The sequence below is a fragment of the Scomber japonicus genome, chromosome 7, assembly GCF_027409825.1.
Source record: "Scomber japonicus isolate fScoJap1 chromosome 7, fScoJap1.pri, whole genome shotgun sequence".
NCBI lineage: Eukaryota > Metazoa > Chordata > Actinopteri > Scombriformes > Scombridae > Scomber > Scomber japonicus.
In genome coordinates, this window is record NC_070584.1 from 18,900,364 (window position 1) to 19,044,542 (window position 144,179).

Consider the following 144,179-nt stretch of genomic DNA (forward strand, 5'->3'; position numbering starts at 1 on the left):
CTCCCAAAGGAGGATGTGAAGGTGGATGGGCGTGTCAAGGAAAAAAACTAACCTTGACACGAGGGACTGAAGTTGGTTTACATGATGGTTCTGTTCCCAGCTGGAATCAAATAGTAGACATAGAGGTTATGTGGTATTCACCTTAACTGTTCCACTATCAGGACAGCCAAGTAGAATTATTTTAAGCATGTAGATGAATTTCCCCTATCCTTTGCAAAGTAGGTATTTAACCCAGATGATGAGGGTCAGATGAGATCAGATCAGATGAGATCAGATTACATTTGTATTTTTGCAGCAGTGATTTGAAATGATTTTGGAAGTCACTAACATAGAAAATGCTTACATCTGTTGATATGGAGGTCAATTAGTTTATTCCCAAAGGACAATTAATTGAATTAGTTTAATTTGAGAACCTGTAATGCTGGGTCCTGTACTGACTGGGCACCACATTTTTAAAACATAATAATTGATGTGTTATTGAAACCATTATGTTTTAATTACCTCAAATATTGTTAATATATATATATATGAAATATATTCTGATAATTAACTCTATAGCATTAGCTGCCCTTCTGTTTTTCTGGCATCTCTGTTCAGGACAGAGTTAATTGATTGGCTGGCAAGGGGTGTAGGAATATGAGAAACAATTAAAACTCTTGCTCAGTGGCTGAACAAATACTGCACAATAAATTGTGATTACCCAGACTTAGTGGAAACAACATGCTGTGCCATGCACTCAGCGTTAGCCAGACAGCTAAATGAATTAAACTGAATGAATTTAAATCACTGTCACACACATTACAGTCACGATATTGAACTTTGAATGGCTGACAAAACTAACTTTTCTAATTCAAATGTGGTGAATCTCATTAGAGGCGTTTCATGGTGCATGCTGCAAACAGGCCTAAGTGGAAAGAATTTGGAAATTGTTAAGTGAAGGGTGCCAATTGAGGCCAGATGTAGTTGTGTTATGTTTATTTGACAAAGTCTGAGTACAAGGGACAAGAAATCCAGTCACATGAGTAAAATCTAAATTTTGTCAATGCCCACAGTACATTTTTGAGCTTTGGTTCAGGGGAACAAAAATGTATGCAAGACAGTGAATCTTTCACAGTGATCTCCTTGATGATAGAGCTTGAATATAGTCTTGGCACATAGACAAATAGTTTGATATTTTCTTTGCCCAGAAGATGATGACTTGAATTGAAGGCAAATCCTTGGCAAAGTTGGTGGTCATCATTAATGTGAAAATGCAATGAAATGGTACAATGCCCCTTTTGTAGATAAGGAATTAAATAAATCAGCAGTGAGGAGATAAATTAATTTGGGTGATAGGAACAATTTATCTTCACTGCTTCACTGCACTTATTTACCAAATCTTTGCTCTTACAAAGGGCTGTAACACGGCCTAACCCTACCCTTTAACCAAGAAGGACATGTCAGTGTGGCTTCTGTGGCAGCTGTGGTCATCAGTCATCTCAGCTGGATTTAAATACTCCAGAGAAACCCATATATCTGAAATGGTTCAGGGCAGAGGCTCATGGTGGCTTACAACATATGTTATTTACATAAAGTTATGGGAGTGAACTCATGTCTGTTTTTTCCATACACGCAACATTTCTAAGGAGAATATATGAATTTTCATGACTAAACCACAGACTCACTTTTATTGCTCTGAAAAATAATATAACATAGTTTTAATAAAAAGGGTTTATTTCGAAGGGTCTTTTAACACTCTCCCCTCTCAGTTGTCTAATTTGTTCTGGTGTACGGGTAGTGGATGATTTTACTAAATTAATTTGATTCAGAAAGAGGTTCTGCGACTAGCAATGGAAACTGCACTGGCGTTCTGATGTATATAATTATTAATAAGGTATGATTTATATAGCGGCCAAGGATGCTTTCCAATGCATAAAACAAATAATCACATAAACAAAACAAACAATTAAAAAAAAGACAAAAACAAAGCAAAAAAACAAAAAACAGATCAGTTCTGGATGTATTGTAGTTTTTGGGTGGATTTTGCCAGGACACCAATAAAAAGGGAGTTGCAGTAATCAATGTGTGACATGATGAATGAATGAACCAGTGTCTGAGCATCTGAGTTTGAGATGAATGGGCCGAGGTGTGCAATGCTGTGGAGGTGGAAGAAGGATGTCTTTGTAATGGATTTAATATGATGATCAAAGGACAGAGTGGAGTCAAAGAGGATGCCGAGATTTCTGACTGCTGATGTGGGGATGAGGGATAGGTTGCCAATGTGCATAATGGAAGGTTTAGGAAGGGAGGATTTGGAACCAATGGCCAGTACTTCAGTTTTGGAGGAGTTAAGTTTGAGAAACTTATTGTGCATCCAAGTTTGTAGATCTGACAGACAATTAGCTAAGCTTCTGGAGGGGGAATCTATGGGGAATGAGAGTGTATGTAGAGCTGTATGTCATCTGCGTAACAATGGAAACTGAGACCGTGGGTGCGAATGATCTGACCAATGAGTAGGATGTACAGAAAGAACAGTCGGGGGCCAAGAACAGAACCCTGGGGAACACCACAGGTGACTGGGGAGATGGAGGATTTGTGTGGACCAAGTGAGATTAACTGTTTTCTGTCAGTGAGGTATGATCGAAGTCATTGTAGAGCTAGACCAGAGATTCCTATTGAAGAGAGACGGGAGATGAGTACACGATTACAGATTAAACAGAATGAAGAAATATGAAATGAAACAGTTTGCTTAAGTGCTGGATGGAACAGATTTGAAATAATGATTGTCAACAAGTGATAACCAAAGTATTTCTGTTATTGCAGTTTAAGTAAGCATCAAAGAAAAGCAAAGTAAAGTCATGTGCAGTCAAGATGATTTTGGGGCATTTTTGCATTTAATTGATGGTATACAGTATACAGTAGTTGAGACGTAGACAGGAAATGTGACATACAACAAAGACTCCCGGTCAAAGACTCCTGGCCAAGAAACATATTATAGCCACAGTTATTTCGGATATTAAAAAATTTAATCCCAATGTAAGATCTTCATGTTTTTTTTTCTTTTCAGCAAAGTGTCCCAGTTGTCATCACAATGGATCAGCTCATTGTATCAAAATGAACCACCAGTAACCTGAGTGTGTGTACAACTTGAAAGAACAACCACATGTGAGGGCGGTAGCCTTATCAAAGATCTATTGATTACTTTGTGTGGACATTTCTCAGCCACAAACGGCAGCTTGCTAGTGCTTGCCAGTGCTTCACCTCCTCCTGCTTCCCACATTTTTAAACATAAATCCTGCCTAGATTTTTTACACCGATTTGTTCGGCGCTCTTCCCAGGCAGGGCCGGCCGGTGGCATAAACGGTCTATGCGTTGTTTAGGGCCACAACCACTGGGTGGGGGGGGGGACTTTATATTTTGCCAGATCTTCACACTACAGTGCAGGATTTTCACATATAAATGATAAACCATTACATTTAAAGTTAAGTTGAGTTAAGACAATACCTATTACGCCTATCATTGCCATATAAATCTCTGTAGTTCACATTACCTTCAATCTGTGGAACTATCCTCTATCCTGAACTGGCTGGATGAATGTACGTCTGCCGGTTGAGAAGCTAACTTCCGGTTATCTATCTGCGAACTTCAACACGGAAGAAATAATTGAATTATGTGGCTCTTCAGACTGTCTAGATGTTATCGGACAGTTGGATAAATTCTGCTTATAGCGATATTTGCGGGAGTTATATGATGTTCAAACTATGTATTTACTGTTTTATAGCCGCAGCAACGAACCATGGTAACCTAGATACACAGTAGATAATGCAACGCTAAGGATGTTATAAGGACTATTAAGACTCACAGGCCTCATTAGATTAACTTCATCAACTATATGTGATATTTAAACACTTATGGTGTTTTCATTTTTCATAAATCACTTTTAAATCCAAATGAAGAAGAGAGGAGAGCCTCTGCTATGCAGGAGGCAGAGTGTGTGTTTCTATCAGCAGCTGCTCTGAACATTTAGGGCACTGAACGGCCAAAGAAGAGAAAACTGGAGATAGTATAAAGGTTTGTTACTGTTTATTGAATCTGATTAAATGACCTGACAGTCAATTTCTTGCATATTATTATTTTTAGCTGAAACGTTTAGCATTAACAGATAACATCAGTAGGACTGTAACCTCATTTATACTTCATAATGGCTAGCTTTACTAGCACCCAATGTTTTCTTGCAACATGAAAGTGATGGCTTGGTTTATTATTTTTATTTATTTTATTATTTTAATTCACCTACCTATCTAACCTTGTGTGTCTAAAATGCCCCAGATAGTTTCAGGCTAACCATTAGTTTTCTAGTTATGTTCAATTGTCAATTGTCAACGTCTACTGCACCAGGACCATCTAGCTCATCAGCTGACTGCTGCTGAGGGAACATGGTCAGAGACTTCAGGCTCATCTCCTCCCTCCTCTGATGTGACTGCAGCTCCAGAGATCATAACTGCTGAAAGACAGCCTTCTATATACTCTGCTACCCCCCAACATCCAGTACCAGCACTACCTATACATCCATTACACACATTTTAATCAACTTTGGTTTTCAAATAAAGTCAAAGAGTTGTTGTTAATTCATGTTCCATCTCTAGTGTGTGTGTTCATGTTTGTTCAGTTATAAGCAGCATGTGTAGTTTGGTGATTGTGTCTGAAGTGTTTTAGGGCCACCAAAATCCTAGGCCCGGCCCTGCTCCCTGGAGCAGCACCTAGTCCTGGAGGTTCGATCGCCTTTGCCAGACAGATGTCCCTCGTGCTGTAATGGCAGAGTTCTTATCAGAGGCTTAAGCTTCCATCAACAAGACCTTGACTGATGAAGGCACTCATTTTTTCAGGTTTGTGGCCATTAGTCTAAGATCATGCCATCTATCTTATCTTGTATACGGGTGCATATTTCAGAATGATGTTATTATAAACTGATCTGTTCATTTGAATATATTTATTAACTGTGGTGATATCTACACATAGAGCCCCAGATGCAATGCTGTTGTCCTGTCCGGTAAAAATCTGAAGCCTCACTTTACATTCACACAAACTAATGTGACAGCTAAAATTGTTAGATTTAATCTGTGAGACCAACATTTACCTTTCAAAGATTGATTGTATCATATGTCAAAATTCTACAGACACATTAGAGCCAGGGATAAATTGCCAAAGAGCTGATCAGTTCATCAGATCATCTTCTCCGCAGTACGATTACAAACGTTGATTAACCTGCTATCTCAGGAAAAAGGCTGCTAACAGGCAAGATGACAAATTTCCAATGGCGTTATTTGGAGGAACTGACCTCATATTGGACATTTAAATGGTAACCTCCTACCTGGAAAAAAATTGGCAAGAGGCGTGTTTTGTGCAAAGATAAGTTAACTACAAACCTATGATCTACTAAACACTTAGGGTCTGATTTACTAAAGGTCTGCGTGTGTAAAAATGTGAGCAAACTTGACATCACCCACAAAAAATGTGCAAGCTGATCTACTAACGCAGCGCACTGAGGTTTGCGTCTTTCAACAGTGCAAGATAGTATTCGCTGTCCATTTAGTATGGGTATTTGATTTTGGCTGGTGTGTACAGATCCAGAAACAAATCTACCAGCAATTTATGGGATGCAGAGTCTGGTCGGAAGAAGCAAGATGACTTGCTGCAAGAGAGATGACAAAAGGAAGAGGTGCAGTCTGTGTGTGCCAAGAGATGTGAAAACAAGCATAATAAATGCAATGCATATGTTTGCAAGGCACATGCTACAACCTGCACATATTGTCCAACATGTGCATGAGAAAAAACACCATTGAAGTTTGAGTAAACCCCCTCCACCAAGTTTAGGACCCTGGTTTTGTTATCAGTTTTCAGTTGTTTTCTGTTATACGCTCAGATCTGTGAGGCATAAAGGCCATAAATAACAAATAAAAGTTCAAAACTTGTAATGTTCATAAGAACTAAAGTTGATAAAAACACAAAACTAACACAAAAAATAGTGATAATATATGTATTATTACAGTTTTTATGATGAGTCTTAATGGAACAGTACTTTTTGACTTGAATACATTGGGTCGGCCGTCCAATGGTGTAACTTCTTCACTTAGTCACTCATTCAGTTTTGAGTGACAGACATTGATGTTTAAGTCTAGCCCAGGTGTCGTCCAGCCAAAAATATATTACACATGGCAAAGTGAAACCCTACACTTTTAGTTAAATTTAGCTAAGTTTTGTTGCCTTGGTCACTGTCCGTTATTGTCTGTTATGTTGTTGTTATTGTCATCACTTCTGCATTGCATTGTGGAAGTTTATACTGCATACTGCAATATTTCCCCATAAATAGTATACACACACATAGTATACTGTACTATTGGTTTCATAGTCAGATTTTGGACATACTAAAATATCTCACATTCTGTTTTAATGTACTAATTAGCATGTTGATATGGAATTCAGACAGCCAAAATGTCTGCCATCCCTGCCAGTTGGTATGAAATGCATTACTCTGCATTCATCATTCAGTCTGTCACTCACTTAGTCACTGACTTTTGCATTTAGAGGGTTGGCCTCACTGTTGCATTACAGCCACAATGATCACTGAATGATCTGACTAAATTTCATTCCAAATACATGGGCAGCATTATGGCCTTGCAACAAAGGCTTTGACATGCATTTTGTGACCTAGACAACTTTAGGATGATGAGACTCCAACATGCTATTTTTGTACTTGTGGCTTTTCCTGCTAAATTGAGTCTTTTCTTATCTAGACAAAGCAGATTAAAGTGAGGCTCAGCATTAATCTTGCTGAATCTCTGCAGGAGCGAGGCAAGCAACACCAGGTCAGAAGGTTACATTAGTTGTTGGTTTCTGTGGCAGTAGTGAGGGATTTGTTAAACTTTAATCAAAGCTCAGGTCAGGGCAAGTCATGACTTCAGTCTTCTGACCTGCACACAAATCTAAATAATCATTCAGGTCAGTTTTTATCTGTCAGATACACTAGGGTTTTAGATATGGCATTCATACTCTACAATATAACATCACAGTGTATTTGCAGCCAAGAATTACAATAGAGAACACACCACTTTGCAGAAAAATATAGACAAAGAACAAAGCCAAAGGACTTCCCAAACCATGAACTCATTTAGGTAACAGAGAAGCTGCAAAATCAGTGAGACTTTGGAGTTGTCACTCCATGACTACAACATCATTAAGTGAAGATTACAAAGCAAGTCAAGAGTTGATCATCAGAGGTTATGGGCTAATTTAAGTCACTGACTGATGAATATCTATCAAGATACAGAAAGAAAACAACATGCCTCTCTTGATCATTCTGAAACTTTTGGCAGAAGTTGAAAGTCTGAGTTAAAACTGCGGCCTTCTCTTGATCATTGTGTGGTTTGCGTAGGGATGCCAATGTTTACAGAGAGGAGTCTGATGAAAAACCTTTGATTGCATGATGAGCATCCACATACTCACTCTATCGATGTTTTGGCACTTCGTACACGATGTCCAAAAATGAACTCAAAATCATGTGGGATTCCTTTCTAACTTTCTTGATTAGTGGTTGACAAACCCAAGAGCTTAAACAAAACAGCACTTTTTGTAGTATGAAAATCATACTGTGCTGACCTGTCAAGTTGTTTATCTTCTATTTCCTCTTGTGCCATGATGTCACTGGAAGAAATTTTAACAAATTAAGTCTTTATTCAAAAAGTATACTCTGATATTTTCGAAATCAGATATTACCACGAGACTGTGTATTCCAATTTTCTTTAAAATTACAAAAATATTTATTATCAGTTGATGTATAACGTTCGCAGTGATATACAGAATACTGACTGGTCACAAAGTATGAGGACAGATGTATAAAATATTAATGCACAGACTGAATAGCCCACAAAGGCTACACATCTTAAAAAGTTACCACACCTTCAGAAGTGTGAAATAAAGGCTGAACAGTGGAGCGAGAGCAACACTGCAGTGCTGAATCAAGAAAATCGAAACAACTTTGTGCTTATTGTGGGTGGAAGTCTAGGGTGACCTCTATATAGCATCACAATTCCTATAATAGGTTATTAAGAGGAAATGTGTACTTATTAGGAACTCACAGTTTGTGACTTTACATTTAGTTTTAAAATTGCTTGAAATACAAACACACACAGTCATGCACACTTACAGTATACTTTTTCATTTTCACTTTGATTTGTTCTAGTGCTATTTTTTCCTCGTTGTTAGTAATTCAGTCAGCAACACTCTCATCATAGATTAAACCATTTATTGCAACAAATGGTAATACAGTGTTACTTGGCTCCAGTCTAAGATGCTCCCTGGATTAGCCAGCAGCATGCTGCAGAGTGGGCCGGAAGCAAGACATAAATTGCAGATTGACCCTAGAGCCATGACGGGATCCTGAACCAGAAAGGTGGAGGCAGGGGTGGTGGAGCCAAGCTTTGCCAGCAGCAGTGTGAGCAACAATGAATAAAGATCAGTGTAAGTGGGAGTCATATTTAAAGGGGCGCTTGCATTCAAAGCAGCATGGGCATGGCACTGACCCGCAGTCGTCTCACTCTCTGCCTCTACCTGTCTACCCGTTGAGTCGAGACAACCTAGAGCGCCCCCTGTAGGTTTGGGGCACTTCTGTTGTAGTGAGTGCTTATGCAGCGTTTCTTTTAATGCAGGTGTTTTCTTGATTTGCTTCGTTTCTGGCTTTGCATCATTTCCTAATTTGCAGCGTGTTTGATGTTTACGCATTTGTTTTTGTTTTTTATTTGCAGCGCGATTTTGTAGTTGCATTTGTTTTGATTTTTGTTTGTGTTTTGGAGTTTGCATCGTTTCTGTACTTGCAGCTGTTCTCCCCCAAATGAAGCCGTTGGCCCCGGTCGGCCACAATACTATCCTCCTCTGAAAAGGAGTGTTGGAACAAGTGTCTATATACACATGTTATAAACAAACAAACTACAAATGAACGTTGTTACTACAAGAGAAATAGAGTTCCTCAGTGGAGTAACATGCGAGTACTGGTCAGGTTCTCTGAACAAAACAGAGACACAGAAAGACATAGCATTCCAATACAGCCTCATGAACATGTTTCCAGTGGCAGATGATGTCCAGGAGGCACTGAAATCCCTGTCTGTGTGTGTAATGATGCACACAAAACCTTTCAGTTGTGTTTGCATGAGTTGCATCTGCATTAACTCAACAATAAGTAAGTTTGCTCTGAGCCATGAAAATAACATACAAATGCAAAAAATGCAAATGGATTTGCACCTGGGAAACATGCGACTACAATTGTATATGTGGTTGCTTATAACCTGCATGAAAACAGAGCCCTTAATACAGTGGTTCTCAAGGACCCCTAAACTGACACAAATTAGACCACAGACCACCATCTGATAATATGTTTGCTTTTAAATGTTTTATTAAAGAAAGTGTATGAAACCCATGACCAAAATAGTCATACATTATGTCATTGTGTTACTGATGGAATTATAGTGAAAATAAATGATTTCCCTTTTTGCTGGGCACTCCCTGGATCCCCTGAAGGAGGAGGTCTCACTTTAAGAACTGCTGCTTTAGTACCATCTGCACATGTTGATCATGTAGTGCTAGTTTGTGTGTATACGTGTGTGTGTGTGTATGTGTGTGTGTCTGTGTGTGTATATGTATTGCACGTGTTTCATTATGGCTAAAAAGAGAAAACAAAGTTGATCTTACTAGATATTACATACATTATAAATAATGTGACAAAACAATTATGAAAATGTCTTAAATTGAGTGAAATAGATTGTGAAATTATTTTTAATTTTCAATTTAGACAGTTGCAAGTCTCACTGGAGACACTTCAATAGCAACTGTAACAAGATATTCTTTAATGCTTGACTGGTCCTATTCTCCAAATGGAATATAAAGTGGTTCAAATGCCCGAACACACCATTTGCTGTTGGCAAAAGCAGACACTCCTACCATACCTGGACATTTACGGGTCACTTCCTGATTAGCTTCCATCATCATTAATGATCCCTTCATCTGAAATATCATTTCAAGACTTTGACAGTGTGTGCACCGATTTTCAACAGGTTATTAAGGAGACTGTCAAAACAGAAATGGACGACTTTCACGGTTCCCCCTAAGCAAATGGCACTGCAAGTTGTGTTAGACTTGTGAGGCCCAAATGACTGGGTGACTGAAGGAAGGACTGCAGGAGGAGTCATTATTTTTAAGCCTCTGGATCCAAGCCCAGATATTTTGAATTGGTGCCTAACAGGAGATTAGGACAAAACCTATCAAGGTCTTGTCATTTCACAGAACTTTTTATGAGGCTCTGCAATGTATGGTGAGTGATAAACCAACTTTAACTGGATGTCAGACTGGACCATGTTTTTCTTAGCATGACAAGCACCTGTCTGCATACATATGTGGTTGGCAATAGTTAACATCAGCTCTGACATGAAAGATTTTAAAAATTTGACAAATTTGACAAATGGAAAAACGCCCTGTCCTTGGATGATTTGGGATTATTAACTGCAATCCGCATCATTTAGTGCTTTCCAAAACATCTTGCCATTTTAAAGCTCTCTGTTTTCAGACGCATACATCTCTCCATATGTTGGAGGCCATTTGCTGGGATCGCCCGAGGGCTCTTAGAGAAATGCAGCACCAGCCAGAACTCTGCCTTGCAGTCAGGAAAAGAGGGGTCAAATCTGTTAATGATTGGCCCACTTTGCTGGATGAGGTGTGCAACCAGCCCCATTGCCCCTATGCTCCCTTGTTTTTCAATTCACTGTCCATCTGGCTGAACCACTCAAAGACTTTCCACCAGGAATGTGGCCTATACTTATGTGAGGAACAGAAGATTGGATCATTTTTCGGGTCTCTGCATTACAAACCTCAGATGGAAATAATTTCTTTTTAAGATGATATAAGCTGCTAAAGACATTGTTATATTAATATGAATCACCCTATGACACACAAACACAACTTTGAAAGTTTTGAACATCAAAGTACATATGGTATAAATGTGCATATATTCTATTAAGAATTGCACCAGATAATTCACTGGATAATGAAAACAAGCATTCTAAAGCAATAAAAGTGTGTGATTCATGTAAATTGGAAACTCTAGGCATACTGATGTCTGCACAAACACCCCTCCCTTTGACAAGGAAAACACTACTTTGAGTTTGATATAAATTATAATCCCTACCCAACTCCATCCCTGTTTTCAAGACAGATATACCAATATTCACACACATGGATGGATCCAACACGGAACAAATGAGACACAACGAAAACATGATGATTATATTGTTTTTTCCCCCATCACATTGAATTACATCTTTCATGCCTCCACTTCAGCTCCCAAATGTATCCAATCCAAGTTGCTCCCTGTCAAAGTCGTAGATCCATTGCTCTTCTCACATGTGATGGACAATGTTTACTATGGCCATGATAAACTATTTCCTCATAAACGATTTTGTCACGGCCTTCTGCTTGCTGTCATTTCGGGAATTCCGCCTGCAGACTAAAACAACCATAATTCACTGGGTGTATTTACCTCCTCAGAGGACAGAAGCTTGACAGATGATAAATGGCCACTGCTGACAATCATCAACACATACCACTCTGTGTTTGCCTTGAGTATAAGTGGCGCCAGGACATGGAAATAAGACTTTGACATATCACACATGTGGAGAGAGACATTGAGAGAGGGAAAGAAAGAAAGAACATGAGGAGAGAAAGAGAAACTGAGACAAAGAGCTGGGGAGCCACTGCTCTATTAGCAACCGGTAGAAATGTCTGAATGTATATTGAGCATGTTTGTCTCTCTGTTTCGATGCATGTTGACTGTGTAATATCATCCTACTGTGAATGGATTGATGCTGTACATGCAAACCCAGCAGGGAAGATGCACAGCTGTAAATTGAAGATGTTTTTCTCCCTGTTGCTTCTGTGTAGTGTAGTCTCGCAGCATATGAGCGCCTGGCTCAGATGATAAGACAGTCAGGGTGATGAATGTGCATTTCCTTACAGCATATCTTTTTGTATAAAAACATTTCCACACAGCCTAATGACATGTAGGCAAGTCACATGCTGCACAGACTGTGCAATCTTTTATGATTTTTCACTGTATTTCTGTGCATGTTGACAGTGTACATACTGTATGACAGCTCTCTGTCTGTGACAGGGTAATGGTAACTCCTGTAACTGAATGCTTTTTACAACAGTCAATGTCAGTGTCCATCAACTTCCATATGTCCTTGAGAAAAAACATCAAATTCCTTACAGTACCTCCTCTGTTGCTAGAAGTTACTCAAAATAAAATCTCTGCAAACAAGGCAGAGTCTACAGTCACACTCGGGGCTCCATGAGGCTATAGTGCTTACATGCTCCAATGGCAATACTAACATGCTGATGTTTAGCAGATATAATATTTACCATCTCAGTTTAACATGTTGACATCCTAAACTGTGCTGCTGTAATTATGACTAAACACAAAGTGCAACTGAAGCAGATACGAATGTCATATTTGGTCATAAACCAAAGTTTTGGACAAATTAATATTTCACACACATAGATGGATCATCAAAGGCATAAAAGTTGTTACAAGTCATCCCAAGGGGAACATGAATATCAGCGCCAAATTCCACAGTAATACATCACTAAAGTAATTAAGAAACACTGTCAGGGGACCGTGACTGTCCGCATTAAATTTTGTGGCAATCAATTAAAGGATAGGTTCACATTCTTCAGGTCTATCTTGATATAATCATGTGCCTATATGTACATAATAATAGGTCATTTCATACTAAAAAGACAAACTTTGAAAGAAAAGCCCTTGATTTTTCTTACTTAAACTGTTGTAGTCTCGTATTATTTTAAGCTGAACTTTTGAATGCATTTTACACAGACAGACTACTTTGGATTTTGCCTCCTATCAGCATAGATGGGAGGAACAATCACAGCAAACGGTTAATATCAGTGTACATATGGGTGTGTGGGTAGTCTTTCACAAGAGACTTGAATAAGTGTTAACCTAATCTTTGAGTTGATTTGACTTACAGTGGAGCTAGATATAAGTCAGAGGATCACCAACATCAGTAGCATTTCTTTTCTGGGGATCAAGAATGTCTACAGAGGGTGAATTATACAATGACAATAGGGGGTGTCAACTTGACAGACAACTGAAGTCTTACAGTATCTTGCTTGTTTAACGTAACGTCTGCAGTCTATACATGATAATAAATCAAATCCATTACAGCAGCTCATGGGGCACGTACAACACAACCATTTTTGTAGTCAGGGGTCACCAATACAGTTGGGGTCTGACACCAACAAATCAGACTCACACATACAACATCCGCAGACCATCATTTCTGTTCAAACATAGACTTACACATTACTGTACCAGAACCAAAGACGCTATCAACATGCCATAAATAGGCAGATATGTTACTTCCATACAGCATATAGGACTGTGCCTGACTAAAATTAAAGATATAGACCACCCAATCATCAAAATTTGTCAACAGTTTTGTTGCTTTGAAAAAAAAAAAATAATAATAATTATATGTATGTATACATATATATATATAGAACAAGTAAATCAACATTCCATTTGTTCCAGATTTATTTATTCTATTAGACTATTTTCAAGGTAAGAAAACAGGTGACAAAGTTTGATTTTTGTGTGGCTTATGTCCTTAAAGTTAGTGTTTAAATGGTATAGTCCCCCATGGGGGTATATGAAATAATAATATTCTTTCACATATGAATATTAGAAACATAGTGTATTATTCATGATTACATGTAAACAGCGTATATGAATGGTTCCACAACATGCTAATTTAGCCTCTTTTGGATTGGTCTTAATTAGTTGAGTCAACCCCCCCCCCCAAAAAAAAAGCCTTTAATTTGAACCGTAAATGCCTGTGTAAAATTTCATGGCAGTCAATCCAACAGATGTTGAAATACTTTTGTCTGGAAAAAAATGGAGTGGCTGATCAACATTGCCATCCATTGAGCCACACCAATAGTTTGCTACAAAATGTTATTTTGTCTTTCTACATGTTTGTAACTATAACTTATGCAAATGAGCACTACTCAGCCTTACTTAAATCATGACACTACAATTTTAAATGCAGGCCTACTTTTTACCTTCAAACAGTTTTTAAACAGCACAAAAACGTGTTTTTTTCTACCAATAAACATGGCTGTGCAACATGTTTTGAATGCGCCGCCATCCCTTCACCACATGAAACAAGGATAATTCCCAATCATCAAGCCTTTCATCCAGGTAAAGTACACCGCTGAACACAATGTTAATTAGCCCAAAGTCTTTGATCTTCCTCTAACAAGGAAGTGTACAGTGTTAAGAGTCTTGCATAAGGTGTAGGAAAAAAAAAAAAAAACTTTTTATGGATTTAGGTCTTTGCTATCTTTTCCAAACTTCGCTGTCTCATCACAGCTGCTGCTTCCCCCAGTGTTGCACATAAAGTTACATCTGTGGACAGTACTATTCTCAGTAACCTTGTCCAAAGATATTTTGCCGCATCTTGGATAGACCAATGTGGCCTTGGATGTCATTTAGCCTTTCGTTACAGAAAAAAAGACAATTATAGTTCTCATCTGTGCAACACTAAAGCTATTGGAGTGCTTTGTACCCCATCCCTCTTTTTCCTCTATGTGCCACACATTATCTATTTGTCAGAGAATTAGGAGATTAGTCATGTCAGACCTTGCTTCCTTTGTGAGCTATCTCTGAATTAGACTCTGTGAAGGACATTTTTGCCAGCCAGCAGGGAAAGGATCCTTCATGTTTGCATATATTTCCCACACACGTACTTTGCTTGCTAGTTGGGCACACATGGGGAGTCTACAGCTGTTCTCTGCTCTCAACCCTGCCAGCAATCGTTACGATGGATCTGAAACCTAGCGCTTGGTTGCATTAGACTTACACAATATGCAATGTATGCCTTGTTTATTTAAGTCTAACAAATACAGAGACATTAAAATAGTGTGCTTTTAACTTCCAAACTTCACAAGGGAAGGCAATTCACCCACAAAATTGAACTTTTCGACCAATTGAAAATCAATCTATCCCTTTAGACAGTTTCAAAAGGGTCAAAGTCAACAGCATGACATGTGGAGGCACTTCTGCAGAAAGTTAGTGATGCATCTCATATCCAAATAGTTTGAAAAGGGCTCTGAGGATTTAGATCAGTGTCTAGATACAGTATATTTGATTTGTTCAATTTCACCCCTGTGAAAATCCAAAGAACAGGCTGTTTTCAGAATGTCAATGTTGTGTATCATAGCCATCATAATGCTCACATATCCTGCGTCAGGACTCTAAGGTCTCTTCAGAATCCCGTGCACAAAGTGAAACGGATGAATCCCAGAGATATCCTGGGGATATTGGATTTCCCCAGCAGATGAAACTATTTGTGACCAATATGTCAATTTTTTCCAGTCTGTTTGCAAGGGGCAAGGAAGACAGGTTCTGACTTCTCTCAGCCTGAGCAGACACATGTTCTGCTGACCAGCAAAAGCTTCACATCTAGATTTAGAGAGATTGCTCTGAGGCAATTTATTAACATCCTGCCCAGGTGACAGGGTCAGCTCAAGACCTGGCTCACATTTGGAGCAAATTTAAGCGTGGCACTGCTCCCTGCCATCAGATTTGCAGCAAAACCCCACCACAGTGTTTTAAATATTATGCTAAGTATGATTAATATGTATGAGATACAATTTTAAAAGACTTCCTACTCAACTATCTCAGGTCAGTTTTATATTTGCCAAAATTCCAAATTTCATTCAGGCAAGATATGAAGGATGATCCAGATTTCATTAAAGTATTATAATAATAATTTTAAAAATACAGACAAAAATAGCTACCTCCAGAGAAACGACCTGACATTTCCAGATCGATCATTGCTGGCAGCAACCCAGCACTCAGTGAGCGTAGCTACATTTCACAAAGCATTTCTGTTCAGACTGATGTACATTATATAGGAGCAGGCAGGCAGATGCAGTCATTCTCAGATTCTCTGTGTCATCTTTTCATGTTCTTCTGTCTGACTTGAGACAAAACAGAACTTATTGGCTCCGTAAAATGAAATCACTTGCTTGTGACACAAGTGTGCCTCCTAGAATGTGTTTAGTGTGCCAAGTTTCATTAAATTCCTCTTTTAAAAACACCAGCAGTGTTTCTGTTTAGTCACATCACTTAGAAAGGTAAAATGTTGAAAGGTGACGCCTGCCACAGTAGCCGTGACTATGCTGAATTACTGTAGTGGTCCAGCTCACTGTCAGTGTTAATTTTACACAAGTCTCTTATTCATTCTAAATCTAGACAAATCATCACCACTTAAAATGAGTTCCTGAGCATGCCACTATTTAGCATAGTAACATAAACATGTTTTATTCAAATGACGAGCGATAAGAGCACGGGAGGAAGCCATATTCCCTTTAGTGCCAGCAGGCAGGCACATAGATAGATCTAGCCTCTCTGACTAAATTGTGCTTTTTTCCTGAAAATTGGCAAGCTCTGGCTCACTAGAGGCACACTATGGTGTTGTCAGTAACAATGACTGCCTGTGGCTTATTTATTTTCTTATCAGATTTAATCAGTCTGTGTTGACAGTGACATCTGCGCTCCGCAATATCCAAATGCTACCAGTTAAGATCCATGTATATTTGTGATGTTTTGTGTCATATGGCTCTAGTGTATATTTGGACCTTCATGTTTAAAGATACAATTGACCATCTAATATTGGGCATAGTCACATATGTTGGAGATGAGGAGAATACAGTACATGTTGGAATCTGCCCTGACCCACTGTAACACAAAATATAGGACAAGCATCACAGAGTAAGTGAGCCTATAAATGTAGACACATTTTTGTTAATCTACCAAATCCTTTCTGTCTTTTATCTTCTGTCTCTTTTTTCATGTAGATCTTAATGAGACTGTTCTCTTCTTTATTTATGAAGGCTGTTTATATCCAGTTATTTTCTTTGAAACTTAGATAAAAGGTTATTCACTTTAGATTTATCGTTGACGAATGAGTGAAAGTTGAATAAAAAGACTCTGGCCTTTTGCCCTCTAGTCTCTTACTAAACAGATAGCTGCTGGTTTTGGACAGCTGTATGACTGACTGCATCTCCACTGAGGAGCACATTTTTCCACTTTTCTGCCCGTCTCAACTGCTGGGTATGTCGAGAGGCGTTTGGCTGTCTGGAGAAGCGACGCTGGACTTCTGGGCAAATGTGTGTGTGTTTGTGTGTGTGTGTGTGTGTGAGAGAGAGAGAGAGAGTGTGTGTGTGTGTGTGTGTGTGTGTGTGTGTGTGTGTGCGTGTACAGATCTGTGTAGTGTATGTGTATCGTCCATGTCTACCTCCCTCACTTGCTGAAACATATCCGTCCAAATTTGACAGCGCTGGGGCAGACAGCCATGTTGCAGAATTCTGATCATTTAAATGCTCAGAGGCCTGCTTGAATAGAAGAGGTGTTAAAAAAAAAGGAAGACACGCAAAGAGAAAGATAGAGAGCAGCCCTTCACATGCCTCCATATCACATAAGGGACTGCCTGCCACTTTCCTGTGAAAAATAATGCTCACTTGTCAATCTTCCAAGAGCCAGTCAGATAGCCGCAAGTCCCATGGAGACCTATTGAGGTGTATGCTTTGTTTCATCTGGGGCATGCCTCAGAGGAGATCGGGTGTGTTGTATCTACGAATTGCCTTCAAAATATAGGGAAGGGAAAAGGGGGCACATTCGGTGCAACCCCTGACTTGATGTGCTCTCTGACTTCAGCACAGAAACTGAACCAGAATATTTACTAATTTGCCTAAATAGAAAGAGACAAATTCAAGTGATATGTATTTGAAATAAAGTCGGTCTTAATAATTATTTATAATGCTGACTGCACCACACTTGAAAATTGTGAAACAAAGATAAAAGATTAAAGATAAATAGTGTTGCACTTTGTATACAACACAATTTTAACTGCTGTTCAATAGTAAAATTGCTCATGAACCTTTTAGAAAAAAATAGATTTATCACTGCCCTAATTATTTAAATTACTGTCTCATGATAAATCGACTAGCACATAGTTATGTGCACAATGTTGCTGGATTTCTCCAGAAAAAAAAAAACTATTCTCTGAAATCCATAGCACAAACTATAAAGGTGTCAAGTGATGTATCTATGCTGCAATGCAAATAAATAAAAACATACCCAGCAGCTTGAGGACGAGGTCTGCATATCTGTCCACGCAAACATTTCCATGTCATTTTGAAATACACTTCCTATTACAGTTTCATGATGCATAGCACTGATGTGAAAGCGAAAAACCTTACTTGTGTAGCTGTGGGAAACAGAAAGAAAGGTGCGTTTTTTTTCTAAATATAGTTAACAGCTGATGACAATGCTCTAACATGTCCAGAGCAGCCAACCGTGCCTTAAGCCTACAGCGACTGTGTTGAAAGAGACTCTGTCCTAAACATCCCGGGTCGTCTTAAATGAGGAGGTTTGTATCAGTCAATCTCGCACAGAGAGAAAAATTGAATGTTTTGCAAATTATTCACAGGGATTATAAATCACAGCGGTGTCAGTGTTTCCAATGATGGGAGAGGATTCTTCCTCATTCCTTAATACAAATGACACGGAAAACAACAGCTGCAGCAATAAAACGCTCTGCCATAAAAAGGGATAAATAAATGTACAAAAAGGAAAAGCCAGAGCTCATCATTAAACATGTCTTTGTGTATTTCAATGTCATCTCAATGACTCAACGTCTGTTTTATTGTTGTTGTTGTTTTTGCTTGTTCCTGTCTCGTGTAGCCCATTGTCTAATTCATTTATCTCATTTATGTCTTTTTTATGTTTATCCCATTGGATTTTAATTGTAACTGATTTCCTGTCTGTAAGCACTTTCTTAAACTTTTGAAAAGCGTTCTTTACCTTGCCTTTTGGTGATATACAACCTAAAACTGCCTGAGGAGATTTCAGCATCTTGATATTGGTCAGTCAACAAAATGCATTGCGGTATGTGACAGCTTCATATTTCTCAAGCATCCAGGTGTCATAAAGTGACACATTTTAATAATAATGGTGTCTTCATATACAGCGTATTCCCAGATACACTCAGAAAGACACATTGACGTGATAGTTTACCACAAGCTACAGACAGATGAAAGACTATCTGCAAAAAGTTGAATAAAGGGTTTAGAAAGAAATGTGAAGATTTCTTTAGAGCTATCTAAAATCTAGTTTGAATGAGAATATGTAATTCATCCAGATTAATTTTTAAAATATTAAAAAGGGATAACAACATTTCTCTATCATGTTCTTTTGAAATTTAAGGACATTGGGTTCAACTGGCCCAGTATTGATGCATAGTACAATATGTCTACTGCCTTAGCCAACCTCTTAAGGACAGAGCACCATGTACAGTAAAGCACAAAACAGCACAGGCTGGAAATACCTTTGTTATGTTATAATACGTACTGTTGAAAAGATTAATGTCAAATTCTCAATTTTTGAAAAATTTAGAATCACCACAATCACAAAAGGTCCTTGAGCATATAGTCATACAGTGCACAAAAATATATTGGGCTGATGGATTCAGCAGTATGTGGGATTAGCTGCGGACAGATCCACACATGGACACTCACACACTAACACACAACCAAATGTATGATCCCCTCCAGGCTTACACCCAGCAGAGATAAAAACTCAAAGATCTAGGTTACTAAAGGATTTTTTAAATTCTCTGACAGTAATGATGAAATGGCTAATAAATGACTGATGAGGGACTATATTCTCCAACAGTCACTCCCTGCCAAGACGAGTGTCACCCTGTTTCTGTTAACATTTACTGCACTTTGTCATTATGCAAGGCAGCAACTGAGGTGGTTAACTACACTAAGTCCGGGTGAGAACATGTGGTGACTCTGGCTAATGAAGGTGAAACACAATGACACTCCATTTCCACATTAGCCTCCCCCTTTTCCCTCTTCACTTTTCTCTGTGGGTTCGCAGTGACCCGATCCTCCCTGCTCATCTGTGCTCTGTGACCGCTCGAAACACCGGGACACACACACACACTTGTGTTTTTATTCATATTCTTGTGAGGACTAACTGTATTATTTTCCAAGCATTGAAGCCTTAAGTCTGTGAAGACACCTGCAGCAGAAACAAATAAGTTAAATCCTAAGTCAGTGACTTCCTCTTGAACATTAAAAAAAAAACATTTTGACTAGTTGCGTTGCAACAATGCAACACAGAAGTAAAAATTCTACTCAAGCTCACTTTACAAGGCGAAGCTATGCAGCATGTGATATTTTTAAAATTCAAATGAAAATCAGTGAATCAGTTGACACTTTCACTTGGGGTTATCAATGCATTTAAATGTCTGCACGTACGGTAACTTTAACTATTGGCAGCTAACCTCAGCTTTAACCTCAATTTTAAGCCTATGCTAGCCCAATGTTAATTGCAACCTTACAGGGACAGTTTCGAAGGACTGTACTTTTTTTCCCCAATTACCCATAGTAATGCACTTATACACACTTCTTTTATGTCTCTGTTTTATGAGTGTTTATCTAATTAGAAGCTCTTCAAAAAGTAATAATATTAAGATGGATGGTTGCCCTAACTTTATGCCAACATTCTCGGCCTTATTTTCTTTCCTGGACTATTCTTGTAGGTTTAACTTCTAATCTTTGTGAGAAGAGAGTTTTCACAATGTTTTCTTAGCAAAGCTTACTTTGAGCCACAGTACTGGTGTAGTCATGTATCCATTTTCTAGCAACCATCAAATACAGAAATTACAGGATAAAATCACAATTGTATTCAAATTAAGTTGGAACCAAAACCTACAGTAATAAAACCCCTCACAACTTCAGCACTCAGGTTAGATAGCTTCCAAAAGAGCAATGGGAGAACATTTCACCTTTGAATGTAACACAAAATATTCTCACTCTGTTGCCCTAATATTCATTGGTCCTCACAAAAATATAAGGCAGGAGTACACACAAACACAGCTGTATCTATATGTTTAACCCTGGTTGGGAACACATATAAATCAACCTTGGCATTAATCTTCCGCAGTAGAGGTGTTGTACATATTTTCTCTGTTGGGCAGAATTGTTTTTCCAGTGCCAGAGACAGTTCTCCACCCACCACAATATAGTTGAACTCAAAAATATTCAACTCCCATTGCATTTTAAGTTTATTGGCAAAATGTAATTTCTTTTTAGGTATTTGTAATAAACAAATTACACAAGAACCGTTTAAACAGTTAAATAAAACTAATATTACAACGCTTGAAGCCAAATTCAACACTAAATCCTACTTTCAATGACTACTGCAGTCACAAAAATATTCAACCCCCGAATAGAATTCATCATAAGAGCACACATTTGCAAATCAAGTGTGGTCTAAAGCAACATATCAAGGGCTTCATTAGTTGCATCAGGTGTGCTTGAAATAGAACCCCTGAAATACCTGGACTGGTGACGGTGACGTTTCATTGCATGGTAGAAATATGGCTAACTCACTACTTGCCCCCCATTATAGTCAAGCAGGAGGCTGGTAGCCAAGGTGGAGCATGGCGGAACCTCTTTGAAGACGGGACACCTCTGGAGGCTGGGCAGGAGGCCGAATGGCAGAGACAGGAATCTGAGCAGGAACCCACGGTGGCCGGCGACGGAGGCAGAACCAGAGGCTGAGACGGAGATGGAACCTGAGGCTGCTCGTCAGCAGAGGCCGAGGCAGAGTCCGAGGCAGGCTGCTCGTCAGCAGAGGCCGAGGTAGAGTCCGAGGCAGGCTGCTCGTCAGCAGAGGCCGAGGCACAGGCCGGAGCCTGGGGTAGCTGCTCGTCAGCAGAGGCTGAGGCAGAGTCCAAGGCAGGCTGCTCATCAGCAGAGGCAGAGTCTGAGGCAGGCTGCTCGTCAGCAGAGGCCAAATTCACAAATATTTAGATAGACTTTTTGTTTCTCATCTCAAAGCTGCAGTAAACAAGTGTTGTTTACAGAATAATTGTTTATTATACATTTGTATTACAGAAATGGACAAGGAGGGCAGGATAACAGAAAAGCTTATAGCATGTACCAACTTAGTATACGGTATGAATTAAAAGATGAAATAGGCTTGTGATGTGTAACTTTCCTTTTACTGTAATCCACTATGACTAGTTTAAATTTGATAGGAATAAGTTGTGAGAGCATCTTGTCACCTGTTTGCTCCATTACAAGATTAATTTCCTAATCCCTACTAATTTTTTCGCTTGCAAACACTTTAAGACCACCAACTGGCTTGCACACTGCATGGCAGTTCTAATATTAACTGACTGCTGTCAACTTTTTTATAAGTCATGTAATGGATTCACCGGCTTGACTCTGAGCACACTCATGCTACCATTTACATGTTATTGTAAAGGCTCTGGAAATAAGCATGGGGTATATGACCCCAATTAGCACTTATCTCCATTACTTGGAGAGCTGCAATCCCATGAGGAGGATTTTACATGATCATTGTCAGTCAGTAGGGGATGTCAAAGAACTTTCACAATGACAGTGTCTCAATCCATCAACTTTATCTCGAGACATTTGGCTTACTCCTTATAAAAATATGTTTTTGTATGTAGAGAAATGTGGTGTTATTATGAAAGTATAAGTCAGCAGTTTTCCACTGCATGGGTTGTGGCTTAATAACACTGAGTTGCTGCTGAGGGTGTTGATTAGATGCAAAGGTGAAAATCTAAGATGCTGGAAAAACTAACAAACCAATATATATTTATGAAGTTAATTACAGGATGTGCTCAAATGATACCTTTTCATTATCATGTCCATTGTCAAATAGCAACTAGCGGTGAAAGGTGTCAGATTACAAATCAGTGCCAATTATATAGAAATTATGAGTCAATACTTTTCCTTAGGCTGACAGACTAGTGCTTTACAAGTACAGTAAATTGTTTTGAGTCTCATGAATCAGATTGTATCAGGTGTTAAAAGATAAAATTAGTTGTGGATAATTTATGGGTTAGGGTTAGTATTGAAGAATATAGCAGACCATTATTCACATTTCATAAACTATGCAATGATAATCATAGTTTGTGGGACACAGCGATGCTGCCAAACCATTTTTTTAAAAATTCCAAGATGTCATCGATATCACATTTAGTGGGGCACTCAAAAGATTTATTTATTAAAAAGACAAAGTTAATGGCACAGCAATTTGAGCATATTTGTTCATTAATTTTAAATTGAGTACACAGTGAATCAAACTCTAACATGGTTTCTTTTAGATTTATTTTTCAGCCATTCTGATTTCTCACAGATGCTAAATTAAGCAATTAATCAAATCATGTTTTTTGACAAAGGTGCAAAATTTAAAGTAAATAAAGCAGAGTGATTGCTCGCTGATTTACTATTGTGTTTCACAATTGGGGTTGTGATATCACTTTCAACCAACAAGTGGCTTGTAAACCAGCTCATGCCAAGAATCAGGAACAAGAGCAGCGCTTCAATGCTGTATAATCAACTTGCTTATTATTCATAGTAGTCTATCCAGTGTTGATTAATGCCTCTGAGCAAATATGTACAGAGGGTTTGGTTAATCTGCAGTGTTGTTTTAATCAAGTGGACCTTTGTTTTGTCCAGCTGCATAGTTTGTGCAGCAGCCTTGCACTTTCACATGGTCATTATGTATTGATCACTGCATGCATGAGAAATTCTGTAGGGAAGAAAATCTGTTTTACTTGGCTGTTTTCTACCTCCACCCACTCTCCTCTGCAACATCACCTTTCACTGTGCCTCCTCCCTCACTCATCTGTCTCGACATCTTTCCTTCCTATAGTAGCATTCAGAGTCTAGCTGTAAATCCTTTGAGCATTTTATCATGCAGTGGCGACAGTGGGCACCCCTGTCAGCTGCCCTGACCCCAGTGGACCTTTGCCACTATCGACCAAGTGACCCAGTGTACTGTTAAGGGAAAACAACATTTCCTGCAACTGTGGCGAGGTCCCTGAGCAGTGTAAGAGAAACTGACAATGTGACTGACGCCGGGTGACAAACATTTTGAACTCAAACAACAGGAAATGAATGCAGGGAGCACAGCTCAAGGCACAACACATTGAATGTGGCACACTTAAATTGACACATCTATCCAGATGACACATGTTGATACCTTCGCTGTGGCTTCAGTTCCACTTGTAATTCTCTGCATCTGGTTGTCCTCCAATGCTGCTGGCACACTGGCCACATAAAGACAGACCCTGTAGAAACTGGAGCTGCCCTTTGAATATAAATGTAAGTAGCTTAGCTTTTACATCCCCAAATAAATCTTAACATGGCCTCAGCAGCTACACAAAATGTAATGCAAAAGGAGGGTCAGCTGTGCTACGAGATGACCCAGTTTAAAATAATTAAAAACACAGTTTGCACTTAGCCAGGGAACAGTATATGCATAACTCTTTGCTTTTCATGTGGGACGTGGTGGCCACTGGAATTTAAGTGCCAAACCCTGGATGCCTACTGAGCTACATAACTGTTTATTAGTCTTTTTTTAAATATTTTGTTCCCTACCCCAATTGCGCATTTAAAAATAACCTATAGTTTTTATATGAATATTTCATTTCAAACATAGTTTGTCTCAGTTTGTATTGAAACAACAGATTTTAAAACATAATAATATGGCAACCTGTGTTACTTTCAAATATCTCCTGAAGATCTAATTTAACCGATCTGCCAGCCACAGCTGTAAGAGCTGTGAGTTTTAATATGGCTCTTGCTTGATATCTTACCTTCAAGCCGAAATGTCCCCCGACGTACTCTAGACAAAACTACCATTCAAGCATCTGTTGGGATCCCCCTGGCTCTGCTTTAATGCATTTGAACCATTATGCATTGAATTGCAAAGTCGGGCCACAGTCTGTCATTGAAAATGCTATCCAAGTAAGAACATCTGCAGTGGCAGCCAGACTTGTGCTGTACATAAAAGGTGAAACTAATCAATCAAGCGGCACTGGCACCATAATCCATTACACTCAACATTATTGAAATACATTCAAATTAAAAGTCTATTTCCAGGGCGTCTGCTGGAACATGTAATGGGCACCATTCATAGCACTGAGTGTCAATACTGTGATTATCACAAATAAGCTCAAAGCAATTTACTCTTCTGTATTAACAGAGAAATGGCTTAGAAGGCGGAAGCATGCCCAACATTAGACCATCTGATCATTTAAATCTATTTTTGATTGTTGGAGATATGAAACCCCAGCTCAGATATCATTAATTGCTTGTCCACCCTTTTTCAGTCAACATAATGCTTTTCCCTCTTCCTCTCGGCCACGTGATCCATTGAATTTGAGATGTAATTTACATGATTGGCAAGACATCTTATTGTCATTTATGAGACATCAGACATAAAACGTTTAAGGAGGAAGCTTTAAAGGTCGTGCCAGTAATTTCATCAGCTAAATTTACTGCAGATAGATTTCAGGGCTTTCTTCTAAGAATGAAACAATGGCGCTGCACTGTCATACTCTCTTGTTGCACTAAACTACCACTTTGAGATTAGATGTTAAATTGAAAAAAGTTATTATATTACTATTCTGATCATTTATATTTTCTAAACCATCATACTTAGGAAGGTTTATTTAGGTTTGCTGCAAAATACAGGGATTACTTGCCTTTATTCACAGTATTTTATGATCAATATTTGAATATGAAGTTTCACAATTGGTTATTCAAACCAAATATGCAGACCTGCAATGTGTATTTACAAATTGTCAGCCAACAAATCAGTGATGTGTGCTGGTGCTGCTGGCCATGGGTGAAAAAAACCCATTTGATACGAATCAAAAACGTGCAATTGATTCCAAGAAATGTATTCTCATTTTAATAAAATGAAATCAGATTAGATCTCACAACACTTCATTCATGCTATATTGAAACTGACCTGCAGTTCAGTAGACATTAAATTATGCACCATACTGTATATTACTCTGTCTTTCTTTCTCACATGTTTCATCGCTCTAGGTCTGAGTATAACTGCATTTGAGAATATAATTCAGATGATTATTCATTAATAAAAACAAGTGATCTGAACTAAAAGCATTTCATAAACAAGGGACAATATATGTAATTGTTAACACTTGTTGATTCATTCCTAAGGATATATATCTTCCCCATACTGTTTCTGTAGTCTTTCATTTGGGAAAATAACTGGAACGTACATTGTGGTGTCTTAGCCAGTTATTTGACTAAGACGAAGCACTATACAAATAGGACAATGATACCACAAAGGCAATACAAGTAATATGACAAAGGTTACACACATACATGAAAAAAAAAGTTATTGGAAATGTGTGCTCACTCACAGTTCCTGGGACCCTGTGGGACCACTTGGCCAGGATTAGCATGACAAGGTTCCTCTGCATAGGCCCTTCTGAATCTTAATGAGGAACTATAGTGCAACAGAGACATTCATAATATATTTCATATCTTGTCTTCTTAGTCTCATTTCACCTTCGCCACCAGCAAGGAAACTCTGAATCAATATTCAACTGCAATGCACACATGTACTCAAGGTTACAACTTATCAATTATAAACACAGTACTGGGCCCATTGCCTGCTTTATGGATCCCATTTATGTCCCACTGTGAATGATTGTGGTTCCCAGACAAGGTGTTATGATGAGACACAGCTCACTCTCACTCCATAGATCTTGATGCCTTAATAATTATAAGATATAAAATTGAATGCATATTTTTGCATACAGATTCCATGGATTATTACAATTTACAAATGAACACAGACTGTTAAATGTTTTCAGTTGTACATTATACTAGCATGCAATGGTGTGTTCCTCATGGAAATTAAAAGACTTCTGAGCTTGAAATAATTTATGATTTGTTCCTAGAGCATACAGTATGAGAAGGTTTTACATAATATCAATTCCCTTTTATATAACTAAAGCATTGACAAGATGTACTGTAGACAGCAGGGAGAGTCTGAAGTCCTTCCCTGGCGCTTTAAACTCAGAAAGTGACTGTCAAAGGGCCCTTTTTTACATTTCTGAGGTCAAACCAAATGTGTTTTTCAGGTAGGCAACTGCTGGTGGTCAGTACGCTATTCATATAACCTTCATATAATTCTGTAACACATTTATTTTATAAAATAAGAATGTTTAAGTTTAACCTGCTCTTATAATCTTTATAAACTCCAAGTTATTTTGAGAGGAGGGAGTGACTGCTGATGGATACACAGCAATTACTGAAGCTTTGATTTGTCAGTTACAGGACAATCACTCTTGCATCTCATCCATCCTGCAGGTAGCACAATAACATCTTGCCATGAGTAAAACAAGTAACTGATTTTTGTGTTGAGAGGTTTTTTTCAAATGTAGATATTTGAGATTGCTGCCCTGCTCTAATCTGAGAGCTTAAGTGTGGTTTGTCATATCTCGGAACCAGGGGTGATTTTAGACCTTTTTAGGGGTGGTCTAGCACCCCTAAATTTGATCTCAGCACCCCTAAAAATGAATAAATTACTATTGTATTTTTAAAAATACTTAGAGGGCATTGTTAAATTATCATTAGGAGCTGAGCCCCCCTAAAGGTCTGATCCTACAATTGCCCCTGCTCGGAACTTATTACAATAACAACAGTGCTTCAAGTGTAAAAGATAGAAACAGTTACCCTACAGCAAATACTGTAGGTGAGCAGCCATTAAGTTGTTACATAGTCCTTCACTTCTTGCTGAATGATGAATAGAGATGTTGATGCTGTGTGAATACAGCAGTATAATGGATTAATTTGCATGAGCCTCAGCGTACACTAGGTGTAGTGTGAGTGTGAGTTATCTATATTGGCCTGCAGAAGCTTGTACACGGCAGGAGATCCCATAGTTATTGCCTGAGGCTTCCCTCCAGCGAGTGCCAATGAGTTTATCTGATGAATGTTAGATTTTCTGATGAGATGGAGTCTCTCTGTTGTGAAGAACTTGACCTAAGAAGTAAAAAAATGCTCTGTGCCTGTTTATTGTAAAACAATATGATAGCTAATAGCATTACATAATAGAATTGTGTTATACTTTTTTATTAAACACATTTGCAGCTGGATATTTTTGGTGTTGTATGTATAATAATATAATATATAATAATAAGGTATGGAGTTTAAATAATTTAAATTATAAGTCTGACTTATTATTAGATTTAGTATTTAAAATGTTGCAGATCTCTAAATGATCTCAATATTTTCAGTTTGGTTCCTGTCAGACAGTAGAAAGATTAACATCCTCATGTATCTCAATTACATATTAGCCACAAGATGAAAATGTGTCCATCTTACAAGATATAAATGATCTGTCCTCCTGTTTGGTGGAAACCAGAACCTCCATTAGCTCTGTATAATTTGAGAAAGAAAAGTAATCAATGTCTTTTGTTTTTTGTGCTACAGCAGCTAAGGGTTTTAACATTTAGTGAGCCAACAGCTCAGATCTCATTGAGTACTGAGATGAAAGGACTTGCACTAAGGGCAAAGCATGACACAGAAGCTCTTTGAAAAATGTAAGAGTCAGAAGATCAATAGGTGACATCCCGATGCGATGTGTATTATTTTGCAGAAGAATAGATATTTATTTTTCTAAGCTAGACAGGTGGAGTAACATTCATAATTACTTTTACATGGATAAGCAAATAATTCATCAAACCTCATAAAACCCCACCTACATTACATACTTTTCCCCCTATACAGTACCTTACTGTGGCCCATTGTCTAGTGTTATTATAGTTTGAAATATTCCAAACCCGTTTTAAATGATCTCTAGTCCTCCTAAATCAAGCATTTTAACACTTATAGCTGTCTAGAGGTTCATATTTTTTGCAATTTTTTTTTTCTTTTTCTTGAGTATTTGTTGAGTACCAACAGAGTTCCCAAAGTGCTTACAGTGCCATTGTTTTTAGTCTTGTATGGTCGACTCATACTGTCACTTCAAAAGTCTAAATGCATAACATGCAAGGGTCTATCCATTAATCTCAATGGCTATTTCAAGATCCAACCATCTTCATATTTTTGTTAGAATATTTTTTATTCTGATTACAAGGGCTTTTGCAGGTCTCACCTTCAAACCCAGTCATAAGAATTAGCTGTTCCCCCTTGAGGTAAATTGGAACTGTATACTGGCACGGAATGGTTTATTTCATCTTTTTTTTCTGAGCCAGTCGCTCTCATCCTTTTTTCATTTGAAATCCTGCATCTGGTAATTTCATAATTATGGGAGGGGATTATAATGAAGGCAGCTGGAGCTGCAGGTTAATTGGATTTTTCACCTCGACGGGACCGGATCTAAGTCGCCCATGGGCCGCAAATCTGCACATTTGAAGTTGGGGACAGGACAAAAGAGGCTGGGGGAAGAAAAGAGTGTGCAGTTAAAGGGTCCCCTTTGACTTCAAGAGTTTGGGAAGTTACTTTTGCACTGCCAGTCACTGCTTGTGGCTTGAGAGGTTTTCCTTTGCTTGTACACAATCACTTTCATCCACATTGATAATATAATTGGCACTGTGTTTTTCGTTCACAGGAGTTACTGCAGCAGTTGCCATTGCAGTGGCTATTGATAACATCACAGAAATCCTTGAGGATTTGAAATTGAACTTTTTAAAATTTACTTTGAGTAAATACATGAATAAACTTGAAAAATGTCATAGTCCACTACATTTCTGAATAAAATATTAAAATATTTTAGCTTATAAAAAATATATATATACACATACATTTTATTTGTTATGGTAGGGATATGGGATTAAAAAGTCACATAAGTAATTATGATCTGTAATTAAAGTTGATGGAGCTCGTCATAGCTGATCCTAAACAGATGATCAGTTAATTAAATGTTTATCAAATCTCTGTGTGACCAAAATACCAAGCGCTTCTAAGAAAGGTCTCATTGCTTTCTGCCTCCAAGAGAGGACACAGAAACATGTGGGAGATTTCTAGTGCATTTTGGAATTTTGGAAAAAATATATTTACATATTTATAAAAGATTTTCATCAAAATCTCTTTCATGCAGTTGCATCATGTCCTATGGAGATTCCTTGGATCTTGAATATTACCTCTGACTCGACAATCACAGATATCCATGTTTGGTCACACATTAGTCTCATTCCACTGTTTAGTCAATAACACATCCATCTTTAGCAGTTTTCACCCCGATTCTGCTGACAGTATTCTCTACCTCTGTTTCCAGGGGCCGACTCTCTCCTCTGTGGGAGCAACCAAGCTCTCAGCCCCTCGGCTCCTGGCCTACTTCTGAATCAATGTTTGACAAAGGGCGAGTCTCTCCCTGAGCAAAAGATGGGGAATTAGAAAGGCTCTTGCATCGTGAGAAGGCCACACGCAAAGCTAGAGGGTGCACATTCCCCGTCACAGACAAATAGCCAATGCAAGATCATATTTCCCTGCCCTTAATAATGAAAATAAACTTGCTTACCAGCAAAGTTTATCCATGTCTAAGGTCACTGTGCTAGGATAAACAAACTGCAGTTAGGGAGAGGGGTGAAGAAAGGTTTGGCAATTACTTGTTTGTCTGCATTTGAACAGCATGGCCACCTTTTCTTCATGTGAAACATTCTGCTGCTAATGTTCACTTTATTTTACAGTTTAGTCTCACACTAAACAGTGCCTTTTTTATTTCAGATAAGCAGAAAATGTTGGTGATCAATGTTCACAATAACAATGAACAAAGACGGACTTATTAGGATGAGAGAACTTTGGTGTCCATTCATATACATATATGTGTGTGTATATAATTGTTATATACACATATATATGTATATATATAGTGTGTGTATAAATATATATATATATACACACACATATAAGTGTGTGTGTATACATTTATATATATATATATATATATACTGTACATACATAAAAATGTGTGTGTGTGTGTGTGTGTGTATAAGTGGAATCAGACTGTTCAGGCCAAGGATTGGCTCTTTATAATTGCTTTTGTTAAAATTGTCTAATAGCATATTTCTAATACTAATTTTATTTTTTGCACAAAAAAAACATTGTTTATCAGAGCTTTCGAGGCTCTCATACACAGATAAAAATGTGCTGCCTTTTTACGAGGCAAGATGGAAATAAGTATGATTTTTCCTCATTATAATGCATGTCATTATGTCTGCCATTTCAACAGTCAACAGTCTCCTCAACGCTTGATTCCAAACTGACACTCAAGGGGTCCGTACAAGAGATCACAAAAAAGAACATCATTCTTCTATGACACGTTGTAGCCTCACATAATTGCACAAAATGTCACATAATTGTGGATAAAGTCAAAACAACACGCAGCCCACACAGCATTATGTGCACTGGCTCTGACATAAAGTGCATTTTTGCTAAGTTCTGAGTCATTTCCTTCAATGCCAAATGGTAAACAGTGCAATTTCCAGATACCCTGCTGCGAGCTGTCACTTTGCCTCAACTGGTGTTATATTAAAATGCTTCGTAAATTAGCATTACCTGAGGCATAAAGCGTACAGGACTGTGGGCTTCAGCAGCAGCAGACATTAATTAGAGCAAGTGTGTGTCATAGTCGGACATATTATGTATAATATATTTCTACAACCACAGCCAAGTGTAACATTGACCCCTTGTTAGCTCTGCAGACATGTTTCCACTCCCACACAGCATTAAAAGCCAACATCTTACAAGATAACTAGTGCTCTTTTATGATGCCAAAACTAGTGCTCATTCAATAATATACTAAGTGGACAATACTGTAAACCAGTGTCATTTTCGAACCTTTATTAGTGTTACAACCACACAGAGGAACATTTACAATGCAATTTTCCTACCTGAGTTTCTCATCTTTGAATCACATGGAAAGATTTGGCTTCTCTAACACATACGGTGAAATGAGCTCTCTCTACACTGCAGTGATTGAAGAAAAAGCAGAACAAAAAAGCAAATAAATCCCATAGAAAACAAATTCACCAAATTACCTTTCAAGGTGCTAGGGACTTACTTTATAACCTGAGTCAAAAGTGTATTTTGTCCATACCAAAACAATTAAAGCGTTTTTTCTCAAATAGTACCAAAAACACAAACCATTAAAAAGCAACTGGCATTTGACAAAAAATCTCACATTTATTTTATTTGTTAAACAAGTGTTGAACTTTACATCAGTCTTAAGTGATGAGCCCCTTGGTAACATGTTTACATAAAAAACATGAGCTACAGTACAGCATGTATACCAGTGCTGGAAAATATTCACACATTTCCCATTTATTTTTTGGAAAGATTTTAATAAATAAAATGTCCAAACCCAGGCGGAAGAACTACATTTATGATAGAAACTTTATTGTCAAAAGTTGGTTTAATTTCAGTTGCATTTGCCCATCGCCCTGACCCTGCCATGACTGTTAAAAAGATCTATTTCATTCAGAATTACACAAAAAAACTGTGCAATGCATAAATCACTTTAACTGGGTTTTTGCATTCCCATTCTACTAAGTAATGCCACTGTGGCAAAATCAAATAAACATATATCTATGGGCGATATCAATGGAACTCATTAAGCAAAAACACTGTTCACAGGTGGAAAATGTGATAATTAATCTTTGTAATTTGTTGAATCCTCCTTTCTTTTCATGAGCCTTTACGTTCAAACTAACTACCATGAATGAAGTGCTGGAACCATAAACACACTGTATAACATATGTGCAACTTCTACACAATAGTCTCTCAAACGTTAAATTTTGCAATTAAAAGGTTTCTTCATATTTACGGTTTCCCATGAATTTTTATTTTACACTAGCAATACAACAAAATATATATTTTAGCCATTTTCCTTGACAACAGTTCAATGTACAGTTGAGAAAATATAAGGCCAGGGGCTTGATTGCTAGTGGTTATACAATCCAAACTTCATGGTGATGGAGAGTGACCAGGACCTTATATTCCTTTTCAAACAGTCTGCACAGGAACATTTTACAAATGGAGTCCATGTCCTGGTCTAGGGGTATTGTTTTGTTCACAATAAAAAAAAAAAAAACAGGCTTCAACAAGGATGCCGGGGAGTGTATGTACAACCTTTTGACTGGGAAATGCTGATCTGATGTAGCCAGTAATGTTTCTTTTTTTTTTTGTCTTTTTTTAAAATTATTTTCGTACCTTAAATTTTTCTCAATTATTCAACAGCAGCAGCACATTTAAATACATAGTTGGCTTGTCTCTTAAAATTGAAATTTGACTCTGCATTTTATGTACAGTCTCATTAAAACATCGCACTGCCATTGCTGTGCACCAAGTCTGTTGGTCCGTGGGGAAGGTAGGAGGCGTGGCATGTTTGGGGGTAAAGGAGATGGCAATGCAGATGGGGGAGGGGAGGTTTGTAAATGGCTAGTGTGTATGACGGGGCTTCTAGGCTCTCTTTAAAAATAAAACAAAGACTTCCTTTCCTTTCACTAGTGTGTCCTCCAAGAGGTCAGGGCTGCAAAAGAGCAGGAAGAGGTTTGGGATGATTTAAATACAATTAAAGGCTTGTGACTAACTGCATCTGTCCTTCCCGCACATCGCCTTCAGGGATGCAGCCCTCTTTAGTAATAGGAATAATGTAACCATCACTGTTCCCTCGGCCTATCTGGTAATAGGCCTGGAGCTGATGGCCAGCTCCTAAGTTAGGCATGCTCTTGTAGTAAACGTCCTCATTCTCGCTCCTCTTGGAGGGGGACAGGTCCTCCACCACATCAGGGCTGCTCTCGGGCAATGGAGAGTCCCTCAGATTAGGCATACTAGTGTACAAGGAGTCTCTGTTTGGTGACTGCAGACTATCGTCGGGGTTGGTGGGTGTCAGCTGGCTGACAAAGGTATCAACTCCCCCATCGGTCCTCACTTTCTTCTGGGGTGCGTACAGAAGCGAGTGAGTCCGCTGGGGGATGAGCGGTGCCTCTAGCTCCTGCTGATGATGCAGCTCGAGGCCCACTGTGTCACCCATGTGCACCAAAGACGAAGCGTCTGCTACGATAGCGTCATCTTCACTGCTGCTGCCACCTACCACTGTCACCTTGGGCGGAGCCCGCTCCGCGTGGTGGTGATGATGGTGGTACTGTGGCGGCTGCTGGTGGTGGGGCTGATGATGTAAACTGGGGTGCTGCTGCTGTTGCTGTTGGTGGCTTTTGTTACAGGCACGCAGGTTGTTGTGTACTAGCTCAGAGATGATCATTTTCTCGAAGGCAGCATCGTCCAGACTGAGGCCACAGTCTACTACCTGCACACTGTCGCCAAAGTCCCCATTGCGGAGCGAGTAGCTATTGTTAAAGTTACCATTTAGCGGTAGAGTATCCATTGCACTTGTATCCCTGACCGCATTGTTCAGTGAGTGCCCTGAAAAGAGAAGAGAATGTGAGGGGATTTCACATTAGTCAACACAGAACCGTTCCAAAAAAAAAAAAAAAGTTTAATGCTGTTTAGGATGCAGTTTCTCATAGTAAACTCAAGTCAAATTAAGCCATGCCGTAAATCTGTTAGTTAGGCACAATCATTAACATACAATGTATAGGCATGCATTATTTGCAATGAGAAATCATTTTACTTTCTCAGATATATACATTTTGACTTTCTCTTATAAGTAATTGCTTTGATATAAGCAGAACATTGTGCATTTTAGTCTGCCACATAAGTGACAAAGCAATGAAAAAGATCCCAAACAACATTAAGAAACAAACTAAAACAGTAATCACCATCACAACACACCGGGCAAAAGTAGATGTCCACAAGTATGAAGCCACAAACGGGCAAGCTACAACACTTACAGGTTTTCTAGCAACTAATAGGTTGGATGTGCCAAGGGAAAGAAAAGGACAGATATGGGAAAAGATGACATACACAGAAAGGGAAAGTAGTCATGTATCAACATGGGACAGCCATCTTTGTTCTCACTACAAGGGGAGCCCACAAGCAGCACTCCACCATCACCACACACAGCAGGTGAAAAGACTCACTTTAGACAACTCACATCATGTCTGTCTGCTCAGGCTATCTGGTCTAAGAGCAGCTGATGTACAAAAGAAAGTAAAATGATTTATTGTAACATGAAGAAGAATCACTCAAAAGAACAACAAAACATAAAGTAAAAGTCTTAACTGCAACTTAGCAAGAGCAAGGGTTCAGCAAATGAAATAAACAAGCATTAAACAGCTTTTACTTTAATTAATTAAATGCCAACAGATTTCTTTCTTTTATGTTGGTACACTTTCTGCCCATTAATTGGCAGCTTGTGTAGCCAAAGCTGGCAAAGGTCAGAGTTTGCCCGCAGCCCAGCACTTGGCATCCGTCACAGTGACAGTTCCCAGTGAGACCCCGGTCACTAGCAGAACAGCTCAAGAATAACACAGCCGCTGCAGAGGTCAGATGCAGTCATGTTAGGAATTTCTCAAAGCATGGAGGTCATGGAAAGCAGCAGCAAAAAGGATATATATTAGTTATTCTATGATTGAGAGAGGAGATAAATGAAAAATGTGCTCCGTTATGGCTAACATGCTTCAACCGAAATTAGGATGAAGACTAATAGGGAGATTTTATCTTTGTCCAAAACAAATGGAGTGTCCGTGATCGTGTTAAAAGGTGAAATTTTAGAGAGTTTATTGGGGAGAAATGACAAGAGACAGAAAATAAGAGAACATAGGAAAATTAAACAGCTGCTACCATGACATCTGTGTGTTTATGCCTGCTAGGAGGCAATTTAGTGTCCAGACGTGTTGTCTGGAAAGGTGTGAGGGGAACACTACTGGACACTGAGACTGCTGAATGCCACAGGAGGACAGACGTTTTTTAGGAGAAAAGAGAAGAAAAAGAAAACAAAGAAAACAAAAGGAAACCTATCTGATAAATGCTCCTTTCTGCCAGTAAAGAGCAACACATTTTTTGGTCAGTTAAAATCACAAATTATGCAGAAGAGAGAGAAGCAGAGTAATGGGCGTTTGCGATAAATCTGTTAGATCTTAAAGATTGTGTCAAATGATTGGAGAAATCTTTTATTTCTTTTGAGATTTAAATTTGGGGAGATAATTTTGTGAACCACTTGCTCACTGAGTGTGTGTTAATGGCCTAAAGTAAACCAGTGATTGTGCCAGGGTTTTGGTTGTTTTTAATAAGCATGCTGAAAAAAATTTACATTTGATAGGCAAAGTTAAGTTTTACTCCCATACTTGTCTCTCTGTAGGTCACTAGAGGGAAGCACAAGGAAAAAAGCACAAAACATGACAAAAGATGCCATTTCAGATTTAAAATAGAATAGTACACATCATCACAGCACAGTCTTTACAATGCGATCTATGCTTAAATACTATGTGCAACTGAGATATAGTGATTTTTAAAAGTTTGTATGGTCAAGGCTGTTACCAAATATACATGTATCTATACGCAGGCAATTTAATTCAAAAACTGCATTAAGTACATAGATTTTCATTTTTCAGTTTAAGATATTTTAAGGGGGTAGTTCTCTCTAAAAGACATACAAAAATAAGAAATCACTTGATAAACTCATAAATCTCAATAATCATGCAGTTTATACTACAACTTCATGTCTGCACTGTTGTTTACATTAACTCAAGGCAGAACAGGCAGTATCTCATTCCCATCTTAATCATTATGTCCCGTTCAGAGTTTGGATAAGAGAAATATGAGAACACAGAGGGTGGATTGTGACGAACCACAAAAATCTGTGTTCTACATGAAAACGTGCACATTTTCACACACAGTATGCACTGTATCAAGCATTTGGGAGACAATGATTCAGAGAGTAATGCGATACTGGAGAACTTCCTGTCTTTCATTTGGCCTGCTACACACTCTGAAGAGACAAAAGAGGGAGAGAAAGAAACGCGGCAAAAAGAGAAGAAAAGGAGCCCGAATGCTGGTGAAAGTATTAAGTAAGCACACCTGGCGAGTTAAACACTGGAGCCGTGGGGGTGTTACATACGACTGTCTCAGCCAGTAAGGTGTTATAAGGGTTGTTAGTGCCTTGTGGTCGAAGAAGAGGATTTGTTAGTAGATAATTCCCGGTCATTCCTGGAGTGGCAAGACAGAAGAAGAGCAGATAAGTTTGGCGCACGGTAAATGAAAGTGTCATGATAAAAGGAAATTAAGGAAATTTTCAGAAAGTTTTTGTGATGAGGCATGTGGTGTCATCAAGGGTGTCTGCCAGGATCTGAAACTACTACTCCTGCTTGAGACAAAATACTTCTTCTCAATTCTAGATAGCAGATTTTTCAGCTTTTAAGTTCATTTGTTGTGCATGTTGCAGGTCATATAGAAACTACCAATTTTTCAACCCAGTGCGCTCATTATTGCATCCTATCATCGTCATATTTTCCATATCATTTTGAGCAAATACAATTTTTCCATTGATTGTGAATTGTTTTACTGTTTGGACCAGGTGCAAATATAAAATCTCCCCTGTGACAAAGAGTAGAACCCTTCCCAGTTTAAATATCAAAATCTTTATTTAGACTCAAAATTGGCCATTTACTCCCAAACATTATCTTCCTTTCAGTGTTTTTGTGTTTTAGGGATCTGAGGTATTTCCAATGCCATTTATCACCTGTGTTAAATGCCATCTGTCATGTTGGGAAGTCTCCAGGGATGTTTTTAATGACAGGGAAGTACTTCCAGGAGATAGAGCCCTCCTTTAGTGCACTGACTCTCTAGGGTAACTAAGCTACTACACCCCGGAGTGATCAATACCCAACCTTTACATTAACTTCTCCGGGAAATAGTACTGTAGGAAGAAATGTCTTACTTTTATATTGCTACTGATGTATCAGCGAGTCAAAATGTGCTTCAAACTCCTAGGTGTAATGTTTTACCTTGTGGGAAGTGGCAGCGAAAAAAGCAAGAGAAGGCAAAGAGCAGCAGAGGCAGGAGTCAGAGGAGGGGAGAGGAGGGGGTGAAGTTAAACTACCCTGGTGTAAACCCTCTTCTCCCTCGCATGCTTGGAAAGCCATTTCAGAGGCAGCAGAAAGCCTAACAACACACTAAGCACTCCAGGTCAGCCAGAGTTGAACATCATCTTCTCATCATCATATTTGTGCTCGAGCTAAATAATAAATGATAGTTTTTTTCCCCCTCTCTACCTCATAAATTCCCCTGTAAAGTAACAGCCTAATATGCCAGGCAACAAATGGCCTCTCTGCGTGTTAAGATTTTCCTAAAATAAAACTTTTTCTCCCCCCCTTTTTTTTGTTTTGCCTATATTTCCCCTGAGTCTGGGTATGAACTTTGGACAGCCAGCACTTAAATAAAAAACGTACTAGCCTTGCCCCAATTTGAGACTGACGTTACCGGCCAGAATGACAGCATACAGAGTATTTGAGGACGGATTTTTGTAATCCTTCGCTGGCAGAACAGGGAGACTCGACTAAAGGCCTAGATCTTTTTTTCCTTCTTCTTTTTTTTATTTTAGCTGCACTGCTCTCTCTTTTCAAGCTGAAGGCATTTTTTATGATTACCAGAGTAGGATCCTGTATGATTGTGTGAGATCATTGGTACTTGAAGGAGGTATTTTTAGCTGGATGATGAAATGTGTGCATAGGTGTGCATGTGGAGAGAAATGAGGTGTGAACTGACCTTGGTTAAGGGTTGAGGTGCTGTTGATGTCACCTGAGATAAAGGAGGACTCAGATTGCTTTCTTACGGTGTCATTCCACATTCTCCTGATACGACTCTGTCAGGTCAACAAGGGACAGTCATTAGGACTTTAAACAAGCCCGCTCACCTTTCAGATCAACTTTCATTTATTTTCTGTGTACTATCACTCCTCACATACCTTTTAATATGCAGTGAAGCAAGGGCAGAACTAATGCCTATTTTCACTTTATGTGACAAATTCTATTTGACTCAATTTTTGAATGACTTCAGCGTCAGTCATTAATCTCTAGAGTAAAGTGTGACAGGGATGATTCTGTTTAGGTACAGTACATCTAAAGGTATTTTCTCATAAGGTATATGAGCATTTAATAAGAAATAAAAAAAACATGTTTTGTTTTTGCAAATTTGGCTTTCTCCACAGTAAAATGTGCTTGCTCTTTAAATAGTGCAGTACAAATTCTCATGCACATGACGTTAGTGAGAAAAAAAGATAAAGCAAGTGCTAAAGGGGGCAGAACAGAAGAAAGGTACTCATGCAGTACAGCAGATGCTGCTTGTAAAATGTGGCATAATGTTTGTCTCTTGATCTACCTCTGAAGCTAAAATGCATAATGTGCATTTCTCGGTACAATAGCTACATGCTCATGATGAAAGTACATTCTCCTGAGAAATTGTTGAAACTTTGGGGTTCATAACAGTAAAAATGAGCTGTATGATGAGTGTGTTTGTGCAGGGAATGCTGTGCTCTTCTCTCCTTTGATGATGAGTCTTTGACAGTATGAAGTTGCTGCTCTACCTGTGTACCAGAGGAGTAGCGTGCGCTGGTCCGTGTGGTCGAAGTCTTTGCAGAACCATGTGAGCTCTCAGTTGGCAGCCCTCCGCAGCAGTACGTGTGGCGGAAGCACTTGCTGTACTCTTTGCGGACCTGCGTGAGCAAACAGCCGAGTGTTTACATACAATGTTGACTTTACATATGACTTAGCTGAGATCTTCATGCAAGCAGTGTTTGTTTAGGACGTGGCGCTCTGTGAATTCTACATGTCGGTGCGACGGTTCGGCCCTGGCTGTTCACCTTGAAAAGAAAATCACTGCCTTTGAGCTCTGCAGATAATAAGAAACTTACTTTTTTCTGGAGAAGGCAATGGAAGATGAAGATAAACATTCCTTGGAAGGTGTTGAAAATGGTGAAGAGGTACGCCATGACAATCGAGGCTTCATTGATGAAGAAGAGACCAAAGGACCATGTCAGACCCAGCAGACACAGCAGAGCAAAGGCACCCATGACCCAGGATCTAAAGGACAGCGAAAACAAACACAAGCAGAGGACAAATCCAGCATGAGAGGGGTTCACTGATCTGAGAAAATAATGAATGGGATTTGCAAATCACCAACACTATGAAAGACTAGGGGAAAGCTGTAAACCAGGTGAGAAGAAGAATAAATGACATAAAACATCCTAAAAAACCCTCCACACACATACACTCTTAAAACTCAAATGTGGTTCCTGCCTTCAAACAGGCAAGAAGGAAGCAAAACCTTGATCTTGTTTTCTGTAAATAACTTTTTATGTGTTAGAACATACAGTACAGCAAACTCAGCAGACACAGCATGTCAAAAAATACAAGCTATCTGCATTACATATACGATTATCTGCCTGAACCATATACTATTTTTAAAAGGCCTTACACTGAAATGTTTATCTAGTGGATGTTTTATCAGAAGTGGAGAACTAAGCAGATGTTTAAAGAGTTCAAGGAAAAGGGAGATCACCCGCCTCATGTGTGAAGGTCCTGTGGAGCCTTCAGACACCGACAGCGGTCACAGTTCAAAGCTCAAACACACAACAACACCAACACTGGATTTCAAGATGATGGACACGGTGACAGTGAACAGTCACAAGGACAGTGGATGTGTAGCTTTGAAGCAGCAGTTTGGGAGAGGGTAAAAAAATGAAAATGGAAGGAAGAAAGAAAGAAAGAAAGAAAGAAAGGAAGAAAGACAGGAATAAACGAGGAAAGAGAATAAACTACAAGCTGAAGAGTTCTGGGCAACATGTCCTTACTTGATAAACCGTTTATTATCTTCATAGCTAGAGAGCATGATAAGCAGGAAAAGAGAAACACAATTAGATCAGAGCGCACAACAGCGGGGGTTAGTCGGCATTTGAGTAAGATATCATAAACTTTGATCCAAGGGAAATCAAGGGGTGCAATGAAATTAACAAGGACTGCATCTAACAAGGACTTGAGAGTTGTATGTTTTGCTGTTGATGACAGTTACAAAATACTGTGTAGAGCACATTGTCTGTGGTTGAATTTGCATTTAAATGCGTGGGTGGTGTTGTGTGGGTAAAATTATCTGAGGTGTATAGTAAAAGCTTACCCAGGCAAATCTGTATTATAGTAGCCATCACAAACGCGATAATTACTGGTGTGGATCGCAGAACAGAGAGAGGAGGAGAATGATAGGAGAAGAGAAAGGAGAGGGTGCGTGTTAACTTTGCTTTTACATGCAACATGCAATGACATAGGCACTATACTGACTTTCAGAGACTTTGGCACAAAAAAACAAAGAAAATAGATCACAAAGAAACAGCTATTAATACACAGCATAATTCTACTGTATAAACACGCTTAAGAGAAAGTGTTTCAAGTACAAACGCACACCAATCTGAGTGCCACCCTGTTCAGTAAATGTGCTGTGTTGTGGTTTCCTTGATAAGGGAGTAGTCCATCTCAAATAAACCAAGACTTCTGAATAGGCCCTTTTCTGACTATTCTTCCTTATTGCAGTTTTACCACAGTGCTGTCATGTTGCACATATTCATTAAGGAAAAAAGAAAAATAACAAACACTGGATAAAAATAGGACAACCACCGCTCTTACACAGAGTTCAAGTTAAAATACATAACGTAATGGTGCAAAGTGACATGAAGCTGTGCTACTCAGAGCGACAAAACCATATAACCTAAAATGGAAGAATTCCCTGAAATTCAGCCTGCAGTAAACAGCAATAAATATTGCTTTCACAGAAGTGCAAAAAACAAAACAATTAGTGCTTCAAAAAACATTGCTTTCCTTCCCAAAGCAAAACACATCATAAATGTTGAGGAAAGCCTAAACTAGGAGGGGATAGCAGGGTGGGGTGGTGGGGGTTGTGTTAGGAAGGTTTTTTTTTTCTTGGATTAGAAGCTTGGATCTTTCAAGAAAAAAAGGGTCCAACATGTTCCAGCGGCAAACACACATGGCAGCTTTTCCACTCTACCCCACCCTACCAGAGCTACCAGTGCATAGTTAAGTTGCAGCCTTAGAGTGATGTGTGTCATGCCAGTGCAATTCTGTGGCTAGTGGTTTGGAGCAAAACAACAAGGGACACAAAGTCAGTGTAGTCGTCATTACAGCAAAGACACGCCAAAAGTCTAATTCAAACACTGTGTAAATGTGTAAAATTGAAATCTCAAAATGAATTCCTCTGGTAAATGTTCCATCTGGATATTTTCTTTAAATCATCCAGAAAAAGAAGAAAGAAATTATTTTTACATTCTAATGTTACTTGCTAGTCAAGCACTGACATTTGGCTCGGAGGTAAGAGAGGTAATGCATTTTTTCCTGAAACATTATTAAGCTAAAAAAAAAAGAAAGAATCATTACCTCAAGAGTAAAAGAGTCTTAGTTTTCCTGGGGGTAGTGGCAGAATAGCACCAGTGTTATATTGCTGATAAGCAAGATGCGGGTGTTCAGCATATTATGCTTTACTTACTTTATATTCTCCAGTCGGCTAGAGTCTGGTTTCAGGGTGGTAGAGTGCTTCACCATTTTGTACATTGTGATGACCAGGAAGATGAGATTGAGCTGTCAAAACAGAGTAATGAAAGTGTTAATACATTAAGATGTAGGACTCAGGATATAGTAGACAGAGAAAAAGAAGTGTTAATTTGTCTATAAGTATTAAAAGAGGAGAGCCTTAAAATCTCTGCATGTCCACAGACTAATCCAATAAACATCTATCATCCCAGCCGGGCTGAGTTAAAATTTAGTGTCATTCTATATCAATGAGAGCATGGAAATGCATTAAAATCCATCACAGTGGGGGAAAAAAAGAAGCAGCCACACAGCAGCAGTCTGGCGTAGTCAGAAGGGGATGAAAAGTAGCAAAAGGAATAAGAGACCTTCTTGTTGTCCAAAACAACTGCATATCATTTTATGCACATAGTGAAATATTATGAGGTGTAACCAGCTACAAAAGGCTTGAGGGAACATGGTATATTTTGTTCGATTCTTGTGTGTGGACAGATGAAGAGAGAGAGAAAGAGAAAGCAAGACAAAGAGGGAGGAGAGAGAGAGAGAGAGAGAGAGAGAGAGAGAGAGAGAGAGAGAGAGAGAGAGAGAGAGAGAGAGAGAGAGAGAGAGAGAGAGAGAGAGAGAGAGAGAGAGAGAGAGAGAGAGAGAGACAGAGACAGAGACAGAGACAGAGAGATATGGCGCTTGCTTGTTTTAATGTATAAAATCTTAAGGGAGCCAGTGGCACATATCAGGTTGAGACAAGGATACTCTGTGCTGTGTTCCAGAGCGTATTATTTAGTACCTTAAAAATCAATACCGTGATTTAAAGACACAAAGGCTGGATAGGCCAGCAAGGAGCCGCTCCAAATAATTTACTTCAAAAACATTTATTCTGGGGCAAACTAGTCCCTGACACAGCATGTACATGCACTCACAGCAGATGAACCAGACTGTGTTTGTACTGCAAGCCAGGCATGTATAAATAATGTCAAGGAATACCTGAGAAAGAAAAACTGAAATGTGTGTCTCCAATAGTGCATATCTAAGGTTCAGACAAAATACAAAAATACAGCAGACAAATATGTGTAAGCTACTGTATCATTTATGTGGATAACCACAAAATATACATTGATATAAACACTTTTGCAAATACACAACACACACTTTCTAAAGAGTGCATTTCATTGTTACTATGCTATCATTAGAACAAAACAAAACAAAAAACATTGGCAAGAGAAAAATGGAGACGCATTGCCAGTATGAGGGCATGAAATAAATGAATGACCTTTGTGAGCTGGACTCAGACCATGGCCATTCACTCTTGAACAGACATTTTCTGTGTTCTGGTGCACGCTGCTATCAAAAGATTGCCTGTGATCAATACATCACCCCTCCACATGCAATCAACTCATGGAGCTGCACACAATAACGGAGGCAGTAAAGGAGGAGGGACGACTGGAAAAAAAGAGAGAAAAAAAATCCTGAATCGTGAACCTTCTTTTATATCACAGACGGCACTGAAACTATGTTTTGTTTCGCAGCTATCAGCCATTATTTCTATCAGCTGCCTGCATGAGTCAGACAGTGGGGGAGGAGGGAGGGGGCAGGAGGGACAGGACTTTTGAAAAACCCTTTCACACAGCCTGGAGTGGTGACATGGATCCAATGAGACAGAGGAGAGGGACACAGTATTTTAAAGTAATCTAGCAGCACAGCACATGTTCCCACCCCCACCGACATGCTTTCGCAGCCCTTCCCGGGGGATCCCTGTTGCTAGAACGGAGCTGCCATGCCTCTATCCTTCACTCTGTCTCTGAATCATCACTGCAAGCCATGCAGAAGCACCTCGCCACACTGGGACTGAGGAGAAAGCTTTTTCTGAAGTGGACTGTGTGTGTACACACTGAACTCCAAATGAACTGCTGGGGATAAAATATTAAAGGTGCAGATGGAGCTGTCCAGATGATAAGAACTGCTCACGACGTGTCATGATCCAAGAGGCCTTGTGTTGAAGCTATCTCAAGCATACTAATGGCTCCCCCCTCCACTCATTACTTCCATGTTCCCCTTTCATGGAGCTAATACCCCCTGTACCCAGAGACAGGGCAACCTCTGCCTAAGAACAAGGATCTAAATGCCTTCCATCGGCTTTTGTTTTCAGGCTGGTATTTAGGGCTTGTTTAAACCAGGAGAAAAAAAGAAAAGAAAAAAAAAACAGCAAAAGCACAAAAAAGTAAAAGAAGAAACAAAAGGAAGAAAAAGCATGACCACCCTGGGTCAAAACCAATGTTACTTGGCACAAACATGGTTTGGGTGGTGAGTGGGGATCCAGACATGAGCCAAGGCAACGCTGTTTTCTCTCCTTTCTCTTGCCCGTGTGCCTTTTCTCCTCTCCCTCTTGACAAGGACAAAGCCAATTTGTAGAGAACCAGGGTCACGGATGGTGTAGACAAATCTTGCTCCTGCATGCTCCCCTGAGATGCCCCTTTCCACAGTACTTTGTCTTTTTGAGTCAATTGTTGCACAGAATCACAGAAGCAGTGTGTGCTACCCGAGTCTGTGCTGCAAAACCTCATTCCTGTCATACATTAGCTCTGCTACAATACATTAGCTCCTCACAGGGTCATGATTCTATCTCTCCGGTCATCACCACCGGGATCCTGATCATCATTTCCACAGCATACGCATTTTTCATGCAAATCATTATGGAAGCAACACACGACTGGAAAACAATGAGGGCTCAATTTAGGGAAAGGAAACATATTCCTGTGTGGCTGACAGAGCATTTGCTGAGACAGGGAGAAATGCACACTTGTTTTAATACAATGTTAGCTTTTCCTCAATTATAAGCTCATACATTCAAAGCGGGAGCTGAGAGAGAAAAATCAATGAAAACAAAAAGAGAGAAACAGGCATTTTACAATTTACTCAAAGACATTTCCAGCAACATACTTTTGCAAGGTCTTCTGTGCACTTCCTCCTCCATTTTTAAACGCAACATTGAGTAGCAATGTCTCTCTTTGAGAAAACTGTGAAGTGTAGTCCAGTGAGCAGATTTGCTTTTTTATTTATTTTGTTACCACACAGACAAAGAGCTGCACTATGTCTTCACTTTGAAAGCTCCTAGCTGTCTGCCAATGGTGTACAGAGACTTGCTGGAATTTGACATGGGTGCCCCTCTCTGCAGTATATTTTCAGTGTCAGTTTGATGTTCAACTGAGGTCACTGCATCTGTAGATACAGTGCCAACCATTATGCTGGATAATGAACACAGTACTGAACAAATACAACCCATCCTCCCAGCACGGCAGCAAGACAAGTTTGCAGAGCTTCCTCATCCCTTGGTGTGCACGAGGGCAAAGCAATACATGGTATGGTAGCCTGAGAGGATATATCTGAGGAATACCACCTGCTATTTCTTTTCATTTTTTCTCTTTTTTTTTTTTACACGGGGAGGTAAGACTCCCTACGGTCTCATTCTTCTGAGCCTTTCTGATGGAGTGGGAGATAATAATGTCATGACCAGTAAATAATTGCATGCCTCAATGGGACATATGTCAATATGATATTCTATATGTCCTTCACCCCTGATGGTCCTTGACCAAACAGAGAGGTGCCTTTGCCTCTCCTCCTCTCCCTGACACTGTCATGTGCTATTTACTACTGCCATGCAACACACAAGAAGGCTGGTACAGAGGAGGAACAGAACAAAAGGAGCTATAAAATTTAACAGTGCCATCTTACTGTATGTGCTGTAACATGCACACCTTGGGGCTACTTTTCAATCCTTTCTTCCCTTATCATAAAGAAGTGCAACTTGAAGACCATTATACCTCCAATGTGAGACTTTGCAGGAGTTGTGTAAATAGGAGGTTAAAGGACACCATCAAATACTTGTCTTTGTCAGCTGGTGAGAAGTGAGAGAGAATTATTGGATGCCTTAAAATCTGTCTTTGCCACAAAATTAACCTGTCATCACTGAGGAGACTTGAAGCAAAAATTCTGCTGATTTTCCCTTCAGTTCAACCTGCTCACTTCCTTTATTTTTCCCCTGCATCTCCTCTATCTCATCCTCTCACTCCCTTTCTCACTCTGTCAGTCCCAGTATTCAAAGAAAAAGAAAAATAGCTTACCATGATGATAAAGGTGACAGGTCCTATAAAACTCCATATGAAATGATTATCCACACTTAGCCAGCACCTATGGCAAGAAAACACACACACTTCAGCTTTGAGGCAGTACACATAAGAAAAAACAATATCAGCGTTGTCTTAATGCTCCTGCAGTCAAATATTGATGGAAAGAAATACATTTGTGGTTATTTGGGCCGGTGACATAGAGTGGGTAATTTCTAGTCAATATTTAATTTGGAGTGCTTTCAAATGCTCCTTTCACAGGTTGAATTTTATTACAGATGTACAAAACAGAGGGAAGACCCAGAGTAGCCTAGACTCACTTGATAGTCTTAGCTGAGATATGGCCATTAATCTACGTAAAAGGCTTCTTCTGCACAGTGCTCCTCTCTTTAAGAGAACATTTACAAACAAGAGGTCACAGGAGGGTCTTTGAGTAGAGAGGCATTAATGTAGCTGCCCCCCCCCCGACCCCCCTCCGAAACCACAGTGTTGAGTCTGTCAGCCACTTTCAAATGACATAAAAAATTGAACAGCTGCCCATCCCTGGCAAAAGGAGCTCAAATGTTTTGGTGTAGTCTCCAGGGAGGCACATAAGGCACTGGCAGAAATGATGAGTAGATTTCTTTTCAAAAGCTGCCACATACAGACACAGCAGGTATGCTCACACAGTGAAGCATCCAGCATGTCTGCTCTGCATTTGCAAGGATTTGTTCAGAAAGCTGCACTTACGCTTTCTTTGTCCCGTAGCTCCTGTAGTCAATAGCTGCAGAGACGCCGACCACGATGGCAGGAAAGAGGTAACCAGACACGTAGTAGTACTTTTTGCGCGAGTATTCACTTTCAAAGACCTCCACAAGCATGAGGTACAGCTGGACCCCCTCCAGACACATCCAGGAGAAGGAAGCCAGGAAGAAGAAATGAAGGATCCCCGCAATGATGGCACATCCAATCTGAGTCAGAACAATAACCAATTAAGACAATCAATGATCACAGTTTCCATAATATAGAACGTTTTTGAGATTAACTCAAAGTTAAAATATGATTTAAACATGACATGAGGTATGTCCATAGCACTTACTTTATTGCAAATTGTATGTCATACACCCCATGTTTTATTAAAACCCACTGAAAAGACGACATTCAATGCTGTTGCCTCTCCAATTCAGAGGAACATGCATTAGTGAAACTGATGAAAAAAGGTAATGAATATTCATTCACCACATGGTCTTTGTCGATGCACAGGTTTAGCTTTCCATCAGCATGGTAGCAAATTAAATGTTATTCTTATTGTAAGGTTGAAGAAAATTTAATCATACAGCTCAGCTTTTGGAGTTTCAGTTCACAGCTGTATGCACTTGTTTGTGCCCCTTCCCCCTTGAAGTGAAAAATGTAGGTGAATAGAAATTTAGAAATGGTACGGATGCAGACTCTGGAACTCTGCAACTGTGGCTTGAAGTGAAAGAGGAAAAAAGACCTGTCAAGTGGAGGACATAGCCTCTTAGTAATTTATATTAATGGTGCTGTCTCACTCATGTCATGTCAGGGACAAACTGAGAAGGTTAGAAACAAACAGTGGTTAAAGTCTCATCCGTTTTACTCTGAACGGGTGGTTTGTTGGTTTTGTTTTCGGGGTGTGAGGAGATAAAGTGAGAGGGAATGAATCAGAACCAAATCAATAGGGTGCAATCGTTCCAGCTTACCCTAGGTTCCGTCATATCGATACCAATTAGGAATATTAACTCGGCAATGAAGAGATTGATGCACAAGTTCTTGTGGATGGTGTTGCGATCGCTCTGGAGGCCCCGGAAGAAGCAGAAAGTGAAGATACTGATAGTGAGACAGACGAGGGACACAACAATCCCAACACGAGTGATGACAGTCAGGAGCAGCTCGTGCACTCCGCCGTTAACCTAGGAGACACAAAAGATAAAAGGCTGAGTTATAAAGTGTGTGTGTGTGTTGCAGCTCTGTGAGGAAGGTTTAAAATCTTAAGCATTAAACTTCTCTCAGATACTACAATGATTAAGAACAACTAGAGGAAACAATATTAAAGCTTTTTTTTTTTAAATACCAAGTTGCTAATTTGTATTACATTTCCACATAACTGTATTAAATTGTATTAACACCAGCACACACAGCAGCACATTAACCAATTTAACATTTTAAAATATTCCTTGTCCAGTGTATCAATCACTGAGTCTAACAGGTGTGCAAAAGCCTCCTTTATCCGCAGAGTACCTTAAAGGATTGGTTCACATTTTTTCAAAGTCCATTGTAATACAGTATCTACATGCCCATTCGTACACTGAAAGAATTTTTGGTCAGTGAAATTATTCCTCCTATCCATAATGGTAAAAAAGAGAGCTTTCCTCAAAGCCATTTCATTGTAGAAGATGGAGGACAAACTCTATAGTCCTTTTTCTGTGCAAACTTCAGAATGCATTTTCACACAAAAGGACAAGGACTGTGGATTTTGTCCTCCATCTTTTACAATAAAAATGCCTCAGGAAAGGATTTCTTTGCAGCAAGTGTGGACATAGGGAACACTTACAGAGACCAGAAACGATTTAAATGTACATACAGGCCTGTTAGATAGATAGAAAAAAAAAAAAAATAACTTAAGTCTTTATATTTCTTCCAAAGACAAACCTGACTCAAAACCTGTTAAAATTTGAGGTGAGGTGGGGGATGTAATTAAAAAACAATATTGTAAATCTTCTAAAAATGAAAGCAGCAGAGTTTAAACACACTGCAACAAATCTGTTGACTGTTGATGCAGCGTGTTTAAACAGCAATGTACACTGTAATTCAAATAATTTTGTAATATTGCTATTTTAAACCAAAAAAGATCAAATGTTTGAGTTTGCTGATAATGTAGAAGAAGTCTTCAATCATGCAGATACTTTTAGAAGACAACTGGATATAAGAAGTAGGATGTGACATACTGAGATTTCACGGTGCGCCATAAGGATGGCAAAGTTGGTGAGGTGGCTGCAGGAGCAGGTGGTGTGTGTTTTATTGGAGTCCAGGAGTTTGCAGCCTTGGGTGGACCAGTAGCCCATCATACTCCTCTCAGAGTAATTCCAGAAGGAGCAATTGGAGTTGAAGTAGTTCTCCATCTGCAGATAACAAGAGATATGGTTAAGTGTCCAAATAATTGACTGCCTGAAATTGAAGTACATGTAGAACACAGAGGCCATTTACCCCCTACTCATACAAAGTATTTTTCCGCACTGATATGGATGAGGATTTTTCACTTCACAGCTCTTATGAAGCAATTCATATGTTGTATCTCATTTGGCACATGCTTGCCAAATCAACCGAAGCATAGTTGGGTATATGAGGCCTTAATAACAGAGAAGCATAATTGTTTGACAGCATGTCTTTGGAATTGCACAATTTCTCTGATAAAGAATGGAGTCACGCATGGCCCTCTGGGAACTCTAGTGACAACTTTAAAAGACGAAAGATAATTGGTGCTCCAGTAATTTCATCCTAGATTGTACGGCTAATCTAGGAGTTAATTTCCCCCACTATAAAAGAAAATGGGTATCATTTATATCCCAATGTTGATTAAAGAATTAGTTTTCATTAAGAATTCACTTAGGTTCTAAAGACTCCTTTAATTTGATGTTCAATGACTTAAATAAACTGCCGACTGACCTAGCCAGACATTTACAATTCAAATTGCAAATCTCTGTCTACTCTGGATGTTCCCTCCTGGCGTTTTTTAATATGACCTCTCCATTCATTCCAGCAGGGATACTCACATCAATGTGCTCCAGGGTAAAAACCACCGGGTCATTAATGAACACACGGCTGGATTCTTTGTTGATCGAGGCAGCGATGATGTCAGAATTGACGGCCACTGACACGTTACGGCCGTAAGCCTCATTGGCCATCTTGATGGTAGCATTTTCAGTACTGAGAAATTGACCCAGGTTTTTGTAAAGCACAAACACCAGCTTGGCAACTCCTGTCGAGAGAAAGATGTAGACAGACATCAGAGAATGAGAAAAGAAATCAAGCTCCCAGAACAATTCAGACCAAATACAAAGGAAAAACTGTTCTGAAAAACTATGCCTATATATTCGTTTTTAAATATATAAATAATATATTAAAATTTAAACAATCGAGTCCAATTTAATTCAATTTAAATCATTCAAACAAATGAGAGTTAGATAAGCGCAGGGTAAAGACAGAGGGATTATAAATTTGGTCTCTCATTTTTCAGCCAGTATCACAGCGCTTGAGGTTTTTGAGATAAATCCCTTCATGGTGCCCCTGAATAAACACAGACTTCATATTTTCCCAGAAAAAAGTATTGAGGCAAAAGTCAAACACACACAACTTGCAGTTTCTCACACATGAATGTGCACATCATTGTTCTCTGAGTTACAAGGATAACCATGATGAAGTTTCACTTTCTTCTTTTGTGGTGTATTTGAGAGAGCTTACCATTCCGACTGTTGAGCTTGACGGTATTGGCTGAGAGCTGGATTGAGATACCACCCTTGCTGGATTGTGGAAATTTAAAATCCTGGACCTGGCCATCCGTGCTGAATACATACACATCCAGGACTGCCAGGTTTAGAGAGGGGAAAGGGTGAGTAGGAGAAAAAAAGATGCAGAGTTTGACTTCGATACAAGGGCATAAAAATTAAACAATGGAGTATATTGATGCCAGATTTTTCTTCCTGAAATGTTACACAGACCAATGGACACATCAACGACTAAGCTAAATCTTTGTGACAGTGAGCTGCACAATAAAAATGTCAATCACAGAAGAATAATTTCATCCCAGCGAGACTCTTACTGATATGAATAAATGCAGCACAGTGAGCAGAAAAAACCCAACAACCAAGAAAGCCGTGCTCGTACGCTCTAACAGCTGAAGAAAATTTGTGGATGAGGAGGCTGAACAATGTACTTTTTTTTCTGACTCCACAGCAGGCTAATGTTCACATTAATGTATAGAGTTACAAGGTCTAGACGCATACATTTATAAACTAAGCGTGCGCAATCAGAGAATCCAGTCTATTTAATTGTCTGATATTCATCACTTTGTCAGTAAGCGACTCGTTAAACCTAATATGCATTGTTTTTCTGTTCCCTCGAGGTTTAAGCGCTTATTATGAAAACAAAGTCCTTTTTTATGTGGCGGCCTTGTTTTCCTATCACAAGAGTTACTCTCTCAATGAATTGAAAGTAATCAAATTTACTAAGCTCACATCAATCGAGAGTGCTTGTCTTGTGCTTACCACAAACTCTTTTTACTTACTAATATTGTCTGCAGGAACCTTGACAATGGCAGGTTCCATGAGGTTGTCGGCAAGGACAAAGGCCCCTTCCTCCAAAGTATCTAGTAACATGGTGGCGGCGTGTGTTTGCTCTGTGCTGTTCATGTCTTGCCAAGACTTTAAAGCCTCTGGTCGCAGAAGGTTATCTACCGTGTCCACAATGGCCTGTATTGAACCAAAAAAAAAAGACAAAAAGACGAATAAAAAACAAATACTTTAGTAACTCAGAAAAAACTAAAGGTCATAAGAATAAGCAGTGACACATGCACACACTGAAATTAAATGGATAAAATGCAGTGCTGAAATATCACTTTGGTAGGAATTAAATGAAAATGATGAGGAAAAATGAAGAAACTAAAAGGACATTTGTTGTTTTTTATTATGTATATATATAAATGTATATATATATATTACAGACATGTAATTAATTGAAGAAGGCATGATGTTTGAAGGAGGAACTGCAGAGGGAAGGGTAGAACAGAGGCATCACTGGAGATGGTGCAGATTCAGTTTCTTTTTCAAGGACGTTTAATCAGGGCACACACTTGGGGTCACAGTGTATTGAGCAAGTCTGATCTGATAACAGGATATTAGAGATAGCTTGATGAAAGCCAAAGTACCGAAAGCCTTCCTCAATTAAGATTCTCTAACTGTAAAATTCAGTGTTCACTATGTGGAAACTTTCACTCCTTTTTTTTGTTGTTGCTGTTTTGTTACAGTTGACCTGTAGTATTCTAATGCAAGTCACCTCATACTCAGCTGCAAGTATACTGGTCACCCTGAGAAAAAAAGCTAGAAAAATTACAAAAAATTGTTTAACTGAACTTTAATGCAAGATGTTTCTGCTAAGCCACTCACACTTTCTGTCACCTGAACCGCTCTGGACGGATAGCAGATAAATTAGGTGAAGGATCCAGACGACGCTGGGTTTTCTCCAGGAAATAATCAAATCAATGAGTCTAATCGGGTAATCAATGCCGGCGACGGCTGGTGGGAAGGGTGGGGGGCAGCTAATGTGATGTTGCGTCAAGTATGGCAGATGTCCGATACTGCTGACTCAACGATGTCTGTCCCAGATCCTCTCATACTGTCATTAGTCAAATAAATGCTGCCATTTATATCAATACAACTGCTCTACCCCATCACTACTTTGAACTTGAAATCACATGTTATGACATCAAAAAAGGCAAATGATGTTACATTTTTAAGGAGGTGATGTTACTACATACAGTACATGTATTTGTTCCCTTTCTCTCCTTTTTACGAGCGCACGGTCATTGACTAGCTAATTAGCTCGATCCATTTTAATACCCTCCCGCTGGAGAGATCTGGATTGAGGGGGGTGACTTTGGTGGCAGGTGGAGGACACTGATCTCTCTAATGGTGAAGGGAGATACATAGCCAAAATACTTTGATGCACAAACCCAACCTGATACCATTCAAAGAAAAAGAAAGACATGGCTTGACCTCACTAACTCTATTATCAAGATGAAGAAAAAGTGCACCTTTAATTTATGAAACAAATGACCTAAAACCTGTCCTTGTGAAACAAAAGCTACATTTTTTACTTTGCAAACAGTAAAAGGTCCAGTGAAGGTCCTAGAAAAAAAAAAGGTTTGAATAAAGCACAAGTGTCCTGTGTTTGATGCAATATTCAGAGGTGTTTTATATTGAAAGGAGCTTTTGTATAAAAGCAAAAATTGTTACAAAGCAACAAATTCTTCAGCAAATGGATGATGAGAATGATGTAAGAACGGGATGTTTGTTTGAGCTGTGGTGTTATGCATCCAGACGTGCAATCTTGAGTAAATACTAAGAAAACATACAACAGGGTAAAACATGATGAAATATCAAATACATCACTGCTGTCAATGTAAAGATGGGAAAAAACCCAAAACACAGAGACATACACACGTCCATGAAAAGAAGCCACCTTCGTAATTGGAGATGACTTCTCTTTGATTTCGATTTGGTTGTGTGTAAGGTAAATACCCAAAAAAAGCAGGAAGCACAGGGAGAAGGGAGTACATGACAGTGCAGAGGGTACATGCTGCTGAGCTTTAGCTGGGACAAATAGAACGGAAATAGAGGAGGGGACGGCAGCAAGCAGAGTGGGCAATAGCATTGCTCCAGTACCTTCATGTATGCCCTGCATGTCCTTTCTCGTTTTTGAAGCTTTTTTATAAGAAAAGAAAAAGAACAGATAAAAAAAATAGAGACACATAATTTGCAAAAGTTCATAAGTTCATTACGTTAGGCAGAGCCAAATTATGGTCTTTACTGCAACTGTAAAAACCTGCTTTATGGGTCAGAGTCTAAAATGATGTGATTCTTTTTATTTTTGTTTAGTCTGTCTCACATCTCTCTTGAACTTAAAAAGAAAGGGAAAGAGAGGCAGACTCCATGCAAAAAGTGGCAACAACTACACGTTACTGTATTTTTTGGGGTATTCTCTTCTACATTTGTCATGTAGAAGTATTAATCTGTCAGTAAAGCACCTAGGCCATGTAACTTTGTAGAGTGATTCAGGAAGTAAGAGTTGGTGAGAAAATGGTGGCAGTATTTACCTCAGTATAGTGATTTAAATGATAAAAAAGAGAGGCACTTTGTGGAGTTTTGATGGATGTGGTTACCTTGTTGAAGCTCCGTCCTGCAGAATCCTTTTCACTGGGTCTGAGCTCCTGCAGCTGAGCATCCAGGATGTCCACCAGCTGCTCCATCAGACGCACAGAGGAGCTGACGTCCCCGGCAAAGATGGGTCCTTTGGTGTGCTTGGCTAACTCGTTGGCCAAGTTAGCTGCATTTTCACCACTGCGGATCTGCAGGGGAGAGAGTGAATAATGTTCAAAAGAATAAAAGAAGACAGATTTGGAGGGTTGTTTACATCTCAGTTTCTGAAGTCAAATCACACTTGAATGAGTCCTTGAAATGTAATGAAAAGTTGCCATGGTGGTAGTTTTCTTTTTTGGGTGCAGTACGTAAAAGAAAAAACAGATACACTGAGGGCTCCAAGCTATAGCTGCTGTTACATCTATGGCACACATTTAACAACGGGTAGCAATAACATTAACATTTCATGTAAAAGGCCTTTAATCACTACTACAAAGATGGGTCATATTAAAAGTATGCAAATTCGAAGTATTTATACATGCATAGCACCAGACATCCATTTAAGTGAATGGGAAGGTGTTTCCAAAGTTTTGACTGTTACCACATATTTGTGCAGTGTGTATACTGTATGTGCGTTATGCTCTTTGTTATGTTTATCTGTATTTGCCAGATCATGTAGCATCTTTTCCTAAACCTATTATAACATGTATATTTTTGCAGTCCGTTGACTGAAGCATGACATTTTAAAACAGATGCTAGGCATTGCATTTTTACTCTTTGCAGAACACACAAGGTAAGAAAAAGGGCCAATTGCTGGATGTCTTTTAAAGTTGACAGTCACTGCTTTTCTTATCTGACTTAGCTTTGTGGCCAATTTTGTGAGTGTGATTATGTTACCTCAGTGTTGAAAGCCTGTACAAGGAGGTGTTTTCATTATTTTGTCTATTCCTCTGTTTTTAAGAAACACATTCCACTTAGAAGGAAAACAGTGAGATAGAGCTCATACAAACCTTCTGGGCTACTTGGTTGACCCAGTGGGATGTACAGTTGCTGAGATCAGGGCCCTTCGGGTGCCAAGCCCCAGTGGAAAGGACACATAAATAAGAGGCCGTGCCTAACAGGGAAAACAAGAACAGAATAGTCAAGTTCAATCAAGTCAAATCAAATTTATTTTCCCACAAAGTCCTTTATAGGGCAACAAAGGACAAGGATACAGATAAACAGAGGAGACATGCACACAAACAGCATATCATCGAACATGCAAATCATACATTTTATACAAATGTGAAATCAGAATCCTTCACACAGAAATATCAGTGCTGATAGCTATTTTGTCTTTTCAGTGGTAATCTGGTACAGTAAAATAGACTAACTAAAGTGAAATTGTTGGATACATTAACCTCCAAACATGTAGAGGCATTTTGTCTCTGCAAAATGATTTTTCAGAATATTTTCAACAGCCTCTGCCTGTTTTTGCTGCAAAGTGGTAACAATTTTCCTTCCGTTCTAATTAGCCTTGTGTCTGATGAACTCTGAGCACTAATACGATTTCACACACAATCAAATGAGGGATGCATGTCGCCATGCAAACTCCAGGAGAAACAGCTGAGCCGGCACCTTTGAAACACAGTCGTTACAGATAGCTTAATCATGTTTTGACCTGGAATGACACAGCAGAAGTCTAACACCATTGCAAACTGTTTTCACAGATTCCCTCTGCGCCCACCAAAGTTGGTGCTCTTTACAGTTAAAAAGATTGCTGTATTCAAGAATATCAAACAGATCTAACAAACTCAGACTATGTCCACAGTAATATGTTTTTGTTTTAAGTTGCAACCTCAGAGTTTTCTAACTAAAATGGGGTCAACTGTGTTTTCAAAAGTCTCCCTTTTAGGGGTCAAAATCACTGACGTAATGTGGTGGCAAGGTGTAAACGAAGCAAAAGTTATGCATTTTTAAATGAAAACTTATTAGTGTGGATGAAGCCTCAGGGATGTTCTCTTGGGATGCTTCAGGTCATATTGAAAGCAGTGAGCACATGGCTCTGAGGTGAGAGGGAGGCCTGTTTACCTCGTGTTCCCTTGGGGCAAGGTCGCTCCACAAGCATGCCCCTCTGGGTCTGAGGCCACATTATGTCTCTTCTCTCGATGGCCTCGCAGAAGCGCTCGGGTAAAGGAAAGGACTCCAGGGGCGGAGGGGAAGTAGTCAGTGGAATCACAGGAGGTGGCTTGGGTGCTCCCTTGTTGCCCTCCTTGAGCCCTGTTGTGGTGGTAGTGTTGGCCACACCCCAGTGCACTGTGGTTGTTGTGGTGGTGGTTGTAGTTCTCAGAGGCTGAGGGGACACCGTGGCTTCTGACAGTGGCGGAGCTGTGAAGAGAGAAAGGGTATAGAGGGATTATGTTTGGGTGGAGCAATCTTACAGTATGTGGTGGTGTGCAGCCCAGTTGGGAAAACATTAACGCTTCTATGATCTAAGGAGTTTGACTATCACTGGGACACATATTCATCAATCTGTATAAAAATATGATGCAGCGCTGTGGATGAAAATAAAAAGCAAGTGGTAGTTTGACCTGTGGCTGCAGTGACAGGGCAGTTCATTAGTGTGGCACCCAGGGGGCACATAATGTGGAGGATATCAACCATTTTGATAGAATACTCTGGCAAGTATTCAAAGCTTGACCTTCTGGTAGGTAGATGCCCTGATGTACCACTAAACCTTAATGGTGCCCCCTGTAAATAACATTCCTAATTTTTTTTTCTCAACATGTTCAACACTGTAATGCTTATACATTCAAGTATCCTGTTGTGTAAATTGCTGCTAAGTGCTTTGTGCAACAAGCGTATTTGCCTTCCCGTTGACTATGGCTTATCCAAGGCACTCAGTCTGCAGCGAACAAGACAATAATTACAGTAACATCCTCCTGCCTGGCAATCATTCTTGCCTGGGAGATTTTGTGGCATGGCTGATTAAATTTCACTAGAGCAACACAGAACCTGTATGTGCAGTCATGGTGCCGGAAAATTCATTTTTACAGTTGTTTCTCCCTACAACTCATACTCTGATAAAGCAGGTGTGCAGTAACTCATGCAATGCCCTGGGCAAAAACAATATGTTTCAGTCCTGGGAAAGGAGAAAATAGTGCACTCTTTACATTTAACATGAGCCACTAAGGAAAAACTATGAAGACATTTTTCATGTGATACACGAGAGAACTGTGAGTAGCACTGTAATTACATTTCAAAAAAGTTGATCATAAGGGAGTTTCATAGATGAAATGTTGATAAACACTAACTATATGATATAAATCTGCTCCGCATCTCCAAGTACAAAAAAAAGCACACCCCCATCTCCGAAAAATATTTGTTGGTTGAATTCAAAAGGGTGAGCTATATCAATCAAAGGAGCTCTGATTGGAATGCAATGTGCATACTGAATCTAATCGCATTTGAGTACTTTGATTTCCTCCATTAGGCTGCCTGTAGAGCATGCAGAGAATGTGAAGTGGTGCTGTTACACTGCTTGAGCTGAGCACAGTTGTTCTCAGTAGTATAACCGGTAGTGAAAACATCGATGAGACAGGGCGACAGAGAGTCAAAGAGAGGAGGCAGTCAGAGGCAGGACGAAGGAAATAAGAGGAGGGGGGTTGTTGGAAAATAGACACACACATACATGATGATGACAGGAAAACAACGTGGCCAAGATGGAGAACGAGATGACAGTTTCTGTCTTCCATTGGAGGCAGCCAGACCCCAGGTGGCAACACCTCCATATCTATTGCCTCCATTGGATAATGGGTCTGGCTGATAGCCCCCCCCCCCCTCCCACCACACACACAATCTGCTATTACTTTCAACATAGGCCCCACGGTGTGGATGAGAGGCTTCAGCACAGTTGAGCTGAAGGGAAATCGCCTTTGAGGCTGGCTGCTACCTGGGACGAATTAGGCTCTATTGACCAGAGGAGATGACTCTGTGTGCTCCCTCCTGGTGGGAGCTATAGAACGACATACACAGAAACGCACACACACACACAAGTAGGTGACATGAAGGTGTACACAGCTGACTGGCTGTTTTGACACTGAGCTGAAGGCAGATTTGGCTGGCTGGCTTCACCTCAGCCTCCTCTTCTCTTGTCCCTCCTCCCCTACCTGTATCCTTTTACTCAACACAGTGAAATTCTCGGCTGCACAGCCTGTCACAGCGGTTGAGAGACAACCTGTGCTTAGTGTCCTTTCAGCACTAGCATTTAGCTGGCTGGGAGAAATGCCTGTCTCTGTTCTGCACCAATACCCTTTTATTGCTATAACCCTTGTTTTTTCATGACTCACTGAGAAGAATCACAGAGGTGAAAGCAATCGTCAAAAAAAAAAAGATATCTATGCCTATATATGTGTGTATATATCTATATCTATCTATCTATCTATCTATCTATGTGTCTATCTATCTATCTATGTATATATGTATATATATATATATATATATATATATATATATATATATATATATATATATATCAACAACACAACATCTGGGCCAGGGTTGTTTGGCGAACCTCCAGAAGATTCCCAAGAAACTGTGGGGCCCTTGATAGGTTTCTCATTTCCAAAGTATGAAAGATGATGAAGATAACATCCCAGTCTCTGTTGGTGGGGAGTTTAGAATTCAGACAGAAATAAAAATGAAACCGAATCACAGTTCGGCAGTTTGACTCAAGATAAAGGGCTCGCAACTACAGCCAATAAATCAAAGAGGCATCTGCTGTAATCCTAGCACATTCCTTTAGCATGTCAACTAACAACTGTATCTTGTCTACACCCCTCACTCAAGAGGGCTGCTTGTCATGGCTCACTGGGATTTTGAGCTGTGTGCTCTAGTTACAACATGTACAATTAAATCTCTTTGAACTTTTTTTTTTTTTCATTTTTCATCAGTACCTGCTATCAGCAGTGAAACTGTGGGTGTAATTAATGTAGGCTGTGTTAATACGAGGCTACAACTAATGGGTTTGGCTCTCCTCGAGCGTTCCATTGGAGAGGGATTGCCCCATAGCAAACTGGATGGCTTTGACTTTGGGAAAAGGGGAGTGGGGTAGGTTTGCTGAGCCAATGCCTGTGCAGCACAAGGCAGAAAAGCTGTGCTGGCATTGCTAAAAATTGTTGTTCTCAGTGTGCACCGTCACAGCAGAGGCTTCATTAACGAGAAACAGAATGAAAAGGACATAAGTAAAAGGGCTAAAATAATCCTGTTGGGAGGTTTCATTTTGTGTTTATGATGAAAACTAATCCTCTTTCCTGTGTGAAAAAGAGGCTAATGTGAATGTAGGCTATTCTTCCCAGAGAGATTCGTGCATAAGCGATGCCGCCTCTCTGACCACTGCTGTTCCTGTGTACATAGCGTGTCAGTCCATAATCCTTCCAGCAGCACAATAATCTCATTACCTTTATGCCATTGCTAGGTTTAATTTAATCCAATGAAAGCTGGGAGGAATTAACCCATAGGTATTAAAATGGACACTCCTCTCAAACAGTCACTTGTTGATGTCTAAGTGGACAAGTTTATAAGTAGCCACTGTGAGGGATGGGTATCGATCTGGCAGTAGTGCTACGGCAGCCTTTTCCATACCTTTTGTTTTCTACTCTCACAGCACAGGTCTGACACCACTGAATGCTTTCCATGTGTAATATTAGTTTGATTATGACAAAATAAGAAAATATCATTTTTAAGGCTATATAGCGAAACCAGGACAGGATCCTTGATTATTATGTCTTTGCTGCACTCAGCCCAAGGGGAACCTTCAATTAGCTGTCACAGTGTGTGAGTGTATGGAGTGATATTCTCCAAAGTACAGCCAATCAGGACAGACTTACTCATAACCTCTTTGTGTGATTCGGCACCCACACATTGTTGCACTTGAATGTATCTCAGTGGTTCTGTTATTACCACTGGGGTTATAAGTCTGCGATTGATGGCAGACAATGAGACAGGAATCCAGGAGAGGAAGAGAGGAGAGGAGCACGGCTTGTCGAGTATTGTCAGGGCATCTGCATACACACAAGCACTCAGGAAGACACACAAAAACCCACGCTTACACACACACACACACACAGAGCCCAGATGAGAATTTAGGACTCAGTAGTCATGCCAGGGTGACAAATGAAAACCGACGGCATGTGTGTCTTTTATATTTTGCTTAATGGCTTCACTTTCAGTAAGCACTGCATGGCTGTTCATCAGGGTAATGTTTCATACACATTATCAGGTGCTGTTTATCTTGTGAGAGAGAGAAAAAAATGGTAACGGAACACACATTTAGCATTTGTTTCAGTTAATTTGCCATGTAAAAAGTTTCAAGAATTATTAGATCTCCCTGCTCTATCCTTTGCTTTGTCACAGCATAATCTCATGATGATGTGAAACAAGGCTGCTTCGGAGATTTACTTCTTTGTTCCTATTTTATGGCAGACTTGCTTCTTGCTAAGGTAAAACAATCATGTCTTTTTGCACACTGTGAAATGTGGTTCCTGGGTGGTAATCGCCTCCTAATGGAGGAAGAATTCCAAAAGTTAACAAGTCAAAGGAAGCTCAAACAATTCAAAGTCTGTTTGTGCCATCAGGAGGGAGCTATGCTCGGTCTTTGTGAAGGAACTAAGAGAATCCATTGGATGGAAAATAAATGAATAACCCATCAGCTTTGAAGTCATTCTGCATAGAGCGCAGGTTAATTGAAATAAGGTGTTGAAGAGTGAAAAACAAAGTGTAAATTATTTTTCTGTGCTAATGCTGCCAATGAAATAACTTTTTTTTTCAAACATGCATTTCACTCAATCCTCTGGATGCAGCCTTGCTTCTACATTCATATGGAAATGGAACTGTTCTTGAGTATGAAATAGTGTGATGATTTATAATATGTTTGTGATGCATTTTGATATCTACCAATAATAACAATAATACACAAAGGAAATTGGATTACACGTCTTTCACTCTGCGCTGCATTTGTAGCTGTGGAGGGGAACAGTGTTTGATTGCTAGTGTATCAGCAGTAAATATGAAGAAAGCTGAGTGAAAATTCGTATAATTTCCCATGAGTCATGTCCTTGTGAGGGTGGGTACAGTATACGTCCATGTCTTAGGGAACAAAACCTAATAGCTGGATTATGTTATTTACTACTGTCTCCAATATTTCCCACAGTACAAATGCATTGATTCATATGGACACTGACAGGCAGGCAGAGTGAGCACCCACACACACAGACAGACATGCTTATAACACATGTACACCCTTGCACACAAAATGACACCAAAGTATAGAGAACAGACATAGCAACTGCCAGACTACAGCCTGCCTTTTTTCTCCCCCTTGCAGCTTTCTCTGTACTGTACGTGCCTCAAATTTCAAGCATTAACTCTAAGTGTGCCAAGCAGACTGATATTTAATGCTGTGCACAAAAAGGGGTGTCTATTTCAGGGGTACTCACACACACACACACACGCACACACACACACACACGTACACATACAGACACACATCCAAACAGATGCACATTAATGAGTATGTTTGCACATACACACATCAACACATGAAGGCACGCACACCCACACATACACAGATTAGAGGAACACAGGCACACATAGACACAATAATCAGGCTTGTGTGAAATAAATCTCCTCAAAGGCGTGTGTCAGGGAGTGATGGGGGACCATTGTGATGTCTGAGTAATAATTCTTTTAATACGCCTTGTTTCACAGTCAGACTGTAATCAAACAAGAGACTGTGGATCCCCTTGGCTACAGGGCTCAGTGTAACCATAATCACCTCCCCCCACCTATCTCTTTTATGTAAAACAACTCTTTGTGACATTTTAAATCATAACCCCAGGTTTGCTGTTGCCCAAATACTTGTACATTGTCAGCAGAGATCATTTGGCCACACTTTGTGCAGTAGTTCAACATCAGCGGGTAAGACATTCCTGGAGAAGTGTAACTACCAACCAGGGAATAAGAGAAAACATTGTCTCGAGGTTGAGTTTTTGGGGGATGAGGTGTGAAACAGTCTTCCTTGCCTGACAACAACTGGCCCTCATGTTTTATGATGTTCAGTGCTGGAGGAACAGCAGAGATGATGATCAGATTTCAGAGGAAACAGGTAACCCCCTGACCTCATTCTGAATAAGCTTCATTGCCACCAGACAGTGGGTGGTTAGGTATTATCCCACAATGTAATATCAGAGACATTGTGAACAGGACTGTAAATCCCCATTGTGGGACTTCCTCTCTTTCAATGCTGCAAGTTAAATTCACCCCTATATTATAACCAAAAATGAGACCAGTGGGTCGTCAGAGTAACATCACAGTATGTTGTAGAAATCGTGGCTAAAAAAGCTACATGGGAGGAATAAAGAATGGAAAGTGGAAGCCACAAGTTTTAGGCTGGGTCACTTTGGAGGGTTTTACACAAAATCTGAGATGTTTTCTGCAGGTTGTTGTGTACAGTGAGGCTTTTGATTTGGTCTGGTCCTGGCAGGCCAGTCTTGTGTAGTCAGTCAAACCAGGGTGATCCCGATGATAGCCAATAGTTCAAGCCAAAGGGGAAAAACACATAAAATAACCAGTAGACACTACATATAACAACAATTTTCACTAAAATATATATCAGAGGTAATTCTCTACTAGACAAAAAGACTGGATCAATTCAAAATGTTTTCAATTACAATTAAGACAAAAGAAGTGCCATGTAAAAAGTCTTTTTGGTGCAATAATGTCCCTCTTTAAAATTCCCTATAAAGCTGTTCCACCAGCAGATAAATATGTGACAGCCATCTTCGTACAGTCTCCCAGAGGCACAGCTAGGGATTTATTTAAATCCTGTCATTTAGTCTGCACTGCTCTCGTTGGGCATGATTTGAACAGTCTGACCTAGGCATTAGATTGACTTCAGGAAGAATGCCAAACAAATAAGAGAAGAAGAAGAAGTATGTTCAATCCCCAATGGGCAAACTGATCCGCTGTATTTGACCCATACACACACACACACACACACACTAGGAGCAGTGGGCATCCGCAGTGCAGTGCCCAGAGATCCACTTCTTTTGCCAGTGCCTTGGTAAGGGGCTCTGACTGGAGTAATAACCCTAACATACACGTCTTTGATGGTGGGAGGAAACTAGGGCACCCCACAGAAACCCACACACACATGCAAACTCATACCCAGGACCTTCTTACTGTAAGGCAACAGTACCAATTACAGAGCCACTGTGCTGCCCTCAAACACCCAAATACTGGCAAAAGTGTATCGTCATACAGTACACATGCATACACAGAAATGCAAGTATTTGGATTTAAGTTAAGGATTGAAGGGGGGAGATCATGGAGGAGGAGGACTAAGTAATGGTCGACAGTATACAGGCAAAAGCAAGAAAAAATATGGAGAGTGAAAACAAAATGACAAAGAGAAACAGCAAGACCGAATGCAATAGAGAAATAATGAAAGAGACAGACAATAAAGATGGAAGCAGACAGAGAAACAACGACAATGAGAATATGACAGGAGGACAGAAAAACAAAAACAAAAAGGATGATTTTCCACATCAATACCCTCTCCTTTCACACCGCTGTGTCCACTTGGGCAGCTGACAGGGGGTTGGGAGAGGGAGGGGTGAGTTGTTGTCAAGACAAACAAACAAATTGGCCATTTTAACACATCCTGATCCCTGGTCCTATATCACTGGTGAGCATGTAGGAGACAGAAGTCTCTGACATTTCATCTAAGCACCTCAGATGGCTCAGTGTTGACCTTGAAAGTATCCATATCTCTCTATTACTCCTAGCTTTCTCTCTAAATGTTGCCATGCACAAGCTGACCTCTATGTAAGCAGTGCAGAAGACAGGAATGAATCATAGAGGTGCTTATTAAAGAGCTGTATATTCATCAGACTATAAGAGGTAGTCTCTCTAGGGTGACTGCTAATGCATATGACTCACAAGCATCTGTAACAGCTGAGCATTTTTGCAATGTAAAGCACTTTCATAACACAGAAACTACAGGGCATTGTTTTGACCACATGCAGAGTTTTGTAAGCTAATTGGCAAGTCGCTTCAGTGAGCTGTACCTTATAATTTCAAACAAATGAGGTCATTCTCTTCCTTATGATCCCCACGTGCAAATGTATAATTTGAGAGCGCAGCAAAAAACTGAAACCATATGCAAATGTATTGACATTTGAACAATTAAAGAGGAGGTTTCGATTTGTCTTTGTGGTTACTGCAGTGCTGTGGGCTGTTATATGGAAGTGATTTAGAATCTAATTTTGCAACATGGGATAAATAAAAGGTTTCCGAAGCTCACCTGTGTCCCATTGAGGCAGAGAATATAGACTGTTTGTGCATACTTCTGGTAAAAAAAATAGCTTTTGGTATGCTTAATCAGTGGTTTGAGGCTACATATAAGAGCTGGGCATGATTTAACAGTCCATAGAAATTGATACATAATGAGTTTTCTGTGGGAATAGCACATTTAAATCAATTTAATCATCTCACTTACAAGAATAGAAATGGAATATGTCTTTTTATGAGCTCCTATATGCAAGAAGGAAAACAGGCATTTGGCCATGGGTAAATGAGTGGATTATGGCACTGTTGGTAAAAGCCAAGAGAGGGACTTACTGACCCATTTAATGTCCACTTCCAGTGAAGCCGCTTGTTGGATGTGACCCCAGCTACTCCCCCATAATCCTACAAGAGATGTTCTTGCCTCGACATGAGCAACATTATTAGACTTGACAAGAACCCAACTGTCTGCCACACAGGGTCTCAACATCACTTTGATGTGATTGCATTCCATGACGGGGCGAATCATGTGACAGAGTTGTTTGTGCACTTGAGAAATATGAGGAAAAGGAAATATGGAGTGCAGTATTGAATGGTAAATGCATACAGTATCACCCTCACTCCCTGCAATAACGTCATCCGCTCTTCCTTTTAAAGAACATATTTGATTAAAATAGAAAGCTGCAGATCAGCTCTAGCATCTACATTAAAAATCAGCTAAAGTCTGTTGTACAAACAATGATTTCTGCACAATTAGATGCTTATGCATGTGCATTTGCTAAACTTTCACATGTGCTTGTGATGAGATGAGCAAAGCTGTTATTTTCACCTTTAGTCTTATTTTGTTTTTTAAAATTTTTTACCTTCAACTTTTACCAATACAAAAGCATTCCGATAGCTTGTTTCAGTGCCTACTGAAGCAGGCACTGAAATGAGCATCAAGATATCACAGAGAGGGCGTCCAGTGACAGCCAGAAAAAAGTGCCATCATTTATATGTCAACATCAGTCATGTGGGAGGACAAGTTTATTGACATCTTGATGATCATCCTAGACCATTCTCCCTTGTGCTCATCGACTGCAACTCAACGTACATTAGTCAGCAGCAGGGCCAGGCACATGTCTCATTTGTCAAGAAGAGGGAACAAATTCCTCATTGACATTAAAATACAGATGTGAGAATGCAGAAGCCCCTGAGAAAAAAATTACAGTATGTTAGGTATGATGCCAAACATACACTACAGGAAGGGAAGTGGGTTTCTTTGGTTCTCTGGCGGTCTGCAAATAAACACATGTAAATAAATACTTGTAAAGTATACGCCTTACACACATATGCACACAGGCACAAACACACACACACACACACACACACACACACACACATATTACGACAAAGTAGTCTTATGTAAGGGAGGATCCTGTTAAAAGTGCCTGATTTCTCCTTCAGTAATCACTGTACATTCAACAAATGATAAATCAATTGAGCATGCAGTCTGTCTATGCACAGCTTATTCCAAGAATCTATAACAGCTAAACTGAAAATAGACTCTTGTTGCCTGACTACCTAATTGCCAGTTTACTTAATATAAACACACAATGGCAGGTAAAGACATGCTTGAAGTTATTCTTATTAAATTACAGAGGTGGTATTATGGCCACTTTTACAGTGGCTGTCTGCAAATGTAAGGGTCTGCTTGAGGGCCAGCTCATTTTAAATTCTCCATATGAGTGTGTGAAATTATTTTTGGACGTGACTTAAAATAAGGAGCACGTTTTGACTGTGGCCTCTTCCTCAATTGCTCTAAATTTACTTGTACTATGCAAATATTTAATTTCAAAATCCCTTGGTATCTTTTTTGCAGGCAGTGAAGAAGCTTCAAACTTGTTATTCAGAGTTGGGAAAACATTTTTTTATCTTGTTCACCATGATTGTTGCAGTACTCTACTAAGAGCACTCTCTGCATGTTAATTCTGCTTTCAAACCTGGATGATATTCTTTGTTACAGCAAGGCTTGCCTTGGTGTTGCTAGATTGATGCTTTTCCACTGGCTGAACCCAATTTAACTGCCCCAGACCAAGTCTTATCAATATAAAAGTGGACGAGCAAACACATTAATAAATATTGAGCTCTCGGATAATCTGTGGAAAAGTTGCTTGACCTCCATGGCTCATCACTGACTGTGTTGAGCATTACGTGGATTTAGGACTCTGGGTGTGGAGGGGATTAGGATAATTACTGTTATTATATTCTCAGAGTAAGGACTATCGCAGGCCTAGGCTAGCTTTGCCTCAGCTCTTGACAGCTAAATTAAAAACATGTGCTACTGATGTGACCCTGGATGATTGATCCTTCTCCCATGTGTGTACCATCTCTTTCTCTCTTAGGCAGAACCATGAATCCTTACACTCCGCCTACAGAGAATGAAGTGTTTTTTTTTAATGGCCAATGGAGAGTTAGAGTTTCAGCATCACTTGGGGAATGATCTAACCTTGCCCCAGGCCAGACTTTGCACCTGTCCGGGCATGTATGTTTCCAGAGGTGTGAGTATATCTTTCTCTACCTGTCTTACTCTAAAAAAGGAATATGCTAGCAGGGGTCCCTAGAGCCTTAGCACTAGGGACTCAGGGAACGCCCGAATGGTAAACCTCCCTAAATCCCCTCGATACTGATCCCTTATGATATGGTATCTGGCTTTGAGGTGTTGTTTACCACAGAGCCCCACTCACTTCACCCCCCGAGATGCTTTCCTACACTCCAAAGCTTCCGTAACATATCTAGCACATATTAGATTCTAAATTAAAAATCAGTCAGCTGTGACACTTGATACATAGATGGGGAATAACAAAGGAATATCAAAGTGCACTTGACAACAACTAAAATCACAATTTCAGGAATGCAATTTGACATTATTGTCTGCAGAAGAAATTGTTGGGAGACAGGGTTCTTACCATGAGCTGGATCAGGAGGACCAAACACCAGATTGTATCTCAGGATGTAAAAATTATTCCACACATAGAGCTGGTTATCTCGGGGATTGTAATCCACAGCTGCAATGTACTGGTACTGGTTGGGAAAGTGGATATCAACATATTCCCCACGGTTCTGTTTGGTATTGTAAATGTAATCGATCAGGCTCTTGCTGACCTCACTCTCATTGTCTTCATAGGTGGAGCGGACCACATACAGTACTCCACAGACCATGAAGGCATTGGAGGCTGAGCGCTTATCATAGGCCGTGTCCCAGGTAGCCTCAAAACGTAGCGTGTATGGGTTCAACTGGCTGATTACCATCATGCCATTGTTCTGCTCTGTGGCGTAGATCACCCACAGCCCGTTTTCATCTACGGCCAGGTCAATGTCGGTTTTACCACCCCACTTGTAGGGCGAGGTGTCGTGGTAGTTGGCATTATTGATGATTGCTTCCCCACTTTTGATTCGAGTTCGCAGGTCAAACTTCACAATGTTGCGGGTACGCTCCTTGTTGAAAAACACAGCCCCGTCGTAGACTACGAATCCAGTCCCATCCACCCGGTGGGGTAGCTTGTAGGTGACAGTTTGTCGGGCATTTTGGAAGTCATCCAGGGAGGAATACTCAATGAGAGTGTCTGTCCTATAAGGAGTCCAAGGCATAAAATAGATTTTGTCGCCAGCTTGCAGTGGGTCTTTGCACCAGGCACCAGCTTGTTGCTCCGCTTCAAATAGAAAGGAAGGATCACCGACAGCTTTCAGAGTCCCAGGACAAAGAAAAACTAGTAATGGGAGAAGAGTAGAATAAAAAAAAAACAGGCACTGGTTAACACATGAAAAAAAAAACATACAAAACTATATGTAATATCAATATATTATTTAATGTCTTCATTTTGTTTTACGGGTAGTCCACCCAAGGAGGAGTGGGGATAGACAGACATTAAAGAGTGGCCAAAGGACGACTAACAGCTATAGCCAATATTCACAAGCAGTATAAGGATTTTGGTTTTGTGCATAGAAAGAAAAAAAGGATTAGGAAAGTTATTAAGCATAATGTTTCGATATATAAAGTAGTCTGAAAGAAAAAGAAGCTTTGCCTCATAGACATTTACTGTTGGGAGTAGAACACAAATGAGGGGAAATAGAACAGAAAGAAAACTTAACGAAACAATTGGTCCTGTAAACAAAAAAAATGCAGCCAACTAAAGTCACTTGGCAACAGACGGGAGAGGTTATGAGAGAGCAGGAGTCAGCAGAGTCTGCAAAATGTCTGTGTGTACTTAGATGTGTCTCAGTTACATCACCTTTTATACGGTATATACCTGAGAGGCTTGTCATTACGAAGTGGTGCAAATGTCACGACCGTTAAAATTTAAAGAACGTTCAGTAAGGTTCTCTTGAGGTGTTTGGTTGTTGGCATAAGAATCAACAGAGAAAAGAGCAGCAAGTGGTCAGGTGAGAACAATGGGGAGAGTGAGAAAAAGGGGGACTTGGAGAGAAAAGGGACAGTAGAAAGCAATAGCTTGAAAAAAGGGGCCAAGAAACACTGTTACCATGGCATGCTATGGAAAGGGGTTTGGAAGCCAGGCAATATGAAATTCTGCTGAGTAGCAAAAGCACCCAGGGAGAATCAGGAGAGGAAGCCCCCATAGACTGCAGCTAATATGCCCCCAGTTACATGTTTTGGATGCTTTTGTGCCGGCTGTTTTTGGTCAGCCTTACTTCCCTTGTAGCACTACACTGGTCTTTAACATTAGAGTCGGGGGATTCTGAGGATTATGTTTATGATGGGTTTGCAGGGGCCACCACGGGAAAATAGGTAGTTTACAACCAGATGCCACAAAACAAGGAGCTAGGGTTTGGATCGTGTCTGTTATTTACCTTTTTGCTCCACTTCTATTTTAAGCGTTGGAAGAGAGAATGAAAGGGGTGCAAGGGGAAAAAAAGAGATTAATATGAATTAACTGTCATCGCTACGATTACATGCAGAAACAGCTTATGAGACATGGACAAAGACGGGTAGACCTATTCAGAGAAAGCAAGAAAGTTGTGAGAAAGGTGACAACGCTGCCGAGGTCCTGTCTTAGAAAAGGAATTAGATTAAAACATCAAGAAAAGTCTGATCATGATTGTGATCATGATCAATTGCTACAATTGTGCTATAGAGGAGTGGTGGGTGGATTTGCATCTGTTATTTAGTTAACAAAGTGCCAACTAACCGTGGCACCTAATATCACTGATGTCATAACAATAATTTTGTTTTTGTTTGATAGGTAGGCAGGGAATTCTGGAATTGAAACTAAAATGGCATGCAGGTTAGGATAAAGATCTCCAATATACACTAAGCCATTTAGTTCAAATATTGTAAAAATGATTGTAGGTTAATGAACACTCAAAGCCACTGTGGCCTCGTCCAGTAGAAACTGCACTAATAAAGTGCCATTTATTGCATCAGTTTATCGATGTCTGTAAATTGCAGTTAGGTTTTACATCACATGACTCTGGCCATGTTGGAAAGCAAAAACACATTTCTTTGAAAGTGTGGTCTATATTTATCCACCCACCACCACAAACCAAGCCTAAGAGAAAATACAAGTTCATTTTTTAAGAGAAAATTAAATATGGAGTAGTAGCTAGCACTTTGCTATCTTTGAAAGATATACAATAAAGATGCCATTTTACCATTCTGGAAAAATGTTCATCTGATTTACACAATATGTATAAATATGTAATACTACAAACACACATTACCATTTCAAATGTTTTAAGCTACAAGACAAAATAATTGAGGCCTTATCACGGAAGCAAGTCATCAATGTAAATTGCTTGGACGAATACATTAATATAGTTTATATTTATGTGCACTTTCTAAATAAAACATGTATTTTATTCTATAATACAACACTGTGCTTAATTTGTGTAGTCATTTGTGCTTTTCATTACAAGTCTGTTGGACATAGGCTATATAATATATATATTAGCCAACATGGGCACATTCAAGGCATTCTGTAGGCAACTGTTCTAAAACACATAACCCTTGTTAATCTGAGATGTCAGTGCCCTGATTTATAAAACATCACAACACTAAAAAAAGAGAATAACTTACACATTTAATGTATACAAATCACTAGCTTATTTCTATCTATAACAGCAAGAAGAAATATTATTTAAAAGCATTTTACAGATGACACATTTACATAAATACAAAATGTTCTTCAGAAAAGACATGTTCCTCAGGTTAGCTCAAAGCCTGGGTCAGAAAACAAGACTGTTAAAATCATTTCTTTCCACACTGTGTCAGTTCAACTTAACAACTGGTCTGCATGCTGTTTGATTAGCAAATTGTTTACAAAATGTGATGTTCAATGACACTAGGTCTTACTATTATATATTATCATTTCATATTTGTTCTTGAGTATCTCAAGAAAAAAATAATTACTAAATATAATGTAATTACTAAAATGTTCTTTAGGCATTTATTATACAAAAGTGAAGCTACTCTGTATTTAATAAACAATTTCATTTTTATGAGACTTATTTCACTTAATAAGTAATCTCTATTACTGTGGGCTGTTTCAAAAACACTTATATTTGATGGTGTTGCTATTTGATATGATTTAATATGAGATATAAATATAAAAAGTCTGCAGACTGCATATGTCAATTCTCCTGTTTTTTGGCTTTCTTAGATTTCAGTCAATACACAGGCTCAACCAGAGCAGACCTGACTGGATTAACGTATCTGAAAAGACAGCAGCAGGCAAATTGCTAAATGTGCAACACATTTTGGGCCAGTTTGAAGCAAGGGATAATCTGCACAATCTATCAGCCCTTGTATCCTGCAACCCTTCAGCTCCAATTAGTACAGGTTAATATCAGGATTTGAATCAGTAATAATTGTCTAGGCTGACCCAGACTTCATTGAGAATATACGCAGTGACAACTACAGTTTCAGTAGGATCCGTGAATGCACGACATTCTGCAGAAGAAATTCAAGTATGTTGCAGCTAACTTAGAGAACAAATACGGAGAAGAAGCAAACAGATTAACAACAGTTGAGTTCTCAGAAGTTGTCTCAGCCGCATAAAGCAGGGCATGAGGAGGGGACAGAGAAAGATGACGTGAAGGAAATCTGGAAAGAAAAAGAAACACATGATGGAAGACCTGATGACGTTAGTTAGAAATATAAAAGTAGAAATAGCAATCAGTGTGATCAGAAATCAGTCAGTGGATGAAGAGAGTGAGTCAGATAGCCAGGGAGATTTCCTGCAGATTGCACAGGGGAAGGGAAGAGAGTCAGTCACTTTTAAAAAAGCAACACGAAAACATGAGACACATTCCAACCCACATCAACCCCAAAGACCTTGAACTAGTAAACATTATATACTTTCTAGGAATTCTATTTTTATATCAGCTATTACTAATCATATGATGACTAATCACGGTTAATAATCAGATGTTGCATCTTACTAGAATCTGCTATCAGCTGCAGACTCGGTGGCTTCAGTATTACTTAAAGAGATATCAAAGCAAAGCATCATGTCAACTACACATATTAAGGGGAAAACTAGGTAACAAATAACACCAAAGGGGACACAAAACTCTTGCTGTTATAGCTTAAGTTTAATTTTCAAAATCTGGCCATCACTGTCATATCAAGATTAGGGTTTTCTGGCATAAGCATGTGATGGCAAATGACAATATTAGCATTGAGGACTGCGTATGCCTACTGGCACCGCTCTACAGTTTTGCAAGTTAGAATAGGGATGGCGACATTTTCTTTCTTTTTTTTCACCATTTCAAAATAGCTTGGACAGAAGCGGTCTTAATAAAGAAACGCCTTGGCTTTTATGTTGCCTGATTTCAGCAATTAGTAGAGCCAATTCAGAGAGTGACTCAGTGCCAGGTGAAGGCAAAATTTACATCCTTGGCTGGAACATGAAGATAATATTGCTAATGAGGGCAGTCCATGACAAGAACCAAATTATAAAGCCAAAATAATGGAAATGATGGAAATGTAGGTAACTCGTTGAAAAGGCCACTTGCACACAAGTGAAATATCCAAAATTGCTTGCATGATTATGCAAAGGCTTTGACAGTAGCATTAATTGATTAAATACCGCATTACATTCAGTTGGCCAAAAAAACATTCTATTGCATTATGTTATTAAACTTTTTCATGGGACAGAGAGCTTTTCAGGGACAGCAGTTACTACACTCAAAATGAGGACACTGTCTGCGGTCCCATCGTTGATCAGCTTAATGGGGATTTAATACTTTGTCTTGCAAATCAACTTCTCAAGTCTTGTATCCCAGCAAATCCAGGGCATCCTAAGCTTCTGAATGGCTGCAATGTTTTTAATCACAAATCTTGATATTTGGCATATGATCTGTCTCGTCTGTAAACTGTAAATAACTGTATTGAGATATTTGCTACGCCACCTGAAAACTATAGAACGGATTTTAGCTCTGGTGTGGAAAAATCTCAGTAAATCTTCTCTTATGATTACCTTTCTCTGCATTAGTCTACAAAATTGTCTGGTGTATGAGGATTTTTATTGAGGGGAAGAGGAGGAATGATAAGAGGAAAGCAACAAAACACGAAACTTGTCTATAAATCACAATCTATCACACTTTACAACAGACGAGTTGGGCTTGAGTGGGTAAAGCTGGACTGGGCTTGTGTGGACTGGGTCAGACTGGGAGAACACTAAACACTTACCGGGGCAGTCGCGATAGGATACATTCTGTGTTCTTGGTCCTATTCTGGTTGGGCATGGACCTTGAGAAGCAAAAAGATGGGGCTACAGACATGCATGTTTGAAACTGCTTTGAGCGAAGAGAGAACCTGCTTGGAATGTTTTTGTTAGATAGATTTTGCGAGGACTAAGAGTCCTTGGACAGAAGTTTATTTTTCACCACACTACAGCTTGTGTTGACTGCTTCCTTTGTGCAAGAAGGAGGCTAAAGACAATCATAACAGTGGGTGGACATGAGTGCACCTTGAGGCTAATCCTACTATTAAAGTTGAGGTAACACAGCAAGACATAGGATCAATACTTCACTTAACTATGAGGCAAGTAAAAAAAAGGCAAAAAACAAACAGGTGTTTAAGGTAAAAGCTATAGGATTTGACCGCGTTCAATAAGCTGGACGCAAATACTCATTATTGCTTACTCCATTTTTAATTACAGGTCCTCAAAGCCTCGGAGAGGTTAACCTGTAATGAGTTTCACCATCTAATGATGTTCACTAATGCATTCTGATTCCACCCTAAGGGGAACAGCTTGGACATGTATACTGGTAATGAGCAATGTAGAACTGATGTATTGAATATAAATGACTGTAGGATAAGAGTATATTATTTATATTTGGGTCAAATGTCCTTCTTCAGTTGATCCAGTACTGTAACACATCTAAAGACACTGGTGTACAAAATACTCATTTGAATCTAAAAGAGCTGCCAAATACTATCTTCCTATCAGTCACCCTCTAATTATTTCAGTTCCACCTGATTAGTGATTCTGGCAATTCATCTAAATCTTTGTCATTAATCAGTTTGTAAAGGTTACATGGGGGAATTTCCTTCACAAATTGCAAATGAATGTGGCAGCTTAAAGGACAAAGGGGAATTTTAATGCAAAGGGCAATCTAAATTTTGTTTGGCAGCTGAATGGCAATGAATATTTTAGCATCCAAGAAGCAGACAAAATGTTAACACTATCTCTTCAGATGAAATATTATCTTGTTGACTTACGAGTGGAGCCATTCTGTTCTGTTACATAATGAAACATCTGTTAACATATTTCAACACCTGTTGTATTGGTGTATATTAAGCCGTCAAGGTAAGCTGCGTTTTTGCCTGATAGACTTCTCTGCACGAGACTTGTCTAATGAAACCCTTGCTTGCCATTATGGAGAGTCAGCATGACTTCCCTGTACCCTCCCTCTATTCTGCTACCTCATAACCAGGCTCGTTGATCTGCTGGAATCACGGTGAGCACATCAATAATAAAGGCAGTACAGAAGAGGGCCAAAGGGTTTTACAGGTCATATTTCATGAAAGGTTCATGGTGTGACACTGATGGAAGAAGAAACAGAGGAAAAGGATGCTGAAAGGTGTTGCGGACAAAGACAGCGTACTGTCTGGACAAGGCAGGAGGAATAAATGGGACAGGATATGTTATGACACAGAGGAGAGAGACAGAGACAGAGACAGAGAGAGAGCGAGAGAGAGAGCGAGAGCGAGAGCGAGAGAGAGCGAGAGAGAGAGAGAGAGAGAGAGAGAGAGAGAGAGAGAGAGAGGGCAGAGAAGAAAAAAGAAACCGAGGATGGGAGGTGTGGGTAGAGGGAGAGTTTTCAATTCATGACAGAGGGGTCATACTTACTGTAGGGCACACACTCATACTGGACCTCCAGGTACTTGTAAGTCCCTGGGCAGGGGTCAGGGAAGACATCAGAACCTGTGATCACAATGCACTGGGTCCGATTGTTGCATCTGTCAGGAATACACAAACAGAAGGTAATAATTTAACAACAGTAACTTGTGTATGTATAAAGGGAATCAATACTACTCTTATCAAGCAGTGAAGACAATAGTTGAAGTAACCAAATAAATGTAACACTGTGTAGAAATGAAGCAGTTTTCACAAAAACAAATTCAGCTGAAGCTGGTTAATACTCCCGCAACAAAGACGTTAATAAGGTAACACTCAACAAGAAGAATGGTGAATGTTATTCGGTCTGTTATCAATAAAGTCAAGGCCAGCATCATTGCTTCTCACTCAGCGCTTGCCTATTGGGTCATCTCTGCAAAGTATATGGTGTAAAAGAGGTCCTTTGTGCATTGTAGTGTTCCTTATGTCTTTTTCAAGAGCTTGGGTAATCTGTCTGAACGTGTAAAGACCAGGGAAATAACCTAAATGCAATTTCACCCGTATAGTCTATTACTGGCCAACAGTATATTACATTACAAGTTTTCTGAACGAACCTTTCTGTTACCGACAGGTTGTCTGTCGGTAACTGAACTTTGTTCCTGCTGATTGTGATCAAATCAAATGTGTGTGTGTGTGTGTGTGTGTGTGTGTGTGTGTGTGTGTGTGTGTGTGTGTGTGTGTGTGTGTGTGTGTGTTGGGATTAGGAATTAATTTAAAGCACAAATCAATGCAATAAAATCAATGGAGAGAGGTGAAATCCTTTTTACACTGGACAATAATGACATGGAGACCTCATCTGATTTTGGTCTCCATGCTCAGTAGCTAAATAAGCCCTTTGGATTTGCACCCAAAAAGCCATCAAAGGTCTCATTAATGATTTCCACAGTAGTCTCCATGATTGTCAACCTGGATGAGTATAAAATACGCAGTTTTTTGTTATTGTGTGTTAAACCCCCCCCAAAAACAACCACTCTGTTATATATATGATATGTATATGATATTATGTAATTTTCCTGGGAGAGATACAACCCATGGCAATAGTGCAAATAGGGCATTGCAGCAGTGTCAAAAATGAATTTTGGTTTTTGCCATTAACATCTGAAGAGTAGCAAGCAGATATTGTAATTGAACTCATGCTGTGCTCTAGGGGAATTGCAGGTAACCACCGTTTACTGTACTGAAATTCTTTGCTACCAAGGGGACTTAAAATTCTATCGGCAACATGAGGAGCCAGATCAATAACACTGTTCTGCTGATTTAGCAGGGACCAGAGATAATATTTGTTTCTTCTTATCACAGACCAGTGCGCCCATTTACAGCAAATCATTGGAAAATGTATTACTGGTTGCACTGTATTGTGCTTTGGGTTTTGCTTTTGTTTTGAACTGCCGAAGTAATCACTGCTCTGTGTCCAAATGTTATTAATATAATATTAGGCAGTGCAGTGAAACAGTGGAGAGTTGGTTACTGTTGAGGTGTATAGCATTAAACAAACACAGGGGGCTGGAAATTGATGCCGTTTTGGTTTCAGAAAAGAATCACATTTAGTTGCATACTGTGAATGCATGCAGGTTTGCAACCATATGCAGAACAAAAATGCATTCAGCAACTTAAACAAACGGCTTCCGTGTTCAAATAAAAACCTCACCAAATCACATTAACTGCAGAGAATGGAATAAGTCATTACTTTTTCTTTGTTTTTTTAAACTAAACACAAAAGCAATTCATATCCCTCTTCCTGTTGTAGTTTTCTATTTTTTAATCAGCATGTATCCCAATTAAAATAGTTCACACATTGTTTTCAAATGCATTTAAAGGAGCCTTTTTGATTTCGCCAAAAGAGAAAAAAGTTGTTTTTTTTTCATTTTGGTAATGTTAAAACAAAGTGTTACATATCTCTCTCTCTCTCTCTGTGTGTGTGTGTGTGTGTGTGTGTATGTGTGTTTGTGTGTCTGTATTTAGTGGCAGTCTCAAGGGGCATTTCACTTTATTGATGACCTTCACGTGTGATAACAGATGATAATATCAGAATATTCTATTTGTTTTTATGGAAATGAATTACTGTTTTGGAATTAAAACACGCACCCCATGCTGGGACCATAATACGCCGCTTGTTTTTGTGAGTAATATTTCATGACTCCGCAGCACTTTCCATATATTATATGGTCACTTTGATGATTCTGTCCCCTTTGCTCATGCATAAGCATATCATGCAGGAGCAATATAAATTACAGTGCTTTATCTAACAGATTCCACTGAGACCGGGAAATGAATGCCTGGTTTATATTAGGCATATGAAACAGAGTGATATCAAAAATAAAATTCATGACACTAATGAGACATAGTCCTGCCATCGTTTCTCAGGAAAATGTATTAAACAACAGGACATAGGCAGTGAAAAAACCCCCCCTCATATTTCTTTTGAAACAATGTTGACATAAGTGTTGATAGCTCTTTCTGATGTATTGCCCTAATTTTAGAGCTGTGGAGCAGGGGCGCCCTGATCTATGGGATTGTGTGACTCTGACTCCGTCTCATCTGTGAAACCTCGGGCATCTCCTGAGACCAATTGAAAAAAGCCCTAATGACTTCTTCTATGCATAGTCCTAGCCCTCAATTTGAGAGAGTGCTTATAATTGAAATTCCTTCCATAAAAAGTTCAGCATTTGGGCCTGCCAGGGCACAGGTCTCAAAGTGCACACTAATTAAATACATGTAAAATATGATATCTCTGACTATCTTTTGATAGTCTGAGGCTATATTGTAATTAATCATGTACATAATGAATATTAAGTTAAAGGAAGCTTTCCTCCACTTTTCTCCAGAGTGAAACATTCTATTACTATAAATACCTTGATTGTTCAACAGAATTTTACTGAAGCAACAGTGGAAACATTTATTTTGTTCAAGTAACGGGAAAAAAAATAAGCTCATTAAAATTAATAAAGAGTCAAAATTTTTAAGCTCATATCGCAAAAAATCTAACAAAAACCCCCCCCTGTTCTTTCTGTGTAGAAGTTAAAAGAGAAGTGTTTAGCTCTATTTATTTATTTTTCATTTGAGAAATGTGTGCAATTGCGTCTAAAACATTTGTGACACATTTTAAAAAGGTGTTGTCTGGTTTAAAAATGAAAAAATCGTCAGAGCTTCACACACACACATTTTAAAAATGACAAGTTAAATATGGCAAAAGGTTTAAAGTTCACATAGGCAAAAATCCAGAATATCTATGTATGAATAATATTCATCGATTTATGATATTATATTCTAATTGTTTAAAAAATACTATATAACTATCAAAATGTTCTCAGTCAAGAAAACTTCAAACATGTTTTTTTCTTGAAGCGAAACAAAAACAAAAGCAGGACAGAGCTACTCTCTACTTTGATTGCCCCCATTACCCCACACGACCTGTTAATCACAGTGAAGTATCCCAAATGTAATCCCATCACATCTCTGACCTTTTGGGAAAGGAAGACATCACTACAATTATGAGCACCCCCCCCCCCTCCCCCCCTGACAGCGGGAACGGGTGCGATAAGACGCCAACAAGGTGTAACTGATGGCACTCCTGATACCATGTATCTACATGCAATTTAACCTTTTCCACTGCCATCATAAAGCATGTCAGAGGAATAATTGGAAAGAGAGATAATGGCCTAAATGAATAATTATGTGAAGAAAAAAAGTGTTACGATATGTTTTTGACCAACACATGTAGTTCAAGTTCTTGAGTATGTTTAAACCACGAATGACTGCAGTTAGATCCGTTATTCACTCTCAGAATAGACAATGCCATTTCAATCAATGAGCGTAGGCTTACAGCCCAGCTCTGCTTAGGTGCACTGCTCACTCTGACCTGCTCTGTATTTCAAAGATCTCCCTGCTTTTAGTGCTCAAGTATATTTAGTAAAGCAGATATATTGACCGACAGTAGTTTAGACTTGTTTTCAGATATATAAGAGCACATAGAAAACATTGTAGTACCGAAATGCCAAAAACATGTTTGTGGTCAATTTAGAAATACTGTCACCATTTAAAGGATCATGTCAAAATGTTTGTTTGTGTTATTTGTTAATTAAAAAAAATAAAGAACATTTTCCAATAAATCACTTTGGAATTTTTTAAGCTTTCAAATATTGATTGTTTAAATATCATTTTTTTTAACAGTCTGTGCAGTTAAAAAAAATATTGCCGAGCAATTGTAAATACTGCTCCTTCACAAATTACAAACTGCAGTTGTTTATATGTTAAGTATTAAATTACTCTATAGTTTAGTATATTGATCACATACGTACATTAATATTCAATGCATAAAAAAATAAAAATGCGCAACTTTTTAAATGAATTTTAAATGACACCAGCATGGACAGTCATGGCAGTCATGGAAGTATTTTATAAGCATTTAATGCCGCTCGTATGCTGCTCATGTGACACATTCAGATATGGGTAAAATGCTCCGTAATTGCTGAATCCTAGATTTTTCATTTTCATTTTCACTATTCCTATTGTTGTTTATTTCTATTCCATATTCCTCAACAGTCCCTACCATACACGAGGTCTAAGCAGCCATTTGGAATTCAAAACATAAGAAATAGCAGCAGCAGCAAAAACAATCGCTTTGTAACTGGAGGAGAAAGGCGACATGAGTGAGGGGAGCACATTACAGAAAAAGGCTCAATCTACTTCCTGGTGCTCCCAGTTTGAATTTCAATCAAATTAGCGTCTCTTAAACTCAAAGTGACCCGTCTAGCTCCATTTCATCTGAAATGCTGATGAGGTTCATGGCACAATTATCAAGGCAGACATCTCTCTCAAGAGGCAAGCCTGTTGATAGCAGACAGGCCATTGAAAAATTAAATCATTTCCAGGGCCACGGAATGGCAGCAAAAGAAACAATCGGATGCAAACAAGACAGAAACACACACATATGTACCACACACATGCTAGATGTGTAATCACCTCAAATATCAGTATTTTTAGACTATTTTCTAAGAGGGTGGCCCAATAATGTTTCAGGAAATACGTTGTTAGAAATTAACCATTAGCATCCTGCTTTCAAGTTGAAGTCTGACCCAATATCCGGGTAAGACATTCCAGAAACTTGTAATCACTGTCATATGCTTGTGTTTATGCTATATTTACTGAAGCTGCCAATGGTGCTCAACAGGGGAATTCCAGAGTCTAACAAAGTCAGGAGGAATGCTGTCTTACTCACATCCGTCCATCTCACCTATTGATTTTTAAACCAGCAAGGGAATATCATCATGCAACTGAAGTCAATGGGAATACTGTTGTGACATTCTGTAGGTCGGTCTACATGTGACCTTTTATAAGGCAGGAAGACTGCAATGCTGTTAAGCACACTCAGTGGTGTGAGCAGCATTCAAGTTTAAGATTTAGAAATGTGAGTTTTAGAGGGAAGTATTTAAAAAACACAGTGAAATAAACTGCATTTCACGAACATTATTGATGTTAATGTTGTCAAGTATAGGTCATCTTTACCGTGGTGTATTTTATTTGGCAATATTGATATATATATATATATATTGTGAAAAATAAAACTTAACCTGTGTATGGACAAAATGTTTGGTTAAGAATGTCTTTGGTTAAACCAGCCAGTTAAATACCAAATAAATCGAATTGCTAAATTTATAGTTATAGCAGCCACAGTAAAAATGTTATAGGAAAATGGTATGATATATATACTGTATATATTGTTATATGTGTCATAGCGATATATCATACCATGTTTTATTATACATATCAATTTTCATAAGTGCTATTCATAAGTATTAGCAGCTAATGAGAATCACTGATGACTGTTCATTTTTTAATTTAGCAAATCATCACCAACAACAGTCTTGACTACAGAGCAGTTTCATGGCTCATGAACTTGTGTACACCCCTATGAAACACACATGCTGAAGCTGGATCTTTATGAAATCTTAATCTGCTGTGCTTTAAATAAACACTTATACTGTATGCACAGAGAGGAGGAACAAGGCAGTGTGCTGTCAGGCAGCAACAATGAAGCTCCTCCGAGAGCCTTGCAAGCAGTCCTGTCACTGATATAAATAGTGTAAGCAGTATCATTGAGTCTCCAGAACTGCCTTACATTTATTGACAAGAACTTGGAAAATAATGATAATTACACGCTAATATTACCACGTCATTTCAACATTACAACATCACATATCAACGTAACTACTTCTGTAAAAAGATGTCACATCATTCAAGCTATTGACATGTCATACATTCTTCAAATACTAATTATTAATGATTATCAACTCAGTCTCACTCATAACTGTCCTGTAATCCCACTGATGAATCTCATGTCCTCTGTTAGAGAGCTATCTGCATTGATCATTCTTGTCAATGATACGCTCCTTGGAAAACCCATAATCCACAGGCACGGCAGGACCCAGCCATGTTATGTTACAGCAATCAATGACCTTGTTATTGAATACTTACAATGAAGCTCATTAGTCAAAAAGAAATCAATATATGTAAGCCACTTATTCATATTGTATATCTCAATATGTTCTTTTTTTGTATGTGTGATTGGTCAACCTGTCATCTTGACTACTCCTCCAACTATTGTGATAAGGACTGGTATGGTGGACAACATAAAGTAAAAAATGATGTGCAACTAAATGTATTGTAAAATAATATTTAAATATTTCTGCTTTTCAGTTTCAACCAGGTAGATATCTATTGTGTGGTAATGATTTGTTATAATTATAAAGATTATCATCACTACAAAAATATTAAAAACTTAAATCTTGAAAAGAAGTACATGGAAAATCCCCTTGCTGAATATTATTATCAATGAATTAATTATTTCAAACTGTACTGCCATGCAGTTTCACATCTGCTAGGGAGGTGTCCGCGTGAAAAATTCCTGTACAGATTATCACCCACTTGAGTCGACTAATTGCTTGCAGCTGAATGTTCTAATTGAGCCACAACAGTCCTAAGGCTATTTTCATAAAATCATTGTGCTCATGAATATAATATGCCAGCCAGATATAAAAACAACTCGGAGTGCCAACAGGATCTATCAAACTCAGTGAAGCCTCAATCCAATTCTCCACACTTCAGGACCACATCAATTTGAGTACTAATGTGATTTTTCCCACACACTTAAATTAGTAGGCCAGGGTAATTATGGCAACAAATATTTTTGGCTCTTCAATCCTATTATTGATGGAGACTGTACAATAGAGAATACTTCTTTCAGTAGGTTGGCCCATATATGGAAAAATTTCATCTAGGTTAGAGCACAGTCCGGAGTTTTGACTTATGGAAAAGTGAAGGGCCTAGGCCTCATAGCTATGAAACATAAACTGTATTCCAAATACCACATTTCTCATTTGAGAATAATTGTTTTTGGCAGCAACGGCATTGTTTCATTACATTTGCTTCCCATTTTAGTCTATATTTATAAATAAATGAACAAAAAAGTGAATAAAATCACTAATTAGTCCCATATGTAATCTTTGGAGATTGTCAAACTGTCCTTGAGTTTATTTTCATGACAGTGGACTGTTTTAAGTTTCTGCACTGATGACGCAAACCCTGCTTTTATGATATAGACTGCTTAGGAATTCATTTGTGCATCTTAAATTATACGGCTTACTTAACATAAATAATATAAAAAATAAATAATCTGGTCTCACACTTTCTGTTTGATACATATCACAGATGTATTTCACAAGAACACACACCGACAAAACAATGATCTATTTATGACACGTTATGTAAATAAGACACTTTTTTGGTCCCTTTTGGATCTCTTCTTATCCTTGTTTGAATCAGATATAAACTCTTCAGATTCTCTTTGTGTGATTTTTGAACCCACACACCTCAGAGAGCCCCTCTGTATCACAGGACTTTTTTTCTTAGAACACACATATTTCTCACTTTGTTCTGAGTACAACAGCTCAGCAGTGACACTGAAATAATAAAAACACATTTAAAATAACATCTGAACTACGGCCTCTGGTGCTGTCAGGATATGCATATAAGGAATGAACCTGAGTCCTCTGAAGACGGTGGTGGGGAGTTTTTCGACGAGACTGTTTGGGATTTGCTGTCAGGCGGCTCCTGCTGGGTCAGTATTTGTGCTTCAGTGGACTGTTCTTGTTCGAGCGAGGCTGAGGCCAGCGTAATACACAGGGCCACAAGCAGGGAGCAGGCAGGCTGCAACCTTTCAAGACACACGATGTGAGTCAGCTATCTGACTTCATCAAACAGGGCTTGACAATAAACCCCCTGAATACAAGGGCTCCAATGTTTTATTTCATTATTTTTTTATTTCCCAAGGCAGCTTGCCAGAGTTGCTGACGGTCTCATACCATCCAATATTTCTCTCTGTGGCCCTCATATGTCATTCCATCCTGTGCACTCTGGCTCAGATGGCATTTCTATGTGACAACTGGTCTCATGTATAAGGTCTCAAGTATACAGTGTTGCCAGTGGAACCCTGCTGAGTTGCATGTGTGCACACGAGAACATGCACCTCCATGGGTTTGTTTCCACACTAAATCATCTGTCTTTGCACATGAGTGATGGCCACAGAGACAGTGGCTTTAAAATGTCGGACATCTCTCTGGTCAGTGATCAATCAGTGGGAGTTTAGGAGATGTGGAGCATCTTTAAGTCAGTCCTGAGCCTGTCCTTAATCTGACCAACAGGATTTACCAAAGGACCGAAACAGAATTTTCCCTTGAATTACAGTAGAGGAGCAATATAAGTCTTTTTTTACCTTGGTTAAAATGTTCTGCATTAAACAAAAGACAATACTTGAAAATGATGTCTGATCTGCAAGACTTATAGAGACTAAAGTAGATTGAAAATTATCCTTTCAACATCACAACAATATGTGAGCTTCTTACATCAATCATGGCACAAGTCAGAGAGTAAATTTGCAAGACTGGCAATCAGCCATCACCTATTGGTGGTAATAAATTATAGCGTAATCATAAATATTATACATTATTTTAAATCAAAAGTGGTTAAATCTATTTTATATAACTAATTTGTTTAGTTTTTATTTTCCTTTTCTCCTTTTCATAAATGCCCCCCCCCCCCCCCCCCCCCACACACACACACACACACACACACACATACGCACACCTTAAATGGATTTTCCAAGGAAGAAGTTCCCCAGCTTTACTAATAAAGCAAAACACATCTAACAGTGATAGACTAGTGTTAGCATACTTGATCTGGGTTGCACACATGCAAGGTAATATATTTAACAGATAACAGACAAAATAATTACCTCCTGTAAGCCTGACCAAATCTGTAGTTTGCCAGTTGTGTCAAATAAGGTTGGACTGAAAACAGCTCTATGTTTGTCAGATTGTTGTTTAAAATGTATTCCGTTGTTATTTTGAGATGTGAATTTGATGTCCATTGTAAATTTATTACTGTGCTCTCTGCAACATTTATTTTCATTATTATTTAAATCGGCTCTCTTTTTGTTTATCAGCCCCCAGGTTTTGATGAAGTTCTCTTTTGTTTGGTTTCAGCTTTCTCAGTGTTGGTGCTAACATTAATGTCTTGCAGGTTATTAATGTTGATTTTTTTATTACAAAGTTACATTCAGTTTTTTTAATTTTCGTAGCAAATCAATCTGTCGGCAGCCCTGATCTTCTGCTTGGTGGGAGATTTTACTCCAAAGGCCAGGGATGCGGAGAATTTCCCTTAAACAGGAAAAACAGATGCCGACGGGGACAACCTGACAAAATGAAATGGTTGACAGTGGTCTAGATCTGGTTGCTCAGGGCAACTAGCAACCTTTACTGTTAAGCCAATTATTTTCTAAGGGTCCTGTAACTTTGGCAGATACCTAATTTTGTGGGATGATTTTTGTTTTTTTGTTTTTTTTGGTACTAAACAAAGCTGTCTGCAATTTTACCTTTGTGACATTATCTTGTAGGCATCTGGAAGATAGCAGTTGATGTTCTCCATCTGGAAAGGGTCAGCGTCGCAGATCTTGTCATCTGTTCGGCCATAGTTGGCACTTTCAATCATTATGACATCACTTCCTGGACACCGCAGATCGATGGGGTAACCCTCACAAGACAGCTCTCTCCGGACTAAGCCAAATGGCAGAGCGGCCCGACTAAACCCTGAGGGAGAGAAGAGAGAGAGAGTTCTATCAGTGCAAATTGAAGGGAGAAGTGTAGTTAGGTTGTCACTGAGGAAGATGATAAAACAGGCAGAAAACACAAAATATCAGAGCTGGATGTGAACAAAGGCAGCATCTTTATGAATGTTCTTTTTTATTTTAGTCAAATGGCTTTAACAGGTGAGCGATATGAATCATGCTGATATGTGAACAGTAAACTCTGGATTGGCCTGACATACATCAATATATTGAGTGAAGACAGATCTCAACCAGACCAGTGAGCTAATGGTCTTAGTATGTCATCCACATGCCTTAACTGATCTTGAAAAAAAGAATCGATAATTGACATCAAAGTCAGTTTGTAGGCTAAAATGTCAAAGAGGATGGTAACCCCTTGTGATTGCCTACGTAAGGACATACATTGACATAATGACAATATGTTGTAATGTGTTTATCTGCAACAGTTTTTTTCCTTTGCACAACTGCTGTCCTGTGTTTCATTTTAATATGGGAGCACAATGTCATCACACAGTCTATCGACAGAAACTTGTGGTTTACTTGCAATGCTCATTTTTCTATCCAAAATGAAGCACAACAAGCATCTGTACTACATGAGTGTAATTTAATCCACTTTGCAGGACTGACAATCGAAGGGAGGGTTATTGGGATGCTGGGAAAAAAAGGAGAGAGTTTGTGTGTTTATGTGCGTCTGTCAGGGAGGGTGCAGGGGTAGGAAAAATAGAAAAGAGATCAATATTATGGCTTTGTGCTCTGCAAATGTGAACAATGCTAAAAGCCATGCAAGCCATGTAAACTACATACATAAACTATACCAATCCAAACATGGGATATTTTTGGTCAGGGAAGCTTATTCCTGCTTAGAGTGGCATAAAGCTTTAAAAAAATTGCCAGCTCCCTGTCAGTTCACTTTGACTAAACCACTCACTGTACTGAATAATAACTTCAGTTTTCTGGTATCCAGCAGTGACTTAGTCACCTCTTCTACTCTTTAAATAACAGTGTTATCTGAAACTTGGTTGATGGCCATGTTGTTAGCTTTTCCAAAGCCTCTACTTCACTAATGAGGTTTAGTCCGCTGACCGGGTTCAGAAAAAAAAAATCATTACTACCTCCCATGCATTAATTTGTTTGGCACCTGGACAACTCCTACCAATCCATATGTGCAGTTGTTTATAATTACAATGCATGTTTTCTTTTCACTGGTTATTCAGTGAGATGTTCTTTTTGTGGCAACAGTTTACTTAAAGCCACTGACTTTAGCTCAATTGGCCTGGAAAGGCTGAGTTCATTTTACCCTATTGGATGCTTCATCATTTAACTACCAATACAATTATCTTTGTCTGATTAAATGCTATGCTGCAATGGAAGGGATTAGCATTCTGTGTTGTGCACTCACCAGAAAATGCTACTGTGGTATTTTACAAAGGAACATAAAGAGAAGAAGCGCTCAGGGTTAACAAAGGATATATCTGTATAGCCCCTTTCACACATGCACTGCAACCCCAAAATGTTCTGGACACTATCTGGAGGAGCTGTATGTGTGAACATAAATGTCCAAATCCGTAGGACTAGATTCTAAACAGACTTTATCCTGCCAGCTCCCTAATACAAAGTCTGTGTAATGTCCAACTGAGCCCATGTATTGATACAGCAATGAATTCTCTGGTGAATTCACAGTAAGCAAGGGGGCGTGTTGATGAAGTTTCTATTATACGGCTGCTGCTGGATAGACACAGCAGGCCAGCTAGGCTGCAATGTTTTGACTGGGCATGGAGTCTCCACTGTGACGTTAGCACTTATGGGAAGGAAGACTTCCTATGATTTCTCCTAAAATAACAACTATTTTATTTGCAGTTAAAAGCTTAAAAGCGTTGAATTACAACCGCAGCGTATTTTTTGCATAATTCTCTGCTTCCTGCGCACATTACCCAGGTGCCCCCTGGCCTAAACCAAACTGAGTATTTCTAGTGGGTGAGAACGTGTTTGACACAGACAGTCTCCTGTTGTGTACTACATGTGGGAAAGGGAAGCTCCGGAAAATGTCCAGACCTGATCTTACATTCATTTTTTGGAGTTTGTATATGAAAGCATGTGATGAATAAGGGCAGCTGTTCTGGCCTATCTAACCTCTAGGAATTTATTTGTTTGGGAGCGTACAATCACCAGGGAAGGATCTTTTTTCCTCTACTTGCGCTTTCTGACAGCAAACTTTCTCATGTGACCAATAGGCATGAAAAAGTAAAGGCTTTCAAAAATGATAGGTTTCAGCCATATTTCATTTTTTCAGCTCTTTTCTCTCTGGAGTCAAAAAGAAACGCTTAAGGTGATAAACAATTTATCAGAGATGTTGGCTTGAGAGAAAAAGCCCAAGTGGAAAAAATGAAAACATGGCATGTTAGGAACTGGACTTGACAGCCAATTTTGAGTTTATGTCAGTGCACTCCAGCATAGCTCCATCAAAAGTCAGCAATACAATGTACAGTAACTATAGGAACCGATGTAAAACATCAGTCAATGCCACATTACAATTTTTATACTCAGACTTGAAAGGGGCAAATGTATAATGGAGGCACGTCTATTGCTTTTCTCTATCTATCGTCTTTTCAAAAAAAGAGAGACAGCTTTCAGATGGGCCACATTTGGTACACCTGAAATACTTAGTTTAGTACATAGTTTTTTTTAATTGAAGAAAAAGTTTAAGAATTTAAAAAGTTTCTCAGTCTACACTATAAACAAAAACAATACAATTCGTTCTGTGAATTTGCTGAGACTGGACTGAATTCTGGTCGCCTTACTATGAAGGTCACATGAACTCCACATGGATCAATTGGGCAGCATGTTATGTATGGCTGAATGGGATACATTAGCTTGCGCTGCATGGCCTACTTTGTGACTGGAAGTGATCTGGTTCTTTGGCTGTGTGCAAGACCTCTGAGTTTGATCTCCAAATCCGCAGCCAAACCCAGTGATGCTCTGCGGCCCAGGAACACTGTTAAAACACTTAAATCACTCTGCAGAGCCTTTACAATCTCTGCTTCTGGTTTTATGATTTAGAGCTGATGCAGTGTCTCTGCTTAAGTAGGAAAACAGAAGCTAGAGCAACAAAGAGATAAATGTGTGCTCAAGAATACTCTGAGGCTCCTTCTGATGTATACCAGCAACTTTTTTACAACCATGCTGATGACAGGCCCTGTAATAATGGTACATTTTTGTGTTCAGATCTCTTGAAGTTTAGCAAAATTGCCATCCTCTAGGCAAAAGTTATTTGCTAGCTGGGCTTGTGCATCATAGGCCAAAAGCATTGTCGTAAACAACCTCAAAAAGCCTCTCTCCATTGATTAGGCCCGAGGCTGAACTACTTTCTCACCCTGGTGTCAGATGGTATTTTTGGTGCAGGGGAGTTGAGTGACATAGACAACTCAATACAAGGACACCCAATAGTCTAGCAATTTCAGTGTAATAGATGTGAGTCCTTATTTCAATGTCTACAATAAAGTCATTCGCGGTCTGATGTGTTCTCTTATGTTCTGTATGACTCTTTTTTGTTTGATTTTGCTTCAGTTCACTTCCTATCTCCATGAAATTACAAATGTCTTACTGCAGTGTGTGTGATCCTTCAAACTAATTCAACTACAGCATTCATATACAAATACACATTGGTCAAAACAAGTGAGAGAAATAATTGCTCGACTGACTTATCAAAATATGTTCCTTCCATAATTGTTTTGTAGTTAAGTTATTTTACATTGTGTGATGGAGTTTGGGTTCATGTGCCTATACTTCAAATCTCTGTTTCATACAGATTATAAACGCACCCAAACACCATCAATCATGCTCTGCCACAACCATGCCACAACAGAATAATATGATCACAGTGAATCTAACATAAAGGAAAAACAATGCTTACTGTCTCACTTAACTAAATAATTTCATTATTCAAATGAGACAGAAAAGTAATAATTATTTTTTCATGGTGTCATTAACATAATTATTCAGGGAATGCATGATATCCAAATTATTCACTCTCCATATGGTAACAGTAAACCATGTCAGGAATATCAATAAGTAGTAGATGTTAAAATATTGTTATATCTTTTAAGGACGCTACACTCTTTCCTTCCCTTCTTTCTTTCTTTGCGATTTTCATGATAAGTCTTCTGAAATCATGTCTAGAAAGAGCTTAACAGTTTATTGGAGCAGCTGAGAGAACGTGTTGCTATATTGTCTTCAAGTGGCTTTTTTACTTCTGAGCTTCCTGTAGTTGGGAAGAAGCTTTTTAGCCAACTACATGGTGCCACATGTGGCGTACACCACTGCATTAGGTGCAAACAAGGAGACACATGATGGCAGCTAAGAAGAATTTTTTTGTTGTGTTCATCTTAGGTTGTCAGACACAGATACACACACTCTTCACACTCAAAGAGAAACTCAGCACCCTCCTCTTCACGGGTAGCACACACTTCAGACACCTTCTCAAAATATGAGATGTTATTTAACTAGCTTTGATGTACTGTCATTTCTGTGATGGTGCATCCAAACCTATACAAGGCAAGGAAAAATGTTGATCAAATTAGAGACACTTATCAATCAAGGTTTACATTAAATGCACTAACTCAACTTCAAAAGGAAAATGATCGAGGCATAGTCAATAAAATATTATGTGGAAAGCTGAATCCTGTGACCATGGCAACATGGTGCAGCAGAGACATAACTGGCCAGATCCTTATCATGGCCTTGTTGACACGCGTCCTAATCAGGTATTCTGGTCAACCACTCACCCTACTACCACAACCACTAGAAAAGCATTTCAATCCCTCTTCATCAGCTATGTAGAAAGCATTTAACTCCACCAAAGCAGCTTATCTGCTTTTTATTATATGATCACTAAACCTTTTTTACATTTGCTTATTGTACATGTTGTTATAACATGCTAGTAATTGATTTTGATTGGTAGACAGGACATCTATTTCCATGGGTTATGGCACTTTATTACACCAATGAGGAACTTCAATTTAAAGCTTCCCAGGCTGGCATTCACTACCATATGTAACCTTTGTGACAACATTAAGCCAATGCAGAATGTGCTGCCGAAGGACTGTGAGAATCCCCTGTATTATTATGCATGCAGTCTCTGTGGTGCAATAATATAATAATTCTTTTTTTTTCCACAGATGAGCCAAATCAATTGGAAAGTGACCATCTGGTAGGATATAAGTGCCACTGAAGCAGAGGTAATGAACAAAATGTCTTCCTATTTCACAGGAACAGAGAGTCATTAGGATCTTCATCAAGCACGTAGGTACCTTCTACCGCATGGTGCCATGAAGCAAGACATAACCATGATAAAACATATGGGCACATGTATTAACAACATACAGTAAATGTACAGTATACTCAGCCAAAATGCAAACTCCATAACAGCCGCATGTTTAATGAAGGCAACCAGCTTGAGTGTCCCAGAAACAAAGAAATGATTCCACTATTGCTTGGTGCTGATTATGCAGCATAAATGACAGAGCAACTATTCTGCTTTTCATCAAGGCTATCTTGCATCCAGTAAATGGTTTTCATATTAAAATGACCCCTTTGTAACTTGAGTTACACATGCTTCCAGAGTAAGTCCAGGGGCAAAGCAGAGGCTGATCAAAAGCCCTATTCAGCCACTTACGCTGCCATCATTGTGGCTAGAGCACAAAAGGTCTCCAGATTATTTTGATGTGAAACCAGATAATTTTTCTGTCTAGTGCCAATGAGAAGTGTGACGGGGACGCTCCTGATGCTTGTCGTCTACCGTTAACGCAGCCCTTTGATTTCACTCGCTGTTCCTATGAGAGCTAAACAGCTGCTTGTAAATGAGCTAGCATCTCTGCTTGGTTTGCCATTATTCTGCACTCCCGAGCCGACAAGGTCGGTTGCTGGGGGGATTTGGGGTGAAAGAAAAGTGTGGCCTATAGCATTAGCTTGGAGCCACAGGAAACACAGCTTGAGTCCTCCAGGTTCTGCCACCACATCCCTTCCCCCTCCTCTCTATGGTACAAGCAAAGGAAGTCTGTGAAGGAAAAGAAACCTTTAAGTCAAGACTCTTCCCACAGTGCTGATTCTATAATCCAGAGATATCCTTTACAACAGCATGTATTCTTAAGAAGTCAGGTCCACACAGGGGAGGAGAAGAAAGAAAATATTGCATATATCCTGCAAACAGCAGGGTATGAGGTAGACTGCTGACTCTGTGTGGCCATTGTAAAAAGAATTACACTACTGGTTTGACAGATATTAACATTCTTTTGAATTTCTTCACATTAACTTTAACTCAAGACTGTGTGTTTCTATTTTTTCCACTTTAGTGTGCTGAGAGCTGATGTCATGTTTGGGCATGGCCAACAGCACACAACAGTCACTTATGTGGAGGTTTTATGTAATTCTGCCCATAACATCTGTAGATTATTAAGCTCTTGGACAACCAATGCTGAAACTATGACTTATGTGGCACAGATTGGACTAACACGGAATCTTAGCTCACATTTATATTGGAGATGATCAGTGAGAGCCCCAAGTTATTCTGCAGGGGGAAAACCATTCAATTTTTCTGTTCTTATTTCATCCATCCATCAGCACAATGCGCAGTGCCTGACTGGGGCAAAAAACAGGAATGTGCATGTATCTATAGCGGTCTTGCTTAAAACTCATTTAAAATGTCAAACGGGTATTAAGCCATTAAAAAAAGAAAGAAATATAAAAAGAAGTAAATAAAAAAGTATGATAATATGCAGAGCTGAAATGTGTGGAATACTGGTTATTGTTGGGTCTTTGAAACCTACTTGCACAGAAAGGGGGAGACAGACATGGAGAAGGATATTGGGAGAAGAAGAGGAGGCAAAGAGCAGCAGGGGAACGAGCATTCCAACCTCATTTGTATTCTCCACCATCCAATTCACTCCAGTTCATTTACATCTCCGCTACTTCCATAGCAACAGCAGGGGGGCTATCAGGAGCATCTTTGATATAGGTATGACTCTGAAAAGGATCTTGTAATTTCTCTCTGAATAGACACCATGAAAAAGTCTTAGATTTTTCCCCCTTTTGGTATTAAGTTAGCCTTCTTTAAACAGAAATGTACCCTGACTTTTTATATTTACTCTATTCCACATCTCCGACTAGCACTTGTAGACATGTAAGCCTACAGGAAATATCATCATAGCACAAAAAAATATCTCTGATCATCTAATACATTGTTTTTTTCTGTTTTCAGACAAAGAGAAAGCTAAGACTGGTATCCAAGAAAACTTCATGGATTATTTCTGTTATATCCCAGATGAATTTGAACAGATAAAAGGCATCAAGTGTTGCCACTAGACAAAATGAAAATGCACTGCACCAGCAGGAAAACACAGCCTCATCAAATTCCATGTACACTTGTATGTAAATCAACCTTTAGGCCTAATTAAGCTCTATGGGGCTCATCAAGGTCATAAATCCCCTTTTTTCATAATGCATTATTGACTTCACATCATCTGCACATGTCGGCTGACTGCACTCGCACAAGCACACAATGTCATCTCACTGTCTAATATCGGATAGCCCTGGGGCCAAGTGGTGTGTGTGTGTGGGTTTTTTTATGTGTGTGTCTGTGTGTGAGAGAAGGGGTGAGTGTTTTTAGGTCACACAAAAAAGCAAGGACATCTTGTAATAAAATGGCTGCATGACCATGAAACAGTACATTTTGTCTCTTGGTCCTAAACAAATGATCACTGGTAGATTTGAGCCTTAAGTTACAATACATTTCAAGACATAGGTCAAGGGTCATTTTACTATGACACTTCAGGTGAATTTAAGGCAAATAAAAAAAATCACTAAGTGTGTTGCTATCTCGAGTTTTAAAATGTGCCAATTGAAAGTGACAAATGGCCACTTGAAGCAAGCTCCAAAAGTGAGTCAAACCCCATGGAACCACATGTTAAAATTCCCAACTTTACAGTAGAAATAAAAATGTTTACAGCCTGGTGCAAAAAATAGTTTTGGTATCTACAGCTAATTTCCCCATTCGTGACAACTCTACAGAGAATGGATTTTTATATGACACACTCCTTTAAATGTTATTGAAGCTTAAAATTATGCATAATTTTCAGTTTTGGTTGTCAGACATCCCAACTCTCCCGGAAGTTCCGGGAGTCTCTGGCCTATTGATAGCGCCCCTGATGCCCACAAATGAGATCCAATCTCCCGGAATCTGGAGTGAGCGAGCAAGAGCGCACACTAGAGAGTGACTGCGCGTGTGTGCGCAAGCTCTTTGTTCCTCATTACTGATCAGTGACAATATTTCAGATGATATTAAATGATTCAGAGTTTAAACATAATAAGGACGTGGGTCATATTTTTCTCATAAGACCTTTCCTACTTGATTTGCTATGTGTTTGTCAGCTCTTGCCCTTGTATATATCATTTCCACAGTTTCCATTACAAATAATGAAAAAAATGGACTCAGATTCACTGGGTAGCCCAGACTTCCTTCTCTGCTCCAATGAAGCGTTTGATGCTCCTCGATTCAATAAGGAAGCATTTCCCAATGGGTCACCAGTGGCAGTACACACAAATGAGAAGGGTCCATCTGCTTGGTTTGCATTCCCAAAGTGCACTTCCTCAAGCAGTCCACAGCAGTGGTTCCTTTTCTTGAGACTAGACTCTCATGTGTATGCATTTGTGCCACATTATTCAGCTAGCGCTGCAACTGACCCCCACCTGGCATTTAAATTCCCTGACCAACCGGGTAGTCATGCCCTCATGACACGACTGCTGCTCCATCTGAATTCTTTATGTAGCTCTTATTCAGACTAGACTGCAGTCTTGTCACCTTCCCGGTTAGGCAGATTGTTATGTGACACAATGCTATTTTACTGATATTCTGGCCTCCTTGACTAGACTTATTCAAGGTTGTGCACATATTTCGTCCACCTACAAACTACTTATCTGACAAATAATGTAACACAATAGAAACAATAATATCTATTCATTTATTATTTGTGGGAATTATTTTTTTAATAAAGGTGACTTTTTTTTTTTTTACATTTCATGCAGTTGAAGGTTTCATCTTGTAACAGTTTAAGAGAAAAGGGGCCATTCTCGTTTCAATTAATTAATTAATTAATTAAGGAATTATTGGCTAATATTCATTACAATCCAGAGGCTGAATATTATCTTGATGACCTTCCATCTCAAATGTTTTTCCCTTCAGTGGACTGATTTATATCATTATATATAAGTTGTAATGTTTAAAATAAGATTCTTCACATGTTTTTTTCTTTTACTTTTTTTTAGATTTGGGTTAACCTCGTTTGAATCAAGTCCACAGACTAAGTCTAGTTCCTAACATTCTCACTCCTCCATCTGTTTCCAGCCCTCATACTGTCACAGCAGGGGCACTTTGAAGTTCTCATTTAAGGATTTATCAGATGTCTCTCATGCTTATCGGCCTTAATTATTGCTTGTTGGCTATTTAAAATAATTTGGGAGCTTGTATGAGGGGTGTGTGTAATGGAAATTAGGGTATAAGAGCAACTATTAAGCGAGAGGCAATGATCCAGCTGAGCTGAGTCAGTACCCCGTTTTAAACAGAGATCACGCAATATTGCCGTAAAGAAGATCCCTCATTATACCGGCTTTGTGTTTACACGGAAACAAACAAAGGCGGCATAATGCTGCCCCTGTGTGCAATTTTAGATAGCATACCAGAGTTCCAGTATCAGAGGCATGATGTGTAACACAACAGTGTCGGCATCTAGTGTGTGTAATCCCGCCATACTGGCTCTCTCTTTTATACAGACACTGATTCATCAACGTGACTATCCACTGCCAGCTTCATAGCAGAACAACAATGCCATCCCCCGTATCCCCACTCCATGTTTGTACGCTTTATACAGAACGGCGAGATGGAAGAGCAGCACAAAGTTCCCGCCTTGAACGAGCTGTATAAAAGGGGCTAGTATTACAAAAGATGTCCTGTAGGAGGGGTGGATTCAAAATGACTCATTTCATATGACATTGATTTGCAATCTGTCTTTAGTTTCTTCAGCCCATTATTTACTTGAGAATGGGACTTAAGAGCACTGGACCAAGCCCTTGACATACAGCTTCACTCAGAGGTCTTAATGACTCACAAGGTCAAAAGCTGAGTCACATGGGGTCAAGTCGTAGTGAACTGCCAGAGAACAAATGGCCTGGGTTGAAGTATGTTATGTTTGACAGCGAGTAAACCAACATTTTATGACTTTTTCCCTCTAAATGATGACAATTAGCTTAAACGTCATTATTGACTGACAGCATATTTTAGTGGTCTCCCTTTGGTCAAGCAGGTCTTTACTATGAAGAAAGGCTTATAAGAACGTTGACCAAAAGAGGAAAATACTGAATGTACCAGTGAAACTCTATAAGTTAACAAGCTTCATAAATGGGCACTCAGAGTTCCTCCAACAGGCCCTGGTTCTAAATCCTTTATATTTATGGGCGTAGTTTCACCACCCATCGTTTACAGGAGCCTCTTCAGGATTTATAGCTGCTCTAAATCAGGACTGAGAGCAAGAGGACAACAAGGATTCCACTAAGGGCAAGCAGGAATATCTTGCATTTGAGTCTTGAGAGTGAACTGTAAAATCTGTGAAATCATAAGTCTTTAGATATATTATGTTCTCTTAAGAGAATGTGCCATTGCATGTTCTGCAATCAGTTTTCATTGCATGACATCCAAACCATAACCACATTTTCCTGTGCTTCAGTGAACATGCCTTTCAACAGCGTCTTCACAATGAAAACATGATTACATACCTCTTGAACACCTGCAGATTGTTGTTGTTTACATTATGTATTTCAGCTGATACGCAATGGAAAACTTCGTCATGAATCAATGGTTTCATAAATAGCAGTTCTCATAAGACCACTTCAAATCAGAATGTGCAGAGGAACTAAATTTCACACATTGAAAAATACATGTAATTCACTGTGTGAAGAAAAACTGCACATCATGCACTGTTACAGTTTATTTATAACAGTTGGCATCAGTCTTTAACTCACTCAGGACTATATACAGTAGACAACGAGTGAATATTGCAATGCTGCACTCCATTTGACCCAAACACTGAGTCTAATCACCTTAAATTCCAGAGTATTACAGTAGCACACAGGAAACAAAGCTATATTTGCCCTTTGACCAGCAGAGCTGGTTCATTTGTCTGGCGCTAGGTGTACAAGCTGGTTCCTGTTTGAAATACCATCTACACTGGATAATCAAAAACATTCTCCTCATCCGCCCCTTCCAGACAGCACTTCATCAGCAGTCTTTGCGTGAGGTCTGTCTGCAGTCCTTGATGTCCACTACACAGGCTCCAGCAACATAAAAATATTAAAGAACTAAAGAATCTGTGCTATTTCTGTTATCATAGGGTAGCTTTAGGTATTTCCTCAATATACATGCTTTTTTGCTACATACACCAAAACCTTTAAACCAGTCCCCGCAGACAACCCAAGTTAAAGCCAGATCTCTATTTGATCACAACAAATAACAAATATAGAACACTGAAGAAAACAAAAACACAACTTTTAAAATGGAAGCATATCTCTGACAAATTGAAGCCTGCTTATACAAAGATGCCCACATACTGTTAGTCACATCTGCCATGGCCCGATCAGAGGCAACCAACAAAAGCACTAAACAACAAATGTGCCATGAATAATAGGTCTTTGGTTATAGACCACTGCACTGGAGATTGATAAGTCATATTTGTTTTTTCCATGTCTGGAACTCAGAGAGGAGACTCAATGTGTTATCAGAACATGTTTTGTAGATTGTTTGAGATATACTTGTTAGGGACCCACATGGTTCTACCTGGGCAAGAACAAAGTAAGACAAAGCATGACGGTAAAATAAAAGGCAGATAGGGACATGTGGGTAGATGACTAATCTTGAGTGCCTGAGGTTCCACCCAGCAAGGACCTCGTGAGACCTGTGTGAGTGCCCATTATCCACAAAGATCAGCACCGAGAATGATGGGAGAAGGTAGGTTTCACACTAAGTCTGAAGCTCTGTCACGCTGAACCACTCTCCTAGACAAGTCAGAAACCCAATTAAGGACCATGTTAGAGGTTGAGCAACATGTTGAGGAACACACTCCTGCTGTTTTGTGTGAGACAACTGCAAGACTTGTGATCAAATGAAATAAACACAGACAAAAAGAAAAACTATTTGCTTAGATTTAAAAAGGAAAAAACTGAAATAAGTGAGAAATTAAGTGAGAAATAGCTTTATAAAAGAACATTTTCAGTATCTCTGTCATAGCTGACAGCAACTGGAGTTAAAACAAGGCATTGTGTCTCCCGTCAGAACAGCCGCATCAGGGTCACGGCTGAGATCTTGGCATCAGTTATGGACGGCGACAGCAAACAACAAACTAATGATGCTTCCCAAGGTTATTTCTGCATAAATAACCATTAAGAAAAATGCTGATGCAGCAGCCCAAACCAACAGACACCTAACACAAGCCACTAGAATGGTGTTAAAAACCCTTGGCAAGGGCAGAGAGTTAATAATTCTGAGTTTCATACATTTTGGGTAAGTGGAACATCTTTTAACTGTCTTAGTCGCCAGGTGAAGGGAGGGTCTGTGTTTAGGTGGGAGGGAGGAGGGTGGCAAGATGTCAGAGCACCGCCATGCTCTTGCATGACAAACACCAACCTGGAGCCGGCTGTGACAAAGCCCTAATCCAGAAAATCCCTCCTTCCTTTGCTGAAAATCCTAATGAGGATTTGAAGTGCTCGGCAGGGAGGAGACCCAGGGGCTGTGGTTACACCTTGCCACTGCTTGCTCTCCCAGTCATTGTCTCCTTATCTCCTTATTGGCCAAGCCTGGCTGGCGATGAAAGAGACATGACAGCGTGGTGGGCCTTCGTACACAGGCCCCACGCCTGCCTGGCTCCATGGGAAGCCAGATTCCGCAGTCTGCTGCAAACAACCAGGATGACATCAAGCAGAAGGAGGAAAGACAAAACCAACAGAAGTTGTTTACTAAAGACACACGAGACAAAGGGCAAATTCACCTCCTTAGCTGTAACTGTTTAAGTCCTGTTTCCAATTTGAAATACGTTGGAATTGGTTCTTAAGCATTTCAGAAAATAATTATCTAAGATTTTTTTTTTTTGTTTCAATTAACACATTAGCAATGGGCCAGCATTTTCAAAGCCTTAAATACCAAATTAAGTGGTCAGGGAACAGGAGTGTGGTGACACAGTGGGGTACTTTTTTTTTTCTTCAACAGACTCAAATTCTAGGACAAATTAGTACTTCAAAAGACCAGGCCTACTGCCCATTGTTCCACGAATGCTTACTTCACAGATAGTATTTTGTTGTTTTTTTCTTCTTTTTTTTCTTCGTAAGATAACATGCACAAACGAGTCTGTGGAGAAGGAGGCCCCAGGTGGAAAGAATGAAAAGCATATTCCCTGTACAGAAGCAGTACAGTACAAAGTACCAGAGACATTATCTGGATATTTACTTAACCTGATTCTATTATACATTTAGATACATTTCAAAATCTTCTTATAACAACTATCAGCCTATCACTATCAGTATTATCAGAAATCAAAATAGCTGAATAACTGACCATCTTTATGAGGTTATATAAATATGCTTTCATGGTTTCAGAGCAAATAGGTGGTGTCATAGCACTGGGAGATGCTGGATCCTGTTCTTGCAGGTTCTGGCTCACATTAAGCCAAGGGCTTTTACTTCCAGTAATTACATTTCAGAACACCTTGATTGTCTATTTCACTCAATTCACTTTGAGATTAAGACTTAAAGTCAGTCCCTTTTTCCTTTCACGTGGTACAAAAAGATGACTTTTAAAGGTGCCCTTCTTTGTTGTCCTTGAGAAATCTCAAGTACTTTTCACATTTCAAGCTTTGCCAAGAAACAGGAGCATGGTGTCAGGGTTTATGGAGGGGAAAGATACTGTCAGTGTCAAGCTTGTTCACACAAGTTCTGCCACTGATACAGCTTTTACATCATGGCACACTCTTTATGAAATCTAGAAAAAGACTGTTAAATCATTGTTCTATAAAATCTATAAGACCTATTTCACATTGCTTTGCTTTCATTATGCCTCTACAAATCATATTTTATCATTTGAAGTTTGTGCACCAAAATGCTACAAATGCCATATCTAAAAACATCTTAAAAGATCCACTGTGTCAATGCAGTGATGTTATTCATTAACTGGTCATTTTCTCCTGAAATTTTCTTGGCCCTCGTGTTGCAAACATTGCCATCTTTACCTTGACACAGAATCCTTTCTCTGCTCTCTAATTCTGCCTCACTGTAATTCTATCAATCTTTGGAAAAGCCTTTGAAGAGAGTGCGTGGCTGAGCTAGTGGTGAATTGTTATTCTGTCACTGATACAGACAAATCCTTTCAACCCCACCAGACTTGACTAAATTATTTTGGAAGACATGTGATCCAATTTAATCATGTGTTAGGAGGGGAAACCATCACTGATTTTTTTATATTTTGCAAAAAACATTATTACCTCATAAGTTACACCTCAGTTCTGCTAGGTTGCTATGGCGACATTAGCAGAGGACACCAGTAGGACAAAGGAAATAAACCTGCTGCTTCAAAGAAGATCACTATTAATGCCAGAAAACAAACTTGTTTTGATGCAAAATAATATCAAAGAAGGTCAAAGTGAAGCATAAAAAATCAAAATGGTAGACACAGTTGACTGTTACTTGGTCATCTGACATAAAAATGACTAAATACATAATATTGTGTTGAATGTAAAATACAAATTTTACTGAAAAATATTTATCGACTTGCAAAACTGGTCAATATGAAAAAAATCCAATATTACACTATGTTTTACTTCAGGAATTCTGTAATTTACTTTTATGGATTTGGGGGAAGTAAAACATATATATTCTTAAAGAATTGTCAAATGCTGCAGAGATGCAACAGAGGCTGGGATATTCTGTCTTTTAGTTCCAAGAATGGGTCAATCTTCAAAAACATTTGTATCCTCCCCTCCAACAATGCATCTCTATTGTGTCTTTTGTTAGACCCTTTGTGCCCAGTAAACACCCATGCCTATCAAAATCCACACCACAGTTTGTAACAAGAAAAATAAAAACAATTATTATCATAGTTATATCAGTTGGATTATGACTAGCTGTAAACAATACTGCACTGAAAGAAGCTATTCTATAGATGGACAAAAAACCCCACAAACGATACCCTTCATAGATTTTTTTGCACTGATGTTAGCAATATAGAGCAGATAATAACATGGTTAATTCCATATCATTAGGTTGATAGTCTCCAGGCCTGAGGGCTTGTTTGATATGTGTAACAATATACCATATATAGATATAACGTAATTAAAATAATAAGACACATCATTTTCAAAACCTAATGTCACTGACTAGGCTGCTGGGGTTGTAGATGCATATAAGCAAATTGCCAGGGTTAAGATATGAAGAAAATAAGCAAAATGAGAGATGAAAGTCTTGGAATGACATATAGACACGAGTCCAACTTATGTAGCCAAATGTGGAGGATAAGTTTCATGTAGAAGAAGGTCAGATAAAAACAAAGTCCCCGACAGCTATAGTATCAATCTTTGATGTTTCTACTCCAGAAGTCAAAACAACGAGGTGAAAAAAACATACTTTAAACTATTTACAGCATTCCACTAACCCATTTAATTCAATTATAAAAATGCATTAAAAAGATATTAGAGGTAGACGCAGTTTAATGAAGCATGTTTACTTGGGGATATTGTTTGTAATGAACTGTTTCTGTGCTGATCTCTGCAGCTGAGATGAGAAATAGAAAGGAGGTGAGGAGTGGGGATCAGGGGGGCAACAAGAGGAAAAGGTGAATGAGAAATGTCATCAATAAATGACCTTATTCTTTTTATTCTGACTTCCTACCTTCCAAACAACGCCACTTGGGTTCTGTTGAGTGCAGGGTGAAACCAGAGGCACTGCAACCAGGTGCAGAACCTCTAGGATAGCGACTATTTTCCTCACTCCCTGAATGGGTTTACTCTTAAAAAAATATGCCTTGAAATTGCAAACTCTTATCCACACATGCCAACATATGAAATACATGTGATTGTGTTTCTGTGATTCTCTGTGTTTCCTAAATCCACTGAAGTCCAAAAAGACCACACACTGCTCATATTTCATACCTCTTATATGAAAGTTAAAAATCAAAGCCAGGTGATGTATAAGAAACAAATATGATAACATATTGCTGTGTCCCTATGCCTTTGCTACAGTATAAGTCAGGCATCTTGAGAAATAATTAGCTTACAAACTTGAATCTTTAATCCAACATTATTGAGTTCTTTTAAAAATCAATAAAGAAGGTACAGTTGGCTAGAGCTTCAACAGTTGGCACCAACAAGCTAAATCTGTAATGGCTCTTCTGATATATTGCACTGAAAAGATGCCAATTTTGGTTTATTCTAAATCCAATAATCAAACATCTGAAGTAATGCACCATGATTCTTGTGATTAAACACTAATAAGAACAGGATACAGTTTATGACATGTAGTTTGGATGCATAACTCTTGTCATTATGATACAGCTGAGAGTGATTTCATCAAAACTAAATGCGCTATGATTAAAACACATTCAAGCTTTATATTTTTTCAAGGTGTGAAATCTGTGTATGCCTGCCATGAGACAGAAAGTTTCAGTGAGGAATTTACAAATGGATCCAGCTCCAATGCCACTGGGAACAACTCATGCTTTCAAGCAGAAAATCTCAGACAAATCACAATTTACCAACTAATGAAACCACTCAAGATTATCCCCCATCCGCCTGTGCCCACTGTCCTCAGAGCTACATTACTTACACAAGCACTGTGCGTGCACACAGAGGAGCAGCTTCGGATTAAGTCGCCATTGTGGTAGTTGTTTGCCCCCATCCACCAACTCAACGTCAGTATGTAACATCATGCACACCATCATAGCTCAACTCCGGACTCCACACCCAAGAGCCCTCATCACAATCTCAGGTGACTTCAACTACGTCACCATGGTTACATCCCTACCCAACTTCCCAACTGCCATTATATGAGCTTTCCAACCAGAGAGAGGACCCTGGACTTGCTGTATGATAATATGAAGGAAGCATACAGCTCCTCTACCCTCCCCCCTCTGGGTAAGTCAGACTACATCAATGTGGACCTCAACCCCTGCAATATGCCTCTGGTAAAACATCAGCCTACAAGCACACGGGCAGTGAGGTGATGGATGGAGGAGGCCTGTAAGACACTTAAGAGCTGTTTTGAGGTGACAGACTCTGTAAGCTGCATTAGGAGGACTTTGATGGACTTACGGAGTGCATTAGAGACTACATTCTGTATGTCAACTTCTAAAAGAATAAGTCATGGGTAACAGAGGGCATCACAACCATCCTCAATGCAAAGAGGGCTTTTAAAACTGGCAATAGGGAGGACGTGAGGACAATCAAGGGGGACCTGAAAGTGAATATCAGGAAGGCTAAAGAGAAGTATAGGTGGAAGCTAGAGTGGAAACTCCACCAGAAAAACATGAGACTGGTCTGCAGTGGTCATCACTAGTGGCCAGAAGACCATCACTTGTTCCTGGCCAACTGACAGCAGTGGAGTTGAGGGGAGTTTGGACATCTGGATTAGATTGTTGACAAATTCACTAGTAGACCACAGGTAGTGCACTTGCAGCACTTGGGGCTCCAGAGGGGACAGTCCTGTCTCCCTTTGTCTTCACCCTCTACAACACAGAAAACTACCTGCCCGAGTCCTGCCATCTTCAGTGGTTCTCTGATGATTCTGCTATAGTAGATGTATCAGCGAGGGTGAGGAGGCTAAGTACATGGCTGGGGTGGGAAGCAGAATCATTTGTAGCTCAACGTGGCAAAGATAAAGGAGCTTTTGTGGATCTGAGGACGCCCAAGGCACTGGTGACCCCCATTTCCATACAGGGCATAAGTGTAGACATTTTGGAGGACTACAAGTACTTGGGAGTGTATATAAACAATAAACTATACTGAGCTGAGAACAATGAAGGCCTCTACAAGAAGGACCAGAATCATCTCTAGTTTCTGAAGAGGCTGAGGTCCTTCATCTGTTTATATAACTTCCGGTAAGGCATGTCCTTGACAAAATGTTAGGGGCATAGATTTCTTAGCTGCCATTTTCACAGCTGTTTAAGCAACTGCCAAGCACTTTTGTAGATCTCTGATTGTCTGGTATGAAAAGGCTGAAGGGTAGCAGACATCAACAGAGCCAGTGACATTGCGGAGGTGGAGCTGAACTCTTTGGTGGCAGTGTCAGAGAGGAGAATGATGTCCAAGTTGCATGTCATCTTGGACAATGTCTCCCACCTACTCCATGACGTGCTGGTCAGGAGTACATTCAGTGTAAGACTCATTACACCAAGACGCACCACAGAGCGACACTGGAAATCATTCCTGCCTGTGGACATCAAACTTTTCAACTCCTCCCTCACAGTGTCAGACATTCTGAGTCAATAGACTGGTCCTTGAACTTATTTTAGCCCTGTAAGCAGCTTCATAACCCCATTAATGTATAATTGATATTTTCAACTGTGCAATACTGACTTAACAGTACAATTATTTTGTGCAATAATTCAGCTGTGTAATACTCTGATGTATGTATATTTTGTATCATTTATATTATTCTGCTTTTTAACACATTTATAGATCCTATTTATCACCCTTATTAATGACAGTTGTTATATATTGTTGTACATATTCTTACATTTCTTATTTTTCTGTACTGTAACATGACCCAATGAAGGTATTTCTGATTCTGATTCATTGCCCATATTATATTTTCTAAACACTAGATAATAGCAAAAAATATTTGTCTGGCACCAGCTGCCTTTGAGCCTGAAGCAATGCTCATCCAAGAGGTGCTATAAAAAATACTAGAATGAAAACAAAACAGTATGTGTTTAGAGAAATAAAGACATATGTACTTACCCTGTGTGGAGTGTACTTGAGCTAGTGTGATGATAAACCAGCAGAAGGTGTGTAGTTTCCACAGGGAGCATGCCATGGTGCCAGGTGTCGATGGTCTGTGGCAGGTTTGTGTTGTGACTAAAAGGTTCTGATTAAAAGAGTCCAAGCCAACTGGTCTCAAAGATGCTCATCATTGATCCTCTCACCTGTGGAGCAGACCAAGAGAGATTTTCAGTTCAAGGATGAAATTTATTCCATGTACAGCCTTTGTCCTTGTGTTCACAGAGGAATTCACCCCGTCACACTCTTATCACAAGGCACTTGATGCTGCATATACATTCCACTGCAGAAGTGTGACAAACCTTAAGCTGTGAAATGCTACAAACCCATGCAAGCCACCAAACTAAGCCCATAAGGTCAATAATCCTGAGAAGGAAAAACCCTTAATGGCAACTAAATACTGGTCATCTCACTGGCAAGGAGGGGGAATGGGGTGGGACAAGCTGTCATCAAATAGATAAGCCCGCCCTGCCCATCTCCTTGTGACTCACGGGAAAGTGATGCTAACCTTATCACTACTGTATCACATTATATTTTCTGAACCTTGTGCAAAAATACATCTTTTCAGCATTTTAAATCTGTAACTGAAATGACACATTTTACTGTCCCACAGCACAAAGGAGCATATTATAGGGATTTGAAAGTGATGTCGATTCATAGCTGTAACTCAGTGATTTCCATGTGCTGAGACATTTTAGAGGTTATCTTTTTGTGAAACAAAAGTTACCCACAGAATGAAACTAACTGTAAACTGTAAAACTCCATGTGTAACATCCATGTGACTGAAATGTTAAATTAACTGACATAACATTAAATGCTTAAATTATCCATGGTAATAGCTTGGTGAACATTAGCCAGAAGGCCTGCCATCCTGCTACAGTATTATTGTTTTGCATTAGCTTGGTTGTTGTCTGAATAATCAGTAATCAGAACAGTTTCATAATGGAAAGTAGCACATTTAGATTTACTTGAGTACATTTTAAATTAGCTACTTGATATTGTTTCCCAAGAAATATCTGCTACTTCTAACATTTTATTTCTACTTTAGGGAGTAGAGCAAGTAATGAAGGAGTACCAGTACTTCTGTTTGACTGATATTTTCTTTCAACCCCCGTGCCCCAGCCAAACAAACAAAGAAATTCTATCAAGCAAATGGTCACTTTTCTCTGTTGTGACTGACCACAAACTTATCTCTCCAGCCCCTTCCCTCCCTTTCCTTTCCCTTACATTTCTCCAAACCAGAATTCCTCTCTCCTCACCTCATCCATACCTGTCCCACTAGTACTAGTCTATTTAAATGTTTGTTTTTGCTCTTTTTTGTTACAAAAGCAAATGGCCTCCTCCCTGTCATAGATACAATTCTGGAGCTGTGTAGGGTGAAACCTAATGCCTACCTGCGCGCCCAGGCATGTGTTTCACACTACTAACGGCTCCCTTTTGTCTGCGTGTTTACACTGCTGGCCTAAGCTCAGTCCTCTCTCTCCCATGAACCATTAGCACATTCACCATGGGATATGGCATCACTCAGGCAACAAGGCACATAGGAGCCTATTAGAAACTGTTTTTTTTTTCTTTTTAGCTGATTCAAAAACAACATTCCATTTTTTTAGCGTCTACAGCCTACAATTGTTTGTTAAGATTCAAGGGACAGAATGTTCTCCATCATATTTGCAGCTAACAAGAGAGCACAACTGAAAAGACGGTGAGGAATTCTGTTTGTCATGTACAGTCTGCTGCTCGGCTGTCGGCTGGCTGCTCCTCACTGGAGAATATCCACAGCCTGAAGAGTCTTTGATCTATTTTGTCTGAGTTCTCAGACAGTGTAATAATTCATCACTGAGAAAACATGCGGAGCGCACACATTAGCCAACAAAGTTATAATTAAGCCTGCCATAATCAGCTCATCTAGTATGACATTATGCCTCACCTGAGACCTCTAATTTTAGAGCCATTTAAAAGAGGTTACCATGAGCACAGTACACGCAGCCACAGTGTATTTAGTTTCAATGGAATAATATGCAGCCGTGAGACTTAACAAATGAAAGTTGATCACAGAGCCCAAAGATACTGGATTCCAACAAAACCTTAACCCTTGTTTTTTAGCTGATCAGTGCATAAGGCACCAATTAAATTATCAAGCTAGTGCCTCTGTATAATCAGCCTATGCTCAAGGTTCATACAGTGTAACAAGGCCTTAAGCAGATTGTCTCCAAAGTAAAGCTGTACAGCGAGCATATAGGCTTAGGGATTCGTGCACACAAAGCCATAGCTCTTATGGTTTTGTTCTCTTAGTGAGACAGATACTATTACTAGTACTATACTAATACTTAAATCACACACCCATTTTAAGTAATGATAATTCCATTCAATCACTATGTTATACACAAACTAATTAACTGTGAATTTCAGATGACAGTTTGATTAAGGTGTTTACATGGTACACAATAACACAATTTCTCTGATAATAATAAAGTGAACTTACATGTTCCATTGCTACATTAATGTAAGGAAGGATATGTAGTAGCTTACAGGCCAAAAGAAAAGATTTATTTGGTGTTAATTGTTTTTAACATCACATTTTACAGAGCAGACTCACACACCCACTTTCACTTGAGGTGTTAGTAGTTTCACTCAAAAAAGTCTGCACTATTGCATATACATGCAATGTACAGTTTCAAAGACTGATGACTCGGCTTACGACCTTGACAAGAGTCAGATAACCTGGTTAAGTTGTTTATATGATAGATGCAATATTTGGTGTATTGCCTTACTCAGGTTATAATCAAATGAACTGAGTGCATGCAAACTGCTACACACTGATTTCCCCTTCACAGTTGAGATTAAATGCTATGGATTAAGTGCTGTACCTAAAAAATTAAATCTAAATCTGTCAAATTATATTGCCACCTTTACCCCAAAACTATTAAGTCTAGGTAATATATTCCTCATTTTTTATTTAGTCTGTATGTTGCAGTGAAATGAGTATCAAATATCTGAGCACCATATTAATAACTTTTAGACGAGGTTAAATGCATGAATCTTGGTGGCTGTGTGTGCTTGTGTTTACATATGTAAACAAACTATTATAAGTCTCAGCCTGTGATAACAGTGTTGTATCAATATGATTATTCCTGCTTCCCTGTCATCATTGCTTGGTGTTAAAAAAGAGGCTGCATGCTCAACAGACCTCCCGTGTCAGAATGTGAAGACAAAGACAAGATGCCTTTTTTGCCTCCAAGGCAGTCGAGACCCCCTGCCATGAGAAAAAAAATGCAGAATGTAGATCCCCAGTACATGGGGATGGGTGTTCTGTAAATCGATGATAACAGTCCTATACTTTAATATATTTTGTATCATGCTGTGAGTGTTTAACATGCTGAGACACCAAAGGCATAGGCTGGGGGGAGACTACATCACTGCCGTTCTCCTCATTAGATGTGCTGAGGTCTCCCCTCTCAGCTGGAGGCTTTTTTTCTCTCTCTGCCTTATAACAGAGAAACTGCCGGTGATCATACCTTGCCTGTTTTCTTAAATAGCCCTCCACTCAGATGTAATCTCACAACAGGTTTTAGCATCTACAACAATGTGTTGTGCTGGAGTTTGGAGCTTGCATGTGGGACAGACAGATGATGAAGAGTATCATCACCCATACAGCTTTTTCTAATTCACAAGACAAATTATCAAGGCGATATTGTATGATTGTTAAGCACAGATTGCTAAAATGTCAACAGGCGTCACACTGTTTTGGCTAAATATGAAGTCATTGCAGACAGATGTTTAAGTACTCTGAGAAATAGAGAAGCCACAGGGGCATGGGCCCAGAGGCTTTAAACATATGCATACTTGATGTATTTGCAGTAAAATAGAATGCTTTATAACCGACAACTGAGTTACAAAATTGTGAGTTGCAGGAGCTCAGTTGGTCCTCTTAGAACAAAAAAATAAAAGGCTCTGTAACTGGGAGGAAGGGGCTTATTAGAAGGGAGGAGAGGGGGGCTGATTGAAAAGGGCAGTTTGAAATTTGAATGGAGCGGGGGTCTGAAAACAAGAGGCAGATGTGAAAGAATGCTTGGCTTCTTTTAGACAAAGCTTCTGGTTGTCCCTCCCTGGCTGTTAGAGGGCCACAGTAGAATAGAAGAAGAGTTGGGCTTTTCTATAAAATGAGGTCTGGGAGAATAGGAGAGGGGGTAGGCAGAATAAAAAACCTGAGTGGGGGAGGGGGACCCAAGTTACAATAAAAGATTGACAGCTTGCAAGTCTTGCTTGACCCTTGAATTAGCCCCTGAGCTTTCAACAAACTTCAAGAAAGAGTTGGGATGTTAATTGTCACGGAACATCACAGGGATGCAAAGGAAGGGAAATATGGGGCCGGAGATTCACTGAAATGTAAATCAGAACCAACAGACCACCACATGTTGAATGAGGGGGGAACACATTTGGTTTCTATTGGGTTTTTCCCAACAGCGTTCTCATACATGAATTCATACATACTATAAGACTTCTCTTATCTCTGTTTCTCGTTTCCACTTTGAAGGAAAATCTGAAATACCTGGGGACAGAGGGCTCAGTCACAGAACACTCATCCACAGCAGTGGAGGAAATATATGCCCAAAAGAGATTGTGTTCCTGCTTTGACACTGCTGAAGATGTACAATTTGCAAGCGTAAATCAGAAAATTCACACTCCAGAAGGAAGAGATTGGGCTGGTGATCGGATGAGTCTGGAGCCCCACTGTGTCAGATATGGGGCAGGGACGAATCAGGAACTGACCCCTCTGCTGAGGGAATGATTGAGAGCAGCACAGGGCCAGAGGAGCTGAATGACACCCAACCAAACACTGTGTGACTGCTGGTGCCCCCGAATGCAGGCCCTGACCCTGACAGGAGCTCAGCCAGTGAAATACCAGGTCAAACATGCACTCTGCGCAACAGGACAGCCTGACTACTATGGGGCTGAGGGTGGGGTGATGTAGGAGGTAGGGGGGCAGAAGAGGGAGTGGATGGTGGGGGGGAGAAGGAAAACAAAGCAAAGCATGAGAGTTTTTCTGGTTGAGATGTTTTCTGTTTAAGCTGTTATAACATTTTATGAGAATGCAAAAACATTATCCTGCAAAGTTCAAACTTACTAGATGATTCCAGAGATGACTAATTAGGAGAGTTATTCCACTGGAACTTGTCACATCTGTAGTTATACTAAATGTTCACAGTTACTTATCTTTTATAGGTATTATCCAACTCATTTCATCATCTGAAAATACATAAAACAACTGCTTTTGAATCTGCGGAGCAAAATATTTGTATTAAATGAATCATTATCCGAGCCACACTAGCATAGAAAATAACATAGCGTGCAAGAGCCAAAGCATTTGACATAAGCAGTGCTTGTCATGCTCATTGCTCTTAGTGTTTGCACAATTCATCATTTTTATGAGCCACTCAATTAATCGATTAGAGTACTCCCCACTGGTCAGGACATATGGCTACTAAATAAAGCAACCATGGGCCAAACCCTGTAACAATCCAACTCATCAATATATTTATGGAGACAAAAACAGCGGCACTGTCAAAAACTAATTCTTTAGGTGGGGACAAAAATCTATTCCACGTTTTAAATGTGAGAAAGCCACATTTATCAGTGAATAGTCCCTCATTTTAAAATGTCCATATATGTTTTTATGAGTCTCCTGTGTTATTTTTCAACTGTATCCCTAGGCGCTGAGTGCTACATTGACCTCTGCCTGAATATATATTAAATCCATAGCCTCATAATCACTTTAGCAATGCAACAAAAATCCTATTAGTGCTGAAAGATACCTACACCTGTCTGTCGACATGGATTATAGCAAGATGATTTACCACGGTAACAAAGTTTTAATACAGGTTCCATACACTTTTAGTTGTAATTTTGATATTTTACTGGGAAGTGAAGTGGATTATCTCGAATGAAATTTCAAAATGTCATTTCCACTTGCTGATAGCACAAAACTATTCCTTTCAGGTCTGTTGAGATAAGAATGATTCAGCCAGGGCCGTTAAACGGTGTCTTTGCCAAATGTTCCTCCGCTTAGGAATTAATAGGCTGACATTAATACAGCAAGATAAATAGGAAGGTCAGGAATGGGAGCCCTGCCATTATATGGGCATCTCATGGTGATAGTAACTGCCAATCAAGTCCAATAAGTCCTTGACACGGTAAGATTCACCTTGGAATACACACAGAGTACATGTAATATGTAGTGCATACTCCCCTGCCCGGAAACCCAATCCAATTAGTATGTCCAAATAAATACTTTGCAGTGTTGTTGCTCAGAAAGTACATTACAACAGCATAAAGAAACAGTTGCTGTGTGATCCAGTTTGCCATGGCTAAATTAGGCAAAACAAATCGGGGATTATATAAACTGAATACGGCAGTTGGCCCTGAGACTCTCCCGAGCTCATCTTCTCTATTTCAGCATGAGGACATCATTGTTGCGTTCATGCAAAAATAATACAATGTAGTGTATAGCTAAGCATAGTCAAGCACTTTCCCAGCCACACAAAACTACCGGGTGCAAGGTGAAAAGTCATTCAAGTAGGCGTGCTTGAAATTGAACTTTGTAGAGCAAATAAAGAGTCAAGGCCAGACATTTACTTATTGTGGTCACATTGACTTTGATTGATTTTTATTGATCTTTGTATCACCACTAATCTAACGGCATGTCTGTTTGCAGAAAAGGCGGGTTAGCCAAGCCTTTTTGATACAGAAGGCCTGATTTTACAACAATAATGTGCTGTAGCTGTATTTACTTGGATATTCACCAGTAAGCAGCTATTGTGATCCTCACCGCCACCACCCCCCACCCCCTACCCCCACCCACCCATTTCAAAATGAGCGGCTGAATGGTTAAAAACTCTACTCTGTCTTTCTATTAAGGACCTCAACATCAATAATGCACTGTGATCGTGAGGCGTTATTAAACAGGATGATTAATTTTTAAGGTAGCGGGCAGCAACACAAAACATAGGTAGCTGAGATGATGACTTGTAAGAGACACATTTAAAATGGAAGCGGAGCAAGTTGGAAAATAAGTCACTTAATCATCTAAGAAATGAGAAACAAAAAAAGAGAAACTGCACAATCATCTTTGGGACTAAAAAAGAGAGAGGGGGCTGGGGTGTTATAACTCCACCTTGAATGGAAGATGTGTCATTAAGTAAATCTTAAGCTTACACTGAATGTAAAATCCTGATACTGTGTCTTAGTCCTTTTTGAGAATCTGCATCTCAATTGTCTAAAAGCTCCAAAATCCCTTTTCCTTTGATTGCTTTGCTTGTTCAGGTACATCTCTTCCTTTGCAACTGGCATATTCAACAATGGCTTAATAATAGCTTTTACCTGGATTCACCTCATCACTGCACTTAAGCATTCATAATATATTTTTCTTTCAGTGTTAATTCAAGGCAGTATCATTCAAGACACTCTATCTTTGAATCTTCCTAAAATTACTCACAAAATTCTAAAAATGCACAGGCTTGGAAAACAAGCGCATCTGTTGTGTTTCTAGAATGGTGGATATTTTCATTTTTGAAGGGTGCTAATTCTTTCAGATTAGAGGCATTGTGCATCATGTGGCTAACCTTGGCTCACTCTCTAATTGAGGCTTTTAACCTTTCTGTGGCTCAGGGGAAGGACAAACACAGCCAAAATAAGGGACACCACATAATCTCAGTCATCACTAAAATAGAAAACAGTGCAAGGACCTTACCCTTACAGCAAAGGCAATTGTACACAAATTATTTCAGCAGTGGAGTGGATCTATACTGTAGATCATCCTAGCACATTTCTATACCAGCACTGCTGCATCTATTTTCAATCTAAAGAATGGCATGAATGCCTTTGTCAGGCAGGGGAAGTGGCATATGTCAACCTAAAACAAGGTATAGCACTGTGTCTCGTCAGGAAGCTCAGACAAAAGAAGAGGGTGTAGCCTTTCCTGAATGCAATCACTTGTCAGTCCTAAATCTTCTCTCAGTGCTGCCCTGACAGGTAATGGTGCTTGTTAAACCTGATGAAGGTATATTAGCCTTTTTTTTCAAAGACAGAAAAATTCTAAAAGGCATTTAGCTGCTGCTCAGAAATGAATTCTTTACACACTCGGCTGCACAATAACATGAAACATATTCTCAACCAAAATTGAAAAAAAGGGGAAAATGGAAGTAGAAGAAAAAAAGAAAAAAACAGCTAGCATCTAATTCCGCATTTATATACACTAACATGACAGAATAGAGTAATTTAAGTTGCTTTGAATTTTCCGGGTGTATCATTAGGTTTCCTTGTGCAGTTTCACTGTCACCTCTCCTTGCCCTCTCCCCACTCTCAGCTATGAAAGAGAGAGGACAGTTTTGGGCTGAGCCTTCTCTTCAGTGTTCATTAGCATAACATCAGCACAGTGTAAGGGATTGTGATGTAAACAAGCTGAGATTGGGTTATTCCATCCCCCAATTTTAATATAACTAAGGTACCACAGGATCTCACTCCTCCCTGTTCACTTTACAATGGATCAACCTATTTGGGACTGAAAAAGTAGATTTTGTAAGCATGGGAAGAGTTGCAACATCAGTTTGGATGAGAGAGATGACGCCAAGCAAACACTTAGCTTAAATTCACTGGATAACAGAGGTGTTGCTGTACTTTGCTTTTTCTCCAATCTGAACATATGGCATGTCACTGTAAAAAATGTTAAAGACAGTAAAATATAATGTTCAGCATCTTATTTCAAAAATATACCCCATTCCCAACATAATTCAGGCTTGACATGATTTTTTTAAAATTATGTAAATGGCTCCGTGGCTTATGTTATCGTCCCCTGCCACCCACAGCAGGACAGCAGATACAGCAATCACTGCTGCTGCACCTTGTGTATGTTTAATATGTTTGCTCTTTTGTGATAACAAAAGGGAGGGGAGGCAAATACGTTTTTTTTTTCTTGTTCTTTTTTTTTTCTCCTCTGAATAACTGGACCAAAGTCAGGGAATCTAAAGACACAAGGAGAGAGAGCAGCAGATACAGGAGACTGTCAAGCGGACTGCGATAAAACATTCACTAGGAAATTATCTCCCTGTCATAAGGCCCTCCTGTTTTGAATACCAAAGGGATTGAAATTCCCAAACAAACTCTGAAAGGTTGAACAATTTCGTGCTCTGCCAAACGATAGCGTATTGCAGTACAGGTCGCACCTTTGAACCACCACGCTGGAGGAACTATGAAGCAGAGATTTTAATCTCTGTATCTCTGCATAGGTAATCCACTGAAGTGTAATTGCTACAGCTCTAAGTTATACAAAATAATGACAGGAGAATAAGACTCACTATGAATATGAAGTGAGTTTGATAACAAAGTCCCATGGTGAGAGAGAAGGTAATACTTTGACAAGGGCTCTTGCTGGGGAGGAAAATTCTCCTCTGAACAACAACAAGCGCCTCTGAGGTGCTTTCTTAACAAGATGCACCATTCAGAGCAACATAATACACTGAGCCGTGTAGATGAAAGATGATGTTTTATTGACTAAAATAGCTGGCAGATTATAGGTTGTTTTGTTTTTTTTTACTGTTAGCAAAATCAACGATTATTGTCTTTGCGTATAAGATGTATCTGGAGTGACCTGATGAGCACAAATATTTCAGCAGTGAGAAATATTTGCAAATCAGGCCTTGCAAAAAAATAAAAAGCACCAGTTAGTGAAATGTGATACGACTAGTTTTATGCTTCATTACAAACACATTATTATACTTCATTTTCAACCAGGTGTATACCAATAATTCATACAAAGCCAATCAGCAGTTCCCAATACAGAGAGCGTATTGTGTGTTTTACGGTACTCCACCACATAAATTTACATATTAATGATTACTGATTTCAAGATTAAAATAAAACCTGAACAGATACCATCTTTCAAAGAAATGAACTGATTTACATTCCACGAAGTTTACTGACTTAATGTGACTTACAATAGAGGAATAAAAACCACAGGTTAAAAGCACCAACAGATTGTAACTTCAAAGGACACATTTTTGTCTAGCTAATAAAGATTCAGCTCTGTCCTGTGAATATTTCCAATATCTGTCTCCCTCTATGTTTTCTGTGCCAAAATATCCAGAGCGTCAATTAGCACTTTTGTTAGGGGCTATTACTGCATGCTCCAGTTGTATGAATCATGTTATGAAAGCTTCATTAGACATTTCTGTCTCGGCGCAAAATGTTTAACTTCTGCTAAAGTTTAAATATCAAGTATGCAGCTTGGAGACTCTTGTGGCACTGACTGCAGAGTATTGTTGCACTGACCCCAAGTAATGTCTGCATATCCCCTCCCTCTGCTACACAACCCCCATTATGCACAGGAACCTGCGATCCTTTTCAGGTGAGAGAATAATAGATCCCTTTTTTGGCCCTGGCAGTAAAGTGAGTAGGCGTTGCGGTGACTGCAACATTCACCGTCTCTCGCTCAACTGTTAGACTCTGCGTCAGTGTCTGGTAGAAACATTTCAGCAGTGCCATTAACAGAGCAAAAGTTCCTGAGGTTCATTATAGGCAGACCATGCTAAACGTCTAAACAATATGCACCACCACACCGCCATAGTCAGAGAGATGTTATCAGGCAAAACACAGCAAACTTTTCCATCCTTTGAGCAGGTCTCGGCCTCTTCATGTTGCAGCTCCTCGTCAGCCTGCAGGCCTGCTCTACCTATTCCTGATGGTACTGGCTGTAGAAGCCGCACCCTGTCAGCTCACTCCAGACTCACTCGTAATCAGCTTGGTTTGATGGATGACAGAAATGCTACTGGCTCCACTTTTTGCAATGACAAAAAATGCATCCGTTTCTGCCCCCTCTTGCCCCATTTGTCCTCTTTACACGGCTCTTTCCCCCCATGTCTATCAACTACTACAGAATAGCACTCGTCACACTGGTTCAGCTGCTGATGCTGAATTTGTGCAGCTTACTCAGAGCTTTCTGTCTGATCATCATTTAACCCTGTAATGATTTTATCAAAGGGTGACTCATATATGAAAAAACAAAAACATACATATGTTCAGATTTATGTTCACATTGCTATTATTATTATTATACAGGCACTAACACAGATATCATATAGATTAAGATTTTAAAAAATTACATTATTTTGCTGATGGCGGGTTTTTGACTTTTATTAATTATCGGATGGCAACCAATCTGTGACAACTAAAAAATAATTTCAGGTTTTATAATCTATTTTTGACCATCTGTAAAACCTGACATACCTTCTTTTTTTTAACAATTTACAATAAGAATTTAATCATAAACAAAAATACACAAATTTCACCTACTGCTCAATAAATTGGTCATTATACAAAGGAACTGATTACCCATCTAAAATCTGTAACATAACAAATAGTCAGACCAACCAAGGGCAATAAAATGTCCCATCTTCGCTGGCTGAAGAAAAGCATGTATCTCTAAATTTGGGAATTTTGAATTTTTCAAATAAAATAAATGTAAATGTAAATGTTACAAACTGAGAACATTGACTATTTGATATTAGCCATAAACAAAATATTTTAGTATCGCTCTCAAAATACAAGCGCTGTCCTGATTTGAAAGAATCTCTAATGAAGTCTATTCAACTAAATTGTCATTTCATTGCAAATCCCACTTTGTTTCTTGCTACTCCATGTATTTGTGTCTCTCTTCCAGCGATAACATACCAGGTGTGAAGTAGAAGCTGCAGCTCTCACACTCAGCTTAATTGCTAAAACCAGTTTGGTAGACAGTGAATAGCTGTATTACACAAGCAGGTCTAATGGATAAAGCAGTCAGGGTATGTGTGATTTATAGCAGAATTCACACAACCAGAGCTGCCTCACACCTCATTTAGAAGGAGGCATGATGAATTATTAGGGTGGCCTGTATATGTATTTTTCCTGTGCAAATGCCAAAAAGATCAAATCATACTAAGACACACTGAGGTGTCAATATTAAGCATTCCAGTTTTCATAATAAATACATGAATATTTTCATGTCTCCATCTACACACACACACACACACACGCACACGCACACGCACACACACACACACACACACACACACAAATATATATATAAACACAAATGCTGGAGCTGAACTTATCTGCAGTATTTAAGATGTTCATTACCTAACCCCCGGCAGTGGAGGAGTAGTTGGATCCAACAGGCAGCAGTGAATGCCAGGCCTGGCACAGCTGTACAAGCAAAGCTGTAAAGGGAAGTCACCGGCCACTGTCGCTCAATCTTCCCCTGTGTTAATCCCACACTATCTGCATTCACGTCAGCCCCACTCCTCGTGTCCGTGCATTGCTTTTCACATTTCTAAGTTAAATTTGGCAGGAAAGTGGACATGTTGCATCAACCCTCCTGGCTGACAATCCTCTCTGCATTGTTCCCCTCCAATAATCTTTTTTTCTGAGACAGCATGATGGCTGTGTTATGGTCTACAATTGATCTGACAGTCATTTCTGCAAGATATTTTTTGCCTGTTTTGAGCTTCGCCTTTTTACGGTATTGACTGAGCCACATAAACCGTGTGCAAAAATATAAGTAAAGTTATGTTTTTCCAGATCCTACTGTAGCTCTATGACTTTTGACAGCACTGTAGCAAATATGAGCACATGTGAGATTTAAAAACCTTTAATGCTCCCGAATCTCTTCTTAGCTGATCAGATCATCTTCTGAATGGCGGTTCAATTTATCTGTATTTATCATTTCCAAAATTATGTAGGCACCTTGCTGTCTTACATCAGACTTTTGCTGGACAAAAGCGCAGAATGAACAACACTTAAGTGGTGGTCAGGTTTTACTAAGCCAGCGCTCTTAAACCCCTCTATATTTTACAGGCAGAAAGTTCCAACAAAACTAAATCCTGGCCCTAAGGGCAGAAATTTTATTTTAACATCTCTTTTTTCAGGACTGACATTTTGTCCCTTGTTTTCAAATGTTTTCCCAAGAAGCTTCTCTCCAGTTGACCCAAGCAGAGACCATTGCCTCTGGCTTGTCACGGAGAGAAGAGTGATGCGGTTCTATGGGCAACAGAGAGGGAGGCTCTGTACTGAGACAGCAGCAGGTGCAGCTGTGACAGTTGCCGTGTTGTTGCTAGCCCCACACTGTAGTCAAGATGAGGTTCACAGATGTAGCCACTCAGTGCAGTGGTTTATTGGCTGCCTGAAACAATGCATCTCTGTCAAGAACAACTCCTCCTAAGGCCATTTCAGTCTAAAAGTGCTCTGTATGAAACAAGCCGTAGAAAAACCTCATTCTGACACACAAGGTCAATTCTGCTCCACAGCAACACAATCAAAGCCCCCCCTGCTCTGCCAAACAACAAAACAAATACCAACCTGGAGCAATCATACTGAAATATGGAAGTATGTAAAAAATATTTACACGTCGACAGATTAGTCTGTCTTATGCATTACATTTTTTGTTAATAATTAATATTAATAATTAATACTGACAATATTACTACTACTACTACTACTACTACTAGTGATAAAAATAATAATAATATATTATTCATAGTTATATTATAATTATATTAAAATTATGTATAAATGATTGAATGAATTTGTCCTCATTATTGCTGTAAGCTCTGTCTGTCAAATCAAATTCCAGATTAATTATTAGCAAGCCTCTCTGAAAATTCCGCACGCATGCTTCTTAAGCCAAGCAAACAAGTTCCCACCCAAGGTTGCACCTTACCCCAGGTAGATCTACAAAGACATGCGACCCATTCTAGAAAATTAATGACACTCACTCTGCTGTTTTTAAGGGGTTTTTTGTGGCGAGAAAGCAAACCTGATTCCTTTTCTTCAATCCAGACCCTCGAAGCAGTCCGCAGAGTCCAATCCAAGGTAATGTTTTGTTGAATCTTAGAGTAGTAGAGATCTGAGATAATATGACTATTGTTTTCCTGTAAAGCACCCAGTCTCTGCTTGTTCAATTACTGGAAGGAACCTCAACGAGGGCGGTTAAATCATTTGCAGACACATTATCTACGCAGAGAGAGAGAAAGACAGAGAAAGAGAGATGGGGGGAGAGAGGGAGGGAGGGAGAGAGAGAGAGAGTGAGCGAGAGAGAGACAGAGAGAGAAAGAGAGAGAGAGAGAGAGAGAGAGAGAGAGAGGAAAGTAGACATAGGGGCCAAACTTTTAGTCTGTAGAGGAAACAGAAACATTTTTTGTGGACCACACATGGAGGTGACTGTGAAGATAAAAGCAGCAGGATTCATGATTCACTGCAGGAAATTAATAGACTAATACTGTTCTCTCTGTTTCAATGCCAAAAACCACATAATAAGATAAAAAATATTTTTCATTACAGGTGACAATGGATATCTATGTAGATTATGAAAATGTATACAGAATTTATAAGCGAGCAACCACAAACGTCCCCTACAAACAAACCCAACCCACCACCACTCAGCTGTCAGCGTGAGCAATCATTAAGAGATAATTTGATTGTTTTTTCTTCGTCGGCTGTGTTTGATGTCTCTGGCAGGCAAGCAATTGAACAGACAATTATTTTGTTGATTAGCTTAGTTTTTCGCAACTTACCATGCCTGTGATATTCCTCTGAAACTCCCAGACCAGACGCTCAACTCCATCTGACTTGGCAACTACATTACAAGAACAAAGCTACCACACTCCCAACTAAATACTGTACAATAAAATAGAATTCACCAAAGCCTCACACTTTCCACATTGACTTGATAAGTAAATGGGATATAAGACATGAGATATATAGAATGAAAATGGTTGATATGTTAAGAAAAAAGTGAGCACAAACATTAGATGTAATATGTATCTGGCCAGATTTCAACTGCAAATTGGCATAGTGCTTTTTTTATATTCATGTCCCTTTTTTTACAGTTTAACATTGCCGTTTGGTGTATTTGATAAACGCTAACCAACACTGCTTTGAGAACTGCATCCAAGCAAACAGACTTCAGTCTATGTCAGCAACTGCTGTAGTTGAATCTATAGAAGCGCTCTCAGTATATGAATATACACACACATAAGAAGAACCAGCAAATCAGTTAGGCTATATTTACTGAATCATAACCTGCTGTTTTTATTTCAAATGTGTATTCAGATGTGTAATAGTATTCAGTGTCATAGCTCACTTAATTGCAAAATAGTATCTAACTCAACACAATTGGTAAATTATTTGATAAGAGAGCACAGCTTTATCTAACTCACTGAACGATAGAAAAATCATATTCTAATGCTGAACACTGCTTAACAGTTTTGCACTTTGCTGGAATATTTTAAATGTGAAAAGACTGAAGAAATGCCAATAGCCAACAGCAAATTATTTTTGAAAAAAAGGAAAAAAAAGGCACAGTGAGTAAAACTTTTCTCACTTGCAATGACTCACAATAGTCAAGGACAACAGCAGCCTATATGGAGGAAATATATTGCTGTGGCATGTTTACCCACACCATCCCTAAATAACAGCCCTGTCTTGTTGGAAAAGGGGCTTTTAAGAGTGGATGTGCTTCGCTCTCCTATAATCCAGCCGAGACATTACTCCTTCCCCTGGCAGACGTCCGCAGATCCCCCCTCTCTCCCAGCCAGGCCTTGCTCTCGGCTGCTATGGCAGAGCCGCAATAACTGCTGTTTGCTTAGAGCCTTGCCTCCCAGGTTCTCCTCTGTCACACAGAAATTGAATATTTTCCCAAATAGTGTTGCAGCTGTGCACAGATAAGGACAAGTCCTGTTCACATAGTTGAAGAAAGAGACAGGGTGTGTTTCTGTGTGTGTGTGTGTGTGTGTGTGTGTGTGTGTGTGTGTGTGTGTTTTATGTCTATATATTTAGTCTTCATTCATTTATATTCTGAAAAAATGTAACAAATTCAACAAAAACATGAAAAGTAACATGATGTGATGTATTAAATGCAATTATGAAAATAAAATATACAAGAAGAATACTTTGTTTTATAATTGTGTAATTATCTTTCAAAATATCCAAGTGATGAAAATTATTTTACTCTAATGTTACAGCTCTAATTTTAATGTTTAAAATAACAGTCTTTAAAACAATCAAACTATGGTGATGAATTCAAATCAATAAAAAAAATGTGCATTTTATTTCTTTGTCTGTTTATTGACATTTCTTTCACTGAGTATGACCTTTACTCACACTGCTAATAGCACACATCATATCTTAACCGAAATCGAAGCAGTGTTTGCAACATGATGTAAAGTGGGTGAGTTTTTACGACCCACTTTTGCACTTTCTTCAACAAACCGTTCAAAGACGCACAAAATGAGTGACGCAATGAAAAAGAGATGCCAGATGAACTCAGAAAGGCTGCCACTTAAAACCAGTGCACAGAGAGCTGTATAGGAGGCATCAGCTAATATCCATGTTGTCTTTTGTCACCAGAGGTTGAATTGACCCTTACTTTCCACTGCCTATGTCCTTGTCGTGTAATGTTCTGCTAGAAAATTATTTAGGCAAGCAGAAAGTTTCACCTGCCATTTCAGGGGCACCGAATCCCCCCGCTGCACCAGAGGCCTTTGGCAAGTGGAAACAAATGTTTCACAAAATGGCAGGGAGGGGAACACACTGGCGCACAGCGTTTTACTGATTGCCAATCGTAAAATAAAATCAGTCATGAAAGGGGAGGTATTTTGGCCCGCCAAAGGCCTACACGTTACATCAAATTTGCCATAGCTTTCTTTTACAGCCTTGTTTATTCCCTTTAATGGCGAGCAGTTATCCACACAGTATGGCTCCATGTAGGTGGTTTAGCAACAGAAAGGATTGAACCTGAAAACACAAACCCACAATTTACACGCTAAATAACAATGGGATGTAAATCTTAATGCTTTAACTCACTGCTATCCTCTGATTGTGACACATTCACGACCTCTATCGTTTGCCTAATTTTGCTATATGGAATAAGCTAACAGACCAACTGCAAGAACGGCAAGTTGACATTGCTCGTAGTTCTTTACACACTGTTGAAAAAAAAAAAAGATTGTGATGCTCATTATGAATAAGAAATAAATGGTGGCGTTCAGGGTGGATAAAAGCTCGGCATCCTTTACGTATCACCCTGGCACAACCAATCCATTCGAGCCTTTATATCGGACATATGGGCTCACCAATCACTGCTAAGACATAGACAACAGGCTTGTGAGAGAGTGCAACACCAAAAAAAACAAAGTGAGTAAGAAACCGTTAGCACCGGTCAACGTGTGCACGATTCATTTTCGTAAATCAATAACAAATTACCTTAATAAAGCCTAAGTGGAAGTGCAGTGACTTCTTGTTATAATCTAAAAATCCGGAGAGGCAATGAAAGCTGAGTTATGATCTGTTTAATGCACGAGTGAAATATCCGTACCCAAGCTCAGCTGCTGTTGTGCATTCTGAGTGGAGGAAAATATCCCAGCAGAAAATGAAGCTGCAATAGTAATGTAATGTCACAAATTTGGAAGCGCTCACACCCACTTGCTCATTCACACTCTCTGGCTTAAGAGACATCGTGTGCTGCGACAGTGTGATACAAAGAGTTGAGAGTAGAGTGATACATAGCACTTTGTCTCCCCCAAAAACCCCATATAGAAGTGTGTTTGGCCGTATTGATCTGCAAGCAGAGATGAACATAGAAGAAATGAGAGGCAATCTGGTGCTCTGGCAGATCAAGAGCAACTGCAGTTCTTTGAAACCGGACGCACTAACACTGAAACAAGGATATACACTGAAAAAGGTATTCTAGATGGTAAAATGATGAAAACATCTTTCAGAATACAGTTTCCTTCTTTCAATATCTAACCTATTGTTACTATATTAATTAGAAATTCAAGAAAGTAATCCTTTTGCAATGAATCACTTCTAGATTTTTTTTTTTTAAATTACACTGTTTACTTTTTGTGAGTCACTGTATAATTATCCTGTTGTGTGAAAGCTTCTGTCACACAATCACACAAACAAGTGCAAGTGAGATTATGTTCTACATTTACATGTCATACGGAAGTACTTGCAAGAAAGGGGGGGAAATACACAAGTCCTTCTGTTTTACCAGCTCACACACTCTCTCAGGATCAGTCTAGTGGAGGAAAATACAACTTTTTCTATGTGTAAAGGCTCTGACCACTTTGATATGCTAATATGCTGCTTCCAAACAGCTGGAATTTGCACTTGCATTAATTCAGTTTTTTTTTTTTTTTTATGCACAAATGAAAATGGAGTTCCCCCAATAAGGAGGCTTGGACAAGTAGTGAGGCTCCTTTTTTTGAGTGTATTAACCTATTTCTTACACACCCCTAAAAATTCAACACTCTTTCACAAATAAACTGCCTTTGTGTTTCACTGAATGCGACTTTGTTATGTATGGTATTGGAGACACAGCCACTTTATCCTCCAAACACTTGGTTTACTCTTTTGTTTTCTATCATCTCGAGAATATACAAAAGATTATGCAGCACTACCTGTTCAGTCATTCTGCTTTATATATTTAAATCCACATTTGCTTTTTTTTTTTTTACTCAACAAATGTAGCCTATCATTAAAGTCAGCTAAGATAAATGTATTCAACAGATCTGTTATAGACCAAACATAGAAATGAGTCACATTCATGGGACTCTAATCCAGGCAAGAATTCGTATAGCACTCTTTCTCTTGACAGCAGACGCACAAACGAAAAGCTGAGGGTGTTATATGAAGACTGGAGCCAAATTGAACCCAATCCACTGATCGATCACTGATGATTTCTGCTCTGCTGCGGGGTGCCACGCATCACAGGCTGGCCGCGGCGTGTTTCTCGGGCCAGGAGAGACTCATACACACACCGTACCTCATGTGCGCTCCTGCTACCTCCTCTTTAACACATGGTTGACAAGATGCGTTCAGAATCGGTAGGCCTAAATAATAAATGTGCAGTAAAAGGATCTAATTTTACTGCCACTGTGCGCTGACTGGGTCTGAGTTAATCCAAAAGAGCCAAATCCTTCCCTAGTTATGTATGCTTTCATTTGTATTTCTTCCTTTGATTGATTCCAAAGACATTTATTACGCTTGTAGCGCATTGCATAATCAGTTGTCTCTGGCCAAAAGTAATTATTACACTGGTAAGCGAGGCTTGACTGCTTTTTTTTTCTCTTCTTTTTCCTCTGTCTTTCTATTATTTTCTCTTTGGACAAATAGCCTAGCCCCAATTATAATGGATTAGCCTCTGAATGCTCTCAAGAATCACACGGACATCGCTTCCCTGGTCCCAGTTTCAGCAGAAATCCCTATTCAAAACCAACAACACCATCAGTGGGTTTAAAAGCCCTCGGCAGCACCACCACCAAACTCCACCTCAACTTTAGAAGCATAAATCCAAATTAAGTGGCGCTTTACATGTTCTGGTTCACATACACGCGCTGCCCCCTCCACTTTGTAATAGTTTCCATTCAGCCAAACTCTGCAGCCGAACAAAATCAATCCACATCTGGTTATGTTTTGATTAACAATTTTTCAATTAGCACGGTACCCCTCGGACAATTTAAACAACTGCAAACAGGGCTTTTCTATTTTTTAAGACTCAATTATTGTTAAAAAACTAATTATGTATCTCCTCTGTAAAATCAGATCTCTGTGACTTTTTTTTAAAAGTAGCTACTGTAAAACTTGAGTTGCTGTTGTTTTAAATGAGTCCTGAAAGCAAAGCTCTGAAGTGACCAAGCAAAGAAAGAAAAGTTACTGCGCTCCACATCAGCTTGTCAAAATACTGTTTAGGCTCTGATTTATAAAGTGAGTCTGATGTGGAAAAGAAAAGTAAAAAAAAACAAAAAACTACTCTTACCTTTCTGGAAAAGCAGTGAAGCCAGACAGGCTTAAATGGAGTCAGTGGGGAGGTAATGTGAATTGTAAAAATGTCAGATTGTGGAAAGACAGTCTGATGGGAACTCCTCTGCAGCGAAGAGAGTGAGTCTGCAGGTCTGAGGCATGCTCCCCTTATCTGGGACAGAGGCTGGCTATCAGGCGGCAGGTCCCCCTCTCAGCCCGTACATCCCCTTGCTCCGGACACACACTTCCATGGCAAGCAAAGGTGTTTTGCTCTGCGCTCAGTCCTATAAACTCATCAGACACCTCATTCACCTCTGAGCATCTATTCTCGGCTCTCCTGTGCGCCTTCACTCACCGAGCAGCAACAAGAAGAGAGAGGAGAAGCGGAGCTCGGGGACCACAAAAAAAAAAAAAAAAAAAAAAAAAAAAAAGACTGAGTTGACTGAGAGGGACAGACTGAGTGGGGGCTTTCAGTGGCTGATGAAAAAGGAGAGAAGACGAAGACCTCCCCGCTACTCTCCGCTACTTTTGGCCGAAGACGTCTCTCCTTTGCTCCTCTTGAATAGGGGCTGTTAAGAGTTTTTTTAGCGGCTCGCCTCTGGAAAAGATCCCGCTCACAGTGTTGAGACACTTGGTGGAAGCAGCGCGGAGCGGGCTTCCAGTAAACAGCGCCAGTGCAGTGGAGAGCAGGCTGCCGTCTGCAGGAGCTGTCTGAGCCGAGGAGTCCACCAAAACCTGACATGGATTTCTGATCCACGCTGGATCGGAGTCTAGACCTGGTGCAGCAGCAGCACCAGCAGCACAAACTAATCACATCAACTTATTACAATGCTAGACAAGCCTGAGTTCAGCTGGGGTTTTTTTAACTAACAGAAGATTCAAGTGCATCATATAGAAAGAGAGGAGGTTATCAATAAATGTCTCCCCCCTCATTTTGGCCCCTTTTCTGCTTTGAGATGCACCACTGCTTTCCTTTTGGGCATGAGAGGCCCACGCACTGTCACAGTAGGCAGTCCAGCCTATTCAACCAATGACAGAGGACTTATTCTACTGTAATACTACCGAGCATCTAAAGGATCATGGAAGTACAGGGAGACTTTTTTTTCCCCCTTCACTCCAACTGGCCCCACAGGATAACACACTGGCCCGAGCAGCAGCGGTCAAGCTGCTGGAGTGTAGAGCCAAGTGTGTGTGGAGCCAAGTTTTTCAAACCGGGAATCTCTTCTCAACTGTGAGTGGATTTTTTTCCCCCCCTGCACTTTTCTTACATGATTCATGATGCCATTTGGCAGTGAAGAGAATATTGTTGGGTTGCTGTGGCTTTGACCCTTTTGACTCCTTATTGTATTTTAGCCACATGTTATATTTGCATTCTTTGTATAATGCGGATAATTAGCAGTTCAATTTGTTCAAGATCTCTAAGAGAAATTCATTTTGAATGATGCTGAGCGTTTTTGATTTCCATTATAACCTCATAAGAGAGACTGCAAAATTCCTGCAAGTGATGAAGATAATTTTTAATGCAGCTGCTGTGCTTTATATTTTCATTAAAACCTCTATCTTTAAATCAGAAAATCTATAAATAAATAAAAGATGCAGATCACAACTGTTTCATGTTTATCTCTGCGTTTGGTGAGGATTTGGAACATGTTATGATCTGGTTTAGGAATAATGTCCAGAAACATTATCAGTCAGGACGTGGGTATGCACCTGGCTTCAATAAAAACTGTCTTTCACCCACTATTGGGAAATGTGAGGTTGAGTCATGCTTGCCAGGTGAACGTTAACGCAGGAAAGGGGCAGACTTATGTTTTCATGAGCATAATTTTACATAATAACGCAGCTTCTTTTTTTTCTTTTTTTTTTACAAGGGACAAAAAAGAGAAAACAGATGTAATAAAAGGTCACCCAGTGGCAAGCAACCATATCTGGAGAAATGTTTATTTATAAGTGGAGACTGAAAACACATGTGGTGTCTTCGGCCTTGTTGAACAGCTTAAACTGCCATTTTGCATTCATTTGAGTCTGCTTCCTCATATTGTCAACAGAGGGCATTACACTTATGTTGCTGTTCCTCTGAATAAACATAATTTCCTTGAACTGTTAAACAGATAAAATATAAACAGGTGAAGATATTCAGATATCAGTGTGAATCATACAGTCATTATTCAACTTTTTTGTTAATCATAGATCACCTTGTGTGTTTGACCTCGGCTTGTGCAGTCATGGCGGCATTTTATTATTTATGTTAATTATTTATGTGCAAGTGTTAATGATGAACTGTGATTTCATCATATCATGCAAAGGTAACACAAAACATTCACAAGATCGCAACAAGGACAAAAATATTATGGAATTTTCAAATGTTAAGTAAAAGAAACTGAATAGGTGTATATTTGCTGGTGAAGACATGAAGAGTGGAGTGTTTTTTTCCTGTTTTCATATCAGTTGAAGATGATGGGACATGCTTTAGACAGATCTCAGTCATCCATGGTGAAAGCAAACATGTCTCCCCGTTTCCTATGTGGCTCCAAGCTTGGCTCTTAACTTTCAATTGTTCACCTAACAATGCTTATTGGTTCCTTCCCCAAATATTTGCACATGATTGACATCTCAGGCACACATGACCAGTCACAGGACTGCTTCTGACCCCAACAAATCAGTGTCCTTTCGCTGATGACGGGCAAAGATTTGGCCAGGTTTTATGCTTCAGAGCACAATTAACAAAGCCACGTCAAACCTCAATCACTTAAACATTTAGTTTTTTTGGTTGTTGTTTTTTTTCAAACTGATTGCTTGTTTTATTGTATTTATCTGACAGTGTTTGCTCGCATCATGAGCATGTGACCACACGATAAAAATATAGTGGACTTTTGTGTGAGACATCACTAAAGATTTCAGTATATTTACTAGTTAAATGTTAATGCAAAGTGCAGATAAGTGAATTATCTTTAAGACACTGATATGAAACTACATCTTTTTCAGCCACTGTAGAGCAAAAGTTCAAAGTGAAGCTTCAAGTTTGTGAACTGCAGACTGCTTGATGGTTCTTACTCTGCCTCGGTTTTTGCATGAAATCCAGCAGCTTGATCTGCTCCAAACCAAGTGAAACTCCTACACATCACAACCACACAGACTCTCTTGGTATTCTCTCATCAATTTTGTCAGGCTGGCCTTAGTGGTCTCCTTGGATATCAAACTCTCGGAGTAGACTCATAATCAAAGAAGGCCTCTCTACACATTGGAGACTCAGTTAATATTTATGTAGCCATGGGCAACCATGCGGCTTAGAGTTTTGACCTCACTTTCGAGGAGCTGCCCTGTTTCTGCTCTGGTTGAACTAGGCACAGGGCTCAGCAAAGCAAAAGGGCATGTGTAAGCATATTTAGAAAACTGATTCATAAATCTTTCAAGTTTTAATCCTCACAAATATGTTTTTTACAAAGTTTTGTGTATGGTCATTTTGAATTAGAACCTGCAGCTGATAATGTGATAAATGATACATCATTTAAAGCTCTGTACTGTACTTTGGTTCTTATTCTGGCTTGTACATGTGCATTTTGGCATAAAAATACACACAAACATGACAATAATTTAAGTTTATATTATAAATTGTATTATATATTTTCTTTTAAAGTCACATCTTAATGTAAATGTGTTCATATTTGTGTCTGAATTGCTGCTAGAAAATGGGAAACAATACAATCAGTCATCATAATTTTCACAAGTATCTTCAAATGAGACAAAGTGCAGTTTGACACAGATATTATTTAGCTTTAGCTTTTAGTTTGCTGCTGGGGTTAATTAAGAATGAATGAATTACCATATGTTAATGAAAGTCTGTTTTTATGTGTTTTTAATTCGCTGCTGACCACTGGAGCGTTTTTCTTAATGCTCATATTTTGTGTTAAATACAATACCAATGGGGTATTTACACCAGCATGCGCCTGACCCCAAATCAATAATGGATAAAAGAGTAAGGCTGCCTTAAGCCTTTATAAATCAATACAGTGTTCTTTGCCTTTCTCTTCTCCTTTTTTTTCATTAAATTGCCCCAAGAAAGGCAGCTAAAGAAATCAACTTCTGTCTAAATCAACATGTATATGCTGTGAGCTGGCACACCAAGTAAAATATTATCAAATCAAGTCCCAATGAATGATCTCATCATTCTGCTCAAATTTCAGTTATTTAATCACTCCGTCTTTTCAAAAATGCTGCTATGGCCACCCCCCACCCCCTTTAAAGGAACCCAGGACTTATAATTGACACAGCAGACAGGAAGCAATTAAAAAGAAGTCAAACACATGAGGAGGTTTGAGATCAAATTTGAAAAAAACAAGGTCCAGTGTGGCCGTGTTGGGCTCTGGCTTGCACAACTGTCAAATAAGTTGACTGTTAAAAGACCACACTACATAAACAAATCATTTTCAGCAAACTGTGTCACAGTGTAAACAATAAGTATCTTAGCACTAGACTGCTTTCTGTAATCAAACCTGTTGAGAAATGCACTGTCTGGTACAAAAAAGCCTTTTGCTCTTTCTAAGGTTTGATGTATGAGACACATGTTGGTTTAAACAAGAGCAGGGGTGCAACAGATATAGGTGAAGAATCTCTATTCAAATATTTTGTATGGAAACTTAGCCAAGTGGAAACAGATGTGCTTCACTTGTGACCTATAAAGAAATGATATATGGTCACCAGTAATATGGTTCAGCAGAGGCCAACAGTTCCAATTTGCTTCACTTCGCCATGTTGTACTCTGTGTTGTGTAAATGTGGACATATTTCTCAAACAAAAGATGTGGCATTTTCACTGTAAACCCAGCGGATGCTCAGTGTGTACTTTGAAAGATACATTTATTCATGATTGCAACACATTTGAAACCAAAGATTTTCTGTCAAACATAATGTTATTATGATTATAATTCATCAACTTAATATATTATAATAAGAAAACTAAAAACATTGTTCAGGAACAGAGAACATCTGTGCTTTGGAGGTACTCTGAAATAATAAACCAACACATTTTTTGTAATGTAATTATTCTTTAATTGTATCCCATAGATTCAAAGTTAATACACAGTATCCCGGAATATTACCATGGGACTGGGGAAAGTGTAGGACCCCAGATGTGTTATGCTAATTGCAATAATGCATCAATCAGATGTACTAAATGGAAAAACAAATATCTAGCTCCTCAGTTTAGCCAAGAAAGGCTTCGCAGTACAATTAACTTTTCAACAGACAGTCTATGAACAGTTTACTTTACAATAAAACTCTGCATTAACCTCCATTCGACAGTCTAGAATGTATGCAGAATAACTAGACTTTTCCTCCAAAAAACCTAGTAGGGATGACTTTCTAACAGTTCATAACAACTATTCACCTGACACCATAACAAAAAATAACCTTCCTGTGTCTCATTAAATGACAAGAAAGTCTAAAAAGCATTAATGGAGAGGAGTAGTAGGTCAGTGTGAAAGAGGCAATGCTTCAAAATCACCCTTTACCTGGACAGACAATAATAGAAATCAACTTTATTAGTGAACTGTGCAAAGGATAATCTGTCTGCGTTAATACCTTCTAGTATGAGCGCAAGACGCCTTCAATTGTTCTCTCTAATGAAGATGAATACTATACTGCAAAGACAGAGGAAAATATGTGACCTCACCAGTCCCTTTAGAGGTCAATAATCTTTTAGAATAATTGCCTGAAATTTTAATTGAGGCAAAATCTTACTTAAGCATTCATCATTGTGGACAGACATTCTTCCCTTCAATTTTGCATTCCGATTAATTCTACTAATTTAAAAGTAACTGCTTTGTGCTAGTATAAAGGAACACAATTATAAGTTTTAAATACATATAGCTTATTTCCATAAAACATTACTGTTCTAAATACAGAGGCTGCTCGCCCAGGCATTAAAAAAAATGGCAAAATTTACACTGGCTATTGCTGTATATGCTTGAACTTATTACCAAGTCAACAACAATCTTTGAAGGTTTTTCAATTTGTCAAAACTTGCACATATGACTAAACAAAGTGTTCTTGAAGGCTGATTACTTTTTTTAGAGGTGTGCTCCCAGCCACACGCTTCAGGAAGCAAAGACTGAGCAAATGGACAAGGTCGTATGTAAATACTGCCAATACCAAAAGCACATTCTTCAATACGCATTGTTTAATAGGTCTGGAATTGCACTCATCCCAATCATTTGATACAACTGTTTATTAAGGCAGCCTGAAAGAAATCTTTCCAAGCCAATCAAATAGTTTGCTTGATTAGTGGTGTGTTCTTTCTGGCACACTGAAGAACACATTAATCCAATAGGGGGAAACGACAAGGAAATGAAGGGCAACTCTAATTTCTGAGGACAATGAACTAAATTGTTCTGTCCCAATTTCTCAAGAGATACTTTGTAATCATGGCTAATTACTGTTGCATGGTAAAGTGGGAAAGGAACTATAGTCATTGTTCTGTACTTTCATTGAGGTTGCAAAATAAAGAGATATTCTGAAGAGAAAAAAAAGCAAAAGCTCCATTACTGAACACCTGAGAATGTCACACTGCAGAGGACAAGATAAAAACACATCTGTACTGATTTGTTAATTTGTCTCAGCTTTTTATACTTCTAACAACACCCTGCACACAGTTGCACCAGAGTAGTTCTATAGACTCTGCTTAATTGGTATGGACCAAATGTGCCAGAAGAAAGTATTCAGTATTCAAGTCCTGCATTGGAAATATAAAGTATACAGGTATTATTAGCAAAATACACTTAAAGTATGAAAAGTAAAAGGACTCACAATGCAGGAGTGTTATACTATACTGTATATAATATATTACTGTATCATTATTACTGATCCATTAATGCATTTTGCAGTTTAAATTAGAGCCCAACTGATATATTGGTCAGCCGATATTATGACTCAGTTGGTATTATCAGCAAATATTGGTCTATCATATATTTATTGATATTGGTGTATATGTTTTCCCACACACCTCGATATTTTTTGAAAAAAGAAGTTATATAGGGAACTTTTTATGTATATTTTATCCTTTTTCCTAATCAAAGTTAAATATATATGTACACTACTGGTCAAAAGTTTTAGAACACCCCAATTTTTCCAGTTTTTTATTGAAAAAATGTTTTCAAGCTTACCATCTTGGTCTTTTTTCCTAAGGTAGTTCTGGCATAGCTTGGATTTATGTTTTGGGATGAACCCCTGACCAACTACGTGCATACCAGAGGGTACTGCATGGCATTGCTGCAGAATGCTGTGGTAGCCGACCCGGGATCCAGAAAAACAGCCCCAGACCATCATGCTTCCATATTTGACAGTTAAAGTCACACACTGAGGAACCATCCTTTCACCTACTCGACGGCATACAAAACTGCTGCCTGATGAACAGAATATTTTAAATTTTGATTCATCAGTCCATAACACCTTCTTCCAGTCTTCAGTAGTCCATTGGTGGTGTTTCATGGCCCAGGCAAGCCTCTTCTTCTTATTATGACGTCTTAGCAATGGCTTTCTTGCTGCAACTCCACCTGTCAAACCTGCAACTCGAAGTCTTCTCTTCACAGTTGAAACTGAGACTTGCTTACTACGACCACTATTGAGCTGTGCTTGAAGCTGTTGTCCTGTGAGCGGCCTATCAGAGTTCCCCCCAGTTTCTGAGTGCTTTTTGATGGTGAAGGAAACTGTACTCATTGACACCTTGACTTTCTTCACAATATCTCTGTAGGAAAGACATACATTTTTAAGTGTTTTTGTATAATTTTTAGTTTTGGGTAACCTTACCTTTTAACTTCTGGCAGTTCACCACTTACCTTTGTACCATTTCAAGCTATTCATTGGACTTGAACTGCTTGAATTTGAATAAAAAACTGGAAAAATTGGGGCGTTCTAAAACTTTTGACTGGTAGTGTACATGTTTTTTACATTACAAATGTTTTAATTTATTGTTATTTATAATTATTGAATTCATTAAAAAAGTTTAGTATTTCAGTGCACCAGTGTCATTTCATACAATAAAGTTTATTTTTAAATGTAAAATATCATGCTTCCATTACATATCTTTGATAACCACATTTTAAGGACCACAATGTGTTCATATATGTATATGTATATACATACATATATTCTATATTTATAAGATTATTGGCATAAAATGGAACACATGTAAAGTGCAAATATTTCAGATTTGAATGTATGTACAGTAATTGCTGTACAACACTTTTTGACCCATCAGACAAAGTTGACCTATTTTTGTTCCATCTTTCTATCAATCTGATGCAAAAGAAAAGCTATGGCTCAAGCATAAAGGTCTCACCTATGCTTTGACCTACTTGCAGGATTGGATTCTCTTCAGACAGCTTCTATTATAAACTCTGTGTGGGTGTTTCAACAAAATTTCCCGACATCATCCCCTCTGAAACGCAAAATCAAATAACCTTTACATAAATACCACTTGGACTGCATTTGACAATTTCTCCAACGTAAGCTACCTCACATTTGTCTGCATTGGGGTTCATCAAAGAGAGGGAATTAGTCAAAGATGTCAGGACTAACATAAATACCTTTATGAAAGAAGTAGAATAAATAGAGGTCAACATAATAAATGAAATAAATGTTCCACAGGCAAAGGGAAATGGAAAAAATGGAAATATGCAATAGATCCCATCCATATTTCAGATGATGGGATAGGCTTGCCATGTTTAACCTAACGCTGGGATGTTTGATTAACTGTGTTAATCATTTCCCATCTGCACTGGGCCCCTGTCTCTGCCTTTTGATTAAATTCTGACTAGTCTTGCATTGTTCATTATGTGTACTTGTCAAATAATTGACTGCTTGCAGGCAAAAAAAAAAAAGTACGCCTTTCAATCTTGATGAGGAAGTGCTTTAATATCATGTCATTCACTTTGCAAGGCATGTCCAGGAGACAAGTGGAAGGCTCGGGGAGAAGTGCCTCCACTGCACAACCTCAGGAGGGAGAGGTTATCATGAATTTGGCCCATCTGCTTTTCAACAAGCTTTTTCTCCCCAAGGTTCATGTTCAGGGTCTAACACACTGACTTTTGCCCCAACTAATTCAGTTTATGTATGGTGGGCACATGACTGGAATTCAGTGCACATTATGATTCCACTGATGGTAGTGTGATAGAAAGAGGAGAATTTTAATGTCTTTTAAAAAGTAATTGAATGCAGTATGATTAAATACATGCTGTATGCCTTTAGTGTAAACGGGTTTATAGGTTAATTTACATAAAACCTGGGATTATTTCAAATACTTTGAATATAATATTTGAATAATATGATTTCAGGTGTCTTCCCTTTATACATGAAAATGCATGCAACCTCCTTTTTAATTACTTCACAGCACAAGTGAATCAAATCATAAAGCTGTCAGCCTTCACTAAGAACTCAAACATGCCGCGATAATGATACCTGACTCAAATGACAGCTCCATGCTGTGTTATTCCTGGGGTTATGGGTGTGTAACTCCAGGCTCTTCAGCATCATATTTCCTCCCAACTCTTAATACAGTCTTGTTTGTATAGTCCTTAATAAAGAAGCACACCACTTTGTATGCATATACGGCGGGCTGACAGACGCTCTTTCCCTCCTCAAGGATGAACGGGTATTCAACATTCAACACGATTAGCCTTGTAACGGTATAACTCAGATGCAATGAATACGGAGTAAAAGATAGTAAGAAGGGTTTATGGTCATGTAAAGCTCTGTTTTGCAACTCTGTTATGAGCCAAGATCATCACATCTTTGTGCATAATTAATTCATTAAAAAGCATGTTTCCAGCGGTTCCAATCAAATCTGCTCTGTGTGGAGATAAAATAGAATTTACTTGCATGGTTCCAAAAGACATTTCTAATGATGAACTTTTAATATTATGGCTGCCTATTGTCACCACCCTACTCACTGTCAAATCTACAAAAGAGGCAGGATTTAATTAAACAACTACTTGTGCATTTCATTTCAATTGCTATGGCAACATCCTAGCTTATCTTGCCAGGATACAGGTTTGTACTACATCACATGTCTTGCTCCTTTTCAGCTATACACCTACTGCAGCCATGAAGATCATAGAGGAGACATTTTTAGTTAGAACTAGTGCATTTTATATGCAATGATATTATCTTCCTGACAGAAAAAAGAGCCACAAATTTCATCCTTGTTATTTTGACCATGTTGAAGAAAGATTTGTCATTTTTCATTTCAGACACTATTATATCTCGAAATGAACGTAAAAAAAACAGTATTTGTGTCAGATCTTTGGAAATGTCCTTGTCAGTTGATGAAAGATGAAAGATGAAAAATAGTAGTGCAGATTCAATGGAGCTGCAAAGAGAGAAATGGGTGAATATTTGTGTTTGTGTGTGTGTGTGTGTGTGTGTGTGTGTGTGTCTGTGTGTGTGTGTGGGAGGTTCTTCCCAAATTACTAGAGTGAACCCATAGGTCACTGGTTTGTCATGGTAAACATAAGCCGTTGGAATTGAGTTCAGGAGCTTTCCCACCATCGCTCCGAGGTGGCAAAGGCTCAGCCACCGCTGCATTCTTGTGTGTCTTACCATTAAGACCCAGTGAATACCTTGGCGACAATGGTCATGTGGTCAATGAGGAGGCAGCAGTGGAAGCAGCTCAGACTTGGGCAAAGTGTGAGCACTTTGCAATGGACTCATTAAGTCACAGCTGTTGTGTTCAGAACAATGAGGCTAGGACTCTTCTGAAACCTCTCCAGCATCCAAACATTAAAATCTCAGCAGAAGATGTGCTGTAGAGTGGGGGAGGACTATAATGGGTGGAGTCCTGACAGCAAGAAATTGTATCTTAACTTTGTCTCTGAGAACTTAGTAAATATTTATGGGGTTTTGTGTCCGAGTTTGAGAGACATTAGAAACAGGAAGGTCTTATTTAAATCCATTCCATCTTTCCAACATATGAAAATGTTCTTGTTTCTTGTTGATATCTGTGCTGCTGCACAAAGTATAACATCATTTTCTACTAAACTATAAAAAGGTTTGCCATGTTTTTTAGATTTCCTGTCTAGATATGACAAGCGATTCAAAACTAGCCTTGCCTTTGAATTCACAATCCCACTCAATCCCACACCTCATGTCGGCACAGTAAGAGGAAGCCAGAAAAGCAAAGCCAGTGACCCCTCTGTGGTTTGGGGGTCTCAAAATTATAACACCCATCCTCTCCTAACAAAGCAGTCCCCTGCTGCTGCAGCCTTGGTACTGCAGTGCCAACACCATTGCACTAGATTGGATTAGAGAGACAGCTAACTGTGAGATGGAGCCCAGGCTCACCACCAGTCCCATTTCTCATGTAAATGCCACAACAGTTCATGGTGCCTGACATAATAGAATGGATACAACACAGTAAAAGGTTCCTTTGTCCTCAAAATTACAAACGGTGACATCAGTTGGTGAGGATCTTTCTTTCTTTCTTTTTTTTCACTTTTGTAAAACTCTCAGAGCGCCTGGGAAATAACCAGAGGAGTGAGTCCCTGACTCATGTCATAGGGTATTACTATGCTAGAAGTTTTCTTGGAGCGCTGAACCATGGATTTGTTCTGTTTCCTTTTTCCTTTCCGACCTGGAGTCGGCGGTGTTTGCTTTGGAGCTGACAATTGACGTTTCAGGATTCCGGAAGCTGGCCCACCAGCAGTCATGAAATTTTAACCTGTAACAACAAAGTCAGTACGATGCAGCATTTATACTACTGGCAACAATGACGACTTCACATAAAAATGCTAGAAACATGTTGAGACGTGTAAACCTGTCTTTTATCTTCATTAGGAAAGTGTTTTGCAGTAGTAAATGAGACATGAAATGCAAATATTTTTAAATAGATAATGGAAAAACAGCAGAAAGAGCCAGAGAGGCTCAAGTGCAGGTCATCAAATCTAAGAATTCACACCTTGTCATTTCAGATGCCATTAGTCAAGAAAACTGGCATCCAGATGACTCCCACTTAAATATTTATTTGAGTTTAGGTGCATGCCAATACCTCCTGTTTCTTTACTTACTTGTTTGTGTGAGATCACAACGGCACATCTTCACATGACCCTTCGTCACTGTAGACCCTTTCATGATAAGGTTCACCTGGATCCTATCACCAGACGTCACCAGAGCAGTTTGTCTAGGTGAAATGTAATTAAAGTTAGTGGTTTCACATGTAATTATCATAACAAAGTCTGGGCCTTGTGCGCCCTGACTACTTTGTTGAAAAAAGAAACCAATGTTTGTGTTTATCTTTTCGAATTAGCTGGAACCTACTTTAAAATTAAGTTGGATCTCTAAGGGATCCATCACAAATCCCCTCTAACACATGCGTTCATGCATCGTCACATGCCTGTACTAAAGCCTTTCTAAATCCTCACAAAGTTGTAGTTTGTTTAAAGTGAGGAGCAATATGATAAGACATCTCCTGAGAGGTGGGAGTCAGCTTTCAGTAAAGTGCAGTGGTGTGTATTGGTTAAGCTGGTATTGGACCATCTCAAATTTGCTCCTCGGTGTCAGATAAGCATACGCCAAGGTGCCCCTCCCCCCTAACATACACACACACACACTGCTACCCACTCTCTAAACAGCACCCCCGCACAGCTGTCTCCCTCCTCTGGGAGACTGTGAAGGCCAACTGTGCAGCCACTGAAATGAGCTGCTAATCCCTGTACAGGCTCCCAAGCATATTACAATGCACAGAGCCATCGGTCCATCAGCCACTGTGCTAGTGTGTGTGCCATCAGTCTATATGCATGCGTGTGTAGGTTTAGGTATGTGTCAATCTGTTTGAATGCCAACTGCAAAAGGCAGTGTGTGTAGATGAGAAGGTGAAAATGATTGTTTTTTCTGTCCTGTGTGACCTCAGTAATGGCTATATATCCCCTTGCAGCGTTTTCTAAGAGCACCACCAATTGCCATTGCAGGAAGAAGATTCCACTTCTCCCCAACAAGTGTTTCAGCCTCTTCTCTCTCCCTTTCACTGGAGCAAAGTCATTACTGGTGCTTATGAAAGTGAAATGAATGCGAATGTAAGGGGATGGATGGGAGGTCATGGCCTCAGGGCCTCTGGGGAGTGAGGACGCATAAACTCATCACCTGGTACTGATGGAGGACCGCTCACCTTAACCGCCATCTCTATCCCTCCGCCTTCACCACCTCCAACAGTCTTTGCCCTCTACCACACAGGCAAGCACAAAGTTATGAGGAAGGAGCAATTTTCTAGTCAAGTGATGTTCACAAACAGCCATAAATAACACATTTGAAGGCAACTCAGTGTGATCACTTGAAATCAACATAACAGAGAAGTGGAAATGTTGCCTGAATACATGAGGCCAAATCAGCATGCCCTCCCTTTGATATCATTCCTGATTGGTGTAATTGCAAAGGTGAGCCTTTGTTTAAATGGGTTAATACTGTTATCATGCAGCTGTTATGAAATCATGCATTTTTAACAAGTAGAGCAGATTTTAGCCACCAAATACAAATTGAAATATTCATCATTATGACTGTGCAAGCCATAAAACTAGCTGATGTTAAACTGATGTTGTGGACATCAGAATGTAAGCAGCTGCTGTCATTTTAACAAAAAGGTCACATATGCAATCCCTGAGACAGCACTTATTTCAACTTTTTGAAGTGTCCATCAACAAAGCACAGAATATCTACTTTCTTTTTCACTGTAAGTCTCTAAGAAAGCTTAAAATTGAAGTGCAAAATAACTGGTGGTTTGATTGAGCATGAGCTTTGGTTGTGACTTTAATACTAAGCCACATCAAGCCTAGAAGTAGTGGTTTTTAACATTTTAAAATGCATTCAAGTTGGTCAAATTAAGATAATTACAATATCAATTTGACTGGATGTGTGGTGTATAGACCTGAAAGACATATGATTTATTTGTTGTCTACCCCCTGACAGTCAGGTAAAAAAAACAACAAACTTAATATACTATTGTATCCTCTCCTAAGCAGGCCAGACAGTCAAAAAAAGTATTTCACATAAAATGTTGGGGACCCTGCAAGGACTTTCACCGCTTTGAATTCCACAGATACCTCGACTGTCTACAGGCATAACATGGGCAATTTTTCACAGCTACCTGTCCGTGACACATTGTCCACTTATCCATCAGCAGGCCTCAAAACGAAAGCATTTGCCGTGAGTTTTCATCTAGTGCCGGCGACGTCTGGCCAGTCATATCACACACAAGTCTTCAATCTGTAACAGAGGTAAGAGAAAATATTACTCTAAAAACAGTCAAAGTAAAATAAATTCTGCCCATAGAAAGGAAAAAATCCTCAATTTTCACCGGAGGACACAGTTTGTTAGAGAAGTAGTCAATATCCTGAACAATCTTCATTCAGGTCAATCATCACAAATGTAAGACAACCTAGTTGTGGATTGATGCACGTCTGGCAGACTTGGGTGAGACAATTGTGTATGTAATCAGCAATTACCCTAATGACAGTGCTGACATACATTGTGGTGTAGGGTTCGAGCGTGTGTGTCAGGGGGCTGGTGTGGGGAGAAGGGCCAGGGAGGACGGGGGTCTGCTGAAAGCCCTGTCGGAGTCTCTGAGTGATGGCTTGTCAACGAAGCACTCCTGTTTCAGAAAGAGTCAAGGCTCAGGTAGCTCCAGCAGGCCCTTCTGCCTCCGCATGGCGTTTCTCAAGTCACGCCCATCCGGAGCACTGGCACTTTTCCACTCTCCCCTACATCTGTGGCCCTTTTTCCCCTCCCCTTCTCTTCTCTTTACTAGACTTTTTTAATCTTCTAATTTTACCAACTAAACTCCAGAGTTTTTGAAGCTTCAGCTTCTCTAACAGCTTCAACTATGCATTTTGGTGTGTTGGAATGCACTGATAGAAAATACTAACATGCCTTATATGTTTATTTAACATTTACTTAACCAGGAAGTCTCTTGAGATACATTATCTCTTCTGCAAGAGGGACTATTAGGTTTTGCACCTAATGGATGCCCTGTTGCACATCAGCAACCCTGTCTCCTACAGATTATGTTTATATAAAACTAATTTGTTTTGCCAATTACATTTTGAAAGGAAACGTAATTGCTCCCTTGGTTGTATTGCCTATTAACATTTTTCTGACATAGGATTCCGTACAGCTATGTATGCCAAATTCATAGGGAGGACATCAGGTCAGAAGGTCATACTGAGACTCTGACACTAGTGATGCATCCTGGTGTCAGAGTCAGTAGTAGTAGTAGAAGTACATCCTTGGAGAGTTGTGTAGTGTGATAAACTGGAAGTTAAAATATGTCTCTACACCTACATTGAGCAATTATTGTGCCTGTTTTGGAAAGTTTTTAACTATTTGAAATTGAATGTATACTAATTCATTGCACAAGTAATCATAAGGTTGACTTAACACACACTGAATTAAGTCTGTATTTAATGTTGGGAAAATCAGGGGCAAAAGAAAAAAATATGAAAGAAAAAATGTTCCCTCATTTGTGGCTTGTATTAGCCATGTGTTGCTTGCTAATCAAATAATCCCCTGCTTTGACACATCATTTCAGCAATCAAATAGTTAAGCACATACATATAAAACACAAAGTATGAGAGATCTATTGGCCATTATAGGCACTTGACAGCTTAAGCATAACTATTATCATACAGGCGCATGTGCAGCAGTCGTTCCAATTAGTGCATGTAAATGAAAGGGCCTAATAACCACTGATGAATAATTCAGATGTAACACTGGTGTCACATTGATTTGTTCATACCAAGAGTTGTGATAAAACAGCCTCTTCATTATAAATGACCACTGAATTACTCATTTGTGTCATGGCCTGAAGTGTGATGTGGGTTTCAGCATAGTAAGTGCTCATCAAATTATATTCGGCAGAGCATTGCCTTCAAATTATATTCAACAGGGCAAAGACTGAAGTTTTTTTACTGACTCACACTAGAAGTATTTGAACCGAAAAAATCCCTGACTCTATCTTTCCAGGTACAGTAGCTGTGATGTGTGTTGTATAACATAGCGCAGCCTTTTGAGCTGTGTGTACTCATGGGCCTGTCCTACCATTCATGTATTCATGTCATCTTTGCAATAGTAAGGATACATTTGAGGTTGTTTACCTTGCCTTATGCTGATTGCATTTTCATATTGAATTAAGTCTGCTGAGTTGGAGCCCATTCTGAAGTGCAGTATGCTGTGCTGCAACTGGAAACGGGGGATATTGAACTAAGCTAATGTGCATTTCTATTGGAAAACCAATGCACTGCAGAAGTCTTTGACTTGATAACATCATTCTTCTTTCAGTGTTATACAAAAGAATTCTGCATGCTCCAGGGTACCCAATCCAAGAAGATTGTTCTTTAGAGATGGTTTCAGCGAGGCAGAAGCTGATTGAGAAATACAGGCTGAGTTGTTTAATACAAAATATCTGTGTGTGCATGTGTGTATGTGTGTGTGTGTTTGTGTGTGTATGTCTGGAGGGGGAGGGTAGTCAAGTTTTTAAAGTGACAGAATTGAAATATAAGATTGTGTCTGACCTAATTATGGCACTTCTGTATCAGTGTGTAATGTGCCTTAACCAGACGGATGATAAATTATCAGTTTGTCTGCTGATGGATGAGAATGCTGTAAAGCTATTTGATTTGAAAACACACAAGGCTGGTGACATGGGTTGGAGTAGCATTAGCGTTGTTAACCAGTGACTTCTGACAGCTCACAACAGGGGAGGCGTGTCATAGTGGTTCATAGGCCTGTGTGTGTCAGATAAAAACGAAAGTGCTTATTGGATCGTGTAGTATATTGCACGCTACAAGGCCTCAACAACAGCACCTGTATCACTGACCAGACAGGACAGGATGCTTGACTGGGCAACTTTCAAACCTGGAAAATATGGAGAAGAAGCAAAAAGAAGAAAAAAAAGTGAGCAACAGATAGAAATAAACAGAAAAAAGATTGTCCATTAGGATAAAAAGACACAGACCGGAGGTGAGAACTGAAGAGAGAAAGACAATTAGAGTGAGAAGAGTAAGCCACAGCCTTCCAGCATGAAAGACCTAATCACTATATCTCCACCCTGATAAGGCTCTAGAAGCTTATCAACCAATGAGTAATTTCAATTAAAAGGGGTTTTGCAAGACAAGTGGTTAAATACCTCAGAGGGAACCTGTCACCACAGGAGAGGTGGCAGACTGCCTCCACAAGACAAGAGGAGAGAGAAGAGGAAGAAGAACAGAGTGCTGCTTGAATGGCTGGACTTGGCCCCGGTAGCGGCACGGGATGAGCGTTATTGCATTAGCTCCTCGCCAATCACATAATGAACTCGCTGTCAGACGAGACAAAAGTCCGGCCACACCCCTGCAGCACAGCAAAAAGCTAGAAGAATGCGATCGGTAGGATTAACAATGAAGGAGCCCTGAAGGGAGGCAGAGTGAGGCCTTTTGCCAGAGAGAGATAGGAAGATTCAGGAGCTTAGCGTTGTCAAATGTTTTAGTCAGCCATGACCGTGAGTGCTGCCAAACAGATTAGCCTGTTTACCACAGGTTCTCATTTAAGAGATAAATCTTTAAATGTTGGATTTGGCAGGGGGAGTTGGGGAAGGGCAGCATCTATGTCACACTAAGTAGGAGAAGGGGGCACATCTAATGCAACTGAGTAACAAAGGAACTGAGAGGCAGAAATAAAACTTCTCATTAAGCTCTGAGTTGTCTGAATTAATGACAGCTGTAAGCAGACTATGATCAATATGCCTCAGTATATCTCTCTCCCAGGATGAGATGAGGATCGAGCTATCTTCACGGCAAGCAGGTTGAATGGCTGCCGTAGACGTTGTAAAGGGGATGCGTGGTGGGGAGGGGTGAAGATTTGACTGTGTTCTTTGTTGTAGCTCAGTGGAATTCTTGCCTCTCTCCTCTGCTTCCCTCTCCACTCCTTTTGTTCTTGTCTATTACAGCGGGGGTGATGAGGCTCCCCTGGGCGTGTTCAGCTAGAGAAGCCCAATCTCAGTGGATAATCATCTTCAAGCTACATCAACAGGGCGGTTGTAATTTTGAGCGACTGGAAAAAAAAGAAGAAAAAAAGCACAAAAACAGCAAAGATTGAGAAAACGTAAGACATAAAAATGAAAAAAAAACCTAACAACAACAGGACAGTATATTTAATGACAGCTACAGTATGTAGAATTATGGTTCTCCTAACTACCTTTCCTCTAAAAGCATTTCCTTTTTTTGTCTAAAATGGCACGCTCCCATCACATTTGCTTTCCTCCCCACTGTTTCTGTGCTGAACACACCCACAGTTTGGCTGTGAAAGCCTCAGTTCTCAGTCAACTTGTTAGAAACGGACCATGCCAAGCATTCCACACCATTTCCAATTAATGATGCTGCTCTTGGCAGCAAAGTAGTAAATGACTACCAAGAGCGTTATTTTATTTCCCAAGATGAAGTATACACAGGCTCCATTTCTCACTCAAGAATTGATAACTACTATATCCTATATGACCCACTTTCTTACTAATGAGAGGTCATCACGTGCTGGATGTAAATGTCAGGGGAAAGTGCTATCATTTCTCTTGGGCAATTCTTTAGTGCTTTATTTACCTTAAGGGACAGACCAAGTATTCTTGGCAAGTGGCAGGTGTATGAGTTAGGGACAAAAAAGGACAAACTACTGTAGGGCAACTTTTAATGGAGCCAATGGGACTTGTGTGTGTTAGTGTGCATATGTGAGTGCTTTGTGCATTCACACACACTACAATATAACAGAGATGGCAAATGGCTGATGATAACAATGTGATGGACAATGACTGACAGATAGATTGTTATGTTGATGAGTTGTGGGTCTAACTAACCATTACATTTCAGAATATTCAAGTTTCATCTGTCATTTCTCCAATGACACATGAGAATTTTAGCACAATCTATCTATGTGCGAAACAACAGCATTCTCTGGCAATCCCATTGGCCACCTGGCTATCTTGTTCAAATCAATAATGTCTCGAGCTATCACAGCTGTAGCCTGAGTGACCCTCCAAAATGGCAGCCATATGTCCAGTAAGCAAAGAAATTACTTGCTAAATCTGCACCAAACCCTGGATATTAGGTATATTAAATGAGTCTTGAACAGCACAATATTTTTGTTTCAGTTGTGAGACTTGCTCTCAGAGTGCTCAAAATCTGAGGTAGTTTAGTTAAAGAGTTTCAAGTAGGCTAAAATGTGCAAATCTCAGAATTAACATATGTCTTGACATGGAATAGCAGGGAGTTGTCATAGAGGATCATGAATATTCAAGCCTATGACCTAGTTTGATATGCTAGAGCAGGACAGTGGGGTGCAGGGTAGAAATACATCTGAACTCAAATGCACTACAGCATTGTGGAAATATGAATCAATGTGGGAGGGATTTAATTTTAATTGTTCAATCAACTGTTGAGCTACCGTCTGCTTTGCAAAACATTCAGGGGTTCTCTATCTCATAGCTTCTTGATAATCTGACAATCTTGAGCAATGAAGGAACAAGCTGAAAATAAACCATTTTGATTTCACAATCGGGACACAAATTGCTGCCCCTCTCAACCTGGTTCTCCATGAGCGATAAGTCCCTCCAAGACAAAGTGTGAACACCCTTCCTCTGAATCATGAAGCAACATACTGAAGTACACAAATGAAAAGTGTTTCATTCTTCCCAGACCATAAGTTAATAAAAAATCCACTCTGTTGGCACCAGACTGTCTGACACAAACTCAAATTGATTCATAATTGAGTTTGTATAGATTTTTATCCAGCTTTTGCTGGTTACATTAGGGCTTGACTAGTCTCATTTTGCAGTGGAGTGTACAGCAAATGCAACCCATGCTCTGGGCTCACTCTGCATCGTGCATTGCAATAA

At 39.3% G+C, this 144,179-nt stretch overlaps 1 protein-coding gene across 1 annotated transcript; it reads right to left on the reverse strand.

Annotated features, from left to right (window-relative positions):
* Window positions 1-31,830: 31,830 nt before the first annotated feature.
* On the reverse strand, window positions 31,831-104,496 carry adgrl2a (adhesion G protein-coupled receptor L2a). Its single transcript, XM_053321934.1, has 22 exons — window positions 104,418-104,496; window positions 85,153-85,366; window positions 75,177-75,286; window positions 67,770-68,570; window positions 56,569-56,865; window positions 55,509-55,612; window positions 54,522-54,707; window positions 54,025-54,063; window positions 51,870-52,053; window positions 51,047-51,169; window positions 50,359-50,564; window positions 49,534-49,707; window positions 48,289-48,498; window positions 47,318-47,538; window positions 46,586-46,652; window positions 42,430-42,521; window positions 39,794-39,962; window positions 39,467-39,595; window positions 38,650-38,746; window positions 36,964-37,092; window positions 36,231-36,248; window positions 31,831-34,407 (listed from the first exon to the last, which is right to left on the reverse strand). Exons 1-22 carry the CDS (start codon window positions 104,491-104,493, stop codon window positions 33,557-33,559), a joined length of 4,497 nt encoding a protein of 1,498 aa, XP_053177909.1. The 5' UTR covers window positions 104,494-104,496; the 3' UTR covers window positions 31,831-33,556.
* Between the last annotated feature and the right edge of the window lie 39,683 nt (window positions 104,497-144,179).

Excerpts from the sequence above, each read along its gene's own strand:
- adgrl2a (XM_053321934.1), bottom strand. The coding sequence starts at position 104,493 with ATGGCATGCTCCCTGTGGAAACTACACACCTTCTGCTGGTTTATCATC. Across the intron at positions 55,613-56,568 it reads TTGCCCCAAGGGAACACGAG|GCACGGCCTCTTATTTATGT; the intron begins GTAAACAGGCCT and ends TTTCCCTGTTAG. Across the intron at positions 51,170-51,869 it reads GGTTCCTGCAGACAATATTA|TCCTGGATGTGTATGTATTC; the intron begins GTAAGTAAAAAG and ends TAAACCTGGCAG.